Genomic DNA, 144,179 nt, shown 5'->3' with positions numbered 1-144,179 from the left:
ATTTGGGAGTCTTGCAGTCCAATTCTTGATGAGGGCATCGATTTTGAACATACACAATGGTATTTCCAGCTTCAGACCATAAGAACTTCGGAAGGCCTTGATCATGAAGCATGGCATGCACTGCTTCTACAATAGAGTGATTCTTCCTTTCAGCCACACCATTATGCTCAGGAGTGTATGGAATTTTATTCTCCCTCTTAATGTCAACTTCTATGCAATAATCTTGGATTTCATTGGATTTGTACTCGATCCCATTATTAGTCCTCAATATCTTGATTTTCTTCTTGGATTGGTTTTTGATCAAGGCTTTAAAGTGTTGAAACCAGGTCAACACTTCATCCTTCTTCTTCAAGAAGTAGATCCAGGTCTTGCGAGAATAATCATCTGTAAATGTGAGATAATATAAATATCCTCCAAAAGATTTTAAAGGCAGCATACCAGATATGTCGGAGTGGATCATTGTTGAGGACAATGGTTCTAAATACATAACACTCAGGTGGGAGTTCTCCAAGGTTGGTGAGACTAAGTTCCCTGTCAGGAATGACTTCTCCAATCGAGAGTAAATCATTCTTGATCTTAGTAATCCACAAAAAATAGGATTGAATACCCTTGCCCTTTCCCTTCTTAATATCCTTCAACTTATGATTGGGAAATAGAATTTGATTAGCATTACTAACCTTGAACATGCCAATGGACCTGTCGTAGATCTCCTTGGAGGTATTCAATTTGAAGATTTAGGCCACTAGATGCTTGTTAATGGAATCCCTAATAATCTTCTTTGTTTTGAATTCAACCTTATTGTACTTGGTCTTCGCAGCAATCAGTGCATTTGAAGGAGGTTCAGGGATTTTACCTTGCACAGAGTCCATCACTTCTTTTTCTTCCAAGGTCAAATCAAGAGACATCTTCCATCCATGATAGTTAGATTTATCATGGAGCTTGTCTTCAACCAAGAAGTAGGATGAGAAACCCATTGAACCTTTTGTCCTTGTCCAACTGTCTTTGGTGATTTCTCTTTCACTCTTGCTTGGGCTTTGTCTTCACCTCAACTATGATTCCATGTTAATTTTAGGCAACAATGGTATGTTCTATGCTTTAGAGAAATTTTACTTCAATTTATTTATTAGCCCAATATCAATATTCAAATTAGCAATCACATCAACATGATAGTAAAATGCAAATAGAACATAAACATAAACAACAGAAAACAAACCAAGACAAGAGGACACAAGATTTGGCACCAGTCAGGGACAAACCCCAATGTGGGGAAACCCTTGATCATATCTTATTTTAGTCTTCAATAGTTTAGAAGAGAGAGATAGTACAATTTACAAATCTGTTAATTTATAATAGCAACAAAAGAGTCCTAACCAGAAAAGTCAACGTTGGTCAACAAGGCAGATTTTACCCTCAGCAAATCGTTCAACTTCGGCCAACTTCGGCCTCCAAACAACAAGATAAAACAACCCTCAAAATAGTCAAATTCATCCCAGTCAAAGTCTGGTCAAACAACCCACCTGAAGTCAACCCTATTTTTAGTCAATCCTGGTCAATAGCCAACATTTAGCCTCGATTTCTATGCCCAGAAATGCAGCCTGCCCTAAAAAGAGATAGCCCTCACAAAAACGTAGTCAAAGGAGGTCAACGCATGCTCGTCAACGCTTGGTCAAATTGTCCAGAATTTTGGTCTGTTGAAATTTCAGCCTCGTGAAATTTCGCTCTCTTGAAATTTCGACCTCTTGAAATTTCAGTCTCCTGAAATTTCACTCTCCTCAATATCTTGATTTTCTTCTCGGATTGGTTTTCGATCAAGGCTTTAAAGTGTCGAAACCAGGTAAACACTTCATCCTTCTTCTTCAAGAAGTAGACCCAGGTCTTGCGAGAATAATCATCTGTAAATGTGAGATAATATAAGTATCCTCCTAAAGAGTTTACAGGAATCATACTAGATATGTCGGAGTGGATCAACTGGAATATATCTATGGTGTTGCTATTACTTTAGGGGAATGGTCTCCTTGTAAGTTTTCCTTAAACACATCCCGGGCATACACCTTCATGCTCTACTTTGAACTCGGGCATACCTGTCACCATCTGTCTCACATCGGGTAGGGCCTTATAATGAAGATGGGAAAACCTCCAGTGCCGTAGTTTAGATTGTAAAGATTTGTCGCAAATCATGGCTCCCAATGGACTTCCTCCAACTTGATACAAAATGTCAACCCTGAGCCCAATAGTAAAGGCATCTTTAAAATTTCTTTTCCAAACATGTACCTTTCCATTGATGAATGCCTCCTTGAATCATTTGTCCTCCATGGCTGAAATGGACACCAAGTTCTTCTTGAGATCAGGTACATATAGTACTTCTTGCAAATGAATAGTGTTACCTTGATTCAATTGAAGGGTAACATTCCCTTCTCCCTTCACGGGATAAGAAGCATCGTCTCCAACAATGATCTACAAGTTTGTATCCTTTTCTATCAGATTAAATAAGGATTCCTTGTATCCGGTGAAGTGCCTTGAGGCACCACTATCAATAAGCCAATTTCCCAAAGTGTCCAGAGGAGAGGCAGTGGAAAGGGCCGATATAAGATAGTACTCTTTTTGCTTATTGTTTACAACATTTGATTCTTCATACTTGGAGTTCCTTGATTTCTTGGAGGGTCAACCATTTCCTTGATGTCCCGCATTCCTTTTTCCTTTTCCATTGGACATGCCATTCCTTTGATCGTTGTTGTTGAAGTTGCCCCTGGAATGATTGTGATCATCATCATGCGATGTGTCCCTTCTATTTGGACACTCCCTTGCATAGTGACCAAACTTATTGCAAACAAAGCACCTGCCCTTCCTTCCTCCCTTAGATCCAAGCTTTACATGGAAATGACCTTTAGACCCTGCATTATTTCTCCTTTTGGCATGAGCGGAGAATGGAGTGGGGTTGCTTCTATTAGAAGGAATTTCTTTCTCCACCATTCTTGTTTCTTCCTAAATGCATCTCGACATCAATTCTTCAAACCCTGGAATTCGATCATTGTTGAGGACGGTGGTTCTAAATACATAACACTCAGGTGGGAGTTCTCCAAGGGTGGTGAGAGTAAGTTCCCTGTCAGGAATGACTTCTCCAATCGAGAGTAAATCATTCTTGATCTCAGTAATCCACAAAAAATTGGATTGAATACCCTCGTCCTTTCCCTTCTTAATATCCTTCAACTTATTCTTAAGAAATAGAATTTGATTAGCATTACTAACCTTGAACATGCCAACCAACCTGTCATAGATCTCCTTGGAGGTCTTCAATTTGGAGATGTAGGCCACCAGATGCTTGTTAATGGAATCCCTAATAATCTTCTTTTCTTTGAATTCAACCTTATTGTACTTGGTCTTCACAGCAGTCGGTGCATTTGAAGGAGGTTCAAGGATTTTACCCTACACATAGTCCATCACTTCTTTTTCTTCCAAGGTCAAATCAAGAGACATCTTCCATCCATGATAGTTAGATTTATCATGGAGCTTGTCTTCAACCGAGAAGTAGGATGAGGAACCCATTGAACCTTTTGTCCTTGTCCAACTGTCTTTGGTGATTTCTCTTTCACTCACGGTTGGGCTTTGTCTTCACCTCAACTCTGATTCCATGTTAATTTTAGGCAACAATGGTATGTTGTATGCTTTAGAGCAATTTTACTTCAATTTCTTTATTAGCCCAGTATCAATATTCATATTAGCAATCACATCAACATGATAGTAAAATGCAGATAGAACATAAACATAAACAATAGAAGGCAAGCCAAGACAAGAGGACATAAGATTTGGCACCAGCCAGGGACAAACCCCAATGTGGGGAAACCCTTAATCAAATCTTATTTTAGTCTTCAATAGTTCAACAGAGAGATAGTACAATTTACAAATCTTTTAATTTATAACAGCAACAAAAGAGTCCTAACCAGAAAAGTCAATGCTGATCAACAGGGTAGATTTGACCCTCATCAAATCAGTCAAATTTAGCCAACTTCGGCCTCCAAGCAACAAGATAAAACAACCCTCAAAGCAATCAAATTCATCCGAGTCAAAGTCTGGTCAAACAGCCCACCTACGGCAACCCTATTTGCAGTCAATGCTGGTCAACAGTCAACCTTTAGCCTCGATTTCTATGCCCAGAAATGCAGCCTGCCAAAACAGAGATAGCCCTCACAAAAATGCAGTGAAAGGAGGTCAATGCATGCTAGTCAACGCTTTGTCAAATTGTCAAGAAATTTGGTCTCCTGAAATTTCGGCCTCATGAAATTTCGCTCTCTTGAAATTTCAGACGTGTGAAGAGAGAGAGGCCCAGAAATTTGTACCAAATCAATGAGGAGAGAGTGAGAGAGAGAAGTGTGAAGATGAGTGTGTCCAAATGAGGCTAAGTCACCTTCTATTTATATGTAACATTGAGGATGAATAGACGTGACTGTTTGTTGGCCGACCTTGACAATTTGACTATAATCAAAATAAATTCATAACTTCATTTGTACATGTCAGAATCAGATGATCTATAGATCAATCCTACACCTCTTGGAGAGAGGGATCCAAGAAAAATATAAGTTTTCATAAATAATATGACCCATGTGGAGTTTGGCCCTAGTTTCCAATTTTAACATGGAGAGACATTGAGGGAGAGAGGAGAGTGGAAGGGAAGAGAGAGAGAGAGAGAGAGAGAGGGAGAGAGAGAGAGATGGAGAAATAGTTTCTTTGTTTTGGGGGCGAGAAGGAGAGGAAAAGTAAGAAAGATAAGGGGAGATAGAGATATAGATGGAGGGGTTAGAGGAAGAGATATAGATATGGAAAGAGAGAGAGAGAGAGAGTATGTTTGAGGGGTAAGATAGAGAGACAAAGAAGGAGAGACCATGGGAGATAGAGATATAAATGGAGGGGGCAGAGAGGGAAGAAGAGAGAGACAAAGAGAGGAGGGAGGAAGAGAGATATATATGGAGAGAGAGAGAGAGAGAGAGAGAGAGTATGTTTGTGGGCTAGTATAAGGAGATAACGAAGGAGAGACAAAGGGAGATAGAGATATAGATGGAGACGGCGAGAGGGAAGAAGAGAGAGACAAAGAGAGGGAGGGAAGAATAGAGATAAATATGGAGAGAGAGAGACCACAACATGTGTTTAGGGGGGTGAGATAAATAGATAAATAAGGAGAGATGGAGGGAGGTATAGATATAGATGGCAGGGTGGTAGAGGGAATAAGAGAGAGATAAAGAGAGGGAGGGAGGGAGAGAAAAGGAGAGAGGGAAGGAGATAGGCACAAATATGGAAGGTGGGGAGATAGGGAAGAAGAAAGAGACACATAGAGATAAATACAAACATAGAAGTGAGATCTAAAAGGTCATGAATATTTAGGTTTTTCACTAAAATAGATGTATTGATTTTAGTGTAGTTGTTGATTTCTAATCCTATTTGATTGTTTGCACTAAATGCATTGAATTTAGTGTAGATGTCAATTTCTAATCCTATTTGATAGCTCGCATTAGATGCATTGATTTCAGTGTAGATGTTGATTTCTACTCCTATTTGATTACTTGCACTGGATGCATTAGTTTCAGCGTAGATATTGATTTGTAAGCATATTTGATTGCTTGCACTAAATGCATTGATTTTAGTATAGATGTTGATTTCTAATTCTATTTGATTGTTTGCACTAGATGCATTGATTTTAGTGTAGATATTGATTTCTGATTTGACCCAACTAGATGTATGATGTACATTAATTTCAAAGTAATTAGATTAATAGTGTGCATTGATTTCAGTGTAAGTGATGCAGGGGCATTCACCCAAGAGAAAATCATTGTAAATAAATAGACATATATGGGTCATGTACTTTTAGGAAATAGCTTTCTTAAGTCTCAAGTTAATGTAATTTAGGCCTTTTAGTAATTAAATTAGATAACGGGAGGAAATTGTAAGTCCTCTCAAATAAATGAGAACTGAGTGATGAATAAATGACAAGAGTCCAAAGTCAATCAGAACTCTTAAAACAGTCCATGATTCAAGGGATGAGAGAGAGACTTTCGGAATTAATGGAAGTAGAAGTGGGCAGAAGATCTAGGAGTCGGTTCAAGATAGTTCAACAGAACCAATCCTGACATATATGTAAGCCTATTGGCAGAATTAGAGAAGGAGGCCACAATATTGAAGAACAGGCCTATGTGTGAGGCATTGAGACCCTCATTCTATAACCATTGTTTATACTATTAATATAATCATCTCAATTCTGAGTGGAATGCGTGTTTCGAGTGTTGGATTATATGTGAATTTGTAAGTTCTGTAACAGGAGGTTGTAGACAGAGTTAAGTAGAAACACGTGGAGGAGAAAAATGATTCAGAGGAATCATAAAGGGATCATTGAATCCAAGTGAAGAGACAAAGTTAGTTTTGGAGAGGAGTTGCGAAGAAATAATTCGCTAAGGAGCCAGCTCAAAGGAAGCAGAGTAGTGAAAGCAGAATGCAGAGTTTGAAGGACGCACAGAGAAGAAGAACGATTTGGAGAAATAGTATTGATCCACTTGAAGGATAAAGAGTTTCTTTGAAGTGATAGAAATTAGAGGAGTATGCAAAGTGAATCCAGGAGGAAGAGTCGCAGCAAAACAGTGAAGGAGGAAGAACTTCTGAAGAACCCAAAAGAACTGCAAAACCCATTGGAAATGGTGTAAAAACTAAGTAAAGGCATGAGCGGAGAAGTGAAGTGTTCGACACTCAGCAACCATTAGCTCTTGAGGATCAACGGTCCAGATGACCTCGCTAAAGAGCAGATAGAATATTGCATCGGCAGAGTTAATCATGTAATTTTGGGTCGCGAGTGGAAAACTCGATTTATACTAAAAACTGAGTGAAAACTTAATTGGAATAGGGTTCCGAATTTGAAGCATTTATAGGCTAGGTTTTATACCATATCGGGTCCGTAAAATCAGTGCTTTGAAGTGAAAGGACCTGGCCTGGAGGGTTAGCGAAATGTGATCGCGTGAATAAATCTCAACTGTGGGATCATGAATCAAATCAACAGTCGCGATTGGATCGCTAAATCGCAATCAGAGGAGTTAGGGTTGGTGGTCAATGGGAATGTCGATGCGCCAATAGCGATAAAGCGCTAGTTGACGATCGGGGAAGTGGAGTTCGGAGAACACGGAGGAAGAAAGTGGATCCGATGATTTATTATATGCAGTGCATGGGATTTGAAATCTGAATAAAGGGTTTCAGAGCGGAGTTGTAATGAAATCCCATATATATATGTGTTCTGATAGTCGCGGAGATCAGAGTCAGAGGGTTGACGAGGCATATGCATGTTAAAGACCTATGAAAAGAGCTGATATTCATTGCAATAAGGTGCAGCATCGAAATTTGTACAGAAACTGTACAAAGGGCGGAAAGGTGTGGTTTATGCATATTTTCCTTTGTAATGCTTTATAAAGTGGAAAAGCGTCGATAGAAGGTTTTATACGTTAAAACTTATATAAACAATGATTAAGGATTTGTAAGGGTTGTAAGGTGGTTTCAAGTTCCGATAGGGAAGGTTAACGGAAGGCTTTATACCAAAGTCATAAACAAAAGCTTGAGGACTAGTTTAAGTCCCGATAGGAGGTTTTGGTAGGGTGATTGGTTTTGATAACAAAGGAACTATATAAAAGGGCCTTAACCATGTATGGTTAATGAAGATTTGACTCCATTGAAGAGTTAAATACCTGGGACAATTGAGTTTATGCATATTTTGCATACTGTGGGTATGTGCCGGTGTTACCCTGCACCATTAGTGGTATCAAAGTAGAAGTTTGTAATCAGAGCAGATCTGTAATCAGAGCAGAATTGAAATCAGAGTGGGAAAAGATTTCAGCAAAAGGGAGTTTGCACACAGGAAAAGGTAATGTGTTGAATGATAAAGACTACAGTGGGAGATTGTAGCAGTTCCAGCAGAGGCTTGGAGTAGGCAGGAATAGAGGATTCCTTGAAGGAAAGAGAAAGCAAGATTGCTTAATGCAAGTTTTGAAGGAAAGAGGACTTGAGGGACAAAACAGAGGACAATCCATTAAAAGTGCAGAAGAATGGGTGAAAGAAGATCATGCTGAGATCTTGAAGGTGAGGTAATATGTTCTATTTTAAATTTAGAATGTGTGTTTTTATACTAATGCACAAGTGACAACAATAAAAGCTGTGAGAGGAGAACTAGGTGAGTTCTTGAAGATAGAGTAAGGAAAACACTTTGATGGAGAAGTGGCAGTGAACCTGAAAAATCCAACAAGAGATTGGATAGAGAGGACAGCTGAAGTGTTCTGAAAAGAGAGTGAGAGATTGCAGAAGCCTAGAAGGAGCAAAGGTGTTGCTCAAGAGAAGGTTCCAGACAGAGGACCTGTGCTTACCAAAATATTGAGTGAGGAGAGCTTAGTGAGGTAAGATTGCAGCCAGGAGGACTAGCTATAGTAGAGGAATGTTGCAGATAAGTGAGAAGCTCATGAAGATAAAGGAGAAGAAGATGACTACTGATTGTCATAGAAGAGGTTCAGAGTGAAGCCACAGTCGAAGATATGAGAAGAAGGATGCCAAGGAAAATGGCAAGAATATGAGTCAAGAGGAAATTAACCAGGAAGTTGCAGAGTTAAAAGAACAACTCAATGCATTAAGGAGAATGCTTGAGGAAAGCCAGAGACTAGGTTGGGTCTTGAGGAAAAAACCAGTGAAGTGGCATGAAATACAGAGAAGGCTACAACAAATGCAAGTAAGTGGCTAAAGGAAAAACTCAAGGAAGTTGAGTTAGAAATGGAAGAATCCATTTGTGAACCAGAACAAGGAGAATTTCTGGGAGAAAGTGAAGATGAAGACTTGAAGACTGAAACTTCAAGTGAGGCCAAAGGGTCACATGGTTTTAAAACTGACAATTTGTGTATGTATGCAGGTGAAACATGTAAAGAAGGACAATTGGTTGATATTGTCATAAAGGAGGAAGAAGACAAGCAGAATCTAAATTCTGTTTTGGAAGAAGATGAGATAGATAGATCTCATATACAGCTGGAGAAAGATGTCAAGCAACCAAGTGAAGGGCTTGAGGAGATTGAAGAAGAGACTATCAAAGAATTTCTAAATCATATGAATGATTTAGAACAATAAGGAGATATGATGGTCGAACCATCAAGTGAGACCATAGGGTCTTATATTTTTGAAAATGATAGTTTGTATATGATGGCAGATATTGTAGGAGAAAAGCAACCATTTGAAGATATCTTCAGAGAAGATGAAGATCTAGAAGCGAAAGGTGACAAACAAAAAAATTTAGAAGAGGAGGAATTTGACTGCATACAGAAGAAAAGGTCTATGGATGAGCCTATAAAAGCTGTCACGGAGATGAAGAATCAGGATCTTATTCTGATGAAGAATGAAGGAATACTGTCTTAGAAAGGTAATCAAAAGAATTTGATTGATGTTATTGATGGAAATCAAATGCAGGAGAATGATAATGTAGATGATGAGACAAGGATAGCTCTTGGGGAAGATAAACAACAAGAGATTGAAGGCAAGATTGGAGAAGAGACTATGTTAGCTGAAAACATAGTAAAAGATCATCAATTCACCATGATGATAGGCACAGTTGAATAGCCATGGAAACTGTTGAGACAGTCAGTGAAGAAGAAGGACATCTACTGAAGGATGTTAAGAAGGAAGGAACCTATGCAAAGGATTTAACCTTGGGAGAAAGAACACTAACAAAAGAGTGTTATGCAGAGGATGAGCAATATTTAGAAGCTGTCAGAATTATGGGGAAGTATCTTTTAGAAAATAAAAACTCTGAAATAAAGGAGGATGAAGAATGTCTCTTAAATGAGAGAAACAGTGATTTATTGCAGCAGAAGAAACTTAACAATGCATGGATGTGTGAAGATGTGACAACACAAGAACAAGTTCTTATGGATGAAGGAGATGAAGTTCAGTCTGAAGAGCTAATATGTGAAGCAACAATTGAGACTGTTGAACCTTATGATTCCCAAACAAATATTTTGTATGTAAATGTAGGAAACATAAGTGATGATGAAATACTAGCAAAGTGTCACAGAGAAATTGCATTGCTATAATATTTGCTGGAGAATTCAGAATATGACAGTATGATTACAGAAAAAGGAGTTCACTATAGTGGACAAAAGTAGAGCGATATCATTGAAGAAGATGGTATGAAAGAGAGACTAATGGACAGTCTCATGAATTCATTTGAGAGTTCAAATCAGCATACTGATGTGCTAACAGAGGAGAAAGAAACAATGCAGCAAACTGAATTGTTGCCAAAGGAAAACAAGGCACAACAACCTTGTGTTTTTAATTTTAACAAGTGTTTTGTGAGTGCAAGTTTTGTTGCAAATGCTGGAGGAGATTTGGCACAACTAAGCCACTTAAAGATGAAAGAAGGAAATTCTATGGAAGAACTCAATCCATGGAATAGAGAAGTTAATTTGCTGGAGAAAGTGTTGAACAGTTATGATTTAGTCATGAAAGAGGGTAAGGATGATAGGGAGGAAGTCAGCATAGGAGTCACAACAGGCGTTGAAGCAAGAGCAAGCAAACCAAAAGTTAAAGCAAACAAAGAGAAAGTCAGTTTAAGAGACAACATAAAAGCAAGCAAAATAAAAGTCAACAAAGCAACCAAGGCAAAGTTTGAAGCAAGTAAAGCAAGAGTCAGCATAGAAGTCATAGAAAGCAAGGCAAAGGTTGAAGCAAGTGCAAAAGAATAAGAAAAAGTAAACCAGCAACTACAAAGAGAAAGTAACCAGCAGTAGTTTAAAGAATTAGTGGACAACAACAACCTGAAACAAAGAGAAGGAGGCAAAAATATGAAGCAGAATATGGAGCAGTCCAAAGATGTACTGGAGACAAAGTTATAAGAAATGCGGCAACTGATGATGAAGCAATTCAAATGGAGGAAAATGGTAGCAGCAGGAAGCAAGATCAATCAGAACTTGAATCTAATTGACAAGAAGAAGAAAATGGAGCAAAAGACAGCAGAAGTACAACAACAACAAGGGAACAAAGCATGTGGACAATTACAGAACAAAGTGTGGGATCCAGGAAGACCAAGACCAGAAGACACATGATCAGGAGATCATGAATATTTTCTACTTTGGGAGTCTGATGCAGGAGCATTCACCCAAGAGAAAATCATTGTAAATAAATAGACATAGAGGGGTCATGTATTTTTAGGAAATAGCTTTCCTAAGTCTCAAGTTAATGTAATTTAGGCCTTTTAGTGATTAAATTAGATAATGGGAAGAAATTGTAAGTGCTCTCAAATAAATGAGAACTGAGTGATGAATAAATGACAAGAGTCCAAATTCAATCAGAACTCTTAAAACAATCCATGATTCGAGGGACGAGAGAGAGACTTTGGGAATTAATGGAAGTAGAAGTGGGTAGAAGATCTAGGAGTCGGTTCAATAGATTCAGGAGTCGGTTCAGGATAGTTCAACAGAACCAATCCTAGCATATATGTAAGCCTACGGGCAGAATCAGAGAAGGAGGCCACAATATTGAAGAACAGGCATGTGTGTGAGGCACTAAGACCTCATTCTGTAACCATTGTTTATACTGTTAATATAAGCATCTCAATTCTGAGTGGAATGCGTGTTTCGAGTGTTGGATTTATGTGAATTTATAGGTTCTGTAATAGGAGGTTGCAGACAGAGTTAAGCAGAAACACGTGGAGGAGCAAAATGATTCAGAGGAATCATAAAGGGATCATTGAATCCAAGTGAAGAGACAAAGTTAGTTTTGGAGAGGAGTTGCAAAGCAAGAATTCACTAAGGAGCCAGCTCAGAGGAAGCGGATCAGTGGAAGTAGAATGCGGAGTTTGAAGGTCGCGCAGAGAAGAAGAACGATTTGGGGAAATCGTATTGATCCACTTGAAGGATAAAGAGTTGCTTTGAAGTGATAGCAATTAGAGGAGTATGCAAAGTGAAGCGAGGAGGAAGAGTCGCAGAAAAACAACAAAGGAGGAATAACCTCTGAAGAACCCAAAAGAACTGCAGAAACCATTGGAAATGGTGTAAAAACTAAGTAAAGGCATGAGCGGAGAAGTGAAGTGTTCGACGCTCAGCAACCATTAGCTCTCAAGGATCAACGGTCCAGATGACGTCGCTAAAGAGCAAATAGAATATCGCATCAGCAGAGTTAATCATGTAGTTTTGGGTCGCAAGTGGAAAACTCAATTTACACTAAAAAATGAGTGAAAACTTAGTCGGAATCGGGTTCTGAATTTGAAGCATTTATAGGTGAGGTTTTATACCATATCGGGTCCGTAAGATCGGTGATTTGAAGTAAAATGACCTGGCCTGGAGGGTTAGCAAAATGCAATCGCGAATAAATCTCAATCGTCGGATCACGAATCAGATCAACGGTCGTGATTGGATCACTAAATCGCAATCGGAGGAGTTAGGGCTAGCGGTCAATGGGAATGTCAATGCGCCAATAGCGATAAAGCGCTAGTCGGCATCGAAATTTGTACAGAAACCGTACAAAGGCCAGAAAGGTATGGTTTATGCATATTTTCCTTTGTAATGTTTGTAAAGTGGAAAAGCGTCGATAGAAGGTTTTATACGATAAAACGTATATAAACAATGATTAAGGGTTTATAAGGGTTGTAAGGTGGTTTCAAGTTCCGATAGGGAAGGTTAACAGAAGGCTTTAGACCAAAGTCATAAATGAAAGCTTGAGGACTAGTTTAAGTCTCGATAGGAGGTTTTGGCAGGGTGATTGGTTCCGATAACAAAGGAACTATGGCAAAAGGGCCTTAACCATGTATGGTTAATGAAGATTTGACTCCATTGAAGAGTTAAATACCTGGGACAGTTGAGTTTATGTAGATTTTGCATACTGTGGGTATGTGCGGGTGTTACCCTGCACCATTAGTGGTATCAAAGCATAAGTTTGTAATTAGAGCACATCTGTAATCAGAGCAGAACTGAAATCAGAGTGGGAAGAGATTTCAGCGAAAGGGAGTTTGCACACAGGAAAAGGTAATGTGTTGAACGATAAAGACTACAGTGGGAGATTGTAGCAGTTCTAGCAGAGGCTTGGAGTAGGCAGGAACAGAGGATTCCTTGGAGGAAAGATAAAGCAAGATTTCTTAATGCAAGTTCTAAAGGAAAGAGGACTTGAGGGACAAAACAGAGGACAACCCATTAAAAGTGCAGAAGAATGGGTGAAAGAAGATCATGCTGAGATCTTGAAGGTGAGGTAATATGTTCTGTTTTAAATTCAGAATGCGTGTTTTTATACTAATGCACAGGTGACAGCAAGAAAAGCTGTGAGAGGAGAACCAGGTGAGTTCTTAAAGACAGAGTAAGGAAAACACTCTGATGGAGAAGTGGCAATGAACCTGAAAAATCCAACAAGAGATTGGACAGAGAGGACAGCTGAAGTGTCAAAAGAGAGTGAGAGATTGCAAAAGCCTAGAAGGAGCAAAGGTGTTGCTCAAGAGAAGGTTCCAGATAGAGGACCTGTGCTTACCAAAAGACTGAGTGAGGAGAGCTTAGTGAGGTAAGATTGCAGCCAGGAGGACTAGCTGTAGCAGAGGCTTGTTGCAAATAAGTGAGAAGCTCATGAAGATAGAGGAGAAGAAGATGACTACTGATAGTCATAGCAGAGGTTCAGAGAGAAGCCACAACAGAAGATATGAGAAGAAGGATGCCAAGGAAAATGGCAAGAAGATGAGTCAAGAGGAAATTGACCAGGAAGTTGCAGAGTTAAAAGAACAACTCAATGCATTAAGGAGAATGCTTGAGGAAAGCTAGAGACTAGGTTGGGTCTTGAGGAAAAAGCTAGTGAAGTGGCATGAAATACAAATAAGGCTACAACAAATGCAAGTAAAGTGGCTAAAGGAAAAACTCAAGGAAGTTGAGTTAGAAATGGAAGAATACATTTATGAACCAGAACAAGGAGAATTTCTGGGAGAAAGTGAAGATGAAGACTTGAATATTGAAACTTCAAGTGAGGCCATAGGGTCACATGGTCTTAAAACTGACAATTTGTGTATGTATGCAGGTGAAACATGTAAAGAAGGACAATTGGTTGATATTGTCATAAAGGAGGAAGAAGACAAGAAAAATCTAAATTCTGTTTTGGAAGATGATGAGATAGATATATCTCATGTACAGTTGGAGAAAGATGTCAAGCAACCAAGTGAAGGGCTTGAGGAGATTGAAGAAGAGACTATCAAAGAATTTCTGAATCATATGAATGATTTAGAACAGCAAGGAGATATGATGGACGAACCATCAAGTGAGACCATAGGGTCTTATATTTTTAAAATTGATAGTTTGTATATGATGGCAGATATTGCAGGAGAAAAGCAACCATTTGAAGATATCTTTAGAGAAGATGAAGATCTAGAAGCGAAAGTTGAGAAAGAAAACTTTTCAGAAGAGGAGGAATTTGACTGCATATATAAGAAAATTTCAATGGATGAGTCTATAGAAGCTGTCATGGAGATGAAGAATCAGGATCTTATTCTAATGAAGAATGAAGGAATACTATCTCAAAAAGGTAATCAAATGAATTTGATTGATGTTATTGATGGAAATCAAATGCAGGAGAATGATAATGCAGATGATGAGACAAGGATAGCTCTTGGGGAAGATAAAAACAAGAGATTGAAAGCAAGCTTGGAGAAGAGACTATGTTAGCCGGAAACATAGTAAAGGATCATCAATTCACCATGATGATAAGCACGGTTGAAATAGCCATGGAAACTGTTGAGACAGTCAGTGAAGAAGAAGGACATCTACTGAAGGATGTTAAGAAGGAAGGAACCTATGCAAAGGATTTAACCTTGGGAGAAAGAACACTAACAAAAGAGTGTTATGCAGAGGATGAGCAATATTTAGAAGCTGTCAGAATTATGGGGAAGTATCTTTTAGAAAATAAAAACTCTGAAATAAAGGAGGATGAAGAATGTCTCTTAAATGAGAGAAACAGTGATTTATTACAGCAGAAGAAACTTAACAATGCATGGATGTGTGAAGATGTGACAACACAGGAACAAGTTCTTATGGATGAAGGAGATGAAGTTCAGTCTGAAGAGCTAATATGTGAAGCAACAATTGAGACTGTTGAACCTTATGATTCCCAAACAAATAATTTGTGTGTAAATGCAGGAAACATAATTGATGATGAAATACTGGCAAAGTGTCATAGAGAAATTGCATTGCTGGAATATTTGTTGGAGAATTCAGAATATGATAGTATGATTGCAAAAAAAGGAGTTCACTACAGTGGACAAAAGCAAAGAGATATCATTGAAGAAGATGGTATGAAAGAGAGACGAATGGACAGTCTCATGAATTTGCTTGAGATTTCAAATCAACAAACTGATGTGCTGACAGAGGAGAAAGAAACAGTGCAACAAACTGAATTGTTTCCAAAGGAAAACAAGGCACAACAGCCTTGTGTTTTTAATTTTAGCAAGTATTTTGTGAGTGCAGGTTTTGTTGCAAATGCTGGAGGAGATTTGGCACAGCTAAGCCACTTAAAGATGAAAGAAGGAAATTCTATGGAAGAACTCAATCCATGGAATAGAGAAGTTATTTTGCTGGAGAAAGTGTTGAACAGTCATGATTCAATCATGAAAGAGGGTAAGGATGATAGGGAGGCAGTCAGCATAGGAGTCACAGCAAGCGTTGAAGCAAGAGCAAGCAAACCAAAAGTTGAAGCAAACAAAGCAAAAGTCAGTTTAAGAGACAACATAAAAGCAAGCAAAATAGAAGTCAACAAAGCAACCAAGGCAAACGTTGAAGCAAGTAAAGCAAGAGTCAACATAGAAGTCATAGCAAGCAAGGCAAAGGTTGAAGTCAGTGCAAAAGAAGAAGAAAAAGTAAACTAGCAACTACAAAGGGAAAGTAACCAACAACAGTTTAAAGAATTAGTGGACAACAACAACCTGAAACAAAGAGAAGGAGGCAGAAATATGAAGCAGAATATGGACTAGTCCAAAGATGTACTAGAGACAGAGTTTGAAGAAATGTGGCAACTGATGATGAAGCAATTCAAATGGAGGAAATGGTAGCAACAGGAAGCAAGATCAAATAGAACTTGAATCTGATTGACAAGAAGAAGAAGATGGAGCAAAAGACAGCAGAAGTACAACAACAACAAGGGAACAAAGCATGTGGACAATTACAGAACAAAGTGTGGGATCCAGGAAGACCAAGACCAGAAGACACATGATCAGGAGATCATGAATATTTTCTAGTTTGGGAGTCTGATGCAGGAGCATTCACCCAAGAGAAAATCATTGTAAATAAATAGACATAGATGGGTCATGTATTTAGACCGTTTAGTGATTAAATTAGATAATGGGAGGAAATTGTAAGTGCTCTCAAATAAATGAGAACCGAGTGATAAATAAATGACAAGATTCTAAAGTCAATCAGAACTCTTAAAACAATCCATGATTCGAGGGACGAGAGAGAGACTTTAGGAATTAATGGAAGTAGAAGTGGGCAGAAGATCTAGGAGTCAGTTCAATAGATTTAGGAGTCGGTTCAGGATAGTTCAACAGAACCAATCCTGGCATATATGTAAGCCTACAAGCAGAATGAGAGGAGGCCACAATATTGAGAACAGGCATGTGTGTGAGGCAGTGAGACCTCATTCTGTAACCATTGTTTATATCGTTAATATAATCATCTCAATTCTAAGTGGAATGCGTGTTTCGAGTGTTGGATTTTATGTGAATTTGTAGGTTCTGTAACAGGGGGTTGCAGATAGAGTTAAGCAGAACACGCGGAGGAGCAAAATGATTCAGAGGAATCATAAAGGGATCATTGAATCCAAGTGAAGAGACAAAGTTAGCTTTGGAGAGGAGTTGCGAAGCAAGAATTCGCTAAGGAGCCAACTCAGAGGAAGCAGAGTAGTGGAAGCAGAAGGCAGAGTTTGAAGGACGCGCAGAGAAGAAGAACGATTTGGAGAAATCGTATTGATCCACTTGAAGGATCAAGAGTTGCTTTGAAGTGATAGCAATTAGAGGAGCATGCGAAGTGAAGCCAGGAGGAAGAGTCGCAGCAAAATAGCGAAGGAGGAAGAACCTCTGAAGAACCCAAAAGAACTGTAGAAACCATTGGAAATGGTGTAAAAACTAAGTAAAGGCATGAGCAGAGAAGTGAAGTGTTCGACGCTCAGCAACCGTTCGCTCTCGAGGATCAATGGTCCAGATGACGTCGCTAAAGAGCAAATAGAATATCGCATCAACAGAGTTAATCATGTAATTTTGGGTCGCGAGTGGAAAACTCGATTTACACCAAAAAATGAGTGAAAACTTAGTTGGAATCGGGTTCTGGATTTGAAGCATTTATAAGCAAGGTTTTATACCATATCGGGTCCGTAAGATCGACGCTTTGACGTGAAAGGACCTAGCTTGAAGGGTTAGCGAAATGCGATTGCGCGAATAAATCTCAAGCGTTGGATCATGAATCAGATCAACGGTCGCGATTGAATCGCTAAATCGCAATCAGAGGAGTTAGGGATGGCGGTCAATGGGAATGTAGATGCGCCGATAGCGATAAAGCGTTAGTCGGAAATCGGGGAAGTGGAGTTTAGAGAACACGGAGGAAGAAAGCAGATCCGATGATTTATTATATGCAATGCATGGGATTTGAAATCCTAATAAATGGTTTCGGAGCGGAGTTTTAATGAAATCCCATATATATATATATATGTGTGTGTGTGTGTGTGTGTGTGTGTTCCGATAGTCGCAAATATCGAAGTCGGAGGGTTGATGAGGCATATGCATGTTAAATACCTACAAAAGGAGCCGATAGCGATTGCGATAAGGTGCAACATCGAAATTTGTACAGAAACCATACAAAGGGCGAAAAGGTATGGTTTCTGCATATTTTCCTTTGTAATTATTTATAAAGTGGAAAAGCGCCGTTAAAAGGTTGTATACGTTAAAAAATATATAAGCAATGATTAAAGGTTTATAAGGGTTGTAAGGTGGTTTCAAGTTCCAATAGGGAAGGCTAACGGAAGGCTTTAGACCAAAGTCATAAACGAAAGCTTGAGGACTAGTTTAAGTCCTGATAGGAGGTTTTGGCAGGGTGATTGGTTCCGATAACAAAGGAACTGTATAAAAGGGCCTTAACCATGTATGGTTAATGAAGATTTGACTCCATTGAAGAGTTAAATACCTGGGACAGTTGAGTTTATGCAGATTTTGCATACTGCGGGTATGTGTGGGTGTTACCCTGCACCAGTAAGCACATAAAAATTATTGATGGTGTGCATTCATTTCAGTGTAAGCACATAAAAATTATTGATGGTGTGCATTGATTTCAGCGTAAGCACATAAAAATTATTGATGGTGCGCATTGAATTTTGTGTTATAGTAATTCAACCATAAATACAATACTTCAATTTTCATCGTAAATAAAATGTTCACTTACACGAAATGTTTTCTTCCCGAAACTATAAATTATTTGTAATTGAATTCTTTCTTATTATTCTCATTTTCTATCATTCAACATTGTTAATCACTTTGCATTCAAACGAGATAATAAAAAGACTACCATTGAGAAGTAATTGAGGTTTAACACCCCATAAGTCACAATGATTGAAATTGGAGAAATCCACTATTAATATTGGAGAGCATGAGAGACAAGATATGATGTTTACTGTAGTAGCTCGAGTTAAATATTTGAATGCTCTATGATTTCAACTACCCTTTTCATATGATCAATATGAAAATATGGCAAAACTAATAGGTGTGACAATAAAAACAACATACGAAAATAGTTTGAGATTGATCACAATGAAGGTTCTTTGTAATTGACTAATTTTTATTATTCACATTTTGTATCATTCAACATTAATACATTGTCACTCTGCATTCAAAATTTTTATTTCATCATTCAAGTTACTAACAGTCTCTCTCGTATCAACAAACTAAGGTAACTAAGCAAATTTGAAATTAAATTGATCAAATTAATCTTAGATATATTTAACTTATTTAAAATTATTATAATAATTAGATGTTCAACAAATTTTGTATGATCGTGCACCACTGAAACCAACCTAAATCCATCTTAACCCTAGATATATCAAGTGATGAGAGGGATGAAAATCTCGAGGTGAAAACCTTTCCTCAAGTTTTACACTCAAAAAAGAGGTTTGCACCTCGAAAAATTTGATCCTTCTCGGCGCTTGATAGATCCAGGCTTAAGATGGATCTAGGTTGGTTTAATACATTGTCATACTTTTTTTCTTTCTTTCTTTTAATTCTAGGTTAAGCCTAGCTTGGGGTTAGCTTGCATGTTGGATGGAACAATGATTTAACCATTAGCAGGATGTTGTCACTAGGATTGTACAAAACTCAATTGAGCCTAGATGCCCCTGTAACCCTAGAATGGGCTTATGACCTCAACCCCTCCCCATGAGATTTAATCGTATATACTAATAAAAGACTAAACCCCACACAACCAATTAATATAAACCTCATAAGTTATATTGCCATACATTTATATGAATTAATAAAATAATATTTTTGAAAAAAAATAATAATAATTGTATAGATTTTTCAAATATTTATATTTATAATTAAATTATTCAATAAACATATATATTTTTAAATCAAAATTAACTTAATCAAGAAAAACATTATATAAAACAGGTGTAATATGCAGTGTTGATGCTTAGTACCTGCCTCTTTAAATGTTTATAGAGTTAAAACCTCTAAAACCATGTATATATAAATTATGCTACATAGTAATGATAAATCCTAACCTTACATATAATATCATATCTGTCATGAGAGTGAATTATTATTAATGTTTTTTTAATGGTAATTTTAAAGCTAAATTATTATTATTATTATGAAGAAGTAAAAAAATTGTATTAAAAATTATAAATGTATAAATTTTGAAATGTTACATCAATATTTTTTATTTAAAAAACATAAAAAATAAATAAATTAAAAATTGTTTAAATAAATAAATTATATTTAAAAAAAATCTAAATGGTTTAGGTAAATAAATTAATTTAAATCAAGACGGTAAGTATCAATAATTTTGAGTGATAGGTGATTTGGGATGGGTGACCTCCAAGAAGTCCCGGAAGTAATGATTGACGTTATGTGATTCATTTCACTAGTCTCAATCCCATTTCTTCACCCTTGTGAGCATCACCCCATGCAATGAGTGCTAAGTGAACTATTCAAAAATCATGAGAAATCATTTCACTAGTCTCAATCCCATTTCTTCACCCTTGTGAGCATCACCCCATGCAATGAGTGCTAAGTGAACTATTCAAAAATCATGAGAAATTAGTTAGAGGAATGACTTAGTTCAAACAATTAAATCCCCAGAAAATGATATCTAAAATCTAAATAATTTATGTAAATAAATTAATTTAACTAAATATTTTGTTGTTTATTTTAAATTAAATTCATTATCCTAATTATTAATTAAAAAAATTAAAAACTAAAACTATCTGGTAAAATTAAATACTTAATGATCATATATACATAATTGTTTTATGTAATTCAATTCATATTTTTATTTTAATGTAAAACTGCGATTTCAAGACAGTAATTTTAAACCGCTTGTGATTTTTAATTTCTCTAAAATGTTTAATTTAATTATTTAAACAATTATAGTAGTCTGTCATTTAAACTTTTATTCATTCACCACGTTCGAAATTTTAAAATATTCGTATGACGTAGCTATTGTTAATCAAAGTTTTGGAATAGCTGTAATAAAAAAATATTTGCCGAAGAAAAAACCGAAAAGTATGGAGAGAAAAAAAACAAGAGGATAGCGTCAATGTTCAGTAGGTTGAATAATATTGATACAAGGTTGGCCATATGCAATTGTCCACATAAATATCACTGATAGTGAATAATATGGAGCAGCTAGGCTGCACACTTGAATGGAGCCATCTAATTTAAGTTGACTTCGATTATATAAATATTTTACAAAAGGCATATTCCAAGTTGATTTTGATTATATAAATATTTTACATAAAGCATTTATATTCCAAGTTGACTTCCATTATATTTAAAAAAATGGTGAGGGCGAGGTCTCCTGAAGAAGCGGTATTAGGCCTAATATACAATATACATTATGTACAATCATCACATCACAATCACATCCATATACAATCTCAATAAATACATCATTGGCTGTTGTGCAACGCATCAATATGGGGCTCGAACGCGGACCGGGTGCGATAAAGTCGGCATCCCCGGCCGCGAGACCATGCACTTGAGTGCAAAGTTGACTTCCATTATATAAATATTTTACATAAAGCATATTCCATTGGACGCTTCACGCGTTTATATGGAACTTGATAACAGCTTACCAAATATTTATTTGGCACGGACAAAATTACTTATTAATAAATTTTGTAAATCCATACTTGGAATCAAATTAAGTTAATTCTTCTCAATGTAAGGAGGATTATCGTTCCTTTCCCTAATATACAAACAACCCTAATTAAGATCGGTGAAGGGGATTCGATTCCTTTCTCGCCAATATCCTTCTGCAAATCTTTCAGCCCATATCTTTTGAGTTTAATCGGCAAAGGATTCCATTCCTTTCTCCCCATATCCTTCTGCAAAGCTTTCAGCCCACATTTTTTGAGTTTAATTGCCAAACTCATGGGTGATTCGCAAAGAATCTCGCCTCCACCGACATTTAACCGTATGTATAGTAAGATACCAGCTGAGGTAAAGCCTACCCCCACCTCTGCCAAACTCACTTATGCCAATGCTTTTGACTCTGATTTCTGCCTGTTGTTGAGAGAAAGAAGATTTTCCACTCTAGCTGAAATGCAGGATGCAACACTAGAGGTGGAATCTAATATTATGGTTGCAGAAAAGCTAAAAAGTCATGCTGATAAAAGGAGGCAGAGAGGTGAGGCTTCTTCTTCCTCTGCTTCATCTTTAGATCCCAAATTAGATAAGATGACTAAAATGATAGAGTCATTGGCTACTGAGATATCTAAGCTAAAGGTTGAGCAGAGCTCCGGAAAGACAAGGCTTCCAAACACATTTGCTCCAAGGAATCCAAATCCATTCAGAAGAGCAAATGAACAATTGCAAATCATTCAAAGGGGTAAAGAGACAAATGAAGAACAAAGAGTGAAAGCTCCGTTCCAGAACGTAGTTATGGAAGAGGAACAACTTGAAGAAGAGGATGAAATTCATTGCATGGAAGATAAAGGTAGTGCTACCTTTTTGACATTGGTTGCATATGAAGAATCGCTACTGCAGGACCAAAATAGTCAAAGGTGGGACATCAAGGCTGTTCTATAAACTAATGAGCAGCAAAGATACAATCTGAGATCAAAAGCAAACAATGTCAAGGAGAATACTGCCCAAAGGGCAGTTGTCCAAACAGAGCAACAGAATATTAGACAGAAGAGACCAGCAACTGAATCAATCTTCCTCAAAGCCCCAGCTCGAGGTAAGAGGTCCTGACAAGTCCCCTTCCCATTTCAGTTTCAAATCAGAAGTCCAGTAACTAAAAATATATGTGCCTCTCATATAGCTTGTAAAGAGTGAAGTTTTTAGAAAGCCTATCCTTGATGCTCTTGAGCTACAAGCCTCAGATACCCCCACTAACTATGTCAATTTGCAAGATGATAAGCCTGCAGTTGTGCTTAGCCCAATGACTGAACTTGCTGATGATAATTATCCATCATTTATGTTTCCTTGACCATTCATGATAAACTCCTCCACAATTCCCTACTAGACACAGGGGCCAACCACAATTTGATGCCAAAAGCTTTCATGGAAGAGTTAGGCCTTGACATCACTAGACCATATCATAATTTATTCTCTTTTGATTCAAGGAAGGTAAAATGCCTAGGATTAATCAAAGACCTGGCCATTACCCTAGCTCAGCTGCCCATCAAGAGTATGATGATGGATATTGTGATAGCAGATGTCCCTCCCAGGTTTGGCATGCTGCTGTCCAGAGGATGGATTAAGAGACTAGGTGGAACATTACAGAATGATTTATCTTATGCCACTGTCCCAGTTTTTGGAGGAGAAAGCAGGAGATTATACAGAGAAGCACAGCTGGCATACATCATCAGTGATGAGAAGAATCCTTCTAATCATCCCATATATGTTGTGGACACTGATTTTGGAGCTTGTATTCTCCAAATTGAAGAATCCCAGAAGGCGTTAATGCAGCTCAAGAAACAAACAGATCAGGCCGAGAAAGAGCAAGGAAGTCAGGTTTGGGAGATGTTCTTTGATGGAGCATGTACCAGGGAGACTGCAGGAGCAGAGGTGGTGCTGACATCTCCAGAACAAGAAAGTGCACATCTATCCTTTAAGCTGGCTTTCCAAGTCACAAACAATATAGCAAAGTATGAGGCTCTGTTATTGGGCCTTAATGCAGCTAAAGATAAAGGAATCAAGAGCATAAAGGTGTTTGGGCATGCTAATCTTATCATCCAGCAAGTGAATAAAACATTTCAAGCGAAGCACCCAAGGTTGAAAGCATACAGGGAAGAGGTATGGAGACTCAAATATTCTTTTGATCTGCTCTACTGGAGGGATCCCTCTGGAATTGTTTTGAGGTGTCTGGACAAAGAACAATCCATTGAAGCCATGCAACAGTTTCATTCCAGTATGTGTGGAGGACATCACTACTGGAAGACTACAGCCCACAAGATCCTCAGAGCTAGGTACTATTGGCCCACCTTATTTTCTGATGTGTTTTCATTTGTTAAATCTTGTGACAGCTGCCAAAGATTTGAAGGAAAACAACAATTGAAGTCCCTGCCTTTGAAGCCCATACATGCTAGTGGCCCTTTTCAGCAGTGTGGCTTGGATTTCATTGGAGAAATCAATCCACATTCCAGTGGCCAGCACAGATGGATATTAGTAGCCACTAATTATTTCACCAAGTGGATTGAAGCAATCACTACCAGGAAGGCTAATCATAATGTGGTCATGAAGTTTTTGACAGAACATATCTTCACCAGATTTGGTTGTCCACATAAATTAGTCACAGACAATGCAACAGCCTTCAGAGCAAAATAATTAGTTGATAGGTGTGACTCAATGGGTATTAAGCTGGTTCATTCCACCTCATATTACCCTCAAGGCAATGGTCTAGCATAATCTTCCAACAAAAGCCTGATAAGGATAATTAAAAAGCTGCTGGAAGACAATAAAAAGAATTGGGATTCTAAGCTCAAATATGCACTGTGGGCTGATAGAGTGACCAAAAATAAATCCACAGGAAGTTCTCCGTTCAGACTGGTATATGGCACTGAGGTTGTGTTCCCAATTCAGTTAACTCTCCCTGTGGCAAAATTCCTTCAAGAAGAGCAGAATGAGGAAGAAGACATGGCAAAAAGGATCACTGATTTAGCAGAGGTACATCAAATCAGAGAACAACTGGTTGAAAGGTTTGCAGCACATCAGAAGAAGATCAAGGAAGCTTTTGACAGGAAGACAAAATCAAATAATTTTCGGGTTGGAGATCTAGTTCTGAAGTGGGATGCACTAAAAGAGAAGAAAGGCAACCATGGGAAATTTGATGCTTACTGGACAGGGCCTTTTATTATTTCTCAGATCCATGGAAACAATACCTTCCTACTGCAAAGTATGGGAGGAGAAGCGGTTTTTGATGGCCCAGTTAATGGGTGTTTTCTGAAAATTTATGTGATTTAAGGTCTTTTGGCCTTAAAGTTGTAAATATGTTGATTTATCAGTTTTAGTGTAAGATCAGTTAGACTCCATGCCCAATGGAACACTAGGAAATTTTGTTATTTTATTTTCACAAGAAAGGCAATGGTCTGCAAGTTCTTGAGACCTCACAGGGAGGACCTCATCCCCAGAAGGAGCCAGTGTTAGCTCTGCTATATAACAGTGATTTTCTGGAATCGGAAGCACATTTTGTCTGGGGCCACATTCAAAAGAAAGGCTGTGGTGGTTTCCCTCGCACTCTCCTCTACCTCTCTCAACCCCCTTTGGTTTTTATTTCCCATGTCTTTTGTTAAAAACCATATTAAAAGCCTTTTTAAGCCCCGGGCATTAAAAACCCCGAAACTCATATAACTATGCACTTTTGCAAAACCCATAACCTGCCTTTACTTGTCACATCAAGCAGAAACCCGTGCGATTAAGTCCCCGCCGTCTGATCATCCCTGTCGTGATCGGACGGTGTTCACTCCTCCCGTGCCCGCAAACTGCCTGCGCGATAACTCGCGAACAAAAACAGTTTCATGCCGCCTCGTTTGCCACGCGTCGCCCGATGATAGGTATCGCACGCCATTGTATGATTACCGCCTTATGCCCTGAGGTGGTGCGATAAATACCGCTCACCGCCAAAACCGCCCTCCCTGCCCGTTAACCTCCGCGCACCTCCGACTCCTGACGACCATTGGATCTATCCGCCCAAGATCCAACGACCTACATTCATCCTGTTGTCATAACTCCTGATGCCCTCTATAAAGCACTCTCTGTCGTCCATCTGCGTGATCTAACAGTCGATCTTCCCCCCTCTGTTCGTCCATACTGTCCATGTCCATAGCTTGTCCCATGCATCTAAAGGACGAAGGCAATCACCTATCATTACCCGACGCATTTCATCTTCAACAACTGAATTCAAGAGGCAATATGGTCGAGAAGGGAAGGTACAAAGTCTAGCAGGTAAATGCATTCAATGGTTATGGGATTGCATCCCATATAACAGTCCACCTACCTGAGAAGTAACAGAGCATCCAAGAAGATCAATTTAGTTCACTACAACAAGCAAGTGCACTTAGAAGTTCTACCAAGTAGTTAAAGCGATTGGTGGTCCATTATGACCCCTCCACGCATAGAACAACAGAACATTTTTTGTAATGAAACTCTATATATAACTAGAAAACAGATGTAATCAGGGTTGATGGTTGTTCTTTTGATGTAAGGTTCAACTTCTGGAGTCTTTAACTGCTTTGATACTTGTAGCGTCTCGTCGGCATTTTCAACCAATACAAGCTTCTTTTGCTGTTAATTTCTCACTTTCCACCTCTTTTCTGTTCTAGGCTGTGATTGATTTGCATTTTTTGTGAATTCTTGATATTTAGCATTAGAGGGGCTGTCATCCCACCTCTGTGTTATAGTCTTGCATGTATCAGTGAATGTATTAATCAGGTTTCTTTTCACTTAGTGATGGAGATCTGTCATCCTGTCTGTTCACTAGGGAATTATATTTGCAGACCTTTTTACTGGTTGCAGTCGGCCATCACAGGGTCCTATGCATCTGCTGGTGTGGTCAGTATTCTCCATATCCACCCAATCTTTGAACTGTGAGTAATTGGTGGTCTAAATCCTTGTAGTCTGGGGGTGTTCACGCATGTTTGGAGTCAAGCAAAGTAGGAGTGGTTATTTGGCTTGAACAAGCATCATTCCTTCCATTCATCCATTTCCAACATTATGTTGAGTTTGTAATGTTCCCGAGCATCTCCGAGCTACAACCTAGGAGAGTTTCTTGGGGTGATAACAGTGTGAAGATGTGACAACATAGGAACAAGTTCTTATGGAAGAAGGAGATGAAGTTCAGTCTGAAGAGTTGATATGTTAAGCAACAGTTGAGACTGTTGAACCTTATGATTCCCAAACAAATAATTTGTGTGTAAATGCAGGAAACATAAGTGATGATGAAATACTGGCAAAGTGTCACATAGAAATTGCATTACTGGAATATTTGCTGGAGAATTTAGAATATGACAGTATGATTGCGGAAAAAGGAGTTCACTACAGTGGACAAAATCAGAGAGATATCATTGAAGAAGATGGTATTAAACAGAGACTAATGGATAGTCTCATGAATTTGTTTGAGAGTTCAAATCAACATACTGATGTGCTGACAGATGAGAAAGAAACGGTGCAGCAAACTGAATTGTTGCCAAAGGAAAACAAGGCACAATAGCCTTGTGTTTTTAATTTTAACAAGTATTTTGTGAGTGTAGGTTTTGTTGCAAATGTTGGAGGAGATTTGGCACAGCTAAGCCAATTAAAGATGAAAGAAGGAAATTCTATGACAATCCATGTAATAGAGAAGTTAATTTGCTGGAGAAAGTGTTGAACAGTCATGATTTAGTCATGAAAGAGGGTAAGCATGATAGGGAGGCAGTCAGCATAGGAGTCTTAACAAGCGTTGAAGTAAGAGCAAGCAAACCAAAAGTTGAAGCAAACAAAGCAAAAGTCAGTTTAAGAGACAACATAAAAGCAAGAAAAATAGAAGTTAGCAAAGCAACCAAGGCAAAGGTTGAAACAAGTAAAGCAAGAGTCAACATAGAAGTCATAGCAAGTAAGGCAAAGGTTGAAGTAAGTGCAAAATAAGAAGAAAAAGTAAACTAGCAACTACAAAGAGAAAGTAACCAGCAACAGTTTAAAGAATTAGTGGACAACAACAACCTGAAACAAAGAGAAGGAGGCAGAAATATGAAGCAGAATATGGACCAGTCCAAAGATGTACTAGAGACAGAGATTGAAGAAATGTGGCAACTGATGATGAAGCAATTCAAATGGAGGAAAATGGTAGCAGCAAGAAGCAAGATCAATCAGAACTTGAATCTGATTGACAAGAAGAAGAAGATGGAGCAAAAGACAGCAGAAGTACAACAACAACAAGGGAACAAAACATGTGGACAGTTACAGAACAAAGTGTGGGATCCAAGAAGACCAAGACCAGAAGACACATGATCAGGAGATCATGAATATTTTCTACTTTGGGAGTTTGATGCAGGAGCATTCACCCAAGAGAAAATCATTGTAAATAAATATACATAGAGGGGTCATGTATTTAGACCTTTTAGTGATTAAATTAGATAATGGGAGGAAATTGTAAGTGCTCTCAAATAAATGAGAACTGAGTGATGAATAAATGACAAGAGTCCAAAGTCAATCAGAACTCTTAAAATAGTCCATGATTTGAGGGACGAGAGAGAGACTTTAGGAATTAATGGAAGTAGAAGTGGGTAGAAGATCTAGGAGTCAGTTCAATAGATTTAGGAGTCGGTTCAGGATAGTCCAATAGAACCAATCCTGGCATATATGTAAGCCTACAGGCAGAATCAGAGAAGGAGGCCACAATATTGAAGAACAGGCCTGTGTGTGAGGCATTAAGACCTCATTCATTCTGTAACCATTGTTTATATCGTTAATATAATCATCTCAATTCTGAGTGTAATGTGTGTTTCGAGTGTTGGAATTTATGTTAATTTGTAGCTTTTGTAACAGGAGGTTGCAGACAGAGTTAAGCAAAAACACGTGGAGGAGAAAAATGATTCAGAGGAATCATAAAGGAATCATTGAATCCAAGTGAAGAGACAAAGTTAGTTTTGGAAAGGAGTTGCGAAGCAAGAATTTGCTAAGGAGCCAACTCAGAGGAAGAAGAGCAGTGGAAGAAAAATGCAGAGTTTGAAGGACGCACAGAGAAGAAGAACGATTTGGAGAAATCATATTGATCCACTTGAAGGATCAAGAGTTGCTTTGAAGTGATAGCAATTAGAGGAGTATGCGAAGTGAAGCGAGGAGGAAGAGTCGCAGCAAAACAGTGAAGGAGGAAGAACTTCTGAAGAACCCAAAAGAATTATAGAAACCATTGGAAATGGTGTAAAAACTAAGTAAAGGCATGAGCAGAGAAGTGAAGTGTTCGACGCTCAGCAACTGTTAGCTCTCGAGAATCAACGGTCCAAATGACGTCGCTAAAGAGCAGATAGAATATCGCATCGACAGAATTAATCATGTAATTTTGGGTCATGAGAGGAAAACTCCATTTACACTAAAAAATGAGTGAAAACTTAGTCGGAATCGGGTTCCAGATTTGAAGCATTTATAGGCGAGGTTTTATACTATATCGGGTCCGTATGATCGGGGCTTTGAAGTGAAAGGCCCTGGCTTGGAGGGTTAGCAAAATGCGATCGCATGATTAAATCTCAACCTTTGAATCATGAATCAGATCAATGGTCGTAATTGGATCGCTAAATCACAATTGGAGGAGTTAGGGCTGGCGGTCAATGGGAATGCAAATGCGCTGATAGCGATAAAGCGCTAGTCGGTAATCGGGGAAGTGGAGTTCGAAGAACACGGAGGAAGAAAGCGGATCCGATGATTTATTATATGCAATGCATGGGATTTGAAATCCTAATAAAGGATTTCGGAGCGGAGTTTTAACAAAATCCCATATATATATGTGTGTGTGTGTGTGTTCTGATAGTTGCGAAGATTGGAGTCGGAGGGTTGACGAGGCATATGCATGCTAAAGACCTATGAAAGGAGTCGATAGCGATTGCGATAAGGTGCAACATCGAAATTTGTACAAAAACCGTACAAAGGGCGGAAAGGTATGGTTTATGCATATTTTCCTTTGTAATGCTTTATAAAGTGGAAAAGCGCCGATAAAAGGTTGTATACGTTAAAACGTATATAAACAATGATTAAAGGTTTATAAGGGTTGTAAGGTGGTTTCAAGTTCTGAAAGGGAAGGTTAATGGAAGGCTGGTTGTAAGGTGGTTTCAAGTTCTGAAAGGGAAGGTTAACGGAAGGCTTTAGACCAAAGTCATAAACGAAAGCTTGAGGACTAGTTTAAGTCCCGATAGGAGGTTTTGGTAGAGTGATTGGTTCCAATAACAAAGGAACTGTATAAAATGGCCTTAACCATGTATGGTTAATGAAGATTTGACTCCATTGAAGAGTTAAATACCTGGGACAGTTGAGTTTATGCAGATTTTGCATACTGCGGGTATGTGCGGGTGTTACCCTGCACCAGTAAGCACATAAAAATTATTGATGGTGTGCATTGATTTTAGTGTAAGAACATAAAAAGTATTAATGGTGTGCATTGATTTCAGTGTAAGCACATAAAAATTATTGATGGTGCGCATTGACTTTTGTGTTATAGTAATTCAACCATAAATACAATACTTCAATTTTCATCGTAAATAAAATGTTCACTTATACAAAATGTTTTCTTCCCGAAACTATAAATTATTTGTAATTGACTTCTTTCTTATTATTCTCATTTTCTATCATTCAACATTGGTAATCACTTTGCATTCAAACGAGATAATAAAAAGTGACTACCATTGAGAAGTAATTGGGGTTTAACATTCCATAAGTCATAATGATTGAAATTGGAGAAATCCACTATTAATATTGGAGAGCATGAGAGACAAGATATGATGTTTACTGCAGTAGCTCGAGTTAAATATTTGAATGCTCTATGATTTCAACTACCATTTTCATATAATCGATATGAAAATATGGCAAAACTAATAGGTGTGACAATAAAAACAACATAAGAAAATAGTTTGAGATTGATCACATTGAAGATTCTTTGTAATTGACTACATTTTTATTATTCACATTTTATATCATTCAACATTAATACATTGTCACTCTGCATTCAAAATTTTTATTTCATCATTCAAGTTACTAACAGTCTCTCTCGTATCAACAAACTAAGGTAACTAAGCAAATTTGAAATTAAATTGATCAAATTAATCTTGGATATATTTAACTTATTTAAAATTATTATAATAATTAGATGTTCAACAAATTTTGTATGACCGCGCACCACTGAAACCAACCTAAATCCATCTTAACCCTGGATATATCAAGTGATGAGAGGGATGAAATATCTCGAGGTGAAAACCTTTCCTCAAGTTTTACACTAAAAAAAGAGGTTTGCACCTCGAAAAATTTGATCCTTCTTGACACTCTATAGATCCAGGCTTAAGATGGATCTAGGTTGGTTTAATACATTGTCATACTTTTTTTTTCTTTCTTTTAATTCTAGGTTAAGCGTAGCCTAGGGTTAACTTGCATGTTGGATGGAACAATGATTTAACCGTTAGCAGGATGTTGTCACTAGGCTAGATGCCCCTGTAACCCCAGAATGGGCTTATGACCTCAACCGCTCCCCATGAGATTTAATCATATATACTAATAAAAGACTAAACCCCACACAACCAATTAATATAAACCTCATAAGTTATATTGCCATACATTTATATGAATTAATAAAATAATATTTTTGAAAAATAATAATAATAACTTTATAGATTTTTCAAATATTTATATTTATAATGAAATTATTCAATAAACATATATATTTAAATTAAAATTAACTTAGTCAAGAAAAACATTATATAAAAGAGGTGTGATATGCAGTGTTGATGCTTAGTACAATGTTTATAGAGTTAAAACCTCTAAAACCATGCATATATAAATTATGGTACATAATAATGATAAATCCTAACCTTACATATATAATATCATATCATGAGAGTGGACCATTATTAATGTTTTTTTAATGGTAATTTTAAAATTAAATTATTATTATTATTATGAAGTAAAAAAATTATATTAAAAATTAGAAATGTATAAATTTGGAAATGTTACATCAATATTTTTTATTTAAAAAACATAAAAAATAAATAAATGATATTTAAGAAAATCTAAATGGTTTATGTAAATAAATTAGTTTAAATAAAGATTGTAAGTATCAATCATTTTCATTGATAGGTGATCTGGGATGGGTGACCTCGAGGAAGTCTCGGAAGTAGTAATGATTGACGTTATGTGATTCATTTCACTAGTCTCAATCCCATTTCTTCACCCTTGTGAGCATCACCCCATGCAATGAATGCTAAGTGAACTATTCAAAAATCATGAGAAATTAGTCAGTTATAGCTACTTCTCATAGAAATGGTCATAGAGGAATGACTTAGTTCAAACAATTAAATCCCAAAAAATGATATCTAAAATCTAAATAGTTTATATAAATAAATTAATTTAACTAAATATATTGTTGTTTATTTTAAATTAAATTCATTATCCTAAATATTAATTAGGAAAATTAAAAATTAAAACTATTTGGTAAAAATAAATACTTACTAATCATATATACATAATTGTTTTACATAATTCAATTCATATTTTTATTTTAATGTAAAACTGCGATTTCAAGAGAGTAATTTTAAACCACTTGTGATTTTTAATTTATCTAAAATGTTTAATTTAATTATTTAAACAATTATAGTAATCTGTCATTTAAACTTTTATTCATTCTCCACGTTCGAAATTTTAAAATATTGTTAAATTTAATGAACAACAGTGAAGTTAAGATAGTTGACGCAGATACTGTTAATCAAAGTTTTGGAATAGCTGTAATAAAAAAATTTGCCGAAGCAAAAGCCGAAAAGTATGGCGAGAAAAAAAAAAAAAAGATAACGTCAATGTTCAGTAGGTTGAATAATATTGATAAAAGGTGGGCCATATGCAATTGTCCACATAAATAAATATCACTGATAGTGAATAATATGGAGCAGCTAGGCTGCACACTTGAATGGAGCCGTCTCATTTAAGTTGACTTCGATTATATAAATATTTTACAAAAGGCATATTCCAAGTTGACTTTGATTATATAAATATTTTACATAAAGCATTTATATTCCAAGTTGAGTTCGATTATATAAATATTTTACATAAAGGATTTATATTCCAAGTTGAGTTCGATTATATAAATATTTTACAGAAAGCATATTCCAAGTTGAGTTCCATCATATAAATATTTTACATAAAGCATTTATATTCCAAGTTGACTTCGATTATATAAATATTTTACATAAACCATATTCCATTGGACACTTCACGCGTTTATATGGAACTTGATAACAGCTTACCAAATATTTATTTGGCACGGACAAAATTACTTATTAATAAATATCACTGATAGTGAATAATATGGAGCAGGTAGGCTGGACAGTTGAACGGAGCCATCTAAGTTAAGTTCCTTGAGTTGGTTTAAATATTTTAAATAAAGCATATTGGATTGACACTTCACGCGTTTATATGGAACTTGATAACAGCTGGAAACTACTTTGACTCCTACCCAACATTTCTCTAACGTGGAGGTGACGGCACCTACAAAATCTTTCAGCCCGTATCTTTTGAGTTTAATCGGCAAAGGATTCCATTCCTTTCTCGCCATATCCTTCTGCAAATCTTTCAGCCCATATCTTTTGAGTTTAATTGCCAATCTCATGGGTGATTCGCAAAGAAGCTTGCCTCCACTGGCATTTAATGTAACTCCCAAAGAAGCTTTGAAAATAATTTTATCTTACTTCTGTAAGGAATACAATTCATGGGTTTAATAGATATTTATCTGGGCGTTAATGCCGCGTTTTCCAATATCGTTGTATTTCTGTGTGCAGACTCGGGATCTGAAAGTTCATCGCACTCGCAAGAATGTTCTCGGGAAAATCGATGGTAAGAAAGCGTCCCGATCTGGCATGTTTGCTTATGGTTAGTTTTGTTTTTGTTGTAAGCGTAGGTCGCGTGTTCAAATCTTGTTATAGATATTCAGCAACTATATGGCTTGTGCATACTGTATCGCATCAGCAAGACGGTATTTAATATGATATGAGCTCGTAGGACAGTCAGAGTAGTCATACTTTTTCCTACAGGCTTTTTACTTAACGGCCTCCGCTCATTTAATGCAATCTATTTATTTTCAGCCCTTACTGAATACCGCGTTGGGGCATTGCCCGGGATGGCATAGTCGCTTCTTTAGATTGACTTTTTAATTAAATAATTCAGGTCAATGGCACTTTGCCCTTCTGGGAACTGCTCAAGTGCAGTCATTAACACCCTCTTCCAGCGTAAAAGAACAGTAAAAAATGCCTGAAATAGACTGTCCTGCACAGCAGAAAAGGTCTTTTTACACATCATTTTAGCAGATCAGAGAATCCACAAGAAAACACAACCCACTGCACAACAATGGCAGTCAATCTACTCCAAATACTCACAAGAACAGCAGCAACCTTTTTTTACACATCATTTTAGCAGATCGGAGAATCCACAAGAAAACACAACCCACTGCACAACAATGGCAGTCAATCTACTCCAAATACTCACAAGAACAGCAGCAAAGACAAGTCCCTGACTGGAAATTCAAACCAGTAGTTATCTATCCATTCCCTCATCCTACAGTAAAATTACCAAGATCGGTTACTGTAAATTAACACACACAGACCCCAAAAAAATGGCGTTCAACCCACTTACAATGCCCTCGAGCTTGTCTGCACAGCACTTTCTTATCGTATGGCTCATCCGAGCAACACAATCCGCTTACCAGTTACACAGGTAGGCTGGTCTGATCACAAATAGTTACCGTCCCAATTTCCTCAACCGAAATACCTTAAATTCCTAGATTCAAGGCCAGTTGGAGTGAGCCCACTAGCATCTAAGCTGCCACCATTTTGGGAATTCGAGATTCACTTTAAATGCCTATATTTAAGGCCAAAGTTGGAATGACATGACCACTAACATTGAAGTTGCCACAATTTCAGCTTGAAGATGTATCGCCAGTTTGGCGGTATTGCAAACTCGTTATTATTAATCCCTATGTAATAAGTTGTTAATGGGTTGGAGAAGGGCTTTAGGTATTGCAGACTGGTAAGTATTAAGCACTATGTAATAACCTAGGTTAATGGGTTGGATAAGGATGGAGTGATAAATAAAATTAAAAAGTAATAAATCAATCCAATCCAATTAATTCAAATCCCCACTTCAGCTCAGAGCACGCTTGCAGGTAGAATGTTTTCATTTATGTTTCTGGATATTGTTATTAATAATGTGGTCATCTCACAGAAGGCCCCTACGATTTTACAGTAAGCTGCTATCCCCGCATGGTTCTGCAAGTGATAATACTAATGTTGAATGGTGATTGTGATTGTGCAGAGAGTGGTCCCTTTTCTCAACCTCTTCCAGAAGCGTCCCATGATGAAGGTCCATCCTCTGGATCTTTGAATGTTTCAATGAAATGAAATTTGATATAGATTAGAAATTTTAATTCAATAACTATGTAATAAATTAATTTCTTGATTGGAAATAAAATAATAAATAAGATGTAAAAGTAAGTTTATAATAAGTTTCCCCGCCATCAGGTGCTTAAAGCACGCCTACAAGTAGAATGTTTTTATTTATGTTTCTGGATATTGTTAATAATAATGTGGTCATTTCACAGCAGACCCCGACGATTCTACAGTAAGGGGCCATTAGCGCATGGTTTTGCAAATGATAATACTAATGTTGAATGGTTATTGTGATTGTGCAGAGAGCGGTCCCTTTTCTCAAGCTCTTCCAGGCGCTTTCCATGTTGAAGCTCCCTTCTCTGGATCTTTCAATGTTTCATTGGAATCTAAGGGAAAAAATGTTGATGTCAGCCTTAATGTTTCAGGAACTCCCCGATGCGATGAGGCTTCATCCTCTGGATATTCTGATCTTCCAAAGAGATCTGAGGGACAAGTTGTCGATGTCAATCTAAATATTTCAGGAGCCCCACGGTGCGATGAAGCTCCATCCTTCTCTTCTTCCAGTGGTCCAACGAAATCCAGATCCGATCTCATCAGACGCAAACGTAAAGATAAAGTCGAGGATGTCAATCTCGATGACCTTTGGATACACATATATGAGCTTCTGGGGGTAGATAACAATCTGTCATATCCATCTGATAATAAATGCGAATTATATTACAAGGAGAATATGAATTATGTAATTAGATTATATTATCATTGTAGTCAGATATCTGATTTGAATATATTTCATTTCTTGCATTTTCTTAGGCAAGTCATGAAAAAGCACGTAGTCTCGGCTGTTTTCCTTGGCCCAACGTTCCAGACTTGCGGGAATTAAAAGTGATTGTGTCATTTGGATCTCTCCTGCCGATAAAGGACATGCATGGAGCTGTTAAAGCAATCCTAGGGAGGGTAAATGTTGCTACTGTTGCACCTCTTGTGGTTGCCCATACTTTGGAAAATTTACGCGCTAGTATCACCAACAGAGAAGACATTTGGTATCTTACAAAAGCAATGTATGATCTTGCCCTTCCTCTAAAAACATTGAGCGAAAGCCCCGAGGGAATGCAGGATGTAATGCAAGAAGCTACATCATTGATAGTTAAAGGCGCGCGCGTGTTCTTTCTTCTTCAGGGTGCCTGTCGTAGGTAATACTCAACATTCCGTAGTTATTCTTATCTACCACCCTGTCTGTATAGTACAAGTCAAATGCAGACAGAGGCCATGGTTAATATCCAAAATAAGTGATGAATATCTAAAGATAGGAAATAAGTGTTTTCACAAGGCAAAACTTTGTTTTCTAAACAAATATTCTTTAATTTTTATTTTTTCTAAAAATTATTTGCTATAAATTATTTGCTATAGTATAAAATTATTTTATTTTAAAAACAAATAAAATTATTTTATTTTAAAAATTGCCAAAATTTTATATAGAGATTATATAGATTTAAATACTTTACAAAAATATTGCCAAACATTTTACAAATTGTATAATAAGTTAGAAATTGCATAATATATAAAAATAAAATTTACAAAAATTTCTAAATTTAAAAATAAATTTCCACCATTAAAATTTTCACTGATTTTCATTATTTGATTGCAGAGACTCATCAGCGTCGCCATTCAACACAGAGCTAAGTGAAATAAAAAAAGAGTTAAATACTATGCAGATGCATATTAATAACCAAATCACTTTTCGTGTTTGCACTTTCATCGAGGATCAGTGGAGGTCCCATCTTTCGAAAGTATACCCTACCCATGCTGGTACGTATATTACCAAGTTAATTTATTTAATTTTGAAGTTTCTTTATGAATAAAATTAAATATACTTTTGTGATTTTGAAAAGGATTAATTTTTTTGAGTTACATATATTTTTAGAGTGAAAAGAAATTTAAATTTGATTTAAAATAGTTAAAAAGAACAGTGAAAAGAGATTTGATCTTTATTTAAGATGTGTTGATTTGAAGTTAAAATAGATCAGGTTGGTTTAATTTTTGATTAATTTATTATTATTTTTTCAGTGTTTTAAAGTTTATATTAATTCTTATAAATCATATATCTTTGATAACTATTCAAAATCATACAACCAGCCTCATTCTTATTTGTTGGCCACCTAGTAAAGACAAAAAAAAAAACATTTGACCAAAATAACAAAAAAAAACTTTAAGTGCAAAAATAAATTGCCCATCTTGATTAGAAGAGACAAACTATCCAAATACAACTCACTATCATAATCAATCACATACTTATAATTATAATTATAATAATAATAATAATTATAAATATAATTATTAATCTTTTATTTTTTATTTTAGTTTTACTGGTATGTTGTTTGATATTGCCAAAATGTTTTATTCATAATTATAATTAATATTTTTTCCGAGGAAATAGAATTCGTAATCTTCAATAAGTCAGAAAATTACATGTTGTAGATGCTGAACGCATATGCTATAGTGTGGATAAACCACTTACAAAAGCATGACTTCAAGAGAAGTATGCCGAAAAGCCCTCAGAGAGGGTAGCAAGTAAATGGGTGTGTAAACCCCAGCAAGAGGATACCCCATCCCATCCCATACAAAAAAAACCCGTAAAAAAACATAACAGAAGCAGGGTATGTAAACCCCAACAGGAGTATACGCCTACCCTAACAAGCTGAAAAATAACAGAAAAAAAACGAAAGCTCCAGTGGAAGAGCAGTAATACAAAATGGCTGCCAAAGGACAGAGGGGAGAGGCACGAAATGGAGCACCCCCATCCCCTCAACTCTCCACCAAAAACCCCGAAGCCAGTGGAAGATACCACCCATAAAACCAGAGGAGCCAGAAAAGAAGCTAGTCAGCAACAGCCATAGAAAAGCGGCACGAATCGATGCAGAGACAGGCTCCACACCTCAGATCCCTCAACACTCTCCATAGCTGCATTAGTAAAACTAGCAGAGGACCAAAAAAGAAACCAGCATCAGCATGGGAGGCCAAACAGGTCCCGAACCGAGCTGAGGCGGGTCGGTTCCGGGGGCAGAGGCGGCTAGGGCAGCCACCTCGCCCCCATGAAGAAAGTCAGTAGCCCGAAGCCCTTTGCCCTGCTCAGCAAACGCAGCACAAACACCAGAGGCCAAAGCCCCAACTGAAACCCCAAGGCAGAGGGTCGATAGAGCGCAGAGGGCCGCCGGGGATCAAGAGGAGAACGCTGCCGCTGCCGAGCTCAAAGCGCTGAGGATAGACCCGTCCACATCCGATGACTAGCAGCACGTGAACCAGTCGATGGCAGCCGGAAGGGCAACCAGAACCCCCACCAGCAGAAGGCCTGTCGCCGCAGGCACAGGCAGCTAACCGGGCCGAGAAACCCTAGGAACTCCGCCGCACAGCTCTCAGCTCTCATAATTATAATTAATATATATGTATATATAATTCAATTTTAATTTTAATTTTTATGTAATTTGATAGAGTCAAAATATTTAAAAAGACATTACATTATAACATTTCTGAATCTTTTGTAAAGCAATTATTTTAATATTTTTGAAATTGTAAAATGAATTTTTTTATTTAAAAGTGTATTTTGTTAGAGTGTTTTTAAGTTAGAGTAGTACATTTTGTTAAAATGTTTTTGAGAATATAATTTTTGTAAATATTTTTAGAGAGGTATGTCAAATGATGATTGCAAAGTCAAATTAAATAAAAAAATGCAAGAACTTGTTAAAAGAAAGTGAATTTACGAATATATATATATGTATATATATATATATATATATAAAGTTAGGCATCGATGGCTACATCATGGTCATGTTCAAAAATAACACCTAAATAGGGTGGGAACTGGTAACTTAACATCTAGGAGTGCATAACAATTATTTACACTAGAAAACTTTATTTTAAAAGAAAACCCCTCTATATAAAAAATTATAATAATTGTTTATTTTATAAAAACATTCAATTTAATTTAAAAGATAAATTAAATTTAATAATTTGATGTAAGCCCAAAAATTGAGCCTCTTTCCCACAATGCCCAGTCCTACTTTGGCCAAAAAAAGTTTCCTTCAATCCTTCGAAATCAACTTTATCGGGATATAAATCCCTTTAATAATACAGTGGGATGAGTTGAAAGAGTTGTACCAAAACCACCAAGTTCAAGTTCTATTGTATATAGCCCCTGGGTGGAAGTAATTTACTTACAATCTCGTCTTTTTAGCCCCTGTTTTACCCTCTTGGCGCTTTTATTAATTCTGTTGTTTCACCTTTCTTTTTATTTTGATAGCCCCTGAAGTCAGGCCTTCTTTAATATAAACATTGGTCTCTTATAGATGTGATCCAATACAATGATAAGGCACAAATTTTATACATATATCCTGCTATCCAAAGCCCAACTTTTGATTACAAAAACTTTTGGGCTTCTGGGTGTTCCAGGATTCCAAGTATGTCCACTCCACATTGTCTTTCCGCTATCGTAACCTCCCCAACACACTTACTCTCCTTGAGGACCCCATAATCTTCGTCGCTTAAAAGATCTGGGGAACAAAAAGTATTTACGTTGTCATCACTTGACGGTCCCTAGTCCCTTGCGCTTAATTAAAATAACTTGTGGGATTTCACATTTCTGGGTTCTCTGATCCAAATTTATGTTACGGGGTTTCGTTAATAGACAACCCTTGCTCCCACAACTGGCGAACTTCACTTGGAAAGCGAAATTGGCCAAGTGTTGTGCATTTTCAAGCTTATGCTCGGTTTTGCCTCTCCAAATGCTCTTGCCTTGCGACTTCCGCATTTGGGTCCCACTGGCTCGAACTCCAATTTTGAGGAACCTTCGCTTGTTTCTACTTGGTTGAATTCTCCGTCTATTGCTACTTTTATGATTTCACCTATCGACCCCACTCAATACCCGACACTTAATTATGAATTCCTTTAGGATTTAATGGAATAGGGCAACTGGAAAATCCCCGTCAACTGCCACTCTGTTAGTTAACGAGCCCTGGTGCCCGACGGGTTTTAATATTTATAATTCATAAGCCCTTACGGGCTTCTGACCTTCCGGCCCAACGCTCTTGTTCCATCTCTTGGTTCCGTTAATTGTCATTCCCTGGTGTTGTTATCTAACGGGCTTCCATCTAAACTTCAAAAACTAAGTGTGTTTCACCTCGATGCCTCAACTTTTTCCTCTAGCTTAATTTATGATCTCTAACTCCTCTGGTTCAGTCTCATTCTTCCATCTTGCTCTGTGTGTGTGTGTGCCGATGCTAGATACTTTCAGAAGACTCTTGTAGCCTCCGTTAATGGATCGTTGATCTTATAGTTGATAAAAAATCAACACTATATCTCATGAGCTTATTATCACTACGGTCTCGCTGAGCTGGTCCGCTCTAGTGATAAGATGTATATATATACCCACATATCCCTCCTAAGCTTCATCCATGCCTACAATATTAGATGATTGTGTATTCATACATATTCATGATGTATAAGCAATTACGTGTCATCCAATAATAAGCAGAGACTCGTACTATAATTGTACTTGAAACAATGTAGTTCCATATTATATACACACAATTAAAGTACCTTTGGACTGAATTTACATCATTTGGACCTCTAGGCCTTGAAGCCACTTTTGGCCTTTATGCCTCACTAGCTTTTTCTTGGATCTCTTTCTATTCCTCCTTATGATAAATATTTTTTCTACAAATTATATACAAAAAGGGGATCCTGAACCAGAGTTAGTTTAGATCCACAATTCCATCAACAATCTCTAAATCTAGCCTCTCTAGATCCTCAAAATCCTCTAAAAATCCAATTAACTCCTAAATCTCTCTAACTCTCCAAAATACTCTCAAGATCTCTCATTTAGAGAAGATATGATTACATCAATCCTCACTATAATCACTTACATACAACTATTCCAAATATAGGAAAACACATTAAATTAAGCAAATCCACTCATTCAGGGAATCAACTCCTATTGTAATTGAAACCCCTAGGTCTATTCAAAAGGAGTATTGACTTGAGGGTAAGAGGCTCCTTCATCATAATTTCAAGGTGAAAAAAAAATCATGGTCTTCTAACCATGTGTTGGTGAAATTATGCTTTCCCGGATCTCGAACTTTGTTCTGCAGCTGGTCCTTCTCTCTGTTATGTTGTTGCTCCACTATTGTCTTCTTCATCCTCCCAACCTTCCATACTTTATGTTGTAGTTCTCATACTTCCTTGTTGATGTAATCTTGATCCATCATTTGAAATGTGTTGTTCCTTAATTTCCTTTGCCTTAAACACCTCTTATGATGAGGTTATTTCAACATCTAACATCCTCATCTCTTCAATCTCCATGTCCAACTGATCTTTAGGCTGGTTCATACTTTTCAATTCTTTGTGGCTTTCTTGTTGAACTATATTGGTGTTATTCCTCATTTGTTGTTGCAATAATTTCTCCTCATCTTCCTTAAAACTATTGGAACTTGTTTTGTTTGCACTTCCTTCTTTAGTTGGCCTTGGATTTTCCAACCAATCCTCTAAAAATCCGAGCTTTCTTGCAAAATTACTTCCCACGCTAATTTTCAACTTTGATTCCTCTGTCATGGAACTGGTTCCTTTTGCGCCAACATTATCATTATCATTTTCTATAGAAGTTTTCAATAATTGTCCATCTCTAACATCTGCAAAAATTTGCTTAAGTAGGAATTCCTCGATCTCATCCATCTCATCCAATAGCCTCATTTCTTCATTAACCTGCAAAAATATGTGAGTTAAATGTTGTTCATTACCTGCATCCACACAGAAATCATTAGGCTTAAGAGCATAAGGTTCCTTTGCATTGGTTGATGCCTCAGTCAACACATCCTTATGTTAGTCTGAACTAATCTAGTAGTTCACCAAATTATCAAGAAATCTTTCTTCCACATCTATGTACACATCTATGGCTTATCCTTTAGCAATGTAGAAGCCTCATCCACAAACAATAAAATTATACTTAACTCCTCTGAATTTTTTTCTCACTTTAACATGCACTCTTTGCCTCAACTCATTTTATGATATAGGCCATCGCACTTTCTTCTGTCTTGTCATCCAACCATATCCTTGGTCTCGTAATAGTTCTCTCAAATGATAAAATTCTCCGTTCAATTCCATCATATTTCTCTTGAACTCTTTTTCACTCATCCTCCCTATGCTAGCTGCTTTGGCATTCCTTTCTTGTTGATTGTGAGCCTTTCCTAAACCCATCATATGACCACCAATAATCATTTTACCTTCTGTTTCCTCTTCTTGTAAACTCATATTGTTCCTCTGTGAGCTGCAACAAGCCTTCTTCTTGCAACAAGTCTTGTACCTGCTATCAACACTGTTGAAAATAACAACAAGAAATGCTAAAAGTAGAAGTTCTAAAAATAGTATTTTGGGATACCTTCTTATTTTAGTTAGTCCCTAGAGAAGTAAAATTTGAATTTGATCTTAGCAGCTGTTTGTAAAATAATTAATTAATTCATCTTGAGTTAATTAGTTGTAGGAAATCAAACATGAAGTTTATGTGAAGACATGCAACAGTTTCTCCATTGATTGAGGAACTTATCCCTTGATTAAAGGAGATCAGGATGAGTTGTACTTTGAGTTGTAATTAGTTAGCTCAGTTAACTAAGTTAAGTCTAGTTATATTAGTTCAAATAGTTTGTTGAACTGATTGTGAGTTCAGTTAGTTAATGCATGCATGCATGTAACTACTGCACTTCAGATAACTGAATATTCTCTCATAAATAACTCATGCATGTCAGTTCAGTCAGAGACCCAGTTGAGATCAGATAATGGGATAGTGTACTATCAGTTGTAGGAATATTCCTTGGAGGATGTGTTTTGCATGCAGAAGGAATTCATTCCTTGGGGATTGTGTAGTTACTATTGAGGTTGATGGTTGTGTGATGAGGCCAATTCACACAGATGGCATCATTGGACCCCAAAAGAAACTGCGCAAGGAAATAGGAGGCTTGGAGGGTTGGAGGAAGACATATGTTGTGTCTATTCAGTCTGTGAGCATTATTGTTCGATTTTACTGAGAGCTAGATGGCTTGTGAGCTGAAGCTTTATGTAATCTGAACATATTTCCACTTGTATGATACAAAAAAGATCAGGGTTTTAGGTTGAGGCTTTCCCCAAAGTATTCTTCTGTGTTCATATTTGATTGCTTTCTCATTCTCAATTATATGTGTTTATGTGATCTTGCTCATATTCGATTAAGCTTCCACAAAGTTTTTTGTAGAAGTATATCTTGTATTTTTCTTTAGTATATTGCATAATCTGTTAATCTACAGTGAGAAATTCTATATGGTATCAGAGAAAAGGTGATCAAAGGAGAGAACAGTATACAAGAAGGGCGCAGTTCAAAGTTTGAGGTTCCTGAATATAGAAATCGAGTTCTTATCACATCTCAATTTCACCACTGGCGTTCAACAATTTAAGACTCGAGTATGCCCTTGATGGAAACTTGAATTATATAGCCTGGAAGGATCGCATGGAAGCAGTATTAGAGGATAATGGTCTAAAGGACTTCATTGATCAAGAAGTCCCCAAGCCGGTAGCGGCTAATGCTACAAAATTGGCAGAATGGAAGAAATGTGTGGCTAGAGCAAGGAGAATCCTTCTGGAGGGAGTTCGAGACCACATAGTCTCGAGTCTCCATGGGAAGGAGACACTGTTTTCAATGTGGAAAACATTGAAAGATCTATATCAGAACAACAACGATCAGAGGAAGCTGGCGCTGAAAGACAAGCTTCGGAAAATCAAGTGTGAAAAGGGTGACACGATCTCTACATATCTGAACAAGATCACCACCTGCAGGGATGAGCTTGGAAGTGTAGGGATCACGACAAATGATGATGACATGGTGAGTCTTGTGCTTCTCGGTCTTCCTAAGAGCTGGCATAGCTACCAAGACTTGGTAAATGGAAGAGAAAAACTGTCAGATTGGGAATGACTTTGGTCGGATCTGATGCATGAGGAGATAAGAAGAAGCACCAGAGATGGATCCTCGTCAAAGAAAGATGATGAGGAAAATATAGCCTTAGCGAGTAAGGTGAGGAAGGGGAAAGGGAGGGCGTCGCAATCCAAATCCAGTTCTTCCCATGGTGGGAAGAAGTTTGACAAATCAAAAGTGCGATGCTTTCATTGTCATGAAGTGGGCCATTATGCTACGAATTGTCCACAGAAGAAATCCAAGAAGGGATCCTCTAAGGGATCTGATGGTGAAGCACTGGCTTCACAGTTTGAGTTGGATTTCTCTCTTATCGCATGCATGGTTTCATCCATGGTGGGATGTGTTTGGTACCTGGACAGTGGAGCTTCATTCCACATGTCAGGTGACAAGAATCTTTTCAGTACCTTGGAGGAGAAGGATCTCCAGATGCAGATTGAGATGGGCGACGATGGAAAGTACCATGTTTCAGGTGAAGGTACGATTGTGTTTCAGAGGGAGCATGGAGCTCCTCTCACCCTCACTGATGTAAAGTATGTACTAGGCCTGAAGAAGAATCTTGTGTCCGTTGCTATGCTCGAAGATAAAGGCTATGATGTAGTCTTTAGTAAATGAAAGGTATTCATGAGGCATATCGACACTGGATAGACCAAGAGGATAGGGATTCGAGTTAAGAATCTCTACAAGCTGGAGGTAGATGACTGTGCTGCATTGAGTTCCAAAGTTGAGATAGCGCAGAGCCAAGATGTTAGCGAGCTATGGCATAGAATATTGGGCCACTTGCACCATGGAGCCCTGAAGAGCATGGTGCAGATTTCTACCAGACTTCCCAAGGGAAAACTGGAGCAAAAGAATACATGCAAAGGTTGTACCTTGGGTAAGTATGTGAAATCTTCCTTTCCGGATCGAGATAGTAGAGCTAGAGAAATCCTGGAGCGAGTTCACTCAGATGTTTGTGGACCATTCTCTATAGCCTCCACCACTAAACAAAGGTATTATGATATTTTTATTGATGATTTTTCTCATCGATGTTGGATCTACTTTATGCAAAAGAAAGATCAAACCTTCTCAAGGTTTTGTGAGTTTAAAGCCTTGGCAAAGAAAGAATCTGGAAAGAAAATAAAAGCCTTGTGTAGTGACAATGGTGGAGAGTATGTCTCCCAGTAGTTTAAGGACTTTTGCGCTGCAGAAGGAATTAAATGGAGTTGACGGTACCCCATAACCCATAGCAGAATGGGCTGGCCGAAAGAAAGAACAGATCGATTGTGGGAGCAGCTCGAGCGATGTTGCATGACCAAAGCCTACCACTGCATTTGTGGGCTGAGGCATGCAATACAACAATATACTTGTAGAACAAAAACCCACACTATATAATGGGGATGAAGACACCTATGGAGGCCTTTTCCGGGAAGCGACTAGATGTGAGTCACTTCCAAATCTTTGGATCATCGGTTTACTGCCATGTGACCAAAGATGCCTGGAAAAAGCTAGATCCAACAGCTAAATTGGGAATACTTGTGGGGTACACGGATACACCCCACAACTATCTAGTGTTCTTGCCTACTAGTCAGAGGACTGTGGTACGTAGAGATTTGAAGTTTGACGAGGAGAAAGCCATGCGAGTATCACTTGAGAGGGAGTTCAAGTTGCATGCAGATGAGGAACTTTCAGTGCCTAAGGAGGAGGAGCCTCAGATTGATGCAGAGCAGCCGCATGTAGAAGATCTGGGAGTGGAAACATCCACTCATGCTGAGACTTCCAGAGATGGGCGGAAATGATCAAGGGAAGCTAATAGGTTGATGTTCGATGTGCGGGAGAATGTGGGACAACCATCTTCTCAGCGCAGACAAAGGAGGTCGCCCAGGTAGTACACTGGTTACATGGCCCTGGTTGGGGAGTGTGTAGAGTCTGAGCCTTCTTCATTCGAGGAAGCAGTGCAGCAACCCGTCTGGGTTGATGCAATGGTGGATGAGTACGACTTCATCGTTCAGAACTGTGTTTGGGATGTTGTCCCAAGACCTCAAGACAAGTCAATAGTGAGTTCTAGATGGCTTTACAAGGTAAAGCAAGTAGCTGATGGCAATGTTGAGAAGCATAAGGCAAGGTTTGTTGCCTGTGGTTTCTCACAGGTCAAGGGGATCGACTACAATGAGACATTTGCTCTTGTAGCAAGGTACTCATCTATCAGATCGATGTTGGCACTATCAGCTCGGATGGGTTGGAAGCTCCATCAGATGGACATGAAGATAACATTCCTCAATGGGAAGATTGAGGAGGAGGTGTAGATTGAGCAACCAAAAGGTTTCGAGACCTTCAATCGTGAGTCGCATGTGTGCCAACTCAAGAGGGCTCTGTATGGGCTGAAGCAAGCACCTTGTGCTTGGTACACCAGGATCGACAACTATTTCACCGGGTTGGGCTTCACCAAGAGTGAAGCAGATGCAAACCTTCACCACATCATGGTAGAAGGTAAGCCATTGATAATTGTTCTTTATGTCAATGATTTGATTTTGCCAAGTGATGATCAGCTAATCCAGTCTTGCAAGGAGGACCTCGCAAAAGAGTTCGAAATGAAAGACATGGGTCTTATGCACTACTTTCTAGGCATGGAAGTGTGGCAGAGAGATGGAGAAGTTTTTGTGTCTCAAGGAAAGTATGCCAATGAGATCCTCAGGCGGTTCCACATGGAGAACTGCAAACCCATGCAAACTCCTCTCACTAGGAACTGGAGGAAGGAGGATGCTACTGCAGTATACCTAGGGGGATAATATGGGGTACAAAGGGAAGTACCCAAGGGAATAATGTAATAATGGGATGGGCCATAGTAATAAATAAGGTAGTTAACCCGTATCATGTAAGCGACCACAAGTAGTTAGCAATAATCTAATAAGCCCATGGTATTAGATAGATGGTATTGAAGGAACCATGGTAATGACCCATGGTATTGTATGTATGAGGCCTATATAGAGGCTAGAGACTCCCCATTGAGAGATGTCAAGGATTATTGTATGAATAGGCATATGGCTTGTGGAGTGTCCTCCTTCTTTAAGGAGTGAATGTATGGTGTTGCCCTACCTTAAGGGTTTGATTAATAATAAAGAAGCATTTCTATCTATTTATATCATATTGTTTTTGGGTATATTTGTATTTTCATATATTTTCAGGTTAGATCTATAACAAGTGGTATCAGAGCACTTTCTTGGGCAAAAGTGGAGAATTTTTTTTAATTTTTTGTAGGAACTTTCTAGGGCGACGAGTTTGCAGATCAGATCTATATGTTTTGGGGCAAAATTCGCAAAAATTAATTGTAGATCTCAATTCTTTGTGAAAAATACCTAAGTTCAAAAAAAAAATCGGCCAAATTAGAGTTCGGATGAAGGAGATATTGCTGATCTAAAAATCAGTGGTGTTGTAGACATTTTTCGGGGCGTCGAATTTGCAGATCATATCTGTATGATTTGGAGCAAAATCTAAAAAATCTAATTGCATATCTGGATTTTTTGTGAAAAAATACCCAAGTTGAAAAAAAATCGGCTGAATCAGAGTTCGGATTAGGGAGATATCGCTGATCTAAAAATCAGTGGTGTTGCAGACATTTTTTTGGGGCAGCGAGTTTGCGGCGCAGATCTGTACGTTTTGGTGCAAAATATACAGAATCTAATTCCTGCTCTGGATTTTTTGTGAAAAATACCCAAGTTCAAAAAAAATTCAGTTGAATCGGAGTTTGGATGAGGGAGATATCGCTGATCTAAAATCAGCGCTTTTTTCAGAAATTTTTTGGTGACGGTAGGACAATTGCAGTGCGGATCTAAAATTCCAGTGCCTAGATCAGGATTTCTACCACATGGGAAGATGCAGAATGGTTGTTTCATTTATGAAAATAGGTCATAATAGAGATTCTAAGCAAGATTCTAAGCAATATTGATGGAATTGTGGCCATTTCAAATTTTCGCCAAGTAAGTGATTTGTTTTACAAACCCTTTTCATGGCTTATAACAGTAAGTTATTTAAAGGAAAATATGATTGGACTTTTATTGAAAATTTTATAGCATATCATAAGTTGGACCATCCAGGGTGTTGGAAGGACAAAATAGGGTCTTATTTGAGAAATGACGCCGTTATATGGTGGGAATCACTTGATAGTGAGTTTTTGAGGTTATGTAGCACTGATGTAATAGAAGAACTACTTTTGAACGAATGGTCTCATACTAGAAAGGAGAAAACCACAAAACCTAGCAAAGATTTTATTGGTACAGGAAAGAAGGAAACCAAGAAATCTAAAGGGTTATTTTCTGCTAGTATCTCCTTATTGCAGGTTCATGGATTGATTTAGAAGGAGAAGATCATTATGTCTATAAATCCTAGTTGCAAGCATAATTTTATCAATGTTAATTTGGCAAAAAAATTGCAAGTTCCAGCAAAACACATTGAAAACATACAGGTTGATAATGAGGATGTTCAAGTTTATAAAGATTTGAAGCTTTCTATGGATAAGTATGTGTTTCATTGTGACTTTTATACTTCAGATATGGATAACATGGATGTTGTTTTGGGATATCCTTGGATAGAATTTGTGGGGACTGTTAATATCAATGTGCAGAAGAAATTCCTGAAGCTCTGGTATAAAAAGAAGAAAATTACATTGTAGGATATTTCCATTAAGACCCAAGCAGAGACTATGGAGGAAGAAGCACAAATCTCTAATGACACTTAGACATTAGATGATGAGCCTTTGATGGTCGACAATCAAACACAAACAGAGGCTAAAGCAGAAAAGGTTACAAGTACTGATACATTAAATGAGGACTCAGTGGTTGAAGTAATATTGGAAGATAAAAAACCACAGCAAGCACCACAACATGTACCAGATAACTATCAGGCTCCATTAGGTGGTAAATTAAAGAAAGATACAATGTTGGTTAAAACTTTAGCATATCACCACCCACATCACCAAGCAAGAAAGCAACCAACAAGGTGGCAACAAATTAGCTACAAGGACAACAGCCCCGACATGGCATATAGAGAGGGGCGACGATCCACCTACTATAAATCAACACAGAAGAGCTACGAGGATCAAATTCCATCTTAAGCGAGCAAGGCACCAACTAGATCGAGATTTCACCTTTCTCTTGGATGGCTAGATGCACGTGCATGGTACCAGTGGATTACTCTTTTGAGTAGATTTTATTATTTGTTTTCTTCCCATGTTTCGGGGACGAAACATGTTAAGGGGGTGGAATGTAGTATACCTAGGGGGGATAATATGGGGTACAAAGGGAGGTACCCAAGAGAATAATGTAATAATGGGATGGGCCATAGTAATAGATAAGGTGGTTAACCTGTATCATCTAAGCGACCACAATTAGTTAGCAATAATGTAATAAGCCCATGGTATTAGATAGATGGTACTGAGGGAACCATGGTAATGACCCATGGTATTATATGTATGAGGCCTATATAGAGGCTAGAGACTCCCCATTGAGAGATGTCAAGGATTATTGTATGAACAGGCATATGGTTTATGGAGTGTCCTTCTTCCTTAAGGAGTGAATGTATGGTGTAGCCCTACCTTAAGGGTTTGATTAATAATAAAGAAGCATTTCTCTCTATTTCTATCATATTGTTTCTGGGTCTATTTGTATTTTCATATCTTTTCAGGTCAGATCTATAACAGCTACTTCAAGTGAGGTAGTGGCTACTACTGTTTATCGGTAGCTAGTGGCTTCATTTATGTATCTGGTGAACACACAACCCAACTTATGCTTTGTGGTGAACCAGCTGAGTCAAGCTATGGTTCAGCCTACTAAGCTATTTTGGAAGGCAGCGGAACATGTGCTGAGATACCTCAGAGGCACATCTCAGTATGGTTTGTGGTACAAATGGACAGAGGGAGTGAAGCTTCAGGGCTTCACAGATGCGAATTGGGTAGGGAGTCCATCAGACCGAAGAACACTTCTAGAGGAATCTTCAACCTTGGTTCAGTTGCAGTTTCCTAGTACAACAGGAAACAAATATCAGTTGCACTTACCTCAGTAGAGGTTGAATACATGGCTGCTAGTCAAGCTGCATGTGAGGCCATTTGGATGTGGAAGATTCTAGTGGGATTGTTTGGTCAGAGGATGGATCCTATAGTGATCTACTGTGATAATCAGAGTTGTATCAAACTCTTTGAGAATCCAATTTTTCATGACAGGTCCAAGCACATTGATATCTGGTATCACCATCTTCAAGACTGTGTGGTCAAGAGGATCATGTTGTTGCTATATGTTTCGACCGAGGAACAGGATGCAAATATTTTCACGAAAGCATTGTTAAAATCCAAGTTCGAGTTTCACAGAAACAGGATTGGGGTTACTGATAATCCCTTTCTTGTTGAGAGGGAGTGTTGAAAATAGCAACAAGAAATGCTAAAAATAGAAGTGCTAAAAATAGCACTGCTATAAATAGCATTTCGGGATACCTTCCTATTTTAGTTAGTCCCTAAACTAAAATAGAGAAGTAAAATTCGAATTTGATCTTAGCAGCTATTTGTAAAATAATTAATTAATTCATCTTGAGTTAATTAGTTGTAGGAAATCAAACATGAAGTCTATGTGAAGACATGCAACAATTTCTCCATTGATTGAGGAAGTTATCCCTTGATTAAAGGAGATCAAGATGAGTTGTACTTTGAGTTGTAATTAGTTAGCTCAGTTAACTGAGTTAAGTCCAGTTAGATTAGTTCAAATAGTTTGTTGAACTAATTGTGAGTTCAGTTAGTTAATGCATGCATGCATGTAACTGCTGCACTTCAGATAACTGAATATTCTCTCATAAATAACTCATGCATGTCAGTTCAGTCAGAGACCCAGTTGAGATCAGGTAATGGGATAGTGTACTATCAGTTGCAGGAATATTCCTTGGAGGATATGTTTTGCATGCAGAAGGAATTCATTCCTTGTGGATTGCGTAGTTACTATTGAGGTTGATGGTTGTGTGATGAGGCCAATTCACACAAGTGGCAGCATTGGACCCCAAGAGAAACTGCGCAAGGAAATAGGAGGTTTGGAGGGCTAGAGGAAGACATATGTTGTGTCTATTCAGTTTTTGAGCATTATTGTTCGATTGTGCTGAGAGATGGATGGCTTGTGAGTTGAATCTTTGTATAATCTGAACATATTTCCACTTGCATGATATTATAGAGATTGGGGTTTTAGGCTGAGGCTTTCCCCAGAGTATTCTTCTGTGTTCATGTTTGATTGCTTTCTCATTCTCAGTTATATGTGTTCTATTTGATCTTGCTCATATTCAATTACGCTTCCGCAAAGTTTTTTGTAGAAGTAGATCTTGTATTTTGCTTTAGTATATTGCATAATCTGTTGATCTACAGTGAGAAATTTTACAAATACCTCACTAAGCTTCCTCCCAAGCTTAGCCTTTTGGTATCTCTGGTTCCTCCTCTGGAACTTCTTCCTCTCTTTTTCCAAACAATTCTATCCACACTCACTGTGGAATTACCTTCTGTGACAAATTTTACCCAATTGTTACTTTTTGGAAGTCGCCCTTCTTCTAATTCTTTGCAGTAGAACCTCTTCTCCTTCTGTGGAGCATGTCTTCTCCTCAACTTCAAAAGTTATTAGGTTGCTGCACTTTCCCCTACTCACTTCTCTCTTCTCATTTACTTCCCTTACTTCATATCCTTGCCGGGTTTTGTCATGATTCCTCTTTCTTCTCAGAGTCTATTGTTTCCTCTTCTCTTCACAACATTATTGGCTTTCTTCCTAATGTCTATTCCAACCTGCAACCACAGTGCTTTATGACTAGAGTTAACACAAAATAAAACATTATAATATATGTACCAAGATCCTCAATAATCTTCTTGTTGGTCCACTCCTTTGAACCAATTCTCATCCAAAAGTATATCATTGCTTACATCTCCCTACTATGTCTCCACACTGTTGTATCATAATGCAAGCCTGCTCTAACTACTACCTATCCTTCCTTTCTTAAAATAAAACTTCAAAACATCTCTCAAACTTCAACTTAATGTAAAATATATACAAAACAAATTTTGATATAATCTTACTCTGTTTCCCTTTTTAAGAGCTCCGTATGTACCAACTTTTCCTCCACTACTACAGTTCTTCAATATCCTTGACTCATAACGTTTTTCTCTCTCTTCTTCCAAAATTTCAGCGTTCCTATTTCAAGCTTTACCCTGTGGTCCTCAATCCTCAAGCACAAATATAAATTGTAGAACAAACAAATTAACCTTCTTTAGATTCCTCCAAATTTGATCCCGCTACAAATTCACTTTCTGTTTTCTGTACTCTGAGATTTTCAGAGTATTCAAGCTTTGATGCCGACCCAAAATTTGAGCCTGCTTACCCGCAATGCCTAGTCCTACTCTATCCAAAAAGCATTTCCTTCAGCCCTATGAAATTAGCCTTATCAATATATAAATACCTTTACTAATACAGTGAGAAGAGCAGAAAGAGTACTACCAAAACTACTGAATTCAAGTCCCATCATATATAGCCCCCGGGTATAAAGACTTTATTTGTAGTGTTACCTTTTTAACTCCTCTTTTACCCTCTCTCCGCTTTTATTAATTCTATCGCTCCAACCTTTCCTTTTATTTTGAATAGCCCCCGAAGTCAAGCCGTCTTTAATATAAACCTTGGCCACTTATGCCGAGAGCCCCAACTCTTGATTACAAAAACTGTTGGGCTTCTAGTGTTTTGAGATTTCGTGTATTGTCAACTTCACATTATCTTTACTCTGTCATAACCTCGCCAACACGCTAAATCTCCTTGAGGACCCCACAATCTCCGTCCCTTAATAGATCCAGGAAATGGAAATTATTTCTGTTTCCGTCACTTGATGGACCTTGGTCCCTAGTCTTCGAGGCTTAATTAAAAGAACTTATGGGATTCCTTCCTTCCAGATTCTCTGGTCTAGATTTCTGTTACGAGGTTTTGTCAATAGATGGTCTTGCTCCCGCAAGTGACGAACTTCACTCAGAAAGAGAAATTGGCTAAGTGTTGGGCCTTTTCAGGCTTATACTCGGTTTCAACTCTCCAAATCTTTCCGACTTGCTTCTTCCGTGTGTGGGTCGTGCTAGCTTGAACTCCAATTTTGTGGAACCTCCGCTTGTCGCCACTTGGTTGAATTCTTTGCTTATCGCCACTTTGATGATTTTTCCTCTCAGCCCTAATTAATGCCCGACACTTAATTATGAACTCCTATGGGCTTTAATTGAACAAGGTCACTGAAATATCCCCATCAACTGCTACTTCGTTAGATAACAATCCATGTTGCCCAATGAGTTTCTCAGCCCTAATCAATGCCCGACACTTAATTATGAACTCCTATGGGCTCTAACTGAACAGGGCCACTAGAATATCCCCATCAACTGCCACTTCGTTAGATAATGATCCCTGTTGCCCAATAAGTTTTAATAATTATAATTCATAAGCCCTTATGGCCTTCTGATCTTTAGGTTTGGTGCTGTTCCATTTCTGGACTCCATCAATTGTCATTCCCCGACGCTATTATCAAACGGGCTTCCATCGAAACTTCAAAAAATAAGTGTGTTTCGCCTCTATGCCTCAACTTTTGCCTTTAGTTTAATTTATGATCAATGGCTCCTTTCGATGCTGGATACTTTCAGAAGATTCATGTAGCCTCCATTAATGAATCATTGATCCTATGTTGATCAACAATCAACGCTATCTCTCCTGAGCTTATTATAACTACGTTCCTATTGTGATACACTGATATAGCAATAATATGTATATATATACCTATAGATACCTCATGAGATTCATCCACACCTGCAATATTAGATGATTGTGCATTCATACATATTGAGGATGTATATACAATTACCCAACAAGTCCCTGACTGGAAATTCAAACCTGTAGTTATCTATCCATTCCCTCATCCCTACAGTAAAATTACCAAATTTTGTTACTGTAAATTAACACACATAGACCCAAAAAAATGGTGTTCAAACCACTTACAATGCCCTTGAGCTTGTCTACATAACACTTTCTTATCGTATGGCTCATCCGAGCAACACAATCCGCTAACTAGTTACACAGATAGGTTGGTCTGATCACAATTAGTTACCGTCCTAATTTACTCAATCAAAATGCCTTAAATTCCTAGATTTAGGGCCAATTGGAATGAGCCCACTACCATTTAAGCTGCCACCATTTTGTGAATTCGAGATTCACCTTAAAGGTCTATATTTAAGGCGAAAGTTCAAATGACATGACCACTGACATTGAAGTTGCCGCAATTTCAGATTGAAGATTGGTAATACGCCAACTTATCCTCGTGTTGAACACACCTGTGCTTCGGGTATTGCAAACTCGTTATTATTTATCACTATGTAATAAGTTAATGGGTTGGAGAAGGGCTTTATGTATTACAGACTGTTAAGTATTAAGCACTATGTAATAACTTAGGTTAATGGGTTGGATAAGAATAGAGCAATAAATAAAATTAAAAAGTAATAAATCAATCCAATCCAATTAATTCAAATCCCATTCTAGCATCCCCTCCTACTTTGCTTTTCATCCTCAGTTGAGAAACAACTCGATTCCACTTCAGCAGGTGCTTAGAGCACGCTTGCAAGTAGAATGTTTTCATTTATGTTTTTGGATATTGTTAATAATAATGTGGTCATCTTACAGAAGGTCCCTACGATTCTACAGTAAGCGGCATCCGCGCATGGTTTTTCAAGTGATAATACTAATGTTGAATGGTGATTGTGATTGTGCAGAGAGTGATCCCTTTTCTCAACCTCTTCTAGAAGCTTCCCATGATGAAGCTCCCTTCTCTGGATCTTTGAATGTTTCAATGAAATCGAAGGGAAAAAATGTTGATGTCAGCTTGTACGATGAGGCTTCATCTGATCTTCCAAAGACATCAGAAGATTTCGATGTCAATCTAAATATTTTAGGAGCCCCCGGTGTAATGAAGCTCCATCCTCCTCCTATTCTTCCAATGGACCAACCAAATCCAAATCCGATCTCATTAGCAACATATGTAAATATATTGATAAAGTCGAGGATTTCATTCTCGATGACCTTATGAAGCACATGTCTGAGCTTCTGAAACTACGAGAGAAGGTAGATAACAATCTGTCATATCCATCTGATATTAAATGCGAATTATATTACAAGGAGAATACGAATTGTATAATTAGATAAGATTATCATTATAGTCAGGTATCTGATTTGAATATATTTCATTTCTTGCATTTTCTTAGGGAAATCATCAAGAAGCATCGATTCTAGGTCATTTTCCTTGGCCCGACTTTCCAGGCTTGCAGAAATTAAAGGAGATCGTGTCATTTGGAACTGACCCGTGGATAAAGGATATACATGGACTTGTTAAAGCACTGCTAAAGCAGGTAGGAAGGGTAAATTTTGCTACTATTGCACCTCTTATGGTTGCCCATACTTTGGAAAGATTAGATGCTAGTATCACCAACAGAGAAAAGTGTTGACATCTTATAAAAGAAATGTATGATCTTGCCATTGTTCTAAAAGGATTGAGAGAAAGCGCCGAGGGAATGCAGGATGTAATGCAAGAAGCTACATCATTGATAATTGAAGGCGCGCTCGTGTGCTCTACTCAGACTGGCTGTTCTGCCTTTACAAGGTAATACTCAACATTCCGTAGTTAATCTTATCTACCAGCCTATGTGTATAGTACAGGTCAAATGCAGACAAAGGCCATGGTTAATACCCAAAGATAGGAAATAAGTGTTTTCATTATTTGATTGCAGATTCTTCTCAACGTCACCATTAGAATTCGAAGGAGCTCTGAGTAACATCAGACAGAAGTTAAATGCCATGTATATGAAAATTAATACCGAAATTGCTTTTCGTGGTTTCAATCTCATCGAGCATCAGGAGAGGTCCCCTCTTTCGAAATAATACCCTCCCTGTGCTGGTAAATATACTACCAAGTTAATTTATTTAATTTCGAAGTTTCTTTATGAATAATATTAAATATGCATCTGATTTGGATTTAGATTTAGATTTTGAGAAGGATTAAATTTATTGAGTTACAATTTTTTTTTAGAGTGAAAAGAGATTTTATCTTTATTCAAATTTCTTGAGTTACAAATCTGTTTACAGTGAAAAGGGATTTGATCCCTATTCAAGAGTTGTAAATTTGAAGTTAAAATCAGGTTGGTTTAATTATTAATTAATTTATTAATATTTTTTTAGTAATTCCTAAGTTTCTATTAATTCTTATAAATGATGCATCTTTGAGAGCTATTCAAAATCATACCACCAGCCTCATTCCTACTATGAAAAACATTTGACTAAAATAACAAAAAGCCACAGGTTCAAAAACAAATTGCCATCTTGACTAGAAGAAACAAAGTACCCAAATACAACTCACTATCATAATCAATTACATACTTATAATTATAATTGTTATTATTATTATAAATATAATCATTAACTTTTTACTTTTTATTTTAGTTTTAATTTGATGTTGCCAAAATGTTTTATTGAAAATTATAATTAATATTTATTATATATATATATTTTTAATCTTAATTTTATTTTTTATGTAATTTGATAGAGTCAAAATATTTAAAAAAACATTACATTACAACATTTGTGGAGAATCTTTTGCAAAACAATTATTTTAATATTTTTGAAATTGTAAAATGAATTTTTTTATTTAAAAGTGTATTTTGTTAGAATGTTTTTAAGTTAAAGTAGAGTATTTTGTTAAAATGTTTTTGAGAATGAAACTTTTGTAAATATATTTTTAGAGAGGTCTATCAAATTATTGCAAAGTCAAATTAAATAAATAAATTCAAGAACTTGTTAAAAGGAAGTGAATTTACCAATGTGAAAACTATATATATATATATATATATATATATATATATATATATATATATATATATATATATCAGTTAGGCATTGGTGGCTACATCATGGTCATGTTCAAGAATAACACACTCTCTCTCTCTCTCTCTCTCTCTCTCTCTCTCTCTATATATATATATATATATAAAAGTTAGGTATTGGTGGCTACATCATGGTCATGTTCAAGAATAACACCTAAATAGGGTGGGAGCCGGTAACTTAACATCTAGGAGTGCGAAAACCCCAATACCCATGGAAAATTAAATAATAATTATTTATACTAGAAAACTTTATTTTAAAAGAAAATCCCTCTATTTAAAAAATTACAATAATTGTTTATTTTATAAAAAAATCAATTTAATGTAAAAGCTAAATTAAATATAATAATTTGATGCAAGCCCAAAATTTGATCCTCCTTACCCACAGTTCCTGGTCCTAAAAGCGCTTCCTTCAGCCCTGCAAAATCAACTTTATGGGGATATAAATCCATTTAATAACACAGTGGGAGGAGCCGAAATAGTTGTACTAAAACCACAGAGTTCAAGTCCTATCATATATACCCGCTAGGTGGAAAGACTTTATTTACAGTCTCATCCTTTTAGCCCCTCTTTTACCCTCTCAGCGCTTTTATTAATTCTGTTTTTCCAACCTTTCCTTTTATTTTGAATAGCCCTCGGAGTCAAGCCTTATTTAATATAAACATTGGCCACTTATAGATGTGATCCAATAGAATGATAAGGCACAAATTTTATACATATAACCTCCTACATAGAGCCCAACTTTTGATTACAAAAACTTTCGGGCTTCTGGGTGTTCCAAGATTCCAGGTATGGTCCACTCCACACCGTGTTTCCTCTATCGTAACCTCGCAAACACACTCACTCTCCTTGAGGACCCCATAATCTTCGTCGCTTAATAGATCCGAGGAACATAAAGTATTTTCGTTGTTGTCACTTGACGGTCCTTGGTCCTTGGTGCTCAATTAAAATAACTTACCCGAATTCACCGTTTTGGGTTGTCTAATCCAAATTTATGCTACGGGGTTTCGTTAATAGACAACCCCTGCTCCCACAACTGGCAAACTTCACTTGGAAAGCGAAATTGGCTAAGTGTTGCACATTTTCAGGCTTATACTCGATTTCGACTCTCCAAATCTTCCTGTCTTGCGACTTTCGGGTTTGGGTCCCGCTGGCTCGAACTCCAATTTTGTGGAACCTTTGCTTGTTGCCACGTGGTTGAGTTATCTGTCTATTGCCACTTTTATGATTTCACCTATTGGCCCCACTCAATACCTGACACTTAATTATGAATTCCTTTGGGCTCTAATAAAATAGGGCAACTAGAAAATCCTTGTTAATTGCCACAATGTTAGTTAATGATCCATGGTGCCTGACAAGTTTTGATAATTATAATTCATAAGCCCTTACGAGCTTTTGACCTTCCAGCCTGACGCTCTTGTTCCGTCTCTTAGATCCATCAATTGTTGTTCCCCAGTGTTGTTATCTAACGAGCTTCTATCCAAACTTCAAAAACTAAGTGTGTTTCGCCTCGATGCCTCAACTTTTGCCTCTAGCTTAATTTATGATCTCTGACTCCTCTGGTTTAGTCTCGTTCTTCCATATTGGTCTCTCTTTCTCTCTCCGTGTTGATACTGGATACTTTCATAAGACTCATGTAGCCTCCATTAATGGATCATTGACCTTACGTTGATCAACAATCAACGCTATATCTCCTGAGCTTATTATCACTACGGTCCTTCTGCGCTGCTCCAATCTGGCAATAATATGTATATATATACCTACAAATCCCTCTTAAGGTTCATCCACACCTACAATATTAGATGATTGTGTTTTCATACATATTCATGATGTATAAGAAATTATGCGGTATCCATTAATAAGCAAAGACTCGTACTTCAATTGTAATTGAAATGACATAATTCCATATTATATACACACAATTAAAATACCCTTGGTCTGAATTTACATCATTTGGCCCTTTAAGCCTTAAAGCCACTTTTGGCCTCTATGCCTCTCTAGCTTTTTCTTGGATCTCTTCCTATTCCTCCTTATGATAAATAATTTTTCTACAAATTATATACGAAAAGGGAATCATGAACCATAGTTAGTTCAGATCCACAATTCCATCAACAATCTGTAAATCTAGCCTCTCTAGATCCTCAAAATCCTCCAAAAATCCAACTAACTCCTAAATCTCTTTAACTCTCCAAAATACTCTCAAGATCTCTCATTTAGAGAAGATATGATTACATCAATCCTCACTATAATCACTTATGTACAACTATTCTAGAAATATAGGACAACACCTTAAATTAAACAAATCCACTCATTTAGGAAATCAACTCTTGTGGTAAATGAAATGCCTAGGTCTATTCAAAAGGAGTACTGACTTGAGGGTAAGATGCTCCTGCATCATACTCCCAAGGTGAAAAAAAATCATGGTCTCCTAACCATGTGTTGGTGAAATTATGCTTTCCTAAATCCCAAACTTTGTTCTGCAGTTGGTCCTTCTCTTTGTTATGTCATTACTCCACTGTTGTCTTCTTCATCCCTCAGGCTTCCATACTTTATGTTGTAGTTCTCCTCCTTCTTTGTTGATGTAATCTTGCTCCATCATCTGAAATATGTTGTCCCTTAATTTCCTTTGCCTTAAACACCTCTTATGATGAGGTTATTTCAACATCAACGTCCTTATCTCTTCAATCTCCATGTCTAATTGATCTTCAGGCTGGTTCATACTTTGTGACTCTTTGTTTCTTTCTTGTTGAACTTTATTGTTGTTATTCCTCATTTTTTGTTGCAGTACTTTCACCTTATATTCCTTAAAATTATTGGAACTTGTTTTGTTTGCACTTCCTTCTTTTGTTGGACTTGGATTTTCCAACCAATCCTCTAAAAATCTGAGCTTTGCTGCAAAATTATTTCCCACACTAATTTTCAACTTTGATTCTTTAGTGATGGAATTGGTTCCTTTTGTTCCAACATTATCATTATCATATTCTATAGAAGTTTTCAATAATTGTCCATCTCTAACATCTGCAAAAATTCGCTCAATTAGTAATTCCTTGATCTCATCCATCTCCTCCAATAGCCTCATTTTTTCATCAACCTGCAAAAATATGTCAGCTGAATGTTGTCCATTACCTGCATACACACACAAATCATTAGGTTTAAAAGCATAAGGTTCCTCAGCCTCGGTTGATGCCTTAGTCAACACATCCTTATGTTGGTTTGAACTAATCTAGTAGTTCACAAAATTATCAAGAAATATTTCCTCCACATCTATGGCTTATCCTTCAGCAACATAGAAGCCTCGTCCACAAACAATCAAATTATACTCAACTGCTTGTAGTTGTTTTCTCACTTTAACATGCACTCTTTGCCTCAACTCTTTTTATAATATAGTCCATCTCACTTTCTTATGTCTCATCATCGAACCATATCCCTGGTCTTGTAATAGTTGTCTCAAATGATCAAATTCTTCGTTCAGTTCCATCATCTCTCTCTTGCACTCTTCTTCACTCATCCTCCCTATGCTAGCTGCTTTGGCATTCCTTTCTTATTGATTGTGACCCTTTCCTGAACCCATCATATGACCACCAATAGTCATTTTACCTTTTGTTTCTTATTCTTGTAAACTTATATTGTTCCTCTGTGAGGTGCAACAAGCCTTCTTCTCGTAGCAAGTCTTGTACCTGCTATCAATACCTCACTAAGATTCCTCCTGTGCCTAGCCTTTTGGTATCTCTGGTTCCTTCTCTGGAACTTCTTCCACTCTTTATCCAAGCAATTCTACCCACGCTCACTATGGAATTACCTTCATTGACAACTTTTACCCAACTGTTACTTTTTGGAAGTCTTCCTTCTTCTGGTTCTTTGCAGTAGAACTTCTTCTCCTTCTCTAGAGCATGTTTTCTCCTCAGCTTCAAAAGCTATTATGTTGTGTTGCCGATGCTAGACCTGCCAACATTCAGGGGATCACCTTGTTATGAAGTCCCAACTAGACCTCATACCGTTTGGTGTAGGAATCCCATTTGGTATGATGGCCCGGTTACCATTATTTTAAAGATTTTCCTCAACTCTTGCTTGTCAACACAGGAGATTGGTCTACTTTATCTTCGAGAAGTGAGGTTTGCCTGTGTACTAATGTCACTTGTGACAATGGTTCTTTCACTCTAGAGGGAGAGGGTGGGAGTGAGTACCAAGCCAGTTGGGAGGAACCCCAAATTCTGTTAGGAACACACAACACAATAGGACGTGCACAACTTTTGGAAGAACAATCCACATGGATGTAGAAGTCACAACACACAAGGGAAGATAACACGTACAACACTCAGTGGATGATTCCGCACGAGTGCAATGGTTGTTATAGAAAGTTTTATGTGAAAGGTATGTCTGATGTCTAGGGAGGTAACCAACATGGCCGAGACATTGTTAACAACATATACAACACATTTTCACTAACATATATGTATTAAAACAAGTGAATGAGTTCAAGTGTTAAATATAGGTTAAAGAAACATGCATTACAAGTGTTCAAGATTAGTCTTATAAGAGTTACAATGCATGTGTCAAAACGTGTTGGCCTATTAGCAGGCTTTTGAATTAAGCGAAAGTTCTACGACACATCGTTACACCATACATCACTAATGAGGTGAAAATTCCTTTACATGTACAAATGAGGGGGTATTTATAGCCAAGGGTGAAACTGACCCTTGTGGTTGTTTGACTACCCTCATGATTGTTTGACTTCCATGACTTTTTGACTTTACATGACTCTTCATACAACAAGTGGGTCTCTTGGACTTCCACATTACATTACATTGATTGATAGTATGGCCCACAGTTGAGATGTGGACGACATGACTCATGACAAGACCCGGCATGACAATGCTAGTACATTCGTGATGATGTTGGTGTGCATGTTGAGTTGCAGTGTGACTAAGTGATGGATGTCCTCATGGTGTGTCACAACTTCACCTCCACATGGCAAAGTGCGCAGAGTCTTTGATTGTCATCGGTTTGCTTGATGTTGCATTCACACATTTATCATTGCTTGTATGTTGGTAATCTTAACAGGTTCATCTGTTTGCGAAAGGTGCATGTTCGTCCATCCGTGAATACATCTTGCATGTTTGCTCATCCGTCCATCTGTGAACACATATTTGCATGATCATTCATTCATTAGCACATCTCTTTGCATGCATCTTTTGTTCTTATGTTGGCGAACATGTCCTTCTCCATGTGCTCCCTTTGTTCATCCCATCCATCATCGCGCCATATTTATTTGTGTACCTGTATCTGTAGTCATTCATGATGAGACAACATCAAATCAATAAACCTCCTAGTCTACCATGATGCATGATCATTTCAGATGCAAGCGACCAAGAGAGGATACAAGGTTGCGAAATGCGATGGAGGCTCCGGACATTGCTGATGAAAACTGTGCAACAATCATTGGGTGATGGAGATGGGCAATCCAGATCAACAGTGACTGTCCTTGTGATCTGCATCAGTTGGAAGACAAAATTTCGTAGTTTTTTAGAGGAATAGTCTGCGTTGCGGGAAGGAGGGGCAGGAAAATATGCATAATTTCTAGAAGGAGTGGGCAAGGGGAGCTTGGCAACAAAAACTATCTAGTTCCTCGAGGGAACTGACAGTTCGTTGTTGGGTCACTAGCAGCAAAAACTAGGCAATTCCTAAGGGGAACTAGCAGTCAGCTGACGGGAGCTAGGAAGCAAAAACTGTGCAGTTCTTGGAGGGATCTGGAAATCAGTTGCTATAGTTTGGCAACAAAAATTGTGTAGTTCCTAGAGGGAACTGCAGTCAACTGTTGGAGCTTCGTAGCAAAAACTGCGCAGTTCCTGAGGGAAACTGGCAGTCGGTTGCCGGGAGCTTTTAGCTTGAAAAACTACACTGATGCTGGGAGGCTAGCCTGCTGATCACCCTTGTGTAGTTTTTGAGCTAAGAAGACTGCTGGGTAGCAAAGGGATTTCTCATGAAAATTGCACAGTTTTTTGGGTGAGTAACCAGTCAACTGGTTGGAGGGATCACTGTAAAAATTGCACAATTTTTTAGGGAGACAGGGATAGGAACTTGGTGTCCGTTTGGTATGTATGCATAGTTTTCTCAATGAGTGGAGTGGGCAAGATTTGCAGCCTCTCCACAATTTTTAAGGGGAGTCAATCCTAGAGTGGTTGCTAGGTCAAACTCTCCGGTTGACTAGCGTGAACGTTGATTGATTTGCTTGCGGGCAACACAACTTAAAATGGCTTGCTTGGTGCTTTTGCATTGTTCTGGATGACATTCGATGGTAGGGTGATGGTCCAATTGTCAGAGGGGAATCCGGTTGTCAGAACTTCAACAAAGTGACTAAGTGTGTGAATGAGTGAAAGATTCACACGTGATATTGCAAACCCACACATGACTAAACGACGAGACGACTCAAACCATCTAGACAAACATGCTGAACATGTCTAATCGACGGTGTGAGCGACAAGTGTGACACTTGGGATTGATCATTGGTTGACCGTGATGACGCTTGCGTGACAATGTATGTGACTTCTTGTGTGAGTGCGACAGATGTATTCATAGTGAACACAACATGTACACACGAAGCGAAGACCTTGAGTATAACTAGAACTCGGTCGTAAGCATGACAGTGACATCAACATGCAAAAGCTTGGATGGAATGATCAAGCAAGGTGGGTGCGAAAATTGACATGAGCTCACGGAGTGAACTTGAGTGCATGTAGTCATCAAGTAAAAATCTCAAAGGAGGCTCCGAAATAGGATGCAGGCCAAAATTTTGGAGGGTGGTTGTAGCCGCTACAACAGTTGACGACACACTGGTAGAACTCCAACTTCTCTGTTTTGGTTCATTGATAGCACAGGGCCTTGGCATTTCAGGGAGTGTTAAATCGCTATGCGGGTTACTTTGGATTCCCTACTTACCCCATGGACATACATCGTTCACCTTTTTCCAACTCAGTCAAACACAATCAAAAGTTCAACTTGATCACAGTGTTTCGAAATAGGGAAGGGCAGTTTAGCTCGCAAGTTGAAGATTTCAGAGTATACGTTTTCATCTTTGGTGTTGCTCCACTGCTAGCATCCTGGACAGTACCCCGACGGAGTCACGCAGGAACACACACATTTCTCCACTGCTAGCGAGCTTGGTCAGTGCCCCGTGGAGTTGCATGCTTCACCTCTCTGCGCAGAAAGCCTTTCTTTTCTTTCGCCTTTGTATTTTTTTCAAGGGGAGTGTGCATAGGCACTTATTTATTTTTGGGGTGGAAGTGGGATCTCGAATTATTGAGAGAAGAAAAGTTTGTTCCTTCAATGAATCATTTAAGACCTCTAACATAGGTTTGCTCATTTAGCTTTTCCACTTCTCTGTTTCTACTAGTTAGATAAGATTTAACACAGAGAGCAGAAAGTTGAGTGCAGACATGAGGCTTCCCGGTGTGGACACATGTTCATGGTTGGACCAAGACTTCCCTTGCAGACGACTCGTATTTTCCATCAAGACTTCATCGGCCGAAGGTTAGAACCAAGCACATAGAAGATGGACACAAGACTGCCCAAGTGCTGCAGTGTCACAAGTCTCTTCAAATCTCAGCCACATACTCATTCAAAAGCCAGAACGTTGTAGTTGGCAACATTTATTTTTGGAAACAAAAATAGTAAGGTATCAAGCAAACAAAACAAATGTAAACAAAAATAGTAAGCAGAACAAACCAAATAAAAACAAAGATAGTAAGCAAAGCAAACAAAATGAAAAAAACATGAAACAAGCAGACTATGTACATGGCACGGGGCGTAGCCCGACCTACTGAAAGTAGTGTTTGAGATCTTGGTCGTTGACAGGAAGTTTGTTAATCCTTCCGCCAAGTGATTGCAGATGGTACATGTGTGAGCCAAGCTTCTCATGGACTGTGTACGGACCAATCCACAGGGACTGGAACTTCATATGTTTGCCTTTGTCTTCATGGGACTTATCCCATTTAAGAACCAAGTCACCAACACCGAAGTTAGCTTTCCCTACAGACTTCTTATCGAACCATCTCTTGATACAGTTGTAGTGGAGTGTGAATTTTTCTTTTTCTTTCATCATTTCTTCCTAAAGATTATGCAGAGCATCCATCCTACGCTGAACTAGCTGACAAGGCTTGCCTTGGGATTCTTAGGAAAGCTGAAGCGCAGGCAAGTAGATATTGGGTAGAAGGATGGATTCTTTACCATAAAACAGGAAGTACAGTGAGGTATTCAGAGAGGGTTTTGATGTTACACGGTGAACCCATAATGCATTTGTCAGGGTGGTATCCCAGTTGCGCTACTCAAAGAAAACTGTCTTTTTGATTATGTGAATGAGGTTTTTATTCGTGGATTCTGCTAGATCGTTTCCTTGCGGGTGGTAGTTAGATAAGCTTTTGAGCACAATACCATTCTGTAATGCAAAATCATAAAGTTTCAAAGACAAAAAGTACGTTGCAGTATCAAATACAAGTGATACTGGTATGCCAAAGCATGAGATGATGTTCTGCTGGAGGAAAATGATGACCTCATGATCGTTCACTTGTTTGAATGGAACTGCTTCTATCCACCGCATGAAGTAATCAGTTGTTGTTAGAATGTAGCGGTGTCGCTTTGACGAATGTGGGAAGATTTCCCCAATGATGTCTAGGCCCCACTATTAGAATGGGTCAGAAATTGCAACAGGGTGCAGTGGGACTGGTGATCTTCGTGTCTTGTTGGCGCATCATTGACAGACCGGGCACTTGCGAACATGAGCATGTGCATCCTTGAATAATGTGGGCCAGTAGAAACTGACTTGCATAACTTTGTGTGCAGTGGTGTTTCCTACAAAGTGACCCTCGATGGGTCCATCATGCAGATATTGTAGTACCTTCTCTGATTCATGTGCCTCCAGGCACCTGAGAAAAAAATTGTTTTTGTGCTTCCTATAAGGTACTCTGTGCACCGACTGATATGCTAAGAATTTGAGGCACAATTCCCTCTTCTGTATTATGGAAAAGTGAGAGAGCACGGTGTTGTGCTCAAGGTATTGGCGCACATCTGTGTACTAAGAGGTTTTGTCTTCAGTGGGTGTTACTCGCCTTATATCATACATCTCAATTTACTTCTCCCATCTGACAAGCTCTTCTTCACTCTTTTGTGCATGTACTACTTCAGCTACAAGTCGGCAGAGCCCATGTCTTTTGATCGTGTGAACTGGCTTGATTTCAAGATCATACTCTTGCAAGCCTATCATCCAGTTTTCACGTCGTTCCCCCAGTTCTTTTTGTACAAGCAATGTGTGGACTGTTGGGTGAGGGACGAAGACTCTGTAGTGGTTCTTTAGCAAGTAGGGCCTAAAGTGTTTCACCACCTTGGAAACCACATATGCTTTCTTGTCAATGATAGGGTAATTGAGTTTTGGTCCCTGCATGCTTGCGCTCATGAAGGAGATTGGGCATTCATTGTTCATCTTGTCCTTCTAAGTGAGTACTACAACAAGTGAATTATTGGAGGCAAAGGTGTATAGTAGGAAATACTTCTTGAAGTCTAGGTTGTTGGGTGCGGAACCTGATTATCTTTTGTATTCAAAGATCTCAGCCGAATGTATACCCCAGGAAGAATGTACACCCCTCCACGCGGGGGGGACTTGTCCCCCCTGTGAGGGTTCGGGGGAAGCGCCCCCGAAGCTAAAAATAGATATAAAATTGCCTTGTAAAAGTCTGGTAATTTCTAGTCAATCTGGGCCATTCATGAGGTGGATGATCTGACGGTAGAAGTTATGTTTAATTTAGGGTTCTTTTCCCTAGAAGGAAACCCCTCACTATATATGAGGGAATTGTATTATGTCTATGTATATCTATATTCTGAGTGAGGAAGAGAGAGGAGATTGAGAGCGAAGAGGGAGTTACAACGGATTTGTTGTAGGTTGTATCTCTTCAGTTTGCTGGATAATATAATAAAAGAAGGACTGGATGTTTCTCCATGGACGTAGCCTGAATTGGGTGAACCACGTATATCTGTGTCTCTCTTGTTTTATGAGTTTTCTGTGTTTATATTTCTGCAATATTTTATTTGTTCCATTGCTTTGTAATATATATAATTTTATAACTACTGGTATCAGAGCCGAAGGTCTATTTGGCTGATAAACTCACAGGAGAGAAGGGTTCCTAATTTGAGCGGGAGCAATGGTGGAAGATGGTAGGTTTAGGGTTGAAAAATTCAATGACTAAAACTACCTGCTGTGGAAGATGCAGATGGAAGATTATCTGTATTAGAGAAATATGTACCTGCCATTGAGTGGAAAGACAAAGAAGCCGACGAGTATGACAGACATAAAATGGAATATTCTCGACAAAAAGGCACTTGGAATAATATGGTTGTGCCTAGCGGCATCAATAGCGTTTAATATTTCAAAGGAAACGACAACAGAGGGTTTAATGTTGACATTGGCCAAACTATATGAAAAAGCCTTGGCCTCAAATAAGGTATTTCTTATGAAGAATTTCTTTAATATGAAGATGTCAGAAGGTGGATCTGTTGTAGACCATTTAAATGATTTTAATACAGTTACAAGTCAGTTAAGTTCTGTAGGGGTAACTTTTGATGATGAAGTTAGGGCTCTGTTATTTCTGTGCTCATTTCTAGAAAGTTGGAATTGTTTAGTTATGGCCATTAGTAACTCTATCTCTGGATCTAGTATTTTAAAGTTTGATGATGTTGTCGGTGCAATCCATAGCGAGGAAATGCGACGGAAAAGCTCTGGTGAGACATCAAGTAATGTTTTGACTGCAAAGACTAGGGGAAGAAAAATGGAAAGAGGAAAGAGCCCACGATATCCAGTAAGTCAAGAAAAGGCAGATCCAAGTCCAGATCAGGGATAGTGTGCTGGAAAGGTGGGAAAAAAGGACACCTAAAGAAAGACTGCAAGTCTCGGAAGGGAAAAGGAGGAGATGCGCAACAAGAAACTAATCATGACGAGAATGTAATAGGTGATGTGTTGCAAAATGCTTTGATTCTTTCACTAGAAAATATTATTGATGCCTGGGTGGTAGATTCAGGGGCCTCATTCCATGCCACACCTAATAAGAAACATTTTCATGATTATGTTCAAGGAGATTTTGGACAGGTTCGATTGGGTGATTATAAACCCTTGTAAAATCATTGGAATGGGTATAGTTTTCATAAAACAATAGAATCGAAATCAATGGCTATTGAAGGAGGTAAGGCATCTTCCAGATTTGAAGAAAAATTTGATTTCAACAGGGCAGTTGGGAGGTGAAGGTTTCGTAACTAATTTCACACATAAAACCTGGAAGGTCACTAAAGGATCCCTGGTAATAGCGAAAGGAGAAAAGGTTGGTACATTGTACTTATGCAATGGTATTTCTAATTCTGTTAATGCTTTAACCTCTACAGGAGAAGATACGGAATTGTGGCATCGTAGGCTCGGGCATATGAGTGAGAAGGAGATGCAGATTCTTCACTCAAGAAATTTGTTGCCAGTTTGAAGCATGTTAATTTAAAATTCTATGAGAATTGTGTTTATGGAAAACAGAAGAGAGTCAAATTCCTTAGAGTTGGGAAAGAAAAGAAGAGCGAAAAATTAGAGCTTGTGCATACAGATGTGTGGGGACCTTCTTAGGGATCATCTCTTGGTGGCTCTCATTATTATGTTACTTTTATTGATGATGCAACCAGAAAAAACTGGATTTATTGTATTCAAAATAAATCTGATGTATTTGATACTTTTAAGGAATGGAAAGCTTTGGTTGAAAATGAGACAGGAAAAAGGTTGAAGTGTCTCAGATCAGACAATGGAGGTGAATATTGCAGCAAAGAGTTTGATAGGTACTGTTCAGAGAATGGAATTAGTAGAGAGAAGACAGTTCCAGGAACACCACAAGAAAATGGTGTGTCCAAAAGGATGAACAGGACAATCATGGATCATGCAAGGTGCACGAGATTGCATGCAGGATTTCCTTTACAATTTTGGGCAGATGTTGTAGATACTACTGTTTATCTAATAAATAGAGGGCCTTCAAGTTCCTTGGATGGTGGTATTCCAGAGGAGGCATGGACAGGTAAAAAGGTAAACTACTCCTTTTTAAAGACTTTTGGTTGTGAAGCCTTTGTCCACATTAACAAAGAAAATAGAACAATGCATGAGGCAAAATCAAAGAAATGTACCTTTATTGGATATGGTGTTAATGATTTTAGTTATCGCTTATATGATTATGAAAAACACAAAATTATTAGGAGCAGAGATGTAATATTCAATGAAAAGGTTTTGTATAAGGATCAGTTGCAAGAAAAGAAACAGGAAAAAGGAAACAAAGAATACACAGTGCTTAACGATATCACAAGAAAAGTGATGGTGCCTGAAAATCATAATGATTAATAGCCAAAACAACAACCACAACAAAAACAAGCACTTCAAACACCTAAAAGTGGTGTTAGAAGATCTACTAGGACAAGTAGACCCCCTGAATGATACTCTCCTTCATTATATTATGTATTGTTGACTGATTTTGGTGAACCATGTTATGAAGAAGTAGTGCAGGTAGAAACTAGGGAGAAGTGGGAGCAAGCCATGAAAGAAGAGATGGACTCCTTAGCACATAACCAGACTTGGGACTTAGTCAGGTTGCCTGCAGGTAAAACAACATTGCAGAATAAATGGGTTTACAAGTTGAAGGAAGAAGATGGAGGTCGAAAAAGGTATAAAGCTAGAATTGTGGTGAAAGGGTTTGCACAGAAAAAGGGTATAGACTTTGATGAGATATTTTTTCTTATTGTGAAAATGACTTCAATCAGAACTATTCTAAGTCTAGTAGCAGCTGAAGGTTTGCATCTTGAGTAGTTAGATGTAAAGACAACCTTTCTCCATGGGGATTTGGAGGAAGAGATATATATGCAGCAACCACAAGGATATGAGGTAAAAGGGAAGGAGAAACTAGTGTGTGGGTTGAGGAAGAGCTTGTATGGCTTAAAGCAGGCTCCAAGGTAGTGGTATCTAAAATTTGGCAGGTTTATGTCTGAACAAGGTTATACTAGGTGTCACTCTGATCATTGTGTTTATCTCAAAAGGCAAAATGATGGTAGCTATATTATATTGTTATTGTATGTAGATGACATGCTTGTTGTAGGTTCTAACATGCAGGAAATTGAGGTGCTCAAAAGAAAATTGGCAAACTCATTTGCAATGAAGGATTTGGGTGCTGCAAAACAAATCCTTGGTATGAGAATAACTAGAGATAGGAAGAATCGCAAATTAACATTGTCTCAAAGTGAGTACATAGAAAAGGTGTTGAAAAGGTTTAATATGCAAAATGCAAAACTAGTTAGTATACCTTTGGCTAGCCATTTCAAATTAAGTAAGGAGGCGTGTCCCAAGACTCAGGAAGAAATGGCTCATATGTCTAAAGTTCCATATGCATCAGCAGTTGGAAGCTTAATGTATGCAATGGTCTGCACAAGGCCTGATATTGCACATGCAGTGGGAGTTGTAAGCAGGTACATGAACAATCCAGGAAAAGAACATTGGATGGCGGTGAAGTGGAAACCTAGGTATTTGAGAGGTACCACAAATCAAGCATTATGCTTTGGTGGTTCAAACATTGCTCTACAGGGATATGTTGATGGAGATATGGCAGGTGACAGAGATAATAGGAGGAGCACTACATGATATGTATTTACTGTAGGTGGAACAGTTGTCAGTTGGGTTTAAAAAATCCAAAGTGTTGTTGCACTTTCAACAACAGAAGCAGAGTATGTTGCTGCTATAGAGGCTAGTAAAGAAATGATTTGGTTACAAAGGTTTCTGGATGAATTGGGTAAGAAGCAAGAGTTGGGCAGGTTATACAGTGACAGCCAGAGTGCCATAAATCTTGAAAAGAACTCTTCATTTCATTCCAAGACTAAACATATATAGCTTAAGTACCATTTGATACGGTCAACATTGGAAGATGGACAGTTAAAGCTGGAAAAGATACACACTAGCCAGAATCCTACAGATATGCTAACAAAAGTTGTAACCAGGGAGAAACTGAGAATCTGCTTAGTTTCAATTGGTCTTCAAGTATGATGAAGAAGATGAGAAACAACCAGGTCCAAAGTGGAGTCATTATCTAGCAAATGAAATAGCGGTGGAGTTGCTATAATCAGTCTCCAAGTGGGAGATTATTGGGTGTGGAACCTGATTATCTTTTGTATTCAAAGGTCTCAGCTGGATATATAACCCAGGAACACTGTAAACCCTTCCACGCCAGGGGGTGAGGGGGGGACTTGTCCTCCCCGCGGGGGTTCGGGGGGGCCAATCCCCCCTGGTTGGGGGGTCCAGGGGCCAACGGTCCCCTGACGGGGGTTTGGTGGTAGCGCCCCCGAAGCTAAAAATAGATGTAAAATTGCCTTGCAAAAGTCTAGTAATTTCTAGTCAATCTAGGCTGTTCATTAGGCAGATGATCTGACGGTAGAAGTTATGTTTAATTTAGGGTTTTTGCCCTAGAAGGCAACCCCTCACTATATATGAGGGAATTGTATTGCGTCTATGTATATCTGTATTCTGAGTGAGGAAGAGAGAGGAGATTAAGAGCGAAGAGGGAGCTACATCGGATCTGCTGTAGGTTGTATCTCTTCAGTTTGTTGGATAATATAATAAAAGAAGGACTAATTGTTTCTCTATGGACATAGCCCAAACTGGGTGAACCAAGTATATCTGTGTCTCTCTTGTTTTATGAGTTTTCTATGTTCATATTTCTGCAATATTTTGTGTTCCATTGATCTGTAATATATATAATTTTCTAACATGGGTTGTAGATTGCAAGCACTTCTGCAATAGCCTGCTTAATCCGGGTGGATGCATACTTTTCCTTCTTAACCCAACTATAGACTGCATCTTTCTTGATCATGTCCTGCACAGGCTTGACTATCAACAAGGACTGCATATATTTCTTGTTAGTTGGGTGAGGGATCTGTGTAATAGTCTGAACCCGGTCCAGATCCACCTTGATCCCTCTTTTGGAAACAATTCCCTCATATACTGCAAATATGCTCTTTTTGAGATTCAAGGAAATCTCGTATCTCCGGCATCGCTCAAATATTTTCTTCAGATGGCGTATGTGGTCCTCAAGTCTTCTTGAGAACACAATCATGTCGTCGAGGTATACCACTACGCTCGGTCCGATGAGTCCATGAAAAGTGATGTCAATGGCGCGTTGAAATGTTGTGCCTGCGTTTACGAGCCCAGATGGCGTTCTTCTGTAAGCGAACGTACTCCACTTGGTATGGAAGGTACTCTTAAGTCTGTCAGCTTCTACTACCAGAACTTGATTATATCTTGAAAAAATATCGAGAAGGGAAAACATTTGTGCCCCAGAGATTGTTTGTAGAATGTGGTCCATAGATGACACAGGGTAGTTGTCTTTGTCCAAGGCGCGATTCACATTCCAGAAATCAACACACAAGCATATTTCCCTGAACTTCTTACGTAGAGGAACAAGGTTTGAAACCCACATGGAATTTGTATATGATCCCTGCATCCAACAACTTCGTAAGCTCTTTTTGTATGAGGGGTTGAAGTGATGGGTGTACTTTTCTTAGATGGGTGTACTTTTCTTAGCTTTTGTTGATATGTCTTGACCCCTTCTTTGATCAGAATTATGTGTTGGATGATCTGTGTGTCATAGGTTTTCAGATCATCATACGTCCACATGAACACATCTCGATACTGTTTGAGAAAGTGGACAAAGGCTTACCGCTCTTACTGTGTACAACATGTACCGATATTGATGAAATCCGAAGCTTGTTCTATTCCTAGGTTGATCAATTCATGCATCATGGTGGAACTCTGGGTCTTGCTATTCCTCGGCCCATGAAAACATTCTTGCAAGTCATAAAGCTTTTCCAATTTTGCCACACCTTTTCTGATAAGGTGGCCTTTCTTGTTACCAACTTTTTCTTGTAGAGAGCGCTCGCACTTGTCATCGTCTATCGCTACATCTTTGAAGACGTCAGCGTTGGCCATGAAATGCAGTATCTATTAATCATCATTAAACACGAATAAATTAGTTATGTTATCTGGGATAGATGGTTTGTACAAAATTTCAATGGTAAATCTATTCATAATTGGTGACATTCTTGAAGCTGCGTTAGCCAGAGCATTGGCAGCTACATTACGCGTACGTGGTACATCAATGATGTTAAATCCTTGGAAGTTAGAGATTAGCCGTCATACCTATTTCTGGTAACTTTTGAGATGTGGTGACAAACAGTGAATGGTGTTGCATACCTACCGTACCACTATCTCTGAATCACCTACCACTTTGAGCACGACCACGTTGAGGCTGTGGCTTTTTGCAAGCCCAACATGAGTGTTTCATACTCAGCAATGTTTTTCGTGAATTGGGACTCCAAGTGACTTGAAAGTAGATGCTTTCTGTTGTATGGGTCAATCAAGGCACACCCGGCTCTTGAGTTGTCCTGTGTCTTTGATCCGTCAAAGTACATGGTCCACAACTTGTCTGTACACATATCGTTTGACGTGCTAATACTGCTGCTACTACTGTTGCTATTGCTATTTCTACTATTGGTACAATGCACTGTACATGTTTCATTACCATCATTTGGGAAAAGAAGGAGTCCCAACTATGTGTCTAGTGGGGTTGGAGCTGGCCGTGTAGGATAACTCCCAACACTCTTTCCAGGAGGCAGTTGCCAAACATGAGTTCTGTGAAGGCCAACGGTTCATTCTCACCGTTAAGTGGAGTGACATTTTACTTCATATACCTCTTGGATAACACCCGTACTTGGTTGCATTCTCCCTTGTACGAAAGACACATGTGTGACCAGTGTGTAGCAAAATATCCGTTCAACTTGCTAGACCAGTCTCTGCGGAGTAGTTGACTATATGCTTCCAGTATGTCCAAAACAACTATGTTGATGCATTGCTGGACTCGATTGTCATGAGACAGTCGGATGATCATGTCTCGAAGTTCACCAATGGTTGGTATCGATGTACGATCAGGTTAGATGATTTGCACAGATGTCTCGCTCCATTATGTATTGGTATTTTTAGCAATGGAGAGCAACATGACATTGGCCGCTGTGCCGGAATCAACCAAGAAGTTGTGAACATTACCGTTGAAAAATTAAAATGAAAGTAGGAATGGAGGGCAACCTGAGTTCACTTCTTCCATCTGGAGTGTGTTGAGCACAGTGGAAAGTGATCCGGGAGGTGTGCTTTCTCCCTTGCTAGTAGAGGTTGTGTTGTCCGTTATCGTCTGTCCCAATGTGCGTAGCAAGATGTCTCACTGACTCTGAATCTTAGCTAACTTGAACAAAATGATGTTCTCTTGAGTTTTCTTCTTGTCATCTACAATGTTGTAGTCCAAAGGTGGTAGGCTCACTGAGGTGTCCGAGGTAGAAATGTTGTTCATGTTGTCCGGCAGAGTGTTTTGCAGTTTGGTGCTCATGACCATACTCTTGTATGCCACTATCTTCCTAAACTTGTTTTGTGTTTTCTGCTTTGGGGCGGCTAGTGGATCATCCTTCCTCATCAATAGTCTCATATTTTCTTGTACTTCCCCAAGTGTAGGGGGAGCCCCTTTACTCCTAATATTGTAACGGTCATTTTTCTTTGGGGGACTGCTTCTCGGTGTTCGTGTTCGATATTTCTTGCGAGCATTGATATGCGTTCACCACATGCCCAGAACTTGATGCTTCATCAGGTGCACTACCTTGGTCATTACCAGTGTCTTCTGATTGTTCCTGCATACCGTTTTCTACATAAAATGTATGATTGCATACCAAGTTTGCGACTCGCTTCCAGTCTGAACAAAATTTCTCGAGGTGATGTTCTTCGTGGAATGAACAAAACTTGGGATTTGTGCACTATTCAACATGGAACACAGAGTTCTACATAGTTTTTGGAGTGTACCAGTTGTTGCCTGAGGAGATACTTCCCTGTCTCTGTTTGGGCAGATGGATGCTTGCAGATGTGTCTGTTTTATGTTGTTTAAGCTTGGACACTTATGTTGTCAAGTTCTTGATGAGGCGAGTGAGGGTTTGAATATCATTTACTTCCTTGTCTCTGCCCTTGCTCGCCATCACTTGGGACTTCATGTTTGTGTCTTTGGAGTCCTTTGTTGGTTCATCATCCTTGATGACTCCAATCAGGCATAGGTATTTCTCAACAACAATAGCCTCTTCACAGTTTTCCAAGAGTATTGGTTTTGCAGCTCGCTTGATGAACTGCGCAATGCTGGTCGGCAATGCATACGTGTAGTAATCAATAGTGATGGAGTCATGACATTTAGTGTCCGCTGCAAATTTGTTCAATATTCTTGTGAACCTCTGATTGAAGTTTTTTACCTTTTCTTTCCACTCCATCTTCAGGCTTCCCAGTTCTTTCAGTAACAGAGCTGAGGTCTTGTCATCAACAAACTTTTCAAGGAACATGTGTTTGAATGCACCCCAGTTTTGTATGGAGTTTGGTGGAAGGTTGTGATACCATGTAGCTGCGTGACCATCTAAGGTACATGGAAACAATATACATGCTACGCTGTCATGTTGTACCTCAAGGGTCTGCAAATGCAGGTAGAAGTTGTCCAAATGGTCTTCTACCTTGACCATGTTGTTAGGGTTGAACTTAATGTTCATTATCTTCGTTTGCTTTGAAATCTTGTGCAAAACAGCTTGGAGAGCCAATGGTCCCTAAGTCATCCATTCCAGATTTTTGTCAGTTGTCTCTTCTTCCTCTTCATCGTCCTCCTCTCTTTCAGAATATGATGGTTTCGACTCTGACTTTGTTGGTTCGTCTCCACCTCCACATCCTCCATTGCCTTCCCTCTGTCTCATGTACTAGAGTCTGATCCCAAGATCACAAGGGTGTCTCGTTCCCCTTGTCGAAAGACCGAAGGTTCCTCTCCATATTTAATAGCTTCTGCCAAACCTTAAAGGGTGGTAAGAACTGCTTCTTCCACTAATGATACAACAACCCCTATGGGAGTGGCTTTTGGCTTCCTTGATGCATATGGAAGATGCTCTATGCTTGGGATCAGTCCGCTTGCTTTCATGAACTGGTGAGTGTTGGGACGGACGGAGTGAAGTTGATAATATGGAATTTCATGTTCAGTCCTGGGAGGTGAGAAGGGAGTGTCAGTTACTACCTTTACCAGATGGTTGATGAGTGAGTGTGAGAGGACATTTATCCATATACAACTGGCTATCCTCCTTCTAGCGCCAAAAATGTTGATGGTGCTAGACCCGCCAACATTCATGGGATCACCTCAGTATGAAATCCCAACAAGAACTCACACCATTTGGTGTGGGAGTCCCATCCGATATTATGGCCCGATTCCATTATCTTAAATATTTTCCTCAACTCTTGCTTGTTAGCATAGGAGAGGTATGCTTTGTCTTCGAGAAGTGAGGTTCATGTGCCTGGTGATTGCTAGTGTCACTTGTGACAATGGTTCTTTCACTGTAGAGGGAGAGGGTGGGAGTGAGTCCCAAGTCAGTTGGGAGGAAGCCCCAACTCTGTTAGGAACACACAACACAACAAGATGTGCAAAGCTTCCAGAAGAAAAGTCCACACGGATGCGATAGTCATAACACACAAGGGAAGATAACACGTACAACACTCAATGGATGAGTCCACACGAGTGCAATGGTTGTTATAGCAAGTTTTATGTGAAAGGTTTGATTTATGTCCGGGGAGGTAACCAACATGGGAGAGACAATGTTAACAACATATACAACACATTTTCATTAACATATATGTATTACAACAAGTGAATGAGTTCAAGTATTAAACACAGGTTAAAGAAACATTCATTACAAGTGTTCAAGATTAGTCTTAAAACAGTTATAATACATGCATGAAAACGTGCTGCCCTGTTAGCAGGCTTCTAAATTAAGAAAAAGTTTCAAGACACATCGTTACACCATACATTGCTAACCCCGTGGGCAGGGCATTGGAGCCACTACTTACTCCTCAAAGAAAAGATTACAGACTCTCAAGGCTATGTGAGAGAAGCTGAGGTGAAAAGTCCTTTGCATGTACAAATGAGGGGGTATTTATAGTCAAGGGTGAAACTGGCCCTTGTGGCTGTTTGACTACCCTCATGACTGTTTAATTCCATGAATTTTCGACTTTACATGACTCTTCATACAACAAGTGGGTCTCTTGGACTTCCATGTTACATTACAATGATTGACAATATGGCCCGCAGTAGAGATGTGGACGGCATGACTCATGAAAGGACCCGACATGATAATGCTAGTACATTTGTGCTATTGCTGGTGTGCATGTTCAGCTACAGTGTTGTCGGGTGATGGATGTCCTCATGGTGTGTCACAACTTCGCCTCCGCAAGGCAAAGTGCGCGGAGTTTTTGACGGTTGTTGGTTCGCTTGATGTTGCATTCAAACATTTCTCTGTGCTTGTATGTTGGTAAGCTTGACAGGTTTGTTTGTTCGTGAAAGGTGCATGCTCATCCGTCCGTCCCTCCGTGAACACATCTTGCATGTTTGCTCATCCATCCGTCCACAAACACATCTTTGCATGATGATCCGTTTGCTAGCACATCTCTTTGTATGCATCATTTGTTCGTCCGTTGGCAAACATCTCCTTCTGCATGTGCTCCCTTTGTTCATCCCATCCATCGTCATGCCATGTTTGTTTGTGTACCTATATCTACAGTCACTCACGATGAGACGACATCAAATACATAAGCCTACTATTCTACCATGATGCATGATAATTTTGGATGTAGGTGACCGAGAGAGGAGACAAGGTTGCGAGTTGGGATAGAGGCTCTGGACACTACTAATGAAAATTGCGCATAAGTCACTAGGTGATAGAGATGGGCAATCTAAATTGACAGTGACTGTCCGTAGGGTCTGGCTCAGCTGGAGGACAAAACTGCGTAGTTTTTGAGAGGAATAGTTCGGGCTATGGGAAGGTTGGGTAGGCAAAATCTATGTAATTTCTAAAAGGAGCGGGCAGCAGGAGTCTGGCAGTAAAAACTGCACATTTCCTTGAGGGAACTGGCAGCGGGCTGCTGGGTCACTAGCAGCAAAAACTGGGCAATTCTAAGGGGAACTGGCAGTCTGCTGTCGGGAGCTGGGCAGCAAAAACTACATAGTTCCTGGAGGAAAATGGCAGTCAGCTATTAGATCTTGGTAGCAAAAATTGCGCAATTCCTGGAGGGAATTGGCAGTTAGCTGTTGGAGCTTGGCAGCAAAAACTGTGCACTTCCTAAGGGGAACTGGCAGTTGGCTGCCGAGAGCTGCTGGTGGGAAAAACTGCACTGATGCTGGGAGACTGGCCTGCTGATCACCCCTGTGTAGTTTTTGAGCTGAGCGGACTGTTGGGCAGCAGAGGACTTACTCATGAAAACTGTGCATTTTTCTGGGTGAGCATCGAGTCGACTGGCTGGAGGGCTAACTGGAAAAAATGCGTGATTTTTGAGGGAGACAAGGACTAGCACTTGGTGTCTGGTCGGCCTGTGTGCGTAGTTTTCTTAGTGAGCAGAGCAAGCAAGGTTTACTTCCTCTGTGCAATTTTTAAGGGAGTCAGTGCCGGAGTGGCTGCTGGGTCAAATCTCTAGTTGACCAGCATGAAAGTTGATTGATCTGTTTGTGGGCAGCGAACCTTGAAATGGATTGCTTGGTGCTTCTGCACTGTTCTGGGTGAAAGTCTATTGAGTTGATGGCGGGATGATGGTCTGGTTATCAGAGGGGAATCCGGTCATCAGAACTTCAACAAAGTGACTAAGTGTGTGAACGAGTGAAATATGCACATGTGATCTTGCAAACACACACTTACATGACTAGACAACGAGACAACTCAAACCATCCAGACACACTTGCTCAACATGATTGATCGACAGTGTGAGCGACAAGTGAAACACTTGGGATTGATCGTTGGTTGACCATGACGACACTTGCGTGATAGTGTATGTGACTTTGTGTGTTAGTGTGACAGATGTTTTCATAGTGAACACGACATGTACACATGTAGCAAAGACCTTGAGTATGAACAAAACTCGGTCGCAAACATGAGAGTGACATCAACATGAAAAAGCTTGGGTGGCATGATCAAGCAATTTGGATGTGAAAACTCACATGAGCTCACGGAGTGAACCCGTGTGCGTGTAGTCATCAAGTCAAACTCTCAAAGGAGGGTCTGAAATTGGATGCATGCCAAAATTTTGGAGGGTGGTTGTAGACACTACAACAACTTGTTTCAATTTCCCCTACTTACTTCTCTCTTCTCCTTTACTGCCCTTACTTCATATCCTTGCTGGGTTTTGTCATGATTCCTCTTTCTTCTGAGAGTCTATTGTTTCCTCTTCTTTTAACAACATTACTGGATTTCTTCCTAATGTCTATTCCAACCTGCAACCACAGTTTCCCCTTCTTTTTACAACATCACTGGCTTTCTTCCTAATGTCTATTCCAACCTGCAACCACAGTTCTTTATGACCAGATTTAACACAAAATAAAACATTATAAGATATGTACCAAGGTCCTCAATAATCTTCTTGTTGGTCCACTCCTTTGAACCAATTCTCTTCCAAAAGTATATCATTGCTTTCATCTCCCTAATATGTCTCCACACTATTGCATCATAATGCAAGCTTGCTCTAACTACTACCTATCCTTCCTTTCTTAAAAGAAAGCTTCAAAACATCTCTCAAACTTGAACTTAATGTAAAATATAAACAAAACAAATTGTGATATAAACTTACTCTGTTTCCCTTTTTGAGAGCTCTGTATGTGCGAGATTTGCCTCCACTACTGTAGTTCTTCAATATCCTTGACTCATAACATTTTTCTCCCTCTTCTTCCAAAATTTAAGCGCTCCTCTTTCAAGATTTACCCCGTGGTCCTCAATCTTCAAGCACAAATATAAATTGTAGAACAAACCAATTTACTTTCTTCAGATTCCTCCAAATTTGATTATGCTGCAACTACACTTTCTATTTTATGTACTTTAGTATTTTTAGAGTATTCAATCTCTGATACCATTTGATGCAAGCCCAAAAATTGAGTCTACTTACCCACAATGCCCAATCCTACTCTGGCGAAAAAGCGCTTCCTTCAGCTCTATGAAATCAACTTTATTGGGATATAAATCCCTTTACTAATACAATGGGAGGAGCCGAAAGAATTGTACCAAAACCACCGAGTTCAATTCTCGTCATATATAACCCCCAGGTGTAAAGAATTTATTTACAATCTTTCCCTTTTAGTGCTTCTTTTACCCTCTTGAAGCTTTTATTAATTTTGTCATTCCAACCTTTCCTTTTATTTTGAATAGCCCCTGGAGTCAAGCTTTCTTTAATATAAGCCTTGGCTTCTTATAAATGTGGCCCGCTACAATGATAAGGTGCGACCTTTATACATATATCCCACTGCCCAGAGCCCCAACTCTTGATTACGAAAACTTATGGGCTTGTAGATGTTACGAGATTTTAGGTATGGTCCACTTCACACTATCTCTACTCTATCATAACCTTGCTAACACGTTGAATCTCCTTAATGACCCCACAATTTCCGTCGCTTAATAGATCCAAGTAACGGAAAGTATTTATTTTGGTCACTTGACGGTCCCCTAGTCCCCGGCACTTGAATAAAAGAACTTATGGGATTCCGTCGTTCCAGGTTCTCTGGGATAGATTTTTGTTATGAGGTTTTGTCAATAGATGGCCCCTGCTCCCACAACTAATGAACTTCACTCGGAAAGATAAATTGGCTAAGTGTTGGGCCTTTTCACGCTTATACTCGGTTTCAGCTCTCCAAATCTTCCTGACCTGTAGCTTCTGAGTGTGGGTCCTGCTGGCTTGAACTGTAATTTTGTGGAACCTTCGCTTGTCACCACTTGGTTGAATTCTCTGCCTATCAACACTTTTATGATTTTTCCTATCAGCACTACTCAATGCCTGACACTTAATTATGAACTCCTTTGGGCTCTAATGGAACATGGGAACTCGAAAATCCCCATCAACTTCCACTTCATTAGATAACGATCCCTAGTGCCCAACAAGTTTTAATGATTATAATTCATAAGCCCTTATGGGCTTCCGACCTTCCGGTGCGATGCTCTTGTTCCATCTCCCGGTTCCATCAATTGTCATTCCTTGACTATTATCTAATGGGTTTCCATCCAAACTTAAAAAACTAAGTGTGTTTCACCTCTATGCCTCAAATTTTTCCTTTAGCTTAATTTATGATCTTTGGCTCCTTCGGTTCAATCTCGTTCTTCCAACGTGGTCTCTCTCTCTCTCTCTTTGCCGATGCTGGATACTTTCAGAAGATTCCCATAGCCTCCACTAATGGATCATTAATCATATGTTGATCAACAATCAACACTATCTCTCCTAAGCTTATTATCACTATGCTCCTACTGTGCTACTACAATATGCCAATAATATGTATATATATACCTACAGATACCTAGTGAGCTTTATCCACACCTGCAATATTAGATGATTGTGCATTCGTACATATTCAAGATTTATAAACAATTACGTGACATCCAATAATAAGCAAAGACTCATACTTCAATTGTACTCAAAATAGAGTAATTCCATACTATATACACATAATTAAAGGACCCTTGGCTTGAATTTACATCATTTGGCCCTCTATGCCTTAAAGCCACTCTTAGCCTCTATGCCTCTCTAGCTTTTTCTGAGATCTCTTCCTATTTCTCTTTATGATGAATAATTTGTCTACAAATTATATGCAAAAAGAGGATCGTGAACCAAAGTTAGTTTACATTACAATTCTTTTAACAATCTCTAAATCTAGCCTCCCTAGGTCATCAAAATCTTCTAAAAATCCAACTAACTCCTAAATCTCTCCAACTCTCCAAAATACTCTCCAGATCTCTCATTCAGAGAAGAGATTATGTATTGAAGATCTTTATATACTCTTAATATAAAGAGAAGAGATTACATCAATCATTATTTTAATCATTTATGTACAATAATTCTAGAAATATAAAAAAACATATTAAATTAAACAAATCCACTCCTTTAAAGAACCAACTTGTGTGATAAATAAAACCCTGAAATCTAATAAAAAAAGTTGACTTAAAGAAAAACACTCCTGCATCATAATTAAAAACAAAAATGTGAATAATTTAAATTGATGTGGTTAATTATTTTTTATATTTTTTAATTAATTAATTTAATTTTTTATAAATTTATATTTTTTAATTAATAAAATTATATTTTTAAATACATAAATCACTTCAACATCTGAAAATGCTTCATTCATTTATTTCAATTTCAGTATACGGGCTACTCAACTCATACATGGAAATCCAATAAATCTCTATCCAACTTTAAACAAAATGGATGATAAATAAATAAATTTATTAATTTACCAACCAATAAATGTATTTTAGTGTTTTGAGGCAAACGGAACAAATATTATCTTTAATGTGGTAAACCGAACAACGTGTCCGATAGATAAAGTTTTATCTGATCATTTTTGCCACCATATTTTTTTTGATGGAAGGGTGTATTTTCTTTGTATATAGATAATGGACAAGTGGAGGAAGATCTACTCTTGACTGTGCCGCAGAAGGTGTATATAAATAGTGGGCAAGTGGAGGAAGATCTGCTAGTCCCTGAGCCGCAAAAAGCGTATATAAATAATAATGAGCGCCAAAAAGTGTATATAAATAGTGGGCGAGTGGAGGAAGATCTGCTATCCACTGGGCGCCAAAAAGTGTTTAAGATGGAAGCTTTGGTAGCTGCTACAAACAATTTTCATGAGGATAACAAGGTTGGGGAGGGGGGATTTGGCGGTGTATACAAGGTAACATATGGTAATCATAAATCTTATATTGGTTTATATAAGAATATAGTAGTCCAGAAGGACAATTCAGATTTACTTTAGAAAATCTTTCATACAGAGCATTTGTCTGAATCTCTTAGGGGACTACCGACGACGGAAAACAAATAGCTGTGAAGAAGATGTCGTTCACAGACGAACGAAGTCGAGAATTTATGAAAAAACAATTTAAGAATGAAAAGCTGCTTGCAGAATTTCAGCATCGGAATTTAGTGATCCTACTCGGCTCATGCGAACAGGAGTCACAAGGGTTTCTTGTTTACGAGTACTTGCCAAATAAGAGCCTTGATAAATTCCTATTCGGTGAGTCACTTCAACTTAATATATCAATGTAGATAGTAATGTATCAATCTAGATAGTTTGGTGTTGAATTGGCCTCTTGAATGCATGGATACAGATCCAGAAAATCGCAAACTCCTTGATTGGCACAAGCGTTACAACATCATCCAGGGAATAGCTCGAGGGCTTCTCTATCTTCACGAGGATTCTCGAGTGCGGATTGTTCATCGAGATATTAAAGCAAGTAATATTTTGTTGGACGAGAAACTGAACCCTAAGATAGCAGATTTCGGCACTGCAAATCTTTTCCCTGAAGATAGGACTCACGTCACTGCTACAAGCCCTGTAGGAACTACGTAAGATTTTAACATGTTTGCATTGTAAATTTCTGTTTCATTGTTGTTGAAATTTTCTTTTATGTTTTACATAAGTATATGCAAAAAAGCATAAATAATTCAAAGGAAAATTGGAATTTACATTTTCTGTTCAATTTTTATCTTCTAAAAGTTCCTTCACAGCATCTCTTCCATTGGAATTTGAATATGCAGCGGCTATATGGCACCAGAGTATTTTATGACGAGGAAGTTTACTGTAAGAACCGATGTTTACAGCTTTGGTATTGTTCTCCTGGAACTTCTCACTGGAGAAAAGATATCATCTAACGCTCTGGAAAGTTTAGGACGGGTGAGATGCTGTCATACTGTTCAAGTTGTATTTTTTCAGAGGATATCTTTAGCCGAAGTATGAGATGACGGGTTTCACTGATCAATTTTGATACGAATTACTCATCTGTTGACTTGTATACTTATTTTATCAAGAAACTAAATTAAAACCAAAATTATCGATCTTTATTTCATGTATATATTTTATGAAAATGCAGGTATGGCATTCATACAAAAAAGGGAAAGTTGTGCAAACGATTGATCGAACGATAACTGAAACATGGGATAACGAGAAGCGCAAAGCGTTGAGATGCTTTCAGGTTGCCCTTTTGTGTATACAAGACGATTTAAAGCTTCGTCCAACAATGTCACGAGTTATTACGATGCTTTCAAGTTCTGAGAGTTTACAAGTTCCCACAAAGCCACCGGTATCAACTTTTCCATCTAGTCTATCATTCCTGACTCTTTTGGTTCCAAATAGGAAATTTGATGTCTTAAATTTATAAAGAAGTAGAGGTAGTGATAACTCATCAATTTCCTCGGATACTTTGGAGTTTTATTTAAAGTGTTATTATGTTTACAAGTGTGGAGGTGTATTTTTTCATTAGAGTTATCTTTTTCAACATCTTATTTTTTTATGAGTTAAGAATGGTGAGTTGTAAGTTCAAATAGGGACTTGCATCTCTCCAGTTGTCTTAGTTATCTTTAATCGACACTAGTTCTCCTCTATTGCTATAAAATGGAGGCCTTTTATGTACTTTTACAAAAGATTATGAGTAATAAAATACTCTTACGTGGTATCAAAGCAAGAGATTCCTGCCTTGCTGAATTCGATTTTGGAGTTTTCTATTTGGTGAATTCATTTTTGGAGTCTTTTATTTTTTAATGATTTGGAGTTTCTGTTTTGTGGAGCTACAAATTTGATTGAGTGTTGATTTGGATCTGATTTATTGTGAAAACTTTCACGATGTCTTGTAGTCTTTGAATGACATCATTTTTGTTACAATTTGATCTATTTTGACCATGCTTGATTCTCTACAGCCAGAGGCGCCTTTTGTCCAAATCTTCAACCAAAACACCATGTGCCTTGAACCTCTTTCTTTCCCTGTCTTTCCCCCCATCCTCATCGACTTTGAATCTCATGATGCCCTCTGGGTACTGACATGCAAAGAATTAATGCATTTTCAGCCTTGGCATCAAGGTTAAAGTTTTTGGGAACAAGTTTTACAGTGAGCTGCCCATATTGCAAAGTGACATTAATAACTATGAGGTTTAGTGTTTTGGGCTTTCTCTCTCATCCTTGCTTGCAAAATGGATCAGATCCGTTCTCAAGGAAGTTTGTTGCTTCAGCCTACCATAGGATAGGGCCATGACAGATGGTATCAGAGCTTGATTTAGGGCGTGTCGAGCTGATTGAGATTTGAAGAAAAGTGAAGCAAGTGGTAAAGCATTGTGCTTGGGCCAAGCTGAACGACAAGACATGGCAAGTTGCGAAGAATGCAATGGGAGGCTCTTGCTGACCTTATACAGGTTGAGGCATATGAAAGAAGAGAACCCACGAATTCAAAATGAACTTGAAGTCTTGGAAGGGAATGTTGAAGAAGAGATTCTTCGACTTGGTTAGGTAATGGAGCAGGATGTAGCTGCAGATTGTGATGAAGAAGAAGAGGATGAAAAAGGTCTAGACTTGCCCCTTTTGAGGGATGATGATGCTTAGATAGATATGACTGATTGATATACAATACATCGACACCCGCATCATGGACAACAAGTTGTGGATGAGATGGAGACTACTTCATGGACCTGTGCATGACTCATTTTACACTTTGATGGAGATGGGATGGATTCTTGATCAAGTTGAAGTTGTAACAGGATGTTGAGGGAAACAACCGATGATAGCATAAGGAGGTGCATTCTCATGGTTTGAGCGTGACAGTTGGATTGATCACCCGACTAGTTCGAGTCATGAGGGTCAACAATGTACTGAGATGTGTTTGGGTTGAGTTGGAGTATCATGGCAGCAACTCACATGATGGCGATACATGATGGGTCGACGCGATGTATGTTGTAGTGATAGGATGTAGCTTGAGTTAGAGGGACCAACCTTCCACGGCAGGCCAACATGTAGAGATTGCGACAAAGGTCGTTGATGATCATGGATTGAGAAGACTTTCCCATTCACGGAGTCATGAGCCTTGATGGTTTGTGTGATGATGGAGCAGAGGTGGACAACATGGACATTTTGGAGACAATAGAGATAGCGACATTTTGTGATGATATGATACAACCATCTTATTTAAAGTGGGGGAGGATGTCAAGTCTGTTATCACTCCAATATTTCTCAAGAGTTGATTAGAAATAAATGATTATAGGTAACCACAAGCCTACTTTGGAGATTAGGATATAGCCTTCCTAATTCTCAAAGAGGGCTCTCTCTTTATGATTTAACTTTGTTTAGTTATTTGATTTTAGGCTAGTTATGATTGTACTTGGGTTTTGATTTAGATTTGGTGGTGGGATCACTTACTTAGATGAAAAGAGGAGTGTCTTTTACCATTGTGGTATGGGGTCAAATGTCAAACAAATAGGACTAGATCAAGTTCTAAAAACAGTGTTTACAGGGCAAGATATTCGAGTTACTTCAGATCTCAAGGCTGGATGTTGAAGTGGTTTTCAATCGGATCTAAAGAGAAACTAAGCATTCCTTAGGCTGGATTATGAAGAAAGTGAAAGAGGTCAATCGGGATGGGAGAGAAATTAAGGATTCTCATATCCGGATATCAGAAGAAAACATGTAAATGCTTAATTGTTCAAAATAGAGAGTACTTAAACAAATTCTGAGATAAATTCCTAGTTAATTCATTCAACTTTAGATAACATTCAAGTTTGTGAAAAAGATAAGAAAATAACAAATTTGACAAAGAAAATATTTCACTATAATCGCTCAACACATGAATCCTGTAATGCAATCTCTTTAATACTTGGTCGAGTCTGCTAACTTGAAAAATTGGTACAATAACCCTTAGGTTTATGATCAAAATAACTCTACAAATGTATAGCAATCGACACTCAATACTTCGAATTATGAAGTATTTATACAAAAATAATTTACAAAATATCCCAAACTATCTTGGGAATTAATCTAGGAGAAAGAAATATCTTTATACAAGAAGATAGAGACAGTTATTGAACTATTGTTTGATGTCCCTGTTTATTAGGTTGTGTTGTCTTTAAGCTCTGATATTTTTCCTTTTAATCTTTGCTTTGCTATTTGGTCTTCACGCTGGATGTTCTATTCACTCTGACCTTTCAACTGATACACTTTCATCTGGCTAGCCTGTCATTATCCTTTTACTATGTTTTTCAATCTTATTATACATTTTGACTGTGTATTTCTACAGTAAGTCATTTAATTTTTCCCATGTTTCAGCATCTGGTAATTGGATATTTATCATCTTCCTATAAATCTTATCTGCCTTCGTGTGCTTCGTAAAAGTAGGCTTATTCACAAAAAGGTGTTTTACCTCATGCTGGAGGTAAAACGAATTCTCAAAAGTTTGATATAGGACCTTGCCAGTTGGGATTCCCTTCATAGATGAAGTGTTCACTTGATCTCTGGCCACTTCTCAGATTTTCCTGTTGTAGTCCTCCTCTGTCATTAACTTGCCATTTATTACCAAGGGATTGTGCAAACCTTTTTGCCTCAAAACTTTAAACTTAACCGTGAATCTGTTTATAGCCAGCTGCATGGTTTGGCACTTATCTTCAAGGTTTAACATTAAATTCCTCTAGGTGAGGACCCTTTTTACTTCCATTATTGTACCTATTTTGTCAAGTATCTCTAATTCTTGCAATTCATACTTATTTTTGGAGTTGAGGAAGTGAATGATCCTTGCAACTTCCTCTGACATGTCTCCCAGTTCTGCTTTTACTCTGCATATGGCTTCTATAGCCTGCTTCACTAATTCAATCTATTCAAAAATTACTTGAATGGATGGCCAAATATCATTGACAGAGTCAATGATATTGGCCCATGATTGTTCCTTAGCCTGTCCAAGGGGTTCTTTCAAAGTTAATTCATTGTACAAGCTTTTTATTCTTTCACTCATTCTGGCCGATTTCTGTATTTCCTCTTTATGCATAATCTGGGCAAGTTTGTAGTCAGTATCTAGATTGGTTACCTTTTCCGTGAGCTTGTTTATTTCAGTGGTCTGAATGGACATGTCTTCCATTTCTCTGGCCAACTTACTTGCCTCATCACCTGTTGACCCTATTGCTGATGTAGACGCTGTAGAAGCTAGCAGTGATGTAAGCATTGGAGCAGTAGGAGCTAATGATGCTGCCAAAGTGGAAGGTACTGCAATAGTAACTGTTGGGATAACAGTGGCAAGGGCAGTCTCCAGACTAGCTTGTTTTACCTGTATCAGTCTATCTAACTCTTTTTCCATTTCCTTCAGTTGATCATTCAATTGTAGCACTAGGTCCATCATCTCTTCTTGATGTGTTTGGCTCTCTAGGATCTCCTTTGATATAGGACCTTGCCAGTTGGGATTCCCTTCATAGATGAAGTTTTCACTTGATCTCTGGCCACTTCTCAGATTTTCCTGTTGTAGTCCTCCTCTGTCATTAACTTGCCATTTATTACCAAGGGATTGTGCAGACCTTTTTGCCTCAAAACTTAAAACTTAACCGTGAATCTGTTTATAGCCAGCTGCATGGTTTGGCACTTATCTTCAAGGTTTAACATTAAATTCCTCTAGGTGAGGACCCTTTTTTACTTCCATTAGTACCTATTTTGTCAGGTATCTCTAATTCTTGCAATTCATACTTATTTTTGGAGTTGAGGAAGTGAATGATCCTTGCAACTTCCTCTGACATGTCTCCCAGTTCTGCTTTTACTATGCATATGGCTTCTATAGCCTGCTTCACTAATTCAATCTATTCAAAAATTACTTGAATGGATGGCCAAATATCATTGACAGAGTCAATGATATTGGCCCATGATTGTTCCTTAGCCTGTCCAAGGGGTTCTTTCAAAGTTAATTCATTGTACAAGCTTTTTATTCTTTCACTCATTCTGGCCGATTTCTATATTTCCTCTTTATGCATAATCTGGGCAAGTTTGTAGTCAGTCTCTAGATTGGTTACCTTTTCTGTGAGCTTGTTTATTTCAGTGGTCTGAATGGACATATCTTCCATTTCTCTGACCAACTTACTTGCCTCATCACCTGTTGACCCTATTGCTGATGTAGACGCTGTAGAAGCTAGCAGTGATGTAAGCATTGGAGCAGTAGGAGCTAATGATGCTGCCAAAGTGGAAGGTACTGCAATAGTAACTGTTGGGATAACAGTGGCAAGGGTAGTCTCCAGACTAGCTTGTTTTACTTGTATCAAGCTATCTAACTCTTTTTCCATTTCCTTCAGTTGATCATTCAATTGTAGCACTAGGTCCATCAGCTCTTCTTGATGTGTTTGGCTCTCTAGGACCTCTTTTGTTTGTGGGTGCTCTGAATAAGGAAGTTTTAATTACTTTTTAAGAGCTGCAATGTCCTCATTCTTCTTCTTGATCAACTTCTCAGTAGCTTTGATGTCATTGGGATCATGTCCCAGCTCAATTACCAAGTCCTCCAATGACTTGATCCTATTGTCCTTGGCCTGTGAGAATGCCTTCTCCAATTTATATTGGGTTGTAATGTTATCTAAGGAGCTTTGCAGCTTATATGCAGCCATGGCCTTTCCTGTCAAGGTGGAGTAGATCATCTCTTTAGCCTGCTTGTGGAATTCTATCTGGTCAATGGGATGAACATCCCTAGCCAACACCTAAAAATCAATTTTCCTATAGTCAGCTAATGTTTTTGGCTATTAAATAGTTGGCTGCATGATAGACACTTCCATTTTCCCTACTTTGATGTCAAAAGCTAACATCAACCTGCTCTGGTTAACTGGTGTGTGCTTGAAATATTGGGCATATGTTTCTGCCTTCAATTTCTCATTTATGAACTTGATCTCCTTGTACCTGTCCTTGATATCTTTTTCCTTATCTGTTGGCTTGGTGAAAGAAAAAACCTCAACACTAAGTTGTCTCTCAATTAGTTGAGTGTTAGGTGTAGATGCTTGTTGTGTTTCTCCTGAAGCAGCTGTGATTTTGCTTCTTTCCACCATTGTATCAGTGTCAGTTATTTCCACTGATTCAATGGTTTTTTCCTGTTCAATTATAGGATTCAGCTTGGGCCTTTTCCTGAGCTCAAAATTCTCATCTGTGGTTTCCATAGCAGAACTGGAACCCTCCCCACTGTTTCTCTTTGGATTTCTCTCCTCATTTGCTAGGGTCTGTAAAATAGGAGGAATATTCATGGGTTCCCCTAGTTCTGGAATTTGCGGGAAAGAACTTTCATCAATTTGTTTCTCTACATCAATCAATGTATTTTCTACATCCACTTCTATGTTATCCATGTCAATTGATGTGTTTTCCAACCATTCTGATTGGTTGGCAAACCTCTCAATATCTGGTCTAGGATGGTGGATGAAAGGTTCCAATTTGACCTTGATTCTTAACTTATTTATGACCCCATGAGGGTCATACTGTCACATAAAGCTGTTTCTGAATTTCATTTCCTGCAAGATCTTGTCAGCCTTTGGTCCAGCCTCTCTGTTATTACAAATGAAGGGACCCAATTGATTTTTAATTTTAAATTGGGTTTTCTTCCTAGCTGCTAGGAAGTTGAATTCATTAGAATTGATGATCTGCCTAAAACATTCCAAGGCAAATATCCTCATAAGGAGGTATTTGGGAAGTTTGTAAGAGGAAAGTTGGCATCCATAAATTCTAATCTTTGTGTGGTTCTGGTACAAATACCAATCTACCACCTTACTGTTCTTGGCCAACTGTAATACCCTTTTGAGTTCTTGGCTGATTCTAGGCTGAGGGATACTAGTCAGCATGTTCATGACTAGATGGACAAATGAATCTATGAAGTCCTTATAGGTGAATGCAATGGATAATTTCTGGATCAAGGGTGTCCAATGAATAACTGACTTTGGATTCCCTTTGGTATCCAAATTCTGGATGCTGACAGGGAATTTGTTTGATTGATAATATAAAAACATATGAAATAACACAGAGGAGTACTTGAAGACTCTCTCAGTTGGTAGTCTGGTGAACTGTTGATGCATCCTGTCTACAATTAATTGAGCATAGTTGTAAATGACAGTAGAAGGCTCGCCTAGGGTAAAGATGGAAAGAAAGGCCCAGACAACCTCATCCACATGCTCATCTAAGGTATATCTTAGGATGCAAGAGAGCATCGTAATAATATGTTTGCCTCTCTCTGAAAAAATAGTGGCAGCATAAGGAGGACTATCTGTGGGAGTATGGCAGTCCTCTATGATGAAAGTCTGGAATATTTGGGCTATTTTGGTTAGCTCTAACTTGATGTATAGGTCCAGCAAGTCACCAATAGACAATGGGGTCTCATCAGGGCTTGGTTGGACCTGCAACATTTGGTTAATAGTCTCTGTAGTGATGGTAAATAACAGTTGTTGGTTAGGGGTGATAATAGCCCTTTGGCTAGGAATGTAAAAGGCATGACAGAAGTGCATAATGTCAGGGAATGGGTGTACTTATAGGAACAAATTCCTGGGTAAATTAGATTCCCAAAGGTGGATGTCACCGTTCTAGTTTAAGAATTTGTCCTTACTCCAGTAGTGGAGCTTTAGAAGGTAAGCTCGGGAAGTAGTATCCTTTATTGAAAATATTTGTCAGCTAATGCTAGGTTGTCAATGTCCAGGTAAGGGGTTGTCAGAGGTCTAGTTAGAAATAATGGAGAAATGGTTATGTGGTTGTAACGTTACCTTCTTAGTTTAGGAGTTGTTCCTAGAATTTAGGAGGTTGGTTTCAGCTACCTATTTTTCAGTCATGTATTTAATATGTAATATTCATTCATTGTAAGTAGAGTGAACGAGAGAGAGAGAGTCTCCTCCTTGTTTGAGTGCAGTCTCCAGGTGATGTACACACCTGTGAGCTGCAACTCCTTCTGATTAATTCAAGTTTGATTATTTTTATCTTGGTATCAGAGCTTAGGGTAGAGGTAGCCTTAATTTTGTTTTTTTTCTGGGATGTATCATTAGTTGCACATCTGTAGTGGTAGGAGTACATGTAAAGATATCTGTGTGATCAGGTGGAGCTGCAGTAACACCTGAAGCGAAAAGGCATCAGATGACTGATCATCACTGAGCCGAAGGAAGGGTTGGAGCGGAAATTCGGAGCGGAATTTTTTTTTTACAGAAGGTGCAGCGATTAGCGCGGTTTTTATGAGGAACAGTCGCGCCATTGGCGCGAGAGGCTGTAAATCGCGCCAGAGAAAAGAACGACCAAATTGGCGCAGATCCGTGGCTGTTAAGCGCGCCAAAATTCCTGCACTCCACAAATTTTCATTTTCCGCAATTAGCGCGGGTTCTGCGCTGTTTTGAGCGCCATCCCTTTCTCTCTGTAAATCTGCAATCTTTGTTGCAGATCGGAGTTGCCCGGTGGAGGCACGTTTGCCCGGTGGTGGCGAACTGAAGATCCTTGATCAGCTCGAAGGTAGCAGATCGGATCTGCCCGGTGGTGGCGATTTGAGGTGCCGTGATCCGCTCGAAGGTAGCAGATCGGACCTGCCCGGTGGTGGCGTAGTGCAGCTCCTCGGTCTGTTCGGTGGAAGCAGATCGACTTTGCCCGGTGGTGGCGTGTTGGAGCTCGTTTGTTGATCTGTTCGGTGGTGACAGATCGGTTTTGCCCGGTGGTGGCATAGTGAAGTCCCTGATCTGTTTGGAGACAGCAGATCGGACTTGCCCGGTGGTGGCACAGAGAAGTTCCTGATCTGTTCGTGGTAGCAGATCGGACTTGCCCGGTGGTGGCCGATTAGAGTGTTCAGTGGTGCAAAAATGAACAACAGTTTGGAATCATACCTCCACGAGTCTGGCAAGCTCGATGGAACGAATTTTTCCAACTGGAAGTTCAAAATGCAAACCTTGCCGGAGAGTGCGAATGCATGGTCGATCATCTTGGGAAATGAACAGAGATCCGGAAATGCAACCCAAGAATAGGATTGCGATAAGAGAGAAACAAAGGCAAAAGTAATACTGAAGATGTCTGTCAAAGACAACGTTATCCCTCATATTCAAGACTGCAAGTCGGCCGCGGAGATTTGGAATACGATCAAGGGTTTATATGAGACACAGAACACAAATCGTGTTCTCGCACTCAAAGGAAAATTGTATGCACTAAATATGGACGAGAATGAATCTGTTGATGGATTCACAGCCAGAATCAAGGATCTGAAAGACAAATTGGGATCCATTGGAGAAAAGGTATCAGACTCAGATCTGGTTACCCTCACACTGAACAGGATGACCGATGAATATCAGACATTCATCTCAGGGTTGGCAGCTAGGGAGAAAGCCCCCTCTTTTGATGAGCTGACAGCGATTCTGCTCCAGGAGGAGGAGCGAAGACAAAATCTGAAGACCCAGAGCAATGACCTTGCTCTGATGGCAAAGAGGCGACAGCACAGAGGAAAGCAACACCAGCACCAACACCAGCACCAGAAACCACAGCAGCAGCAGCAGCAGAAAGGGGCCAACTCCTTTCAAAGGAGACCATCTAGAGGTATGAATGATAACTATGTTAAGAAATGTTTTTACTGTGGAAATCCTGGTCACCAGATCAGAGAGTGTTATAAGAGGCAAGCAGATGAAAGGAGAAGTAAACAGAAGAAACATCAGGGCTGTTTTGCTGAAGAAGAGGAAGACCACAGCTATGATCTTCGACTATTTACAGTTGACTTTGTACTTTCAGCATCGAAAGGAGATGAGGACAATACGTGGTATGTCGATTCTGGCGCATCCTCGCACATGACTGGTAAGAGAGAATATTTTGAGTTTCTTGAAGAATCTGCATGTGGATCCAAAATTTATTTGGGTGATGACAGTGGGTATGAGATCAAAGGTTGTGGGGATATTCCTGTGAAGCTACCTAGTGGCGACATCAAACATCTCAAAAATGTTTTATATGTTCCAGGAATTAAAAAGAATTTGATCTCTGTCTCTATGACAACAGACCAGGACATGCTGGTGCAATTCTTCAAGAATGGATGTGTCATTCAGGATAGAAAATTGGAGACAGTTGCAACAGGAGTACGCGTGGGGAATTCGTATAGACTGGATGCAAGGAGCATGCCACAACAGGCGATGGTTGCAGCAACAACAACAGCTGAGAATCTCTGGCACCAGAGATTTGGACATATCAATCTACAAGATCTCTTCTTACTTAAAAATAAAGGTATGGTCGATGGACTTCCTGCTTTACATAATATCAAACTGGAATGTGATGGATGTGCATTAGGGAAGATGCATAGAGATGAATTCCCTTTGCATGTCAACAGAAAAGAAAGAGAAATCCTAGAACTAGTGCATACAGATATTTGTGGACCTATGAAGACTAGGTCTTTAGGAGGTGCATACTACTTTCTACTGTTTATAGATGATTGCACTAGGTTCTCTTGGGTGTATTTTTTAAGCAAAAAGAGTCAAGATTTCCGATATTTTAAAGAATTCAAATCTATGATAGAGAACCAAACAGGAAAGAAGATAAAGATTCTCCGCTCGGATCAAGGGGGGGAATACAGGTTAAATGAGTTCATGAACTTCTGCAAGCAACATGGGATTATACAGCAATTTACAGTGCCACACACTCCACAGCAGAATGGAGTAGCAGAATGCAAGAACAGGACCCTTGTGGAGTGTGCGAGAAGTATGCTTCAAGGTAAGGGCATTTCTAATGGTCTTTGGGCAGAAGCCATTAACACTGTTGTTTATTTAAAGAATAGGAGTCCCACCAAATGTCTAGGCTTCAAAACCCCCTTTGAAGCACTGTTTGGACTCAAACCAGCAGTCGGTCATATGAGAATATTTGGATCTAAAGCTTTTACTCATATACCGAAAGCAGATAGGAAAAAGCTAGATCCCAAAGCCTTGAAATGCATATTTGTAGGATATGGCACAGAGTATAAAGCATACAAATTATATAATCCTGTGACTCATAAAGTGTTTGCAAGCAGAGATGTCATTTTTCATGAACAGACAGAAGATGGAAACGAAGACTCTAACAATGACAGCCACATTCCATTCCTGATAGAATTGAACAGTGAAGAAGAAGAAGAACAGGAGCAGGAGCAGGAGCAGAAACAGGAAGAAGTAGCAGCAGATAGTATAATAAGTGAGGATGCAGGCTCGGACAGTGCTGAAATAGAAAGAGTTGAGGTGAGTCATTTACCTAGAAGATCAGGTAGAAAGACTAGACTACCTGCAAAATTCAGAGACTATGCTTTAATGTCCAAAATTTTAAATATTGTAGAACCCTCAAATTATGAAGAAGCAAGTAGATCAGATGAATGGAGGGCTGCAATGCATGAAGAAATGGAATCCATATATAGAAACCATACTTGGGACTTAGTTGAGCTGCCAGAAGGAAAAACCCCTATAGGTTGTAAGTGGCTGTATAAACCTAAGATAAATGCAGATGGTACTGTAGAAAAATTCAAAGCTAGATTGGTAGCAAAGGGTTATTCACAACAGGAAGGAATCGATTTCGATGACACCTTTGCCCCTGTAGCTAAACTTAATACAATTAGAATGCTAATCTGTTTAGCAACAAAACATAAATGGAAGCTACACCAGTTAGATGTTAAATCTGCATTTCTGAATGGGGAATTAAAATAAGAAATATATTTAGTACAGCCTCCTGGGTTTGTGAAAAAGGGGCAGGAGCATTTAGTGTGTAAATTGCATAAGGCACTTTATGGATTGAAACAAGCACCCAGGTCATGGTATGACAAAATTGATTCATTTTTTGTTCAGCATAGCTTCCATAGGAGCCTCAACGATCCGAATCTGTACACCAAGATAAATAAACAGAGGCAAATCATTTTGATTTCTTTGTATGTGGATGACATGATAATAACAGGGAATGCAAATAGTTTAATCAAAGAAATCAAGCAGCAAATGTCATAGGAATTTGAAATGAAAGACCTCGATGATCTTCATTATTGCCTAGGACTAGAAGTGTGGAAAGATTCTGGTCAAACTTTTCTAACTCAAGGAAAGTATGCCAGAAACCTGTTGGAACGATTCAGAATGGAACAATGTAAAACAACAACAACACCATTGCAACAGAACCTCAAGTTGAGCAGTGACGATGGCACAAAACAGGTGGATGCCACTTTGTATAGACAGCTAGTGGGAAGTCTGATATATCTTACGACAACTAGGCCTGATTTGGCATACTATGTTAGTGTGCTGAGCCATTTTATGTCCAGACCACTTGACAGTCATTGGAATGCAGCAAAATGTGTGTTGAGGTACCTTAGTGGTACTTGTAATTATGGTATTTTATACACTGACATTTCTGATGTTACTTTAGCAGGTTATTCAGATTCTGATTGGGCAGCCAACCTGGATGATCGTAGATCCATCACAGGCTATGCATTCAGTATCAGATCTGGGGTTATTTCATGGAGTAGCAAAAAGCAAAGCACTGTAGCATTATCGTCATGTGAAGCAGAGTACCAGGCATTGTGTGCAGCTACATGCGAAGCCATTTGGTTGAGGAGATTGCTTAGTGATGCAGGCGAAGGACAAAAAGCAGCAACCAGCATCAAAACTGACAATCAAAGCACAATAAAGCTTGCATACAATCCAGTTTTCCATAAGAATACTAAACACATTGATACTCAGTTTCACTTTGTACGAGAAAAGATACAGTCTAAGGAAATTTGTGTGGATTATTGTAATACTTGTGATAATTTAGCTGACATTTTTACTAAGCCTCTAGGGCGAGTAAAGTTTGAGTTATTTAGAGGGATGTTAGGTGTGCAAAATAACCCTTTCTCCATTAAGGGGGGGAGTTAGAAATAATGGAGAAATGGTTATGTGGTTGTAACGTTACCTTCTTAGTTTAGGAGTTGTTCCTAGAATTTAAGAGGTTGGTTTCAGCTACCTATTTTTCAGTCATGTATTTAATATCTAATTTTCATTCATTGTAAGTAGAGTGAACGAGAGAGAGAGAGAGTCTCCTCCTTGTTTTGAGTGTAGTCTCCAGGTGATGTACACACCTGTGAGCTGCAACTCCTTCTGATTAATTCAAGTTTGATTATTTTTATCTGGTCTCACATCCGGAGAGGTCTCGGAAGCCGTGGCTAAGTTTATGGATATGAATTAGGCTTGTAGTGGTTGTAGAAGTGAGGTCTGGAAGCCATGGAATAGTGGGATGACAGTTACAGTCTGTAAGAGAAGGGTTATGGTATACAAGTAAATTTCTCTTCAATTTAGGCAAGTTTATTAATTAATTTGAATTAATTAAGCTTTCAATTGGAATATACTTTTTCAAATTGAGAGCGTCGTTCCTATTTTTCTCAAGAATACCTGGAATTTGGCGACCTGGCTTGTAAATTGGGTTTAATGGTGAATGTAGAGGGCACAATAGCTTGAACTGTCAATTGGTTGCTTGATTTAGGTGTCCGGAGCTTCTTTAGGTGGTAGATGGTGGTTAATTTGTTCGCAGAGGTTCAGGGTGTCGCAGAATGGCTTGAGTAGCAGTTACAATGAAAACGAGCGAAAAGAGTGAATTGGGGCTTTTTCGTCCTTTTAACGGGTTATGGTCACATTTTGGCGTAGAAAATATAAATGAACAGTGGGCAGTTTTCGGCTTTTTGCGGGGAGGTGGTTTTCTAGGCCATCACACCACTTTTGGAGGGCAGGCGATATTTTTCGCGAGCACGCAATCTAGTCTAGGGCTGCAATGTAGCAAAACAACGCCCAAGCAAAACCGCGAATCTTGCGTGCTCTCAGGCTGCTATCAGTCGGACAATGAACCCACGTGATATGGATGTGCATTGTCGGATCTGGGGGTAGGAGATCAGACGGTTGTCGCATGGTTAAGATGCATGGAGGGAATTGGGAAAGGGAATTGCGGGGCCCAAGTTTTAATTACAAATATTTGTAATTAAATAGTAAATAAGGTAGGGATTAAATATAAGCGGCGTGTTTAATAAAGTGGGATGAGGGGTTATGTGGCGGGTTTCTTTTTTTAACTGCACCGAGGGTTGGTGGGTCAAAAGGGGTTGTCAGGAAATATGAAGCGAGGAGTTAATTAAATAATGCGGGGGGATAAAAACTTAGGATAAGGGGGTTTTATGGGTTTTTGAAGGGAAATAGGGCAATTAATAAGGGGGGAGTTAATATTTGCAATGGGGAATGGGTTTCACACTAGGGAAAAGGGGGTTGTGCGTAGGGGGATGATTTTTGAAGGGTAATTACTAGGGAAATGTGTGAAACCAAGGGGTAAGGGTCAAAATGAGGGGAAAAGGGGATTTATAAATGATAAAGGGATAATGGGGAAATTAGCAAATAAGCATGTGGGGGCATAGTGAAATGAAGGGAAATTAGTTAAACCAGCTTGTGAACATCTTTTCTTTCTCATAAATGCTCCTACACATGAAACATAGGATTAAGCATGATAAATGTGCTTTTGACTCAGCAACCTTGTACATTTGCAACTTTTCTTCTACCTACCCTTGATTTATCCTAGCATTTTTTCTTCACTTTATTGGGTGCATTTGAGCTTGCTGACCCTTTATTTCCTTTTCTTTTGACATGCAAACTATCTAATTCTAACCTTATAACTTCCAATGGCTCAGATTAAGTTGATGAGCTCATTTTTATTCTATACCTAACTACTGATCTGCCAAGATTAAACAATTTGGCTAGATCTTTATTATCTATCTATCAACATAAAATTTAAAGCATGAATAAGTCAAGATTAAGCTATTCGACCATCATGGATTGTGGCATTTGTGACATGTTGCACACAACCTTATTTGACATAGTAGAGTCTAAGAAGGAACTTGAATTGGAAGTTAGTCATCTTCAGATATTTGAGATGGAGACTGTTGATGTTAAAGTGCCAAGCCCTCCTTCATCCACACTTGATGTTGATTGTCAGATGGCTGCATATGACCATGAATCATCACATGTTATTGTTGCACCCAACTTTAAAAAGCATACCACTGGTATTGGATCCTAATTGTTGATAAAAATGGGATATACCGGTGGACTTGGGAAGAATGGACAGGAAATTGTTTTTCCTATTAACCATGTAGTGCAGACATCAAGAGAAGGTCTTAGATCCTATTGTTGCCTCATCACCTACATCAAACTATGAAGTGCTTGATAAACATATTGATGACATGGATGCTGATGTCATTCCAGATAAAAGTGTTGTGGCACCCAACTTTGATTCTGAATAAAAAAATTGAGCTATCTGCACACCCTCATCAGAAGAAATTACCCAAGCATCAACATTATTGGTCAATTAGTAGTCTTTATTTTAGATCATTACAAAAGAAACATGAAAGAATGAATCTTGGACTAGCACCAACTATCAAGATAGATTGTGGATGAATCAATGGATGGTCATGGCATAATTTGAACAAATTATTGAAGAATTCATATCATTATGTTGCATCAGTTGTTCATTGTTGATTTTCACTATTCCCTTAGTTGTGCTTCAGGGGGGGAATTTGCTGACAACGAAGACTGTTGATTCTTGCTCCTTTCGTAGTTATGTTTTAGGGGGGGCAGTTAGATGGTGACGAATATTGTTGTCGTTGATTTGTTGAAAATGATCATATTTTTTGTTTGATCAGTGTGATGATGACGGTGTTTAAACAACTTCAAGAGTGTTGTTGTACGACATTTTCCATACTTATAGGCCTCATTAGTTGTTTGTTGGTTGATGATGTTGCTTTTGTTTGAAGCCCTTGTCTCGATTCTTTCATTTTTTTGGAGAAGTTGACATTGTCTACCACCCTTGTGCCTCCACAACAATCCTACTTCAAAAATTGACCAACCTCATAAAGGTTTCATGGCTCTCATCCTCAAAATATTGGTACTTCAACATTTATTACTTCTTGATTGGAGCAGACCTATGTTCATGCCATTCAATGAATTGTTATGGGATCTACAATTTTAGCTCCATGATAATTTGAGCACTGACATCTTTCTCTCTTCTTCTTTTTTTTTTTTTTGGCGGGCGGGTAGGCGGGGGGGTTCCTATGGATTTTACTCTCTTTCTCCACTTTTGAGAGTTTGTACATGGGTACTTAGTCATACCTTGTTGTCGAGACCCATTATTTGTTTTCTTTTTTCTGTAGTTACTCCCTATGTTCTGCTTAAGGGGGGGGGGAGTATTAGAGTTGTCTTTTCCAATGCCTCATTTCCCTATGAACTAAGTATGGTGAGTTGTCAGCACACAAGGAGACTTGCATCTGTCTAGTTGTCATAGTTATCCTTATCCAACACTGGGCCTCCTCCATTGCTATATAATGGAAGTATTCTATGTACTTTTACATAAGATTGTGAGTAATAGAATACTCTTACATAGTCAAAATGGTGATAATGCTTGATTACGCATAGGAATCTGTCAGTTTTTGGCGAAGAGGGTTGGACAACAGGGTTACAATTAACCTCCCTTTTATTCATCAAAATTAAAAATATTCCTAATTATTTCACAGTTCTCAATCTAAATAAGATGCCTAAATAAAATGAATAACTATAAAAAATTGAAGTATATTAATGAAAATAAAAACTTAATTTCAAGAGAGACAAAAGCATAAGCTACAATGCGGAAAAGGCATTAAGCCTAAATTGTATTTTGTATTACAAATAATGATACATAATTCAGAAGATGAGGCATGGTATTATAGAATTGGCTAACAAACAACCAATTTGGCTAATTGGCTGAACTTCCTCTACAAGTTTCTCCACAATATCTCCATAAATGTCTCCACAAATATCTAAGCTAATTTTGTGTGATTTCATCTCTAACTTCTCTCATTATCCTCATTTTTAGTCATACGCAGACTTGTAAAGTAAGTCTACTTTCATTATGAATAATTTCATATTTTTTTATGAATTTTTCCTTTACACACCCTTTAATAAATGCTTAATCAACATTTACTTTGGACTTAATGATTGTTAATATATGTATGAGGCTAACATTCCCCCCCTCAATCATAAGTTCAAAGTAAGAACCTGGTACCATCTCCAAGTCTTCATGCTGAAACTATTGAGCTAATCCTCAATGAGGAACTGCTTGAAACAAACCACCAAAACTGGATGCCTAAAAACTCCAATATGAAGAGAGCACACCAAGAGAAGTGAATCAACTACAAGTCTGATACAACTCTAAAAATGCTTGACAATTCAATGTAATGCCAAACTGTAGTTCAGATGATCTATCTATCCTTTGCTTGGTCCAATGACCATCCAAGTGAACAAAAGAATGTCCACAAATGCTCTCAATCAACATCTTAATCACTTTCCCACTGGAAAATTTATGTTGTTGTCAAAACTTTGAGTATGAAAACCATCAATTCCCCCCTTTTCAAACTGAAAGGAGAGATCATAACCATCTGCATTTGTTTTGAAATCTACCCACTTTAGATGTAGGAGAGTTTCATTGTTGTACTCCCCCTTCCAAACACATGAGAGTATCATCTTCATTTGACTGTTGGCTACAATATCTGAGATTGAATTATGCGATAAAACATAAGCAAACATTTGAACACTCCCAATGATCAATACATGCATAATTGATCTTCAATTTGGCTGGTTGGTTTCGTTTGCAACATCTTTCTCACGAGTGGATTTTCTTGCCACAATGGTGACAAGGATGGAGATCAAAACAATGATCTTCCATATGACCTGTTCTTTGACAATGTTGGCATTTTGGTTTTTCTTCAACTTTCTCATTGATTTCGGATGTTGCTTGTTCAAGAAATCCACCACTGATGAACTTGATTGGTTTTGAATAATTCAAGATATGTAAGTTGTTGTCTTCTTTGTCATATCTTAAACCACATCGATTTTTGTTACATTGGACTTCTTCCCATAGTTTGATGATTGGCTTTGATCAAGAAGGTTGAACTTGATCATGGACAACTTCTACACTTGAAGTTGTATGGTTGAGTGGCTTGGAATCATCTTCATTGTTTGAAGTTGTGTTGTTGAATGGCTTAGAAACATGACTCTTCTGCTGCAGCTCATCACGTTATAGCTCTGATTCAAGTTGGAGAAATTAAACAGTCTCATGTGCCTGATGTATCTATGCTTTTTAATATCATCAAGGGTCGCTTTTCTGATTTTCATTGTGTCTTCAACAACGGATAATATCAAATTGTTTAGATACTCTAACAATTGAATACTTTTCTCAAGTTGAACTTGCTTGCTTGAACTCATGCTTGCTTGGTTTTAACGCTTGCTTGATTTTTCGAACTTGCTCGCTTGAACTTGTTTGCTTAAACTTTCTTTCTTGAATTTTACACTCGATCTTAGATTTGTTCTTTGCTTTGCTTCACTCACTTCATTTAACAAATTTAGGGTGTTGACTACCACCGAAAATGCACCCAAGTTAATGATTTGTTAATGAGTAGATGACAAGTTCAAATGAATTCTACCAAATATGACTTTAATGATTCAAGGTTTGGGTGTCGGGTTCAACCAAGAATGCACCTGATACAAATCAAATTAACTTACAAAGAAAATGATGATAATACAATTTAATTTCAATTTGATTTGACTCTTAAAAAGAATGGTTGCAAGTGCATTGTTGAAAAACTGATGTTGAATTGATGCAAATTTTGTTGATGTAGACTTTCCTTGAAATGTTGATGATTGCTTGAGTTTGTTCTTTGCAACTTCTTAATTGTGGGTGCTTGAAAAAATTTGTTTTGTTTATTTATCCTTACTTGTAGCTACTTGATTACATATGAGTAAACTCCTTGAGTGTATTGTAGAGTCATGATCCGGATTACCCACAGTTTCTAGTTCATTCTGCCAACGTTTCAAACCCCAAAGGGGGTCCATCATCAGGACAAATCAGATAGAAAATGAATGAAAGATTATTGAGACAAGGGAGCCTTGCGACCTGGATATAAATAAACCAAGAACCTTAATTTTGTAAGGGCCGATACATGATTTCTTATTTATTAATTAATTTCCTTATAATTTTATTTTATTTTTTTATTTTTTTTATTTTTTATTATAAAAGTTTTATAAAAACTTTTTAATTAATTATTTAATTATTCATTATTAGTTCAGGATTAATTATTTTCATCATGAATCCTTAATTGATTCAATCTTATTTAATTATATAATTAAATCAATAATTTAATTTAATATAATTAATTATATAATTAAACCATTAATTTAATTTAATATAATTAATTATATTAAATTAATTAATTAATTAATTAAATTAATTATATAATTAAATCATTAATTTAATTTAATATAATTAATTAATTAAATAAATTAATTAATTAATTAGTTTAAGTCAATTAATTAAGATTTAATTAATTTAATATAATTAATTATATAATTAAATCATTAATTTAATTTAATATAATTAATTAATTAATTAATTAATTTGTTTCTAATTTAATATAATTAATTATATGATTAAATCATTAATTTAATTTAATATAATTAATTAAATTAAATTAAATTAAATTACTTTGTTTTAATTAATTAATTAAACCTTCAAAATGAAAGACCCCTTTTTCTTTATGCTTCCAAGGGTCTAGAGGGGTTTATTTGTTTGACCATAGGAAGCCAATTTCCACTGATTTCACTCCCATTGTCCCTGTTGAGGTTCTGAGGGAATTTCATAATTTCAATGGCCTCTCTGATTTTTCTTTTATGATAGTTGTCCTCTCTAGCAATTACCTTGGCGTCTTCCAAACACACATGATGTTTGGTCTTGGACGAGTGCTCAGCAAGGGCTGATGTACGGGATCTTTCATTCTTTATGTCAGCAGCGTGCTCTTTAAGTCTTATTTTCAGAGACCGACCTGTTTCCCCAATATAACTCTTGCCACATGAGCAATCAATCTTGTACACACCCTTGAGTTATTGACGATCAATGTTATCCTTAACCGACCTCATCACTTGCCTTATCATTCCACATGTTGTAAACTGAGTGTCTATGTTATTCTTCCTTAAAATTTTTGCAATCTTATCTGTAACCCCTTGGATGAATGGAAGGTAAACTTTCCCATGATTTTCTTTCTTGTCTTTAGGGGGATGCTTAGAGAGGGCCCTATCCTGAGCCCTTCTTATAGCTCTCTTGATACTCCACTCCCTGTATCCAATGGTTTTGAAGACACTGGTTAAGTGATTAATCTCATCCTTTAGGTGATCAGGGTCAGAAATCCTGAAAGCCCTCCTTGAGTGTATTTTTGTATGATGAAAAATTGCAATTATAGTGTCAAAACTAGACACAAAATACCATAAGCCTCCAAACAGAAATTCACCATCACATGCCAACAAAGTGTACCTAAGATCGGGCCTTATTCATATTTCGGGCGGATCTAGGACACTTCAACACTAGCAAGAAAGATGTGTTTTTTATTAAATATTGGAGTACATAAGCTATCAATCTTCTCCTTTACAACATATTCATTGAAACTTCTCAAACAATAATAATGAAAATCTCACAAACCCTTGAAGCAACCTGTCTTCAAAATTGAATGGACATTGACTCAACTAGCAAAACGATTTTTCAAACCCTTATCACTCCAAAATTAAAACCCTTTCCTTACCCAACTTGACTTACGCATGAATTGAAACCTCCAAAGCTTTTATTTTCCATATCACCAAAGAATACAAGATATTTTATTACTTTTATGAAAAGTAATAAAATATATTTTCTTATGCCATTAAAAGTTGTGCATCACTTAATTTATAATATTTATGAACAACTACCCATATACCTTGAAGGAAGTGCATCAATCCTTTTTAGTTGGACTCCTTTTCATAGATGGAAATTGTATTTATTTACTTTGGCTTCTCTATTTTATGCAAGTCTTCCTTTAATGTCGATTTGTTTTAACCAAAATCTTTGGCTACCATGTATCGTTTATGAAGGAAATAAGTTTTTATAAACTTTTCAAAAGAAAAACCATTCTTCGCATTAAAATTACTTGAATCGTCATGCATCGATGCGGCTTCATAAGTCAACATTTCAGTATATTTAGGTATGTTTGAGAAAATTAGGCGTGCTTTCTGCCTAATTTGATGAAGTTTTCCGTAGGATTTGATGCCATAATTTTCATAGTCCACACTGAGTGCAACGCAGATGGACTTCACACTGCTAATTTGGCTACTCTTCTATGCACTAATCGCTTATCTTTCGCATACTTTCATCTTCAAAAAAATAAACACAACAACAAATCTGCACAGTTTCAACTCCTTGCAGCACAATGCTTTTCTCAATGCATCTTCTTAATTTTTTTGTGCAGGTGGCTTCCTCAACTTCACAATGTTGGTCACTCCACAATTGTGATTTATATAAAAACCAATGGAGGTGACCATATACCATGCATCATGTTGGAAAGGCAGAGGAGCTTAAACACAAATTCACACATAAAAAACACGAGTTGTGGCTCTTCTATTGATCACACAAAACTTGATTATTAAAATGAACCCGGTGAAGGGTATTTAAACCTTTTCGACTAGCGACTCACTAAAATATCTTGACATGCAACCACAAACTCAATTCGTCTATCACTTAAGTTGACTTAACTCAACACTCAGTTAACTGACTCTCTAATTTTATCCAACTCCTGAAGCGGGAGTAATTAGCTTATTTTAACACTCCCCCTTAATTACGACCACTAAACTAAAACTAACTCATAACAACTCAAACATGCCTGCTGGTTTATGTCTCAGCTAGGCTTACAAAACCCAAATTTCTTCTATGAAACTCAAACACATATTTTGCTAATGACTTAGTAAATATATCAATCAATTGATCACTAGATTTGCAAGGCTTCAAGTGAACTTCTCCATTGCTAACAAGTTATTTAATAAAGTGATACCTAGTATCAATATGCTTGCTCTTTTAATTAAACACACTCTTCTTGGATAGTGCAATCACTTAGGTGTTGTCACAATATATTTTTGTTGATCCTTATTGTTTCTGCTTGAGTCCATCAAATAATCTTCTTAGCCATACTGCTTGACATGTTGTTGATGTTGTTGCTACATATTATTCTTCTGCTGACGAAAGTGTTACAATGGGATGCTTCTTAGATGCCCATGAAATCACACCTGAACTAAGATGGAACACATAATCAAAAGTGCTCTTCCTATCATCCAAACTTCCTGCAAAATCACTATCTATGTATTTAATCAAATCCTTGTTTTCTATGTTTGCATACTTTATGCCACAATATCTAGAGGCTGCTATGTATCTCAGAATTATTTTTCCTGAACTCCAATGTGTGCCTTTTGGAGTCTCTATAAATCTAGAAAGCATACTCACTCCTTGCATAATATCCGGTCTTGTAGCCATGAGATACATGAGGCTGCTAACCAACCTTTTGAATAAAGTTGGATTGATATCCGATCCTTCATCATCCTTTCTTAACTTTGTACCTGTTGCAACTCATGTAGGGATAGGTTTGCAATTCTCCATCCTGAATCTTTTTAGCGAATCTCTAGCATATTTATTTTGACAAATAAAAATTCCCTTTTTAGATTTCTCAACTTCTATGCCAAGAAAATATTTCATGAGACCAAGATCTGTCATCTCAAATTCTTTTATCATGGCTGCTTTAAATCCATTTAACTCAAAATCACCTATAAAAATCATGTCATCAACTTATAAGAAAAGAATAAAAGATTGTCCATGTGCATTTACCTTTGTGTACAAGGTAGGCTGAATGTTGCTTCCGCAAAATCTATTCTTGATAATGTAGATGTCGATTCTGCTATACCAAGCTCTAGGTTCTTGCTTCAGTACATAGAGCACTTTCTTCAACCTGTAAACTTTATCTTCGTTACCTTCAACTTCATAACTTGGACGTTGTTGCACATAAATTTCTTCTTCTAGAATTCCATTCAAGAAAACTAATTTCACATCCATATGATATATTTTCCACTTTTTCTGAGCTGCTGTGGCTAGAACTTCTCTTAGAGTATCCAATCTAGCTACCAGAGCAAATGTTTCTCCAAAATCTATTCCCAGTTGCCGTCAGAATCCTTTTGCTAAAAATCATACTTTAAATCTATCAATTTCACCTTTCTCATTCAACTTTGTCTTGTACACCCACTTTATACCAATGATATTTTTGTACTTTGGTAAATAAACCAAATCCCATGTATCATTCTTTTCAATAGCTTCAATTTCTTCATCCATGGCTTAAACCCAATTTTCATCTCGGAATTCTTCTTCAAATGAAGAAGGTTGGAATGACAACAATGTAAAATTTGAACTAACATCCAAATCATCATAAATATCTTCCAGACTTCTCATATTTCTCTTACCATTACTTGATTCATCACCTGATTGACTGTTGGTAGAATCTCGATTTGTTGATCTGCTTGAAGATCCATGCTGATTTTAAAATCTTGGAGTCCTTGTTGGTGTGTCTCTATTTGGTGTCTTCACTTGTGATTCTTCCTGCTCCTTTTTTCTACATCATCTTCTTCCATTAGTGACACTTGTGCATCAACTGTTTTTTCTACAATCCCATTCCATGACTCTTTTTCTTTGAACACAAAATCCCTGCTAATTATGGTCTTCTTGGTGAGAGGGTTATACAATTTGTAAGCTTTTGATTGCTCACTATAACCAGTAAATATGCATTTTTCACTTTTATCATCCAATTTGCCTCTTCACTCTTTAAGCAGATGTGCATAAGCTACACATCCAAATATTCTGAGATGAGATACACTACAAGACATACCTGACCATGCTTGTTTTGGTACTCTGTTCCTCAGACTCTTTATAGGAAATTTGTTGATCACATAAATATCAAATGCAACTGCTTTTGCCCAATACTCATTAGACAAGTTTCTTCCTTTCAACATGCTTCTTGCCATGTTCATAATTGTCTTGTTCTTTCTCTTTGCTACACCATTCTACTACTGTGTGTACCTGGTTGTAAACTATCTTCTGATTCCATGTTGTTTGCAGTAATCATGGAATGTCTTTGAATCATATTCTCCACCATGATCTGACCTGAATACCTTGATTTGTCGATCACTTTGGTTCTCTGCTAAGGCTTTGAATTCTTTAAACCTTGCAAAAATTTCAGACTTCTGCTTCAAGAAGTAAACCCAAATCTTTCTGTTATAGTTATCAATGAAAGTGAGGAAGTAACTACTTCCACCAATTGACTATGTCCTCATAGGTTCACAGAAGTCTGTATGCATTAGCTCAAGAGGTTGCTTTTCTCGGTATGCAACTCGTTTTGGAAAACATTCACAGTGTTGCTTTCCCTAGATGCAACACTCGCAAGTACTAGCAGGTTCTTTGATGGGAGGTACTCCTCTGACCATCTGTTTCTACTGCAACAATATTAAACCAAAAAAGTGCAAGTGTCTAAACCAAAAGTGCCATAACTAATAATCATTAGAACATGCAACTGTAAAAGAACTGACTTGATCACTTTAATGCATAATTAGAGGAAAGAGTTTGTTCCTCATCATCTACACCTTTTCTATCAGCTGCTTTCTTGGGGACTTGTCATATATAACACACTCTTATCCTTGAAAGATAACTATGTATCCTTTCTGTGGCAATTGAGCAACACTTATGAAAGTATGTTTGAGATTAAAGACATAATATAGCTCTGAGATTGTCTTCGGCTCCCCTTGCTTGGTTATAATTTTGACCACTCCTTTGCCATCTATATCCACAATCTTTTCAATCCCCAACTTTACCTCTATCTTCATAGATTGATCCAAATTTTCAACCAAATTCTTTTTGCCTGTCATGTGGTTACTGAACCACTAGCTAATAGCCACACATTATCATAAGGTTCATGCAAGGTATGGAAAACTAGGAGCATGGAGTTAGTACTCTCGTTAGTGACATTAGCTCTTTGGTTCTCTTGATCAACTATCATCTTCGTGCAATCACGATCATAATGATCAAATTTATTGCAATAATAATATCTCACCTTTGATTTGTGAACTCTTTGATTATTGAGGAAGCTTCTGTTGATGCTTCCACTTTCATGTTCATGCTCTTCTCGGACATCTCTCTAACTACCATATCTTCTGCTTCATCCTTTGGCTCTCAATCTACTTCTGCCTCGACCTCTATCTCCTGAAATAAAAACCTGACTTTTGAAAGTGGTCTCTAAAGTGACATCCTTATTTCTTTCTATCTTTGCCTCATGTGATATAAGTGATCCCATCAACTCATCAACTTTAATGATGCCAAATCATTGGCTTCTTCTATGGTTGTTACCACAACATCAAATTTGGTTGACAAAGATTTGAGGACCTTCTCGGCCATTTTTTAATCTTTAATTTCCTCACCATAAAATTTTAACTGATTTACGATAGTCATGACCCGATTCATGAAAGAATCAAAGTCCTATGTTTCCTTCATCTGCAAACTTTCAAAATCTCTCCCAGTATTCTGCAACTTAACAATATTGAATTTGGCCATACCTTTATAGCTTGTCGCCGAAGTATCTCATGCTTCATTTGTTGATGACATGATCATAATCTTCTGAAACACTGCTCAATGCACTCCTTGCTGGATAAGATGCAACGTTTGCGCATTCTTCTTTTTGTCTCTCTTCAATTATTCCCTCTTTGCATTAGTGAGAGCTTGTTCTTCTGCTTCAACCTTAGGTTTTGGAAACCCAAACATCATGAGCCGCCATCTTAATGGCCCACACATCATAATCTTTCCATGTAAATAGTGAGAAATAAAGTTGCAAATCATCTTTCTTCAAAAAATAATATCCCTTATTAAATTTTACTAATTTTTTTTTAATATATTTTATTAAAAAACTTTATAAAAAATCTCTTTTATTAAAAAACTTTATAAAAAATCTCCTCTTAAAAAAAACTTTTTTAAAGTCCTTTCTAAAAGGACTTCAAAACAAACACTTTCATAAAACACACGTACGTATTATGGAAAAACTTTGATATTAAACCACCACAACTTAAATTATAATTTTAAATTTTTCAAAAAGGAATCGTCCACGTGAGCCACGTGATTTGATTTCGGTCCACCAGAATTAATGCATACGGGCCCTTTGTTAACACTTCACGGGTTTTTTTATAGGGCTTATAACCGTTGAATCCGTATGAACGGCCTGGCACTCCCCACTGTATAGAAACTGCGCACATAACATTCATGTAAATTGCATTGTTTTGTATGAATTAAGTTTGAAATTTGGGCACTTTTTAACAGTTTAATAAATTCGTAACTTAATTTTAAAAAAAAATAAAAGGGTTTTTTTTGTTTTTTTATTGGGTCTGTAATTGATGTTTTGATTTTGTTATTTTTTATCAACTTTGATACTAATTTATTGGAAAGACAAAAAAAAGCTTAAACGTATAAAATATTTTGACATTACTTAATTATATTTGATTTAACACTTAGAACTTATTTTAACATTTATTTTGCCGAAACCATTATTAAGAACTACTTCAACTTGAAAATCTGTGTTTCATTTTGTTTCTTTGACTTCTAACATTGTTTTAAAGGTGAAGAGAGGTAAGGAGTCGGTAACTGATGACGATCACATCCATCTCACACAAACACCCAAACCACTCTAAGATGGAATTGTTGTCTCACTTCTAGCCATATAAAACAACTTATAACCACCGTATAAAATCTATGGTTCTATTGCACCACGATGGTTTCCACACGAGTCAACAAGAACTCGATCACTTCACACATAAATCTGTTAAGTGTGAAGCCAAATTCATGGAGGATTCTAGATCAGATCTTTCTAGATCTCCAGGATTCTAGATCTTTCTACACCGCCATTAGTTTCTAGAATCACATGCGGGATTCTAGATCCTCCTACACCGCCAGTGGTTTCTAGATCATTCCAGATCTCCATATGAATCACATACAGGATTCTAGATCCTTCTTCTGCCTCTATAAATTTGTAATTTTTCTGGCCAAGGAAAGCAAGCCAAGGCCCAAGCCTGTTATGTAATGCAAAGTGATTTCTGTTCTCCAGTGATTGTTTTATCTATTCCGCTATTTCTGACTGAGTAATCTTGTTGTTTCTCCATTTGTCTGTCTCTGTGAATTATTCTCTGCTATTGCCGTAAGTCTCTGAGTATAAATCCACTATGTGTTATGTATGTTGTGGTCTAACAACTGATATCGGGGCCAAGTTCAAATATCCATGGTGCAAGCCGCTTAGTGTCATTGCCTTGCTTTGGCAACGTTCGTTAAAACATTGGTTGTTACTCTTGGAGCTGTTGAAGGATCTGTTGAGGAAATCGCTGAGGAACACTGGAACTAAAAGACAGTTGTTGCAAGAAAAACAAGGTCGTGGACTTATGTTGAAATGTGTTTCTGGAGTTTGAAAAGTGGAGATCCATGGAGATTGGAGTTGAAACGTTGTGTTCGTAAGTTTTTTTTACATCAAGCTTGCACGTAAAGTTTTTTCTCAAACCAACATATGTATGTGTGAAATGTGAAAAGGTTAAAACATTATATATGTTTCTACATTTATTATGAAACATATATAATTATATGTTGGAATTTTGAAAAGTATATTTTAAAAAGGAGCAGGAATTTTGAAAAGGGTATTTTAAAAGGAAGAAGGTGCATTGGTCATGGCCAAAGGACCCAAGATAGGAACATTATACACATTGAAGACACTGATAGGAAAATCGGATTTGGTTGCTATCACAAAAGAAGGAAATTCAGTAGATCTGTGGCATAAGCGTTTGGGTCACATGAGCGAGAAAGGCTTAAAAATCCTTGTTGATAAAAATTTATTGTCAGGTTTGAAATCCTACAATCTTGATCTTTGTGAGCATTGTATATATGGTAGACAAAGAAAGGTTTCATTCCTTAGAGGTGGCCATGACAGATAGAAAAATGTGTTAGAATTGGTACACTCAGATGTGTTTGGGCTTGTTAACATCAAATCATTAGGTGGAGCATCATATTTTGTAACATTTATAGATGATGCATACAGAAAGGTTTGGGCATATCCTATGAAAAATAAAAGTGAAGTGTTTGGAATATTTCAAAAATTCCATGTTGTTGTTGAAAGAGAGACTAACAAATTGCTAAAGTGTTTAAGAACAGATAATGGTGGAGAATATTGCTCAAATGCATTTAAGGAATATTGTAACAGGTTTGGCATAAAGCATGAGAAGACTATGCCTGGTACTCCTCAACAAAATGGTGTCGCAGAAAGGATGAATCACACCATTATGGAAAAGGTGCGAAGTATGTTGTCCAATTCTAGTTTGGAGAAGAATTTTTGGGTTGAAGCAGTCAGGACCACTTGCTACCTCATAAATAGATCTCCAAGTACAACCTTGGATTGCGGTATCCCTGAAGAAGTTTGGACTGGTAAGAATTTGAATTATTTTCACTTGAAAATCTTTGGATGTGATGCATTTGTACATATTCCCAAAGAAAATAGAACTAAGCTAGATGATAAATCTATGAAATGCATTTTTTTGGGATATGCGGATGAAGATCTTGGTTATCGTCTATGGGATCCAGTCAAACATAAAATTATTAGAAGCAGGGATGTTATATTTAATGAGTCAGAAGTGTTCAAGAGGACCGTAGTGAGTTGGAGGTCAAGAAGGTTATTGACAGGTTTGAAGAGCAACAGGAAAACATACCACCAATAAAAGAAAATGAACAGCAAATTCAGGAGCATGAAAAACAACAAGTGGAAAATAATGAACAACAAGAAGAACGAATCTTGCAGGAACCTTTACAGGAGATTCAACCTGATAATGCACCACCACAGTTGGTTTGCAGATCTTATAGGCCTCATAAGCCTTCACAAAGGTATCCTCCTTCAAATTATATTTTGTTGACTGATGAAGGTGAACCTAATTGTTTTCAAGAAGCCTGTAAAGTCGAGCACAGTAAAGAATGGAACAAAGCAATGGAAGAAGAAATGAACTCTTTGCAGGAAAATAAAACTTGGGAGTTGGTAAACCTCCCAAAGGTAGAAAGGCTTTACAAAACAAATGGGTGTACAGGATTAAGCATGAAGGTGACGAAAAGAAGGAGAGGTATAAAGCAAGACTGGTGGTGAAAGGTTTTGCCCAAAAAAAAGGTATTGACTTCGCTAAAATTTTCTCACTTGTTGTTAAAATGTCATCCATTAGAGTCATTCTTGGTCTAGTTGCTGCTTTAGACCTAGAATGTGAACAGTTAGATGTAAAAACTGCTTTCCTTTATGGTGAATTGGAGGAAGAAATTTGTATGGAGCAGCTATAAGGCTTCATAGAAAAAGGCAAAGAAGGCCTTGTTTGTAGTTTGAAGAAGAGTCTCTATGGGTTGAAATAGGCACCTCGACAATGGTATAATAAATTTGATTCATTCATGTTGGAACATGGTTTTCAAAGGTTGGAAGCTGACCATTGTGTCTATATCAAGAGGTATGATCAAGGAAAGTATATCATATTATATTATTGTTATATGTGGATGACATGTTGATTGTTGGGCATGATAAGTATAAGATCAATAGGTTGAAGAAAGATTTTGTTAGAAAATTTGCAATGAAGGATTTGGGACCAGCACAACAGATATTGGGCATGCGGATTATGCATGACAGGAAAAACAAAAGGATGTGGCTATCACAGGAAAAATATATCAAGAAGGTGCTTGACAGGTTTAATATGAAAGATGCCAAGCCAGTTGGTACACCACTTGCAACCCACTTCAAGCTGAGTACTAAATTATGTCCTAGTAATGACAAAGAGAAAGAAGAGATGAGCAGAATTCCTTATGCTTCAGCAGTTGGCAGCTTAATGTATGCCATGGTATGCACATGACCAGACATTGCATATTCAGTGGGAGTAGTGAGCAGGTTCCTTACCAATCTAGGCAAACAACATTGACAAGCAGTAAAATAGATTTTAAGGTATCTCAAGGGTACTAGTCATTATTGTTTATGTTTTGGTCATGATGAGACTGTGCTTGAAGGATTTACAGATGCGGATATGGCTGGAGATATGGATACTAGAAAGTCCACTATAGGTTATTTTTATGCATTTGTAGGTGCAACAGTATCTTGGGTGTCAAGGCTACAAAGAATAGTAGCCCTCTCTACAACAGAAGCAGAGTACATAGCTGTAACAGAAGCTTGTAAAGAGTTGTTGTGGATGCAGCGATTCCTAGGAGAGACAGGAATAAAGTAGGACAAGTATGTGTTATATTGTGATAGTCAGAGTGCTATTCACTTGGCGAAAAACTCAGCATTTCATTCAAAAACCAAGCACATTTACTTAAGGTACCATTGGATTCGGCATGTGTTGGAGGAAGAACAGTTATCCTTGGAAAAGATCCATACAAATAGAAACCCTGTTGATATGCTCACTAAGATTCTACCACAAAATAAACATGAGTTATGTAGAGGCATGGTAGGACTCGGTGTGACTTGATAACTCTTATTTGGCTTCAAGTGGGAGAATGTTAAGTGTGAAGCCAAATTCACGGAGGATTCTAGATCTGATCTTTCTAGATCTCCAGGATTCTAGATCTTTCTACACCGCCGTTAGTTTCTAGAATCACATGCAGGATTCTAGATCCTCCTACACCGCCAATAGTTTCTAGATCATTCTAGATCTCCATCTGAATCACATACAAGATTCTAGATCCTTCTTCTGCCTCTATAAATTTGTAATTTCTCTGGCCAAGGAAAGTAAGCCAAGGCCCAAGGCTGTTATGTAATGCAAAGTGATTTCTGTTCTCCAGTGATTGTTTTATCTATTCCGCTATTTCTGACTGAGTAATCTTGTTGTTTCTCCATTTGTCCGTCTCTATGAATTATTCTCTGCTATTGCCGTAAGTCTCTAAGTATAAATCCGCTGTGTGTTATGTATGCCCTGGTCTAACAAAATCAATTATTGAATATGAATTTATTCAAAACACATCCAAAATTCAATCACTCGCAATTAAGCACATAACGTCAATGAATTGTTGTTCACACTGGAATGCCTCATTATTATAACCAATAATGCCATGTACAAAACATAACAAAAATAATGAATACTCCTGTTGACAATGTAATTTCAAACCTCACAGATTTGAGAAATTTTGAAGGTATTGGACCTTCAAAATGAGATTTGGCTTTTCCACCATAAGTCTAAAAAAAGGAATGGTGCACAATGGGAAATAGAGACTGATAATTACCCAAGGAAAATCTAGATTTGCCTTGCTAAAAAATTGGATACACGCACAAGTGAAAACCAGTCATTAAAATAACACCATTAGTAAGTGTTCTCCGCTTAGATTGAAACATTTTGTTTTGTTTTTTATTTTTAAATGTTTAAATAATGAGTAAGGCCGTATTTATAGAATTCCCGTGAATTTTCTTGGGTGGAAATATTAATTTCAATCACTACTTTAAATAAACTAAACACCATACTTGCTTAGTCAACTATTGCATGGTTGTGATTTTGTTTGTAGGTGAAACTCTAAAGTTAGAATAGAAGTACATTGCTGACCATTCCGCAACATAGTAGATAGATTAATGCATTTAATAAATTTTGGTAAATAGATGTGGGCAAACATTTACTCAACGACTGTTGCCCACACTCCTTGCGCACACTCCACAACAACTGCAAGTTCAGAAAACCATTTACTATGTAAAATTGCCTATGTTGTGTATTAATTATTTGTTGTCTCATGTATTAATGTCAAATTTGTATTTTGAGATAAATATGGATGTAAAAGTCATTTGTAAAGTGGGGGCAAGTTAGAGAGCTAGACTCTGTGAGGTAGTGAGGATGTTGAGATAAATATGGATGTAAAAGTCATTTGTAAATTGGGGGCAAGTTAGAGAGCTGTGAGGTAGTGAGGAGAAAATTGTGGAAGAAATATTGGTGGGCCGCGTGAAAACCAATTTCACTGAGTTTTACAGACATTTACTCCGCAACCCAGTGATAGATCATAGTAAGTGTTTTGTATTTTCACTTGGAGTTGCAGCCTCCATTTATCTTGTGAATGAATTTCCTTATGTTTTAACATATAATATAAAGTGTGGCTTGTTCATGGTATTAATGTTTCACAAGTTGATTTACCACAACATTTTTTGTTTCTGTGTTTTATTAAGCCCTTGTGTAGTTGCGATTTCCTTGCCACAACTGAAGTTAACTTCATCTCAATGGAATTTTGAGTTGAGATTCCTCTCCTCTACCCCGTGAATTTTTTCTAACATGTCTGTTAGTGGAAAAACAAGTGTTTTTACTAGATGCTAAATTTTTTTTGAGGACATGTTGTTTTTTAGCATTTTTACCAGCAAGTAGAATTTTTTTTTTTTACACCCTGAAATGGAAACATCAAGTACAAACTTGACTAATCCTCAGATACCTCAGTTTAATGCAAAAAATTATGATTATTAGGCTATTATAATGAAAGGCCTGTTTTCTTCTCAAGACATTTGGGATTTGGTGGAGAATGGTTTTCAAGAACCAACAGATGCAAGAACATACAATGCCTTATCTCAAGTAGAAAGAGATTTGTGAAGGGACAACATGAATAAGGATTCAAAAGCCCTGTTTTATATTTTTCAAGCAGTTTATGAAAGTATTTTCCCAAGGGTTGCAGTAGCAACGAAGTCCAAGCAAGCCTGAGACACCCTCCAGACAGCCTACCAAAGAATGGAAAAAGTGAAGCAAAGCTGCAAATGTTGAGAAGAGACTTTGAAACACTTTGTATGAAAGAGACTGAGAATGTGGACTCATTTTTTATACATGTAATTGGGTTGGTGACGCAAATCAGGTCTCATGGTGAGACACTTGGGGAAAGGAGAATAGTTGAGAAAGTTTTGAGAAGCCTACTAGCAAGGTTTGATGCCATTGTTGTGTCCATAGAAGAGACAAAGGATCTCTCACAATTCTCAGTGGATGAACTTCATGGATCACTGGTTTATCATGAACATAGATTGAATAGAGCAACAAGCTCCTCATTGGAGCATGCCTTCAAGACAAAAGTTTCATTTGGTTAAGGTAGAGGCAGAGGAAGAGGAAGAAGCCCACCCAGAGGTGGAAAAAGCGGCCCTTCAAGCTCAGGTGGAAGGGTCAACAATCAAATTCCAAGCAATGCCCAAGCCAAAATCAAGCACAAGGTCAGAGGTATGATAAATCTCAAGTTCAATGTCATTACTGTAAGAAGTATGGTCATTATGCAAATGAATGTAGAAAGAAGCAATATGACATTATTAGCAAACCAAATGTAAATTTCAGAAAAGAAAATCAGAACCATGATAGCATGTTTTTAGCTTGTATTGTAGCACAATAAAAACAAAGTGATATATGGTATCTAGATTCAGGGTGTAATAATCACATGTCAGGGAACATAGAAATGTTTTCCAATCTAGATGAAAGTGTGAAATCCGAAGTGATATTAGGGACTGATAGAAAATTCTTTGTCATGGGAAAAGGAAGAGTTAATATCCTAACAAAGAAGGGGGAGAAGAAGTACATCTCAGATGTTTACTTTGTCCCTGGTTTAAAGTATAACCTCATACGCATTAGACAGCTCATGCAAAAGGGCTACAATGTCTTTTTCAAAAATGATGAGTGCACAATTTTAGATAGGCCTCCAAGCAGACAGCTGATTACAAAGGTTCAGATGACAAACAATCAAATGTTTCCCCTAAAAATAAGATCAGATTTGGAGAGAGAAGGTGCTCAAACACAACTCTCAATGAACTCACAAGAGAATGAAAGAAAAGATGCAGCTGTCACACAAGTAAACTTTCTAGCAGAGGTAAAAGATGAAAATTAGTTATGGCATTTGAGATTTCGACATCTCAACTTTGGAGGTTTGAATTTGCTGCATAGGAAAGACATGGTGAAGGGTTTACCACTCATAGAAAAACTGGACAACCTATGTGAAGGATGTATCTTGGGCAAGCAACATAGAAAGACATTTCCAACAGGAAAGTCAGTGAGGGAAAAGGCACCTTTGGAGATTTTCCACTCAGATTTATGTGACAACCACTATTTATTGATCTTCACAGATGACTACAAAGGGAAGACATGCGTTTATCTCCTAAAACAGAAAAGTGAAGTGTTTGAGTGCTTTCGTCAATACAAAGCTGTTGTGGAAAAGCAAAGTGGACACTACATCAAAGTCCTCAGGACTGACAAAGGTGGCGAATACATCTCAAATGATTTCCTATGTTTTTGTAGGGAACATGGAATTCACAAGCAATTTACAACAAGATATACACCACAACAAAATGGAGTGGCGGAAAGGAAGAATATGACCATTATGGAGATGGCAAGGAGTATGTTGAAGGAAAAACATTTTCCAAATGATTATTGGGCTGAAGTTATCGCTTGTGCAACACATATATTGAATAGATGTCTAACCAAAAGCGTCCAAAACGTAGTTCTTGAAGAGGCATGGAGTGGAATAAATCATAGTGTCAGTCACATGAGAGTCTTTGGTTGTGTGGCGTATCCACATGTCCTGGATGAGTTGAGGAAGAAGTTGGAAAACAAGGGAGATAAATGAATATTTGTTGGATATAGTGATGAATCCAAGGCATACAAGCTCTACAATCCATCAACCAAGAAAGTCATAATCAACAGAGATGTGCAGTTCATAGAGGAGGAAGCATGGGATGGAAGTTTAGAGAAGACAATCAATGTGAAAGTATGTATACCACATGAAGATAGAGGAATTGATAACAGGAAGTTATTCCTCAACGGTGACTCCCTCTACACAGAGATGTGCAATTCATAGAGGAGGAAGCATGGGATGGAAGTTTAGAGAAGACAATCAATGTGAAAGTATGTATACCATATGAAGACAAAGAGGAATTGATAGCAAGAAGTAATTCCTCAACAGTGACTCCCTCTACACCTATTCAAATGCAACAAAGAAGACAACAAGCAACATCGTCAACAAATAATAGGACAATGTCGCACAGTCAAGCAATTGTTTCTCCAAGCACGCGGCAAAGCGCAACACCAAGTGACATGTCAAACCCATCTTCAGCAAGCACAAGAAGACTAAGATTCAGAAATGTAAATGAGATCTATGAGCAAGATGAAGCTGATAGTAACATTGGTTTGAATTCTTTGTTTGCTTTGTTTTTTCATGTAGATGACCCAATCCATTTTGAGGATGTAGTTAAAGAAGAAAAATGGGTTGTGGCAATAGAGGAAGAAATAGAAGCAATTAAAAGGAATGACACATGGGAGTTAGTGGACTTGCCGCAAGGAAAACAAGTCATTGGGGTGAAGTGGGTCTATAAGACCAAAAGCAAAATTGAAGGAAAGATTGAAAGGCACAAGGCAAGGCTTGTTGTCAAAGGATACAAGCAGCATCATGGAAGAGATTATTTGGAGACATTTGCGCCAGTCACGAGGATGGAGACAGTGCGTACAGTTGTGGCAATTGCCGCACAACATAAATGGAAAGTGTATCAAATAGACATAAAAACAATGTTCTTGAATGGAGTGCTGAAAGAGGAAGTGTATGTTGCGAAACCGCCTGGTTATGAGGTAGAAGACAAAGAAGACAAAGTGTAGTGGTTGAGGAAAGCTCTTTATGGGCTGAAAAAAGCACCACGTGCATGGTACAATAGGATAGATGCCTATTTGTTGGACAATGGTTTTGACAAATGTGACAGTGAACCTACTCTCTACATCAGAGAGAGTGATGGTAAGATTCTTATTGTCATCTTATATGTAGATGATTTGATCTTTTCAGGTAGTGATGATTTACTCATCGCTGATTTCAAACAAGTCATGAAGAATGAATTTGAAATGTCTGACTTGGGGTTGTTAAGGTATCTTTTTGGAATAGAAGTAAAGAAAACAGAAACTGACATTTTTATCTCTCAAGCAAAGTATGTAGCAGACATTTTGGAGAGGTTTAATATGCAAAACAGTAAGCTCGCACCAACTCCAATTGTCATGGGGTTGAAGTTGAGCAAAGAAGATCGTAGTAGTAATGTCAACCTGACATTATACAAAAGTATGATAGGCAGCTGGATGCATTTGACTGCCACTAGGCTGGATATAATGTATGCAGTGAGTTTGGTGTCGAGTTTCATGGAGACACCCAAGGAGACACATTGGCAAGCAGCGAAAATGATTCTAAGGTATGTCAATGGGACAAAATAGTATGGCGTTTTGTACACCGTAACAAGTGATTTCAGGCTGGTTGGTTGCACTAACAATGATTGGGCAGGAAGTGTCGATGAAAGAAAGAGCACATCAGGATATGTTTTTCATTTGGGTTCTGCAGCCATTTCATGGGCCTCTAATAAGCAGCCAATATTATCACTGTCAATGCAAAAGCTAAATATGTCGTTGCAACAGCAACAGCGTGTCAGGCAATTTGGATGAGAAGGATCTTCGCCACGACCAAGTGAGAACTACAACTATTTTTTGCAACAATACATCAACAATTTCATTATCAAAGAATTCTGTTTTTCACAAGAGGACTAAGCATATTGATGCTAAATATCATTTTATCAAAGAGTTGATTAACAACGATGAAATTATGTTGTAGCACTACAGGTCACAGGAACAATTTGCCGATATTTTCACAAAGCCATTGGCACGTGAAAGTTTTGTTTATCTCAGAGACTGTTTGAGAATTGTCAATGGTGCAGTTGTTATTAAGGGGGTGTTGGAAATATTAATCCCAACCACCGCCTTAAACAAATTGACAAAAATGATGCTTGCCTAGTCAACTATTGAACAATTGCGATTTTGTTTGCAGGTGAAATCACTGAAGTCAGAACAGAAGTATGTCGTTGACCATTCCGGAACACAACAGAGAATTTAAGGCATTTAATAAATTCTGATAAATAGATATGGGCAAACATTTACTTCACCACTGTTGCCAACACTCCACAACACTTGCATGTTGCCAACACTCCACAACACTTGCAAGTTCGTAAAACCATTTACTATGTAAAATTGTCCATGTTGCATATTAATTATTTGCTCTGTCATATATTGATGTTAAATTTGTATGTTGAGATAAATATAGATGTAAAAGTCTTCTGTAAAGTGGGAACAAGTTAGAGAGCAGAAGTCTCTAAAGTAGTAAGGAAATATTGGATTTTCTCTTCCAATTAGGAACATGCGTGACCCTTCTATTCTAAAGTGGTTCTCCTCTTTACAACACAAGTGTCACACTCAGCCATGGCGCAAGAAACCTCTATCCTACATTGCCATAGGCAATCGACTATCACATGAACTATCAAGACATGCCCAAGAACTGACAATTATCTTCCCTTTGAAACATGAGATCCCACTTGCTATGGAACTGTTGAAATAGATCCCTTATCATTATGATCAAGTGCACCGAACCACTCATACGTAGAAACTATTTCACGCAGTGTTCTTGCACATTCTCCAACGATAATTAGCTTTCCCAAACATAAATTTTCACCTGGAGTTTTGGACTTAATGTTTTGTTCAAAAGGGCAAGACATGCAGACTTTCTGTCCAGCAACCAACACACAAATACACACAAATGGAGGCAACGGACACAGGGATATGCTGTGATTCCTACTCCCTGAATTTTCTATTAATTAAATCATCTTCCCTATGTTTAAAAAACATCTGAACTGTCCATCGGGAACACTTACAAGCCGGGGATCTCATGCCTCTGATCTACTCCAGAAGGTATGCACTCGAACTCGCGGTTACTCTACATTTCTTCCATCAAAGATCTCACACGCTCATAATCTTCCATGGAAACTACCATGGATCCCGGACTTTCTTTGTTCCGATACCAATTGAAGTTTATTAATAAAAATAAGAACTTAATTTCAAGAGAGACAAAAACATACGCTACATGGCCGGAGGAAAAGGCATTAAGCCTTTGTGTATTACCAATAATGATACATAATTCACAAATAGGTTTATAGAATTGAGGTTTTCATAACAAACCATCAATTTGGTTAATTTTTTTTCATAAATTTAGGGTTATATGCAAATTCTGTAGAATACTGTGCTGGATTTGTGCCCTCAAAAAACACTTCAAATATTAGAGCTCATGTGCTCAGAAAAGAGGGAAAGAAAGAACGAAAACGGGGAAATGCTGTGAATGTTTACCACAGGTGGTAGATGCTCTGGGCTTGAATGTAAACTCTGTTCTCATACCTTAAGCGTAATCCCAAATAGCGGTGGCGAGGAGTGGATCGATAATTATATTCTATTAAACAATATTATATCTCAGTGTTCACAGCTGACTATAAATGGCATAGGAGAATAAAGATGAAGTTATGACGCGTAGGCAACTTCAGAAATCATACCTTCAGCATTTAATATGCCTTTACTCCCATTGTTTTTGCTATCTTGAATGAAGAATATTTTTCAATTCCGAGCATCATTTATTGTTGTCTTGGATTCTACAAAGACTTCTAGTGGTAAGTTGTAACTCTGTGCGTTCATGCTTTAATTGAATGGCATCCAGTTAAATATTTTGCATGGCGGTCTGATTTCTTTCTACTTCAAAATATTTGCAGCTCGTGTCCTCTCCAAGGCGATCCTGTTTTTGATTCTATGTTACAGCGACGAGGTGGAAAATAACAACTCTACGATGGAAAAATGAACGCTATGTCACTTAAAAGAGAGTGAACGCTTTTATGAGGGCTGTTTTAGAGATCCAGGAAGGCTATTTTAGAGATTCGTGAAGCCACGTATTCATTATTTGTTGATAATGTATTTATTGAATGGATACCTTGTTAAAGACTGAGCACTTTCATTCTCTGCTTCATTCATTGAGCAACGTCTCAACTTCTCATTTTCCAAGCCATGCCTTATGTTTCAATGGTTGCTAACCCTTTCGTACAATGGTGACATTTTTAAAATTGATTTGCCCGGGTTTATGTACTGAATGCATTTGGAACCCGGATAGATTTTTTCCAATAATGTTTGAATTCTCTTTGGTTTATCTACTGAGGAGAGATTTTACGAGCAAAATTTATCGTTAATTCGTAATATATGGTCGTATGTCGATTCATTTTAGCTAAATTTGTTATGATAAAATTAGTAAAGTTCTGCGTAAATCAAAGGAAAAATGGCGCCATACCATTCTAAAGGTGGCAGAGAGAGTTTGTCTTGGCAGCTAGCCCATGCAGAGAATAGCATATTCAGCCTTAATGCAGAGCTCAATCTTGATAACCATCGGACCCCTCTCCTTGGCCATAATGGCTCTTGATAGCCCTCGGACCCCTCTCCTCTGCCATACTGGCTCCTGCAACCCTACAGATCACCCTCTCAATCATGGTAGAGACGGTCTCCTTCTTTCATCCTAGAAGATGTTTGCAGCTCCAACATCACCCAAAGATGCTTCCATTATCGTTGGAGCAAACTCGCTCCCAGCACTCAAGGGCGACCCGATGGACTCGGCCCCCCCTCAACTTCAGATGGTCAATGAAGCTGTAGGTCTATCTATTGCTATAGATAAGGACAAGATAGGGTAAGTGACATTTTTCAAAGATAACAGGTTGGTTCGCAAATTCAATGGTCTTTGGCCCAAGTTTACGCGCTTTCATCAATATATTTCCTCTTCCTATTTTGACAAAAAAGCTATATAGCTAGAAGCCAAAGGATTTTTCAGAGTAGGGTTTGACTGTTGGGGATTTTTCTGATAAAATCCCAAAAACACACAAATAAAACTGAAACTCAACACACAGAGACAATGCTCTGTTTCCTTTGCTCCATAGGATCTTTTGTGCACAGGGAATGTTTGAAAAAAAAAATTCACTGAGAACAGAGTTTTACATACCCAGAAAAGGATTTCTATTCATTAAAACAAAATGCGTGTTACAAACTTCATCCTCTTTGCTGAGAGGGATTCACCAAGAATACTCTACCTCTTTTACAAAATGATTTTTACACTGCTGTGTAAAATCTTCATTCACTGCTGTAAAATAAATTTACATGGATTTACTGCTGTAAAAGAGCTTTTACATTTACCACTTCTTGTTTCCCACTGCTGTGCATATCACAAAAATAAAATACAAAGACATACAAAAACTCTCATACTTCTTCTACGCACTGCTGTGCGATATTCGCTCCTTGCAAAAAAAAAATCAACACATAACAGCCCTCGAATACATATGCGTTCCCATTGATTTTTCCAGCTTGCACTGCTGTGCAAAACCAAAGTCTTATAAAAGGTCAACTCAGTTTTTTTTCGCTGCAGCTAAAGGAGCATTACAACATAAAGCATTTACATTTTTTTTGGCTCATTATAAAAACTAAACAAAAACGTATATCAAAACAAAACGAACAGACTTAATTACTTTACGTGCCGTAATATAAAAAACTTAACTATTCACCTACGCATATGACACTGCATTAATAAAAGGTATGGTCAACGAAACTTGATTTTACTCCACGCTAAGCCTTTAATGCAGGCTCGTATGCATCTTGGAACAATCGACGGCGGAGATTGATGAAGACAATCGGACGGCGGTGGAGGATTTCGGAAGGCCTCATTATGCTGAACATTAGCACCCGAAAAGTCAGACTTGCTTACGTATGCCGAGAGCCACGCGTCTGCACTATATTGTATCGGGCTCGTGTGACGGAAAATGCCTTCGCTGGAAATTGGTCCGAAAAGTTTCAGGTAGATTTGCTGAGCGGTATCGGGGAGCTGTACGTATACTGTTGAAATTACATATTCAACACTCCCCTTTAATTTCAACTGCTAGGCATTCAGTCATACCCAGACACTTTCTCAAAAATTCAAAGCTTTTCTGATCCAATGGCTTTGTCAAGATGTCTGCTACCTGTTCCTGAGTCCTGCAATGTTCTAGGACAATTTCCCCATTGTTCACCAATTCTCTGATGTAGTGAAACCTTGTATCAATGTGTTTCGTTCTCTTATGAAACACTGAATTCTTGGACAATGCAATAGCTGAGCTATTGTCACAAAAAATCATTGTCGCTTTTGCCCGCTCTTGGCCTAAACTCCTCAACATCCTTCTCATCCAAACTGCTTGACATGCTACTGTTGTAGCTTCCACATATTCAGCCTCTGCTGTAGACAATGCTACAATGGACTGCTTCTTAGAAGCCCATGAAATGGCTCCTGAACCCATATGAAAAACATAACCGGAAGTGCTTTTCCGATCATCTACACTTCCAGCCCAATCACTATCAGTGTATCCAATTAAATCTGAACTTTCTGAGACACTATATAATATGCCAAACATTTTGGTACCTTTGACATACCTTAAAATTCTTTTTGCTGCCTGCCAATGTGCCTCCTTTGGCCTCTCCATGAATCTGGAAATTAAACTAACAGCATACATAATGTCAGGCCTAGTAGCTGTTAAATACATAAGGCTGCCAACAATACTCTTGTACAAACTAGGATCAAAATCCTTGCTGATGTCCTCTCTGCTGAGTTTTAATCCCATTACTGTGGGAGTGATCGCTGCTTTGCATTCTTGCATGTTAAATCTTCCCAACACTTGATTTACATATCTAGCTTGTGAGATAAAAATTCCTTTTTCATTTTGATCTACTTCTATGCCTAAGAAGTATCTCAAGAAACCCATGTCAGTCATTTCAAATTCCTCTTTCATGACTGATTTAAAATTCTCAATGAGCTGATCATCATTACCTGTGAAAATAACATCATCAACATATAAGACAACAATCAAAATTTTACCATCTTTTTCTTTGATGTAGACGGTGGGTTCTCCCTCACACTTGTCGAATTCATTATCCAATAGATATGAATCTATCCTGTTGTACCATGCTCTTGGCGCTTGCTTCAGCCCATAAAGAGCTTTCTTCAATTTGCACACTTTGTGCTCTTCACCTTTCTTCTCATAGCCTAGAGGTTGTTCAATGTAAACCTCTTCCATTAACACTCCATTTAGGAATGCTGACTTCACGTCCATTTGGTAAACTTTCCACTTGTTTTGAGCTGCTATGGACAGCACTGCTCTCACGGTTTCCATTCTTGCAACCGGTGCGAAAGTCTCCTCATAATCTCTCCCATACTGCTGTTTGTATCCTTTGACAACCAGCCTTGCCTTGTGCCTTTCTATCTTGCCTTCAGCATTGCTCTTGGTCTTGTAGACCCATTTCACTCCAATGACTTCTTTGCCTTTTGGTAGCTCAACCAAATCCCATGTTTTGTTTCTCTCTATGGAATTCATCTCCTCATCCATAGCTTCTATCCATTTCCTATCTTTAATTGCATCCTCGAAATGAATAGGATCATCAACATGACAATACAAGGCAAATAAGGAATTCATTCCTTCATCATAAATATCACTTAGATTTCTAAATTTCTTACCTCTTTCATTTGGTGTGCAAGTGCTTGAAGACGCACTTGAATTTCCTCCTTGTGGTGTGCTTGGAGAAGCACTCTCATTTATCCTCAATGGTGTCCCTTGCTGTCCTTGTGTTGGCGCTGCTGTTTGGGGATGCATTTCAGCCACCTCCTCATCATCTTCATCATGAGACAAATAGTTTTTAACATTAACTGTCTTCTCTATGCTTCCATCCCAAGCTTCCTCCTCAATGAATTGAACATCTTTGCTGACAAAAAACTTCTTGGTAGATGGGATATACAACCTGTAAGCTTTGGATTCCTCATTGTATCCAATGAAGATGCATTTCTCCCCTTTGCTGTCCAACTTCCTCCTTAGCTGATCTGGTATGTGTGCATAGGCCACACATCCAAAAACTTTCAAGTGGGTGACACCTTGCTTTCTCCCACTCCATGCTTCTTCCGGCACTTTGTTCAACACTGCTTTTGTAGGACACCTATTCAAAATGTAAACTGCACAATGTACAGCTTCAGCCCAATAATCATTTGGCAAATGCTTTGCCTTCAACATGCTCCTCGCCATATCCATGATGGTCCTGTTCTTCCTTTCAGCAACTCCATTTTGTTGCGGAGTGTACCTTGCTGTAAACTGTTTATGAATTCCATTTTCTCTACAAAAACGTAGAAACTCCTTGGAGATATACTCACCTCCTCTATCAGTTCTCAAAACTTTAATATGCAGCCCGCTTTGGTTTTCCACAAGTGCTTTGAAATTTCTAAATTTTTCAAACACTTCACTTTTGTTTTTAAGGAAATATACCCAAGTTTTTCTTGTAAAGTCATCAATGAATGTTAGGAAATATTGGCTGCCTGCTAATGATTGATTTTGCATTGGTCCACATAAATCTGAGTGGATGATCTCTAAGGGTGCCTTTGCCCTTATGCTTTTACCTGATGGAAAACTTTCTCTATGTTGTTTCCCAAAAATGCAACCTTCACAAAGGCTGTCCGGTTTCTCTATCAATGGTAATCCTCTTACCATTCCTTTTCTGCTCAACAAATTTAGACCTCCAAAATTGAGATGTCCAAATCTCAAGTGCCACAACCAATTTTCATCCTTTGGCATGCTTTGGAAAGCCTCTTGGGTAACTGCTGCAATTTCATTTTTGTTTTTCAAATCTACCCTGATCCTGAGAGGGAACATCCTGTTCCTTGTCATTTTTACTTCAGCAATGCATCGTTTGCTGGGTGCTATATCCATGATGGTGCACACATCATTCACAAAGAAAACATTGTACCCCTTTTGAACAAGCTGTCCAATACTCAAGAGGTTACATCTCATTCCGGGGACATAGTAGACATCTGCTATGGTTTTCCTTTCTCCTTGCTTTGTAAATATTTTTACCTCTCCTTTTCCCATAATAGAGATTTTACTATCAGTTCCTAGTGTGACATCTGATTTCATATTCTGATCTAGAGCAGAAAAGAGGGCTATGTTTCCTGTCATATGGTTGCTGCAACCTGAGTCTAAAAACCATATGTCTTCACTGTTTGTTTCAGCCATGTTACAAGCTAACAACACATTATCTTGACTGCTGTTTTCTCTAGTGACATTTGCATTTGATCTATTGTTCATATCATGCTGCTTCTTCCTACATTCACTGGCATAATGCCCACATTTTTTACAATAATAGCATTGGACATTGGATTTTTCATACCTTTGTCCTTGAGCATGATGTTGTCCTCTTTGTTAGCTGCTGCCTTGGCCTTGGTTCTGATTTGGATTGTTGCCTCTACCTTGAGCATTTGCTGGGCTGTTCCTTCCACCTCTGTTTTGACTTCTACCTCTTCCTCTCTTGTTTCCTCTGCCTTGACCTCTTCCTCTTCGAAAGGACATCTGGGTCTTGAAGGCTTGCTCTAGAGATGAGTTTTCATTTCTACTCAACCTCTGCTCATGTGTTATCAGTGATGCATGAAGCTCATCAACTGAAAAGTTTGAGAGATCCTTTGTCTCCTCTATGGTGGTGACAATCGCATCAAACTTTGAGGGTAAGACCCTCAATATTTTCTCCACAATCCTCCTTTCTTCAATGGTTTCTCCATGAGTCCTCATCTGTGTGACCAAACCAATCACATGTGTGAAGAATGAGTCAATATTATCTGACTCCTTCATGCTCAGATTCTCAAAATCTTTTCTCAGCAATTGTAGTTTTGCTGTCTTCACTCTCTCCATGCCTTGATAGGTTGTCTTGAGGGTTTGCCATGCTTCATTCGCTGTCTTAGCTACTGCTAACCTTGGAAACACACTCTGGTCTATTGCTAGATACAACAACACACGGGCTTTTGAATCCTTCTTCCTATTGCTCTTCAGCAGATCCTTCTCTGTTGGAGTTAATCTATTAAACTCATTTTCATCTGTTGGTTCTTCAAAACCATCTTCAACTATTTCCCATAAATCTTGAGAGGCAAACAGGGCTCTCATAGTTATTGACCAGTAGTCATAGTTCTTCTCATTGAACTGTGGGAGATGGGTATTAAACATACCCATGCTAGTGCTTGTGCTAGCCATTCCTTGACTGTGTATTTAAAACACTGACTGTCTCTTCAGCAGTAACAAAAAGAAAACTTTGAGCAATACCTGATTTTTTTTGTCTGAGACTTCACTTTGTTGGAGAAGCTTTACTGCTGCAACAAAAGAACTCCTTTCTTCAGCTTCTTGAACACCTTCAAAGAGCCTAAGCCTGCTCTGATACCACTGTTGGGGATTTTTCTGATAAAATCCCAAAAACACACAAATAAAACTGAAACTCAACACACAGAGACAATGCTCTGTTTCCTTTGCTCCACAGGATCTTTTGTGCACAGGGAAGGTTTAAAAAAAATGACTGAGAACAGAGTTTTACATACCCAGAAAAGGATTTCTATTCATTAAAACAAAATTCCTGTTACAAACTTCATCCTCTTTGCTGAGAGGGATTCACCAAGAATACTCTGCCTCTTTTACAAAATGATTTTTACACTGCTGTGTAAAATCTTCATTCACTGCTGTAAAATAAATTTACATGGATTTACTGCTGTAAAAGAGCTTTTACATTTACCACTTCTTGTTTCCCACTGCTGTGCATATCACAAAAATAAAATACAAAGACATACAAAAACTCTCATACTTCTTCTACGCACTGATGTGCGATATTCGCTCCTTGCAAAAAAAAAAATCAACACATAACAACCCTCGAATACATATGCGTTCCCATTGATTTTTCCAGCTTGCACTGCTGTGCAAAACCAAAGTCTTATAAAAGGTCAACTCAGTTTTTTTTCGTTGCAGCTAAAGGAGCATTACAACATAAAGCATTTACATTTTTTTGGCTCATTATAAAAACTAAACAAAAACGTATATCAAAACAAAACGAACAGACTTAATTACTTTACGTGCCGTAATATAAAAAAAACTTAACTATTCACCTACGCATATGACACTGCATTAATAAAAGGTATGGTCAACGAAACTTGATTTTACTCCACGCTAAGCCTTTAATGCAGGCTCGTATGCATCTTGGAACAATCGACGGCGGAGATTGATGAAGACAATCGGACGGTGGTGGAGGATTTCGGAAGGCCTCATTATGCTGAACATTAGCACCCGAAAAGTCAGACTTGCTTACGTATGCCGAGAGCCACGCGTCTGCACTATATTGTATCGGGCTCGTGTGACGGAAAATGCCTTCGCCGGAAAGTGGTCCGAAAAGTTTCAGGTAGATTTGCTGAGCGGTATCGGGGAGCTGTACGTATACTGTTGAAATTACATATTCAACATTGACTTAGTGGATAATACAGAGAGTATCCTTGGTGCTAAAGGCCTTTTCAGAGTGGAGTTCGACTTAGAGGATAATAGAGAGAGTATCCTCAATTCTAGTTCATGATTTTCTGAAAAATACTTTGTATGAAGCCTCCGATTCCAAGATTTCATCCTTTATGGACTATCTTTACGGGGTTTTTTTAATTAAGATTTTCTAACCTTTGCATTTCTTATAATTCCCTAAGTTATATAAAAACACTCTAGCAAACTTTCCTTTCAGAAGTGAGGAACAAAGCATTTATGTATCAATATTTTATATATGTATAAAAATATTGAAGGTAAATAATTCCAATCAAATTTGTAAATTGTTAAAACATGAATATCAAATATATGTTGGTGAGGGATTAATAAGTTCTTTGTAAATATAGAGATTATTACATTGAGAGAGTGCATTCTATAGAGTAGTGTAAGGAAAATGTGAAATGTTTATGTAAAAATACACTTAACATATTTTTTTTTAAGGAAAATTTCATGAGATCCTTCATTTCCGCTTAGGATCTAATTGAACGGTGGCTAATAACCTTAAGGGATATGACCAGATTTGAACTTATAACATCTTAATTGACAACATGTCCTCAAAGGATGATCCATCTAATGGAGCCAACTCTTAGGGATATAGCTAAGTGAATGTCCACACACACACCAACCTAAAGCCATCTTATCTTGAGATCTTTTTAGCATCAACTAATTTGCATCTTATTTTTTTTATCTCTTTTAGTGCTTAATAAAACTAGAGTTATGATGGATCTATGTTTGTTTTAATATTGCATATAGATTAAAATAAATTTTTCATAAGCTATATAATAAGAAAATTGCGCACAATACCTAAAACATTGTGGAACAAAAGAATTTGTAATTTTTTCTATACGAAGAGGGAAAGTGAAGGTTGAAAGACACTTTGTCATTACAATAAACACTGACATTGGTGATGAGCCTTAAAAGTGGTCATCATGAAAATTACATATGGCGAACATCATGAATGAACCATTACCATGAGAAGATTTAGTAATGACTCAAAGAATTATTGTCATAGGTGGCTTCAACAACTAGAATAATAACAGGGATTTTATGAACATCACCGATTAAATGCAACAATAATTGATGGAAGCCCACTACTAATTATTGTTTTTGTGAATAAAATTGGCAAAGGCCCCCTAATTGTGCTATTAGAAAACAATCCATCAAATGATGATAGTGATCAGTGACTATCACCAAAGGTCTTTCCCTAGCAGTAATAGTTATGTACTATCATTTGCTTCTGATACACTTAAACACATTTCCTTTTTATTTATTTTTATATTTTGATGTTAATTTTGTCAAAATTAGTGTTGATTTTTATAACCCTATAACTTATCATGTGGTGAAGATGTCATACTTGGGCTAGATGCATTAAATCCCTTCCTTGAGTGAGATAGCAATAGGAAAGATCTTTTCCTTGTAGCGACTTAAATTTCGAATAATAAAAATCAAAGGTGGAACACATATTTTACGTTGTTTGATAGTGGACTCATACTATTAAGATCTCACAAAAGGAAACTAGAAAATATTATAGTAGCCTTAGAAGTTTCTCAAAACTATGGGGCCACCACTCATTGAACCTATGACATAACATGTGCTATTGGGATATTAAAGGATAACTCTATTTTCACTAGATATTGATAGTTCCATCCCAATATATTTTTATTGAACCCCCTTCCCAATACAACATTCTAATTTAAAAAATCCCTATTTTTACTAGGTATCCCCTATTTTTATCAAATAATATTTTTTATACTCCCCCTTATCTATGAAACCTCCTACACCAAAAATCCCCCTCCACTCCACCCTCATTACCTACCATATATTGATTCTAATTTTCACAATTTTAAGACCTCCATTTACAAATGAACATCATAAGGCATTGTTTTAACAATGTAAAATATCTCTGCCTAGAAATTCAACATTGTGTGAATTGAACATTGTTTCAATTATTTAAAAGAAACACCTTATTGCATTGAGTATTATGGACATGCAAAAAAATTATCAACTAGTTGGAGAAGTAGTTTTTCCTTTCCTATTCTCTCTACCTTGTTAAGTTATGTGGTCAAATTGGTTCATGGGAACACTCTTTAGTTATAATTTTTGTGAGTTATTAGAGAGTACAATATTGTAGACATGTGTAGTCATATAATTCGATTAGTATCATTGTTACATGGTGCTTGCATGTTGATATTTGTGGTTTATTTACCCCTAGGAAACCTTTTAAGTAGTTCTCACCTTCTTATGGCTCAATTTTATGGCTTTTTTTATTGCATTACTATGAGATTTGTTTGGTATTTTCTTTATTGTTTTCACAAGTCTCCCATATCATATAATAGTATGTCAAGGCTTACCAATTGATTTGGGTTTTACAAGGAACAAAATGAAAGGCAAGAAAGTAAATGGAACTGCCATGAAGAGAAATATAATAGAGATCATATTAATATAGTGTAAACCAAACTTCTATTACTCAATAAAATAATATAATACTATAGAACACAAGATGGATAGGATTGTGGTAGCTTATTTTTGAAGAGGTAGAGATGGTGGTTACACTCCTTTGTAAAAGGATTTTACAAGAGGGAGAAATAATGGTCTTTTAACATAAAGAAAGATACCTTAAGTTCTAAAAGCCTTACCCTAGGAGGAAAAGCACCAAATTTTTTGTGGGTTGCAAGTTGGTTGGTTGATATCTCAACTTCCTAGGGGTGCAACTTTTGCAAGAAACCTCCATTTGGGGCATCAAGTAGCTTGTTGGAAAAATTTCATTGATAAGTACAATTCTTTGTAGGGCCTAGGCATGCCATGCTAACCCTAAGGCCCCAAATCACTGATAACCATTATTTATGACTCAAATGGCCCTAGAATTTTAGGACTTGAAATCATAACAAAAAATACTAAGGTGGAGAATCATGTTGATTCAATGGAACAAGTAGATGACCATTGATATCCAGTTGGATCATCAACATTCCTAAAAACTTAAGCTTGCTTATGCAATTTCTAATATTGGCCCCACTTGCTTATGGCTCTAGTTGTAATGAGGTCAATGTTGCATTCTCGTGACATTTTATGAAGATAAACTTCTAGCATTACTTTGATGATTGCATGTCCTTATTCCATAGGGGATTATGTTAGGCGTGATACCAAATCAAGTCAAAGTTGTTAATGCCCATGGTATTCACAACCCACGGTATTATAATGAAATATTTGTATATATAGGGGTGTGAGTAAAAAAGGAAATGCATGGGTGAGAAAGAATGAAGTGAGTGAAATGTATAAAGATTTTCATAGTGATAATAAAAATCTACTAAACCCTTTCCCCGTGGTTTTTCCCCAAAATGGGGTTTTCCACATAAATTTAATGTTCTGTGTTTGAGTAAATTTTCTTGGTTATTTCTTGTTTCAGTGCATGAAATTTTTTATTTTTCAATAAATTAAATTTTTGTTGTCCTTTTATTAACAACTAGTATCAAAGTGAGGTTTTTCTATTTAATTATTTGGTGTATGCCAGGTTATTGTTGGGAAGAATTATGAGCATGGAGAAATCAACATTAGGGGATGTGGAGAAATTAAATGGGGCTAATTTTTCCCTATGGAAGGCACAGATGGAGGATATATTGATTTTAAAGATCAGTATTTACTGATTAGAGTCATCTTATTATTGTGCTCTATGCCAGATAGCTAGGATAATTTGATAGTAGCTATTAGCACTTCAGCACTTGCAGGGACCCTGAAGTTTGATAACGTCAGTAGTAGTTTAATGAACGAGGAGTTGCGTCGCAAATCAATTGCGAAAAACTAGGGAGGAGAAGCTCTAGCCTTAGCTGATCGTGGAAGGAAAATTGGACGTGGTAGATAGGGGCATTCAAAATCAAGAAGTAGATCGAAATCAAGAACGAGAAGACTCACTTATTTTCACTGTGGAAGAGTAGGACATAAGAGATAGGGTTGTTGGTTTTGGAAGAAGGAACAAAAGGAGCAGAAGGAGTAGAAGGAACAAAAATCAATCAACACAAATAAAAAAGCTAGCAACACAAAGGAAGGTGAGACTATCATTGTATCTTCTAAAAGTGATGTTTTATTAACTCTTTCAGTAGAAGAAGCATGTTTATATATTTGTAGCAGTATCATAGATTGGGTACTTGACTCTGGAGCATTTCACTATGTGACCCCATATAAAAAGAATTTTGTTACATATGAAGAAGTTGATCATGGTAAAGTACATTTAGGAAATAATAATTTTTGTAATATTATTGGAGTGGGAGATGTCTAAATCAAGACAAAGGATGGACAAGGTATCTTGCCGAAACAAGTTAGGCATGTCCCAGATATGTGTATGATTTATCTCTATGGGAAGATTGGGTGATGAAGACTACTCCACAACCTTTGGGAAAGGTGGTTGGAAAATTACTAAAGGGTCATTGGTGCTGGCTAAAGGATCCAAGACAAGAACCTTGTATACAATGAAGGAAACAACAGAGATATCAGATACACTTGCTGTTGCAAAAGAAGAAAATTCAATGGAGTTATGATATAAGTGCTTGGGCCACATGAGTGAAAAGGGGCTAAAAGTTCTTGTTGGTAAAAATATACTTCCAGGTTTGAAATCATATGAACTTGATCTTTGTGAACATTGTATTTGTGGTAAGAAAAGAAGGGTTTCTTTTATCAGAGGTGGTCATGAAAGGAAAATAAATTTATTAGAATTAATACACTTTGATGTGTTTGAGTCAATGAATATTAAGTCTTTAGGAGGAGCTTCATATTTTGTTATATTGATATATGATGCATCTAGGAAGATTTGGGTCTACCCTATGAAAATTAAAGGTGAGATGTTTGAAATATTTCAGAAATTTCATGTTGTTGTTGAAAGGGAGACTAATAAAGTACTCAAGTGTTTGAGAATAGATAATGGTGGGGAGTATTGCTCCAATGCATTCAAGAATTATTATAATAAATTTGGCATTAAACATGAGAACACTGTGCCTAGTACTCCATAATAAAATGGTACTGCAGAAAGGATGAACCACACTATTATGGAGAAGGTGAGGAGTATGTTGTCGAATTCCGGATTGGAAAAACATTTTTGGGTAGAATCAGTAAGGACAATTTGTTAACTCATTGATCACTAAACTTCTAAATTCCTAAATGGTGATATTCCTAAAGAAGTTTTGATTCGTAAAAAGGTAAATTATTCTCACCTATTTTTTTTTGGATGTGAAGCATTTATGCATATTCCCAAAGAGCATAGAAGAAAATTAGATGATAAATCAAGGAAGTGAATTTTTCTGGGATATGCAGCTGGTGAGTTTGGTTACCGTATATTGGATCCAATTAATCAAAAAATTGTTAGAAGTTGAGATGTAATAATTAATGTATCTAAGATGTATAAAATGGCTACAAGTGAAACACAGGTCAAGAAAATTGTTGACAAGTGTATAGAAAAAAAAAGAAAATATCCCACCATTCGAAGAATTCGAGTAGAAACTCAAGAATAGGATGGACAACGAGAACAAGAGAACTTTCCATAGCTATTACAAGAGATTCAAGTGGAAAACACACCACGACCATTGATTCGTAGGTCTACTAGGCCTAAAAAGCGGTCACAAAAGTATCCATCCTCAGATTATATTTTGCTAACTGATGAAGGTGAGCCTAATTGTTTTTAGGAAGCTTGTGAAGTGGAAAGTAGCGAAACGTGGAAGAAAGCAATAGAGGAAGAAATGCACTCTTTGTTGAAAAATAAAAGTTGGGAGCTAGTGAAGCTTTCAAAAGGAAGAAATGACCTGCAAAACAAATGGGTATACATGACTAAACATGAGGGTCAAGAGAAGAAGGAAAGATACAAAACAAGGCTAGTGGTGAAGGATTTGCACAAAAAGAAGGTATTGAATTTACATGAATTTTTTCACCTATTGTTAAAATGTCTTCCATAAGAGTTATTCTTGGTCTTGCTGCTGCTCTAGACTCGGAATGCAAAAAATTAGATGTGAACAACTTTTCTTGATGGAGAATTGAAGGAAGAAATTTATAAGGAACAATAGGAAGGATTCAAGGTAAAATGTAAATAAGATCTTGGCTACAGATTGAAAAAGAGTCCTTATGTGCTGAAACAAGCACCTCACTAATCATATAAGAAATTTGATTCATTTATGCTAGAGCATGGATTCAAAAGACTAGAGGCTAATCATTGTGTTACATCAAGAGGCATGACAAAGAAATTTATATTATAGTAGTGTTGTATGTGGATGATATGCTAGTTGTTGGACATGATAAGAACATGATTAATAAGTTGAAGAAGGACTTGAGCAATAAATTTGCAATGAAATATCTAGGTCCAACATAATAAATATTGGGCATGAAGATTATACTGACAGAAAGAATAGAAAGTTGTGGCTGTCATAAGGAAAATATAATGAAATGGTGTTATATATGTTCAATATGAAGGATGCCAAAGTAGTTGGTACACCCCTAGCATCACACTTCAAACTTAGTGTTGATTTGTTCCCTTATGATCACAAGAAGGAGGAAACGAGTAAAATCTAGTATGCTTTAGCTGTTGGTAGCTTGATGTATGCCATGGTATTTACTCGTCCAGATATTTGCACATTTAGTGGGAGTAGTGAGCAGGTTCCTTGCAAATCCAAATAAACAACACTGGCAAGCAGCAAAGTGGATTTTGAGGTATCTCAAGGGTACTAGTAATTATTGTTTATGTTTTGGTAATAACAATGTTGTTCTTGAAGGTTACACAGATGCAAACATGGCTGGAGATATGGATACTAGAAAGTCCACCACTGGTTATTTATGTACTTTTGCAGAAGAAACAATATCTTGGATGTCTATATTGCAAAAAGTTGTGGCCCTATCCACAACAGAGGCAAAATACATCACTGCCATAAAAGCTTGCAAAGAGATGTTGTGGATGCAACAATTTTTAGGAGAGTTAGGCATAAAACAAGATAAATATTTGTTGCACTTTTATAGTTAGAGTGTTATTCATTTAGCAAAAATCCAACATATCATTCTAAGAAAAAGCACATTGATGTTTGATATCATTAGATCCGTGAAGTGTTAAATGATGAGCTACTACAATTGGAGAAAATACACACTACAAAAAATCCAATTGTTATGTTAACCAAGACTTTGCCAAGGGATAAACAAGAACTTTGTAGAACCTTGGTTGGTAAAATGCAAATGTGATAAAAATGCATCTTGGGAAAGTGTTAGTAGCGAGAAGAGAAAACAATGTCAAAAACATTCACTCAAACTTCTATTTGCTCTCAAGTGGGATATTGTTAGGCGTGAGACCAAATCAAGTAAAAGTTGTTAGTGCCCATGGTATTCACAACCCATATAGGGGTGTCAGTAGAAAAAGGAAATGCATTGGTCAGAAATAATGAAACGAGTGAAATATATACAGATTTTCATTGTGATAATAAAAAATTGCTAAGCCATTTCTCCATAGTTTTTTCTCAAAATAAAGTTTTCACGTAAATTTGGTGTTCTGTATTTAAGTGCAATTTTTATTTTATTTTATTTTTTGGTTAAATAATTTTTCTGTTATTTTTTATTAAAAAATTCATAATAGCTTCTAATGATAAGGAAACCAGTTCCATTAACACTTTTTTGACACTAGGCCATTATGAACAATTTTAGCTGACTTGATCCACATTTGGTTTTGGTTGACCCCGTACGATTTTATTAGATTCCAAATGGTTGATTCACAATTTTAGTAGTTGATACACTATGATCTTACAAAATATTGAATTAGGGAGATGATAAGACATAACTCACACATACGCAATCCACACGTTGAACTCACGCACCTAATACACATAAGTGCACCTAATTCACATGTAGGCATCCAAGCAAACTCACGTAAGCAACAAATGTTAAAAATGCTCACGAGTATAGCTAACTAATTCAATGATGGTTAGTTACTCTTTATGCCCAACATTGAAAGTCTTGATATTGAAATGATGAAAAGCGGTAGTCACCTCAGGCAATGTGCTCAGCGAAGCTTTCCTAATTTTTTATTATTATTGTTAATATTAATTTTATGTTAGTTGTTTTGTTATTTTGGTGAATAACTAAGTCACATTTAGTGTGATAAATATTATAAACAAATAAGTTATTTTATAAGAATAACAATAGGGTCGATAGTGAAGGCTTAGGATATACAATTTAGTGGGTTATTGGAAAATGATGATATATTGGTAAAATTTGTTAGTGGATTAATATTTAGGGGATTTGGATTAATTAAGGGACAGAGGAAATGGATTTTGTGGTGAAAGTGTTAGTGACTATTTAAGTGTCAGGTGTTAGGTGTTAGAGGTTGGCAAGATAGGAGTTAAGGTGATCTACAATAGATTTAAAATAACTTTTTTTTTTAATTCTTATAAAAAAGTTTAACATTTCATTTTTTTTTGAAGTATGACTCCAAGGTTTGAAATAAATTAATTTAAAATTAAATGACAAAGGCCTCATTTTGCTTTCATAGGAAGATGAACCAATCTAGTTTGATGAAACAAGTTGATTGGCATTATATGGTAGCACTAGAACAAAGTACACACCTTGCTTGTTGGAGGGATGATTCACTTAAACATAAAAATGCTTTCTAGAATAGAGTAGACATAGCAACAAAGACATAAGTTTGTCCTACAAGCTGAAATGGGGAAAATGTTGCTATTGCTTACTTGTGTTTAAAAAGATAAACTTGGATTGCTATAAAATGTCTTGAAGACTATAGAAGGAGAGTAAGAACACTTAGAAATAAGTCTATCTCCTTGTGTGTATTTATCTTTTATTTAAAAGAGCTAAGGAACCATCGATTGTTGATTTTTCCATTTATGTTTTGAGCCCTCAACAAATCCTATTAATTTTTAGAAAAAATAAAGGCACCCCATTAAATTTTGAAATTATTGATGTTTCAAATATTTGTTGATTCCAACGAATGCTTTGATAGTTTTCTTTTATTAGTTATTTGGATTTGAGTGCTTCTTATCCTCACTAGTTTTTCTTTATCTTTTATTTAATGATAATTGGGTGATGTAATGTTTTTAGAATGAAGCCATTAGCATGTGTGTTTTGAATAAAAGTGAGGAATCATTAAATGTATATAACTTAATGATCATGATTCTAGTGTCGAGCTTGTTGCATCATGAAAGTTTGTTGTTTTGTCACATTTTCCTCACATGAATAATGGTTTTGCCATTTGATTCTATTTGTTTTCTGATCATTCAATATTGTTTACACACTCATTTCGACTTAAATTAAATCGTTTCATCCCAATATTTTCTTAATAATTCAATACTTTCATCAAAATTTAGTTTTCATGCATATTTCAATCAATCAAGTGGACATTTAGACATAATAAAATAATTCAACTTAAAATTAAACCTTAAAGAGGTTGATCCACATCAAAAGACACATATTATTAAAGGGTGGAAATGGGAAAATGAATTTTAAGATCGAATAAAACGTCATTTTTTACACACTTTAATAAATAATGTATTTTTTTATAAATTTGTACATTTTGGAAAATTAAAATAACTACATTAGTTGTTATTCATAGGAATTTCAATCTACATCTAAAAAGTATGTGTATAGAAGTTTTAAGATCATCTTACAATTTTCAATTTGGGCAAACCATCAAAAGTTACAAAGAATAAACTGTTGTATAAATAGTCCTTGCAACATTTTGCTCTCTATAAATTTGATTATTCATCTCCCTAATTACGATGCTTATTGATTTTTTATATTTTTCCTAAGTCATGGCAAGTAAGAAAAGTATTATATGACTAAATTTTTAAAGATGATGGGCTGAACTATATCATTAGCATGACAGAGAAATCTCACTTAAATATATGCTTTGGTTCATGTTGGTCATATGAGTTTGTAAAAGAAAGAATGTTGCAATAGTATCAATTACTAGGATATCCCGTGATTGAACTAATTATAAAGCATTTAAGTAGTTATTTGAGGAATTCAAATTGATATGTTGCATTCCTTACACAATTGCTCAATCTTCATTTTTTTCTTGAAACATTGACAATAATGATGATAGGTTTTTCTTGTTACATGTGGTGTTGTGAGACTTTTTGTGAGACAAAAATTTGAAATCTAATAAAGTATGATAAAGTTATCTGTAGTATAAATAAATAAACATTATTCATTATTTTTATGTTCTTTATTTTTATTTTGTAATTTTATCTAATTATTATTATTATTTTTAATAGTAATGAGTATATTATATTAGGTACAATTGGTAACTTTGTAGAAATGGTTATCACTATTCTATCTGGTAGAACCAATATTTCATAAATGCCACAAAGGCTAACATGTCTCTGGAGATTTGAACCTACATTACTTGGACACAAATCTTGAACCATAACACTTGAGCTAAGTTCATTTGAAACCTTATCAAATTACACTAATAATGTTATCCTTTTTAATTTGATGGTGTAGTCAGTAAGGTAATGAAAGGAACGTCTTGGTTGAAGTTTCCATATATTCTAGAAGCAAGGTTCTTTTCTTTTGAAAACACACTCTCCAATTTTTTTTTGGTTTTGTTTAAAGTAAAAGCGGATGAAATAAATGGAGCCTACATCTAAGTGGAGTTGTCAAATCTTAGTGAGAAGAAAACCAAAGGTTAAGTACTGAATACGTATTTTCTACCAAATCATAAAGAATCCCATAATATCATAGTGGAAGACCCACATAATTAACAACATCGGATTACAATGTGTCAAATAAAAAATGCTAATTTTAAATCACATGTTGTAGTCAACTGATCATAAAGATAGAGGATTGATTGTATGAGTTTACAAAGATATAATTCCACACTATCATAGAAAATTATACCACAAGTTGAGAGTAGTGTTAATGATATGAAATAAAAATGAGATTGCAGTGTCGAGTCCATGATTCTGCAAAGAAAAGATTTAATGTGATCACATGGAGGATACTCTACATGAGATCACAAAGAGAGTGTCATGAAATCATTGAGAGGATACAATATGATCTTAAATTGCCAAAAATATGATAGTTGGAATATCCCATGAAAAATGAACCATAATGAAATAATATAAAATGCAAAAAGATTATAGAAATAATAAGACACATTATCGATAGAAAGGAAAATAAATCATTATAGAGCTCACCACGAGAAAAAAGGCACGAGAACACTGATTAAGGGATATAGCTTTAGATTAAAAAATGGGAAGACAAATTAAAATGAAACTTGCAGCTCACAGGTGAGACGAGCTACACCTAGAGATTTCCCAAGCAGTACTACTCTACTCTACTGTCCATAAAATCCAAAATAAATAAGATTACATTCAATTTAGGGAGATCAAAACTATCTCCTAGAGAATAGGAACTAAATCTATACTAAGACACACACAACCATGAAACAAACTTTCTCTATTAATTTCAACTATCCCCCTTAATGGAGAAAGGATTCACCTACACACCTAACATCTCCCTAAACAATTCAAATTTGATCCTCCCAAGAGACTTGGTGAAGATATCAGTTGCATTTTCACAGGTTTTACAATATTCAAGGAAAATCTCTTTGGATTGAACCTTTTCTCTAATAAAATGAAATTGAGTATCTACATGTTTTGTTTCTGCATGCAAAACATGGTTATTTTCCAGCTTGATTGAACTTCGGTTGTCACATTTAATCAATGCAACATCCTTTTGTTCTTCTCCTACATCTTGAAGAAGTCTTCTCAACCAAATTGCTTCGCAAGTGGCTGCACATACAACTTGATACTCTGCTTCTACTGAAGATAAATATACAATATTCTCCTTTTTACTGCTCCAAGAAATGACCTCGAACCCAATATTAAAAGCATATCTAGTTATAGATTTTCTATCATACAAATTTCCGGCCCAATCTGAATCTGAATAACTTGTTTGTTTAACATCAAAAGAATCAGTATATTTAATGCCAAAAATTATGGTCCCTTTAAGAAACCTTAGGACACCTTTTTCTTCCATCCAATGATTTTCAAGAGGTTTTGTCATAAATTAACTCAATGCACTGACTGAATATGCTAGCTTAGGTTTGGTTGTAGTCAAATAAATCAAACTTCCAACCAATTGTTTGTACAATGTGGAATCCACCTCTTTAGAACCATCATCACTTTGAAATTTAATATTTTGTTGTATATGTATTGAAGCAACTTTACACTAATCCATTTTAAATTTCTTCAACAATTCCCTAACATACTTTCCTTGAGTAACAAAAGTTTGGGAAACATCCCTCCATACTTCAAGGCCTAAAAAATAATGCAGTTCTCCAAGGTCCTTCATTTCAATTACCTGTGACATCTGCATTTTAATTTCTTCAACCAATTCATCAAAATTTCTAGTAATAAATAAATCATCAATAAATAAGGAAATCAACACGATCTTCCCCTTTGAATGAAAGGTGGTATACCGATTTGGATCACTTTTTCTTCTCTTATAGCCATGTTGTAAGAAGAAAGAGTCTATTTTCTCATACCAAGATTTGGGAGCCTGTTTTAACCCATATAATGCCTTTTTTCATTTACAAACCAAGTGTTCCTGCCCCTTTTCAATGAACCCTTCAGGTTGTGTTAGATATACTTCTGCCTACAAATATCCATTTAGAAAAGCATATTTTTCATCTAGCTAGTGTAAACTCCAATGGTACTTTGTAGCTAGAGCTATTAACATCCTAATAGTATTTAACTTAGCTACAGGAGAAAAAGTCTCCTCATAATCAATCCCTTCTTTCTATGAGTACCCTTTGGCCACCAATCTAGCTTTATACTTGTCTACACTACCATCTACTTTGAACTTAGGTTTATATAGCCATTTACAACCTATGGGCTCTTTTCCTTTTGGCAGTTCAACTAATTCCCAGGTTTTATTTTTAATTATGGACTCATACTCTTCTTTCATAGCTGACCTCCATTCTTCATACTGATTTGCTTCATTATAATTCATGGGCTCAACAACATTTAAAACACTAGTCATAAGAGCATAATCTTTGTACCTTTCTGGTAAGTGAGTATGTCGTCTTGATCTCCTTGGTAGTGGACTTTCCTCAATTCTGTCATGTGTGATTTCTTGCTCACCTATGAGTGGAATTTGACTGCTGAATGTGTCCACATCACTAGATTCCTCTTTCTGCTACTGCTGCTTCAAATGACTATCTTTGGCTTCATCATTACTATCATCAATCACTAAAGGCATGTGCCACTCTTCATAAATTCTATCCTTATTCCCTTCATCAACTTGTTCATGGAAGATAACATCTCTACTCACAAATACCTTGTGAGTAGATGGATTAAACATCTTATATGCTTTGAAATCATAACAGTACCCTACAAATATGCATTTTATAGCTTTAGCATCCAATTTATTCCTATTTTCCTTAGGAATGTGTGCAAAATATCTAGAACCAAATACTCTCAAGTGATGGATTGCAGGTTTAAAACCATACAAAGCCTCAAATGGAGTCTTGAGATCAAGACACCTAGTTGGACTTCTATTCTTTAAGTAAATTGCAGTACTAATAGCTTCTGCCCAAAAACCATTAGAGAGGTTCTTACCTTTAATCATGCTACGTGCACACTCCACCAGAGTTTTGTTCTTTCTTTCTGCAACACCATTCTGTTGTGGAGTGTGGGGTACTGTAAACTGTTGTACTATTCCATGATCTCTGCAATATTTGATGAATTTCCCAAGCCTATATTCTCCCCCTTGATCTAAGCAGAGGATTTTAATGAACTTCCATGTTTACTTTTCAACCATATTTCTAAATTCTTTAAAGTACTCGAAAGCATCACTTTTCCTTCGAAGAAAGTATACCCAGGTATACCTTGTGCAGTCATCAATAAATAACAAGAAATAATAAGCTCCACCTAAGGACCTTGTCTGCATAGGTCCACAAATATCAGTATGCACAAGTTCAAGTATATCTTTCTTTCTCCTATTTAAGTTAGAGAGAAATTCATCTTTGTGCATTTTTCCAAGTGCACAACCTTCACAATTAATATGTTCATTTATTAAAATAGGAATTCCATCAACCATACCTTGTTTCTGCAGCAACAATAAATCATGAAGGTTGATGTGACCAAACCTTTGATGCTAAAGATTCTTTGTTTTCACAGTCGAAGTTAAAGCTTGATGTGGCATGCTTGTAACGTTCAACTTATATAGGCCTCCAACTCTTACTCCTGATGCAACTAAATTTTGATGATCCAACAAATCCTTTACAACACTAAGTTTTGAAAAATTCTACCTTTAAATTTTGATCTGTAATCATGGATCCAGAGATCAAATTCTTTTTAATCTCAGGCACATACATGACATTGTGGATGCGTATGATATTACCATTAGGCAATATCATAGGAATATATCCATACC

The 144,179-nt window shown here is 37.5% G+C and overlaps 1 protein-coding gene and 1 long non-coding RNA gene across 2 annotated transcripts; both read left to right on the top strand.

Annotated features, from left to right (window-relative positions):
- The first annotated feature begins 54,775 nt into the window (after window positions 1-54,775).
- Window positions 54,776-82,304, top strand: LOC149246396 (uncharacterized). The gene is made up of 4 exons (XR_016265560.1): window positions 54,776-54,921; window positions 55,062-55,456; window positions 55,584-55,750; window positions 82,284-82,304. It is a non-coding gene; the product is annotated as an uncharacterized LOC149246396 (long non-coding RNA).
- Window positions 82,305-82,409: 105 nt separating this feature from the next.
- LOC149246395 (cysteine-rich receptor-like protein kinase 10) lies at window positions 82,410-122,487 on the top strand. The gene is made up of 6 exons (XM_089455682.1): window positions 82,410-82,564; window positions 82,684-82,903; window positions 82,998-83,235; window positions 83,428-83,563; window positions 83,760-83,969; window positions 122,121-122,487. Exons 1-6 carry the CDS (start codon window positions 82,484-82,486, stop codon window positions 122,151-122,153), a joined length of 918 nt encoding a protein of 305 aa, XP_089311808.1. The 5' UTR covers window positions 82,410-82,483; the 3' UTR covers window positions 122,154-122,487.
- The last annotated feature ends 21,692 nt before the right edge of the window (window positions 122,488-144,179 follow it).

This window comes from Pinus tabuliformis, chromosome 7 (assembly GCF_031772625.1).
Source record: "Pinus tabuliformis cultivar Carrire ecotype Pingquan chromosome 7, CPIR1, whole genome shotgun sequence".
In the NCBI taxonomy this organism is placed as follows: Eukaryota; Viridiplantae; Streptophyta; class Pinopsida; order Pinales; family Pinaceae; genus Pinus; species Pinus tabuliformis.
Note: the sequence above shows the minus strand (reverse complement) of the source record. Positions and strands in the feature narration are given on the sequence as shown.

What these genes read in the sequence shown, in the direction of transcription:
- LOC149246395 (XM_089455682.1), top strand. Translation starts at nt 82,484, where the DNA reads ATGGAAGCTTTGGTAGCTGCTACAAACAATTTTCATGAGGATAACAAG. An exon ending in GATTTGGCGGTGTATACAAG is followed by an intron (nt 82,565 to 82,683) that starts GTAACATATGGT and finishes TGAATCTCTTAG; the next exon opens with GGGACTACCGACGACGGAAA. An exon ending in CTCTGGAAAGTTTAGGACGG is followed by an intron (nt 83,564 to 83,759) that starts GTGAGATGCTGT and finishes ATGAAAATGCAG; the next exon opens with GTATGGCATTCATACAAAAA.